Source organism: Cyprinus carpio, chromosome B2 (assembly GCF_018340385.1).
Source record: "Cyprinus carpio isolate SPL01 chromosome B2, ASM1834038v1, whole genome shotgun sequence".
NCBI classification, from domain to species: domain Eukaryota; kingdom Metazoa; phylum Chordata; class Actinopteri; order Cypriniformes; family Cyprinidae; genus Cyprinus; species Cyprinus carpio.
The window spans coordinates 26,859,571-27,003,749 of NC_056598.1; the positions used below are offsets into that span (position 1 = coordinate 26,859,571).

The 144,179-nt window shown below is 35.9% G+C and overlaps 10 protein-coding genes, 1 long non-coding RNA gene and 3 other non-coding genes across 27 annotated transcripts in view; 6 read left to right on the plus strand and 8 right to left on the minus strand.

The window, feature by feature from the left end:
* Nucleotides 1-3,959: 3,959 nt before the first annotated feature.
* LOC109083316 lies at nt 3,960-5,450 on the minus strand. Its single transcript, XR_002016568.2, has 3 exons — nt 5,336-5,450; nt 5,050-5,106; nt 3,960-4,410 (listed from the first exon to the last, which is right to left on the minus strand). It is a non-coding gene; the product is annotated as an uncharacterized LOC109083316 (long non-coding RNA).
* Nucleotides 5,451-13,417: 7,967 nt separating this feature from the next.
* On the plus strand, nt 13,418-17,867 carry LOC109108102 (Krueppel-like factor 6). Its single transcript, XM_042718938.1, has 4 exons — nt 13,418-13,727; nt 14,657-15,131; nt 16,608-16,731; nt 16,810-17,867. The coding sequence occupies exons 1-4, from the start codon at nt 13,611-13,613 to the stop codon at nt 16,859-16,861; spliced, it is 768 nt and encodes a 255-aa protein (XP_042574872.1). The 5' UTR covers nt 13,418-13,610; the 3' UTR covers nt 16,862-17,867.
* A 1,472-nt stretch (nt 17,868-19,339) lies between these two features.
* Nucleotides 19,340-32,318, plus strand: LOC109108150 (presequence protease, mitochondrial). The gene is made up of 27 exons (XM_042718939.1): nt 19,340-19,575; nt 19,831-19,927; nt 20,687-20,793; nt 20,914-21,065; nt 21,152-21,266; nt 21,359-21,455; nt 22,408-22,568; nt 22,657-22,783; nt 24,043-24,131; nt 24,223-24,351; nt 24,436-24,549; nt 24,718-24,814; nt 25,345-25,479; nt 25,685-25,823; nt 25,931-26,047; nt 26,134-26,263; nt 26,855-26,975; nt 27,180-27,256; nt 27,346-27,511; nt 27,592-27,692; nt 28,509-28,629; nt 28,713-28,763; nt 28,851-28,963; nt 29,134-29,259; nt 29,387-29,532; nt 31,418-31,520; nt 31,892-32,318. Exons 1-27 carry the CDS (start codon nt 19,529-19,531, stop codon nt 31,983-31,985), a joined length of 3,072 nt encoding a protein of 1,023 aa, XP_042574873.1. The 5' UTR covers nt 19,340-19,528; the 3' UTR covers nt 31,986-32,318.
* Nucleotides 32,319-32,463: 145 nt separating this feature from the next.
* Nucleotides 32,464-54,011, minus strand: LOC109108160 (ATP-dependent 6-phosphofructokinase, platelet type-like). 9 transcript variants are annotated; one of them, XM_042718940.1, is made up of 24 exons: nt 53,754-54,010; nt 52,472-52,545; nt 52,082-52,159; nt 50,894-51,083; nt 50,637-50,802; nt 50,391-50,435; nt 50,196-50,304; nt 48,788-48,883; nt 47,756-47,848; nt 47,533-47,658; nt 46,679-46,743; nt 46,461-46,530; nt 45,468-45,614; nt 43,972-44,042; nt 43,779-43,866; nt 42,577-42,729; nt 39,841-39,993; nt 38,166-38,330; nt 37,323-37,384; nt 37,113-37,224; nt 36,934-37,033; nt 34,276-34,281; nt 34,043-34,148; nt 32,464-33,556 (listed from the first exon to the last, which is right to left on the minus strand). In XM_042718940.1, the coding sequence occupies exons 1-24, from the start codon at nt 53,836-53,838 to the stop codon at nt 33,409-33,411; spliced, it is 2,508 nt and encodes an 835-aa protein (XP_042574874.1). In that variant the 5' UTR covers nt 53,839-54,010; the 3' UTR covers nt 32,464-33,408. The 9 variants fall into 9 exon arrangements, with proteins under 9 accessions (XP_042574874.1, XP_042574877.1, XP_042574876.1 ...); XM_042718943.1 differs by lacking the exon at nt 53,754-54,010 and adding an exon at nt 53,040-53,146; XM_042718942.1 differs by lacking the exon at nt 34,276-34,281.
* Nucleotides 54,012-56,557: 2,546 nt separating this feature from the next.
* trnai-aau lies at nt 56,558-56,631 on the minus strand. The gene has a single exon. It is a non-coding gene; the product is annotated as a tRNA-Ile (tRNA).
* A 198-nt stretch (nt 56,632-56,829) lies between these two features.
* Nucleotides 56,830-56,901, plus strand: trnaw-cca. The gene has a single exon. It is a non-coding gene; the product is annotated as a tRNA-Trp (tRNA).
* A 423-nt stretch (nt 56,902-57,324) lies between these two features.
* trnap-agg lies at nt 57,325-57,396 on the minus strand. The gene has a single exon. It is a non-coding gene; the product is annotated as a tRNA-Pro (tRNA).
* A 774-nt stretch (nt 57,397-58,170) lies between these two features.
* On the minus strand, nt 58,171-64,626 carry LOC109110625 (protein SNORC-like). The gene is made up of 4 exons (XM_019123632.2): nt 63,174-64,626; nt 62,976-63,084; nt 59,120-59,287; nt 58,171-58,927 (listed from the first exon to the last, which is right to left on the minus strand). Exons 1-4 carry the CDS (start codon nt 63,306-63,308, stop codon nt 58,818-58,820), a joined length of 522 nt encoding a protein of 173 aa, XP_018979177.1. The 5' UTR covers nt 63,309-64,626; the 3' UTR covers nt 58,171-58,817.
* A 145-nt stretch (nt 64,627-64,771) lies between these two features.
* LOC109065613 (GRB10-interacting GYF protein 2-like) lies at nt 64,772-92,977 on the minus strand. Its single transcript, XM_042718950.1, has 29 exons — nt 92,828-92,977; nt 89,471-89,521; nt 88,101-88,239; nt 87,907-88,002; nt 87,480-87,588; nt 87,147-87,255; nt 86,333-86,373; nt 86,045-86,077; nt 85,260-85,436; nt 84,945-85,171; nt 84,685-84,835; nt 84,034-84,282; nt 83,568-83,743; nt 83,224-83,374; nt 78,733-78,899; nt 78,531-78,625; nt 77,864-77,962; nt 77,562-77,701; nt 76,219-76,316; nt 75,836-75,976; nt 75,436-75,594; nt 72,985-73,215; nt 72,659-72,787; nt 72,262-72,507; nt 71,545-71,735; nt 71,260-71,408; nt 69,277-69,458; nt 68,320-68,455; nt 64,772-65,513 (listed from the first exon to the last, which is right to left on the minus strand). Exons 2-29 carry the CDS (start codon nt 89,506-89,508, stop codon nt 65,449-65,451), a joined length of 3,924 nt encoding a protein of 1,307 aa, XP_042574884.1. The 5' UTR covers nt 89,509-89,521; nt 92,828-92,977; the 3' UTR covers nt 64,772-65,448.
* Nucleotides 92,978-95,063: 2,086 nt separating this feature from the next.
* LOC109057448 (G-protein coupled receptor 55-like) lies at nt 95,064-98,334 on the plus strand. Of its 2 annotated transcripts, none has more exons than XM_042718951.1 (3): nt 95,064-95,155; nt 95,990-96,072; nt 97,035-98,334. In XM_042718951.1, the coding sequence occupies exon 3, from the start codon at nt 97,042-97,044 to the stop codon at nt 97,963-97,965; it is 924 nt and encodes a 307-aa protein (XP_042574885.1). In that variant the 5' UTR covers nt 95,064-95,155; nt 95,990-96,072; nt 97,035-97,041; the 3' UTR covers nt 97,966-98,334. The 2 variants fall into 2 exon arrangements, with proteins under 2 accessions (XP_042574885.1, XP_018930234.1); XM_019074689.2 differs by lacking the exon at nt 95,064-95,155 and adding an exon at nt 95,254-95,802.
* A 13,737-nt stretch (nt 98,335-112,071) lies between these two features.
* Nucleotides 112,072-113,751, plus strand: LOC109045474 (lysophosphatidic acid receptor 6-like). The gene has a single exon (XM_019063352.2). It carries the CDS (start codon nt 112,160-112,162, stop codon nt 113,135-113,137), a length of 978 nt encoding a protein of 325 aa, XP_018918897.2. The 5' UTR covers nt 112,072-112,159; the 3' UTR covers nt 113,138-113,751.
* Nucleotides 113,752-114,026: 275 nt separating this feature from the next.
* Nucleotides 114,027-122,730, minus strand: LOC109057291 (integral membrane protein 2C-like). Of its 2 annotated transcripts, none has more exons than XM_042718957.1 (6): nt 122,512-122,730; nt 119,739-119,879; nt 119,374-119,562; nt 118,570-118,680; nt 117,367-117,517; nt 114,027-115,067 (listed from the first exon to the last, which is right to left on the minus strand). In XM_042718957.1, the coding sequence occupies exons 1-6, from the start codon at nt 122,602-122,604 to the stop codon at nt 114,970-114,972; spliced, it is 783 nt and encodes a 260-aa protein (XP_042574891.1). In that variant the 5' UTR covers nt 122,605-122,730; the 3' UTR covers nt 114,027-114,969. The 2 variants fall into 2 exon arrangements, with proteins under 2 accessions (XP_042574891.1, XP_042574892.1); XM_042718958.1 differs by having other exon boundaries at nt 119,739-119,876; nt 122,512-122,727.
* Nucleotides 122,681-126,424, plus strand: LOC109057294 (transcription cofactor HES-6-like). The gene is made up of 6 exons (XM_042719179.1): nt 122,681-122,741; nt 125,069-125,129; nt 125,213-125,351; nt 125,436-125,530; nt 125,624-125,697; nt 125,801-126,424. Exons 1-6 carry the CDS (start codon nt 122,681-122,683, stop codon nt 126,247-126,249), a joined length of 879 nt encoding a protein of 292 aa, XP_042575113.1. The 3' UTR covers nt 126,250-126,424.
* Nucleotides 126,425-129,597: 3,173 nt separating this feature from the next.
* The window catches only part of LOC109057293 (period circadian protein homolog 2-like), a 368,217-nt gene continuing 353,635 nt past the window's right edge, over nt 129,598-144,179 (minus strand). For 3 of the 4 annotated variants that reach the window (XM_042718952.1, XM_042718954.1, XM_042718955.1), the window contains exons 9-24: nt 143,801-143,879; nt 143,504-143,610; nt 143,141-143,291; nt 142,534-142,642; nt 142,129-142,269; nt 141,904-141,979; nt 140,876-141,032; nt 140,130-140,251; nt 139,498-139,683; nt 138,512-138,568; nt 137,981-138,238; nt 135,628-136,532; nt 134,568-134,730; nt 133,113-133,332; nt 131,819-131,969; nt 129,598-130,894 (exon numbers count right to left, since the gene is read on the minus strand). In XM_042718952.1, coding sequence (XP_042574886.1) covers nt 130,730-130,894; nt 131,819-131,969; nt 133,113-133,332; nt 134,568-134,730; nt 135,628-136,532; nt 137,981-138,238; nt 138,512-138,568; nt 139,498-139,683; nt 140,130-140,251; nt 140,876-141,032; nt 141,904-141,979; nt 142,129-142,269; nt 142,534-142,642; nt 143,141-143,291; nt 143,504-143,610; nt 143,801-143,879 — 3,047 coding nt within the window. In that variant the 3' untranslated portion in view covers nt 129,598-130,729. The remainder of the gene's footprint in view (nt 130,895-131,818; nt 131,970-133,112; nt 133,333-134,567; nt 134,731-135,627; nt 136,533-137,980; nt 138,239-138,511; nt 138,569-139,497; nt 139,684-140,129; nt 140,252-140,875; nt 141,033-141,903; nt 141,980-142,128; nt 142,270-142,533; nt 142,643-143,140; nt 143,292-143,503; nt 143,611-143,800; nt 143,880-144,179) is intronic. The other variant, XM_042718956.1, reaches the window with a different exon arrangement.

The following is a 144,179-nucleotide window of genomic DNA, read 5'->3' on the forward strand; positions in this document are numbered from 1 at the left end:
AGGGGCTCCTTTTGCTTTAATTACTGCCTCAATTCGGCATGGCATGGAGGTGATCAGTTTGTGGCACTGCTGAGGTTGTATGGAAGCCCAGGTTTCTTTGACTGTGGCCTTCAGCTCATCTGCATTTTTTGGTCTCTTGTTTCTCATTTTCCTCTTGACAATACCCCATTAATTCTCTCTGGGGTTCAGGTCTGAGTTTGCTGGCCAGTCAAGCACTCCAACACCATGGTCATTTAACCAACTTTTGGTGCTTTTGGCAGTGTGGGCAGGTGCCAAATCCTGCTGGAAAATGAAATCAGCATCTTCTAAAAGCTGGTCAGCAGAAGGAAGCATGAAGTGCTCCAAAATTTCTTGGTAAACGGGTGCAGTGACTTTGATTTTCAAAAAACACAATGGACCAACACCAGCAGATGACATTACACCCCAAATCATCACAGACTGTGGAAACTTAACACTGGACTTCAAGCAACTTGTGCTATGAGCTTCTCCACCCTTCCTCCAGACTCTAGGACCTTGGTTTCCAAATAAAATACAAAACTTGCTCTCATCTGAAAAGAGGACTTTGGACCACTGGGCAACAGTCCAGTTCTTCTTCTCCTTAGCCCAGGTAAGACGCCTCTGACGTTGTCTGTGGTTCAGGAGTGGCTTAACAAGAGGAATACGATAGCTGTAGCCAAATTCCTTGACATGTCTGTGTGTGGTGGCTCTTGATGCTTTGACCCCAGCCTCAGTCCATTCCTTGTGAAGTTCACTCAAATTCTTGAATCAATTTTGCTTCAATCCTCATAAGGCTGCGGTTCTCTCGGTTGGTTGTGCATCTTTTTCTTTCACACTTTTTCCTTCCACTCAACTTTCTGTTAACATGCTTGGAACAGCACTCTGTGAACAGCCAGCTTCTTTGGCAATGAATGTTTGTGACTTAACCTCCTTGTGAAGGGTGTCAATGATTGTCTTCTGGAAAACTGTCAGATCAGCAGTCTTCCCCATGATTGTGTAGCCTAGTGAACCAAACTGAGAGACCATTTTGAAGGCTCAGGAAACCTTTGCAGGTGTTTTGAGTTGATTAGCTGATTCGCATGTCACTATATTCTAATTTGTTGAGATGAATTGGTGGGTTTTTGTTAAATGTGAGCCAGAATCATCACAATTAAAAGAACCAAAGACTTAAACTACTTCAGTCTGTGTGCATTGAATTTATTTAATATACGAGTTTCACAATTTGACTTTTCCACGACATTCTAATTTATTGAGATGCACCTGTGTATATATAGCCTATATAATATTACAGTATAACATTTCTGTAATCTATATTCCAGTCAACAGTTTTTGAACAGTAATATTTTTCATATTTTATAAAGAAGTCTGTTCTGCTCACCAAGCCTGAATTTATTTGACCCAAAGTACAGCAAAAGTAGTAATGTTGTGAAATATTTTTACAATTTAAAATAACTGCTTTCTATTTGAATTACTTTTAAAATGTAATTTATTTCTGTGATGCAAAGCTGAATTTTCATTTTCAGAAATCATTTTAATATTGCTGATTTGCTGTTCAAGAAACCTTTTTAAATTATTATTATTATTATCAATATTTAAAACAGTTGAGTACATTTTTTTAGGATTCTTTGATGAATAGAAAGATCCAAAGATCAGCATTTATGTGAAATAAAAAGCTTTTGTAGCGTAATACACTATACCATTCAAAAGCTTAGATTCAGTATATTTTTCATTTTTCGGAAAAGAAATTACTAAATTAATAATTTTATTTCGCAAGGATGCTTTAATTTGATTGAAAGTGATGATAAAGACATTTAGAATTTTACAAAAGATTTTTATTTCAGATAAATGCTGTTCTTCTGAACATTCTATTCATCAAAGAAACATAAAAAAATATATCTAATAATCATTATAATAAATGTGTTTTGAGCAGCAAATAAGAATATCATCACAATAAATTACATTTTAAATTTTAGGGTATGTTTATATTGAAATAGGTTATTTTTATTTTTAATAATATTTATATTTTTTAATTTTTTTCTTTTGTTTTACTTTGGATAATGTAGGTTTGGTGTTTGGAAGAGACTTCATTAAAAAACTATTTATAAAACAGTTTTACTGTTCAAAAACTTTTGATTAGGCAACTTTATTTTTTCTCTAAATTTCTAGCTTTTAACTGGCTTAGAAATCAGATAACTGCTGGACAATAATCAATAATAATGATTTGTTAATGTTTATATACTACAAGCACTTTTCCAAATGTTTCTGTTTGTCTGATATTGCAGATTGCACTTCTGATGGCAGATGGAGTATTCTGACGACGACTTTCATACCTTTTATGAACCTTGACACTGTTATTTACTTGACAGTCTATGGGACAGTCACAAGCCTCCAGGTTTTCATCCAAAATATCTTACATTGTGTTCCAAAGACGAATGGAGCTTTTACGGGTTTGGAACAACATGGGGGTAAGTGATTGACAAAATTTTCATTTTGGGGTGGAGTATCCCTTTAAATTAATAGTATTACATTATTATTACATTTATTAAAAAATTTACATTGCCAATCAGAAGTTTGGAATAGTTGAACAGTTGGGTTACACTTTACGGTGTTCTTGTTGCAGTGTGATTATACTTTTAAGTACTGAGTAATATTAATTAACTACATGTACTTACTATATGGTCAGGGTTAGGATGCGGGGTTGGTTTAGGATTAGTTGCATGTAATTATGCATAAATTATCATTATTACTACTGTATGAAGTACATGTAACATCTGTAACGGACACCGTAAAATAAAGTGTTACCAAGAGTTATGTTGTTTAATATTTTTGTTGAAACCATGATAGATTTTTTCAGGATTCTTTGATGAAGAAAAGTTAAAAGAACAGCATTTATTTGCAATAGAAATCTTTTGTAACATTCTAAATGTCTTTACTGTCACCTTTGATGAATTTAATGTGCCCTTCAGCTTTGCATCCCAGGAACAAAGTACATTTTAAAATATACAAAACCTTTCAAAAGTTTGGGATCAGTTAAGATTTTTTGTTTTTAAAGAGGGTTCTTATGTTCATCAAGGCTGAGTTTATTTGATCAAAACCACACTAAAGCAGTATTGTGAAATATTATTATATTATTACTTGATATGTTAGATATGTTATATTTATGAAAAAAGTGATAGTAAATATTTACATTTTGAATAAATGCTGTTCTTTTTCACTTTTTATTCATCGACTTTTTATTCATCTCATTTGGCTTTTTTCTGATTTGAAAAATTAGCCAATTCAGCAGACAGAAAACAGTATTATTAGGGTAAATGATTGTCAGGTCAGTGTAATCTCATTGTCAGACAAAAAAATTTAACAGTACTGGGGCTCGTACCCCATTAAAAAGGGTTTAACGATACCCCTGATTCAGTGGCACTTGCTGTGTGCATGTGTGAAATAAATTTTAGACACATATTCTATATCCTTTTGTCTTCAGTAGGAGAGACATTTAAAAGAGTTGAAAAACATGTTGGAAAATGTTGTATTTTTTAAAATGTAGTTTCTTTATGCATTAAAAAACATTATGTTTTGCAGAAACTGCTATGCATATGCATTTGCACACCTGTCTTTTTATTTATTTTTATTTTATTTTTATAATTATTAGATGTAATACTTTTGTACTTACTTCAAAAACCACAATCATTTTCAGTGCTACAGTAGATACTATTTCTACCAAGTGCTTAGCAGTGCGCACTATACTTCCAGTGCTTTTCAGTATAATAAGAGGCTGTGGAAAAGAAAAACTGAAATGGATTTTATTGATCAGCAGCAAGTAATAAACTGTTGTGGTTTATGATTTTAAGTGTGTGTCAGGTTCAGTCCCTAGGTCAATGGCTAAACAAATCTGTTGATACTTTCTCATGCCTGTCAAACAAAATTCAAAACGTAAGAAAAAAAAAGAAAAAATGCATACTCTTCTGTGGTGGTGAAAATAAGATGTAGAACTTTATTTTGATAGCATCTTTTAAAACAAAAAGTTTGCCAAGTGCTTTACAGTAGATGTATGGAAGAAGAAAAATCTTCACAATGTTTTCGGTGATGTGCACCCATCTTTCTGTATGATGACCATGTCCCAGCAGAAACAGTTTAACTAACTGTCTTGTTTTCTTTTTGTGTATTTTGCTTCTCTATGTGAAGTCTTTTCCTTTCTTCTTCCTCTTTAAGTCTGTTCTCTTCGTAGATTCTTCTCTTCTCTTCTTCTCTCATTCTCTGTATATTTCTCTCATTTTCAACTCTTTGGTATTGTTCCTGGAGTGCTAGTTTTTCTGCTTTGAATCTCCACTTTTCCGCCTCAGCTTGTTCAGCTCTCCTACGCTCCCTAATTTCACCCGAGTTATCATTTCCCATTTTCAGTCTTCTGAAGATGAAAAGCTGTTATGACATTAGAGAGAGAAACATTTGTTCATTAAAGTATTAGAAATTCGCAAAGTACATTCAAACATATTCATTCAAACACAAACATCCTGTTAATATGCTGCATTTAAGGGGTGTAAATATCTGCTCCGATGACATTTCTGAAAGTTGGCCAAGATTTGCATTGTTCATGGAAGCCCACTGCGAACTGCATAGCTTTTCTTACTTTAAAATTCCCATTAAATGAAAATTAATTGTAGAAATATTGTTTTCATTTAAAGTTTTTTTTTCATTCTAAAAGAATTGTTCTAAAGAAAGAAAACTGCAATTAACAAGCCACTTTCTGAGGTCTTTTAAGGGCATGTTTTACTGTTCCTGTCGAGAAAGTGAGCAGGTAATCCGAGATTGCCTCTGTGCACTTTAAATATTATAACTATAACAGTTTTTTTTTCTTATAAATGCATTAATTCATTAATTCCAGCATTTTAACACCCCTAATGTAAACCTTTTTTTTTTCCTTCTTCTTCTTCTCAGAATATAGAAAGTCTGTAAAATAGCACGTTGGACTGTTTTTTTTACTGTAAGAAATGTTTAAAAGGTTTGTTCACTTAATATATATTATACAGTATTTTACATAAAGTAGGCTGTAAAGTTTACCGTTTACTGGTGAACATTTATTTCCTCAGGTTTTTCTCCGTTTCTGCCTTCCGTATCCTAAAGGAGACAATAGTGCTTGTGTTATGAAAAATTGGTCATATACTGAATATTCTGTAGTAGTAAACAGATGTTTAGTTGTAAAAGTTAAAGCAGTCATTATCATTATTAGAGTTATCAAAAATGTGGAACATGCAGTACAATTATCGAAAAACTACAGCCATCAGAGCCTAATTTCTGAAAGTACAAAAAAGTAAAACAATTTAAAATGACTCTGTCAACAACATACCTGTTTCTTCTTGATACTTCAGTAGTGTTTTGGTGTCTTGGCTCCCCCAGTTCTCAGATGCAGCTGGTGTGTGTGTGTAAACTGCTAGGGTAAGGCTCTTTTATACAGTGCTGAGATGTGGCAATGCTGTGATTTCACACGTCTGTCACTGATCAGCCAATGAGACTGCAGTGTTGTGGAGGACATGAGAGGTTGGGTATTTTAGCATTTCCTTTGAGATCAATCTTATATTCTTTATTTTAGGTGTGTTAACTGCCAGTTTCAGTGTTTGCTAAAAAAAAAAAAAAAAAAGTCTTCATCTTTCACTTAAATGTCAATATCAAGCACTATGTTGATGCAGAGATTTTTATAGGTTAATAAGTGAAAATTCATTAAGGCAGTGCATCCAAGTAAATAGTTTTCAGGAGATAAAAATGTAGATGGGTGCCTGTGATCTTTATGTTTGTTAATAATTTAATACTTCAAGTTCTTCACCTACTAGTGCCATAAGCTCTGCGAGATTTGCCATAGACGTAAACAGAGAGAAGTAGCTCCGGCTACAATGTTCTTCCGCAAGACGCACGCAGTTCTGTATATTAACCGCTAGAGCGCCAAAAGTTACGGAGTGCAGCCTTAAAGTTAAAGCTTTGATAAAAATTGACCCACTAGATGGCGCCAATTCCCTTTAGCCACTGAAATAGACCTCTGAAAACTCATTCATTTTAGCAACATGAAATGCATAAAATTCATCAATCATTAATGCATGTATTAAAAAAAAAAACTGATACCCAAACACAAAAGCCCATAAATGCTGATTATGAGACATTCTCCGTCTGACAGCTAAATGAATGAGAACAAAAAACATTAATCAACAATAATCAACATTAGTACCAACAGTGTAACTTTAGCAGCCTATCACTGATATACTATTATAGTTGTTGTTAATATTTCGAAATAGATTTTATTTTTATATTTTCTGTTTTCATTTACATTTTAAAGTTGTATTCATTTTTTTCAGTTTTTGCTATTTTTTTAATGTCTATATTATTTTTATTAATATTATTCATTCGTTTTTGTATATTTAATTTTTGTTATTTTAGTAAGAACAGACATATACAGTTTTGTTAGAGCTTCAGCTTCTCATTTTATTGATGTGTGTGTGTGTGTGTGTGTGTGTGTGTGTGTGTGTGTGTGTGTGTGTGTGTGTGTGTGAATGTGTGAGTGTATCTGATATTCCCTACATTATAGGGACCAAACAAGTACAGTAATACAGTACATTTTAACCTTGTGGGGATTTTTATAGTCCCTGTGAGGAAAAGAGCTTATAAATCATACAGAACGAAGGTTTAGGTTTAAGGGAAGGGGATAGAAAATACATTTTGTACAGTATAAAACCTTTATGTCATTTGGAACATCCCCATGATGATACCTGTATGTGTGTATGTGTGTGTGTGTGTGTGTGTGTGTGTGTGTGTGTGTGTGTGTGTGTGTGTTTGTGTGTGAGAGAGAGAGAGAGAGATGTGAGTCATTACCTCTCTCTCCCTCTAAAACACACACACAGGGCTGCTTCATAGCTCATCTTGCTTCCATTAGGGCAATTACAGTGTGAGGTGTCTGAACTAGAACATGTTGTTACTGAGCTTTCTGATTACTCAACAAACACACCACTGAAATATGGCTTGAGGGCAGGCATATCCACATGATAGTGTGATTAGTATGATTCTATAAATCATTTTAGAGGAGCAATTTGCATACAGTATGCATAGATAGATAGATAGATAGATAGATAGATAGATAGATATTTGTCATTTTCAGACTCATTTTTCAGCTTTTCAGACTCTGAGGGTATGAGACAGTGAGTCCTGTTATATCTGCTGTCGTGTAGTATTCAGTGCACCTATCAGCACCAGGGTATCCCATTGCCACGGGCGAGTTGGCACAAGTTCATTGTACAAAGTGTTGCACTGAGATGGCAACATATTCTAGGAAATTCAGAGCGTTAACAGAGAACATTGTCATGCCAGTAGCATGTGGGTTGATGGGATTCTTAGTAACGCTTTAGCTTTCCTAAGAAAATAAAACAAGTTTCTTTTATAACGGCAGTGTTTGAATCAGATAACAGAATATCAAAGCATATCATCATGAAAGATCTCGTATAAAAATATTATACGATTGCATTGCAGCGCTGACAACTTCTATACAAATTGCCTTAGACTAGTCAGGGTAGCCCTATATTTAATCTTGTAATGAATGAAAATGAGGCTGTGAGGGATAGAAGTACAGTGCATTTAATGAATTGTAGCCTACTGTTGTTTAACAGCAGCTGATTGTTCAGCTGACAAAACATCTTTCTGATAAATACTTTCAGTAGGCAAAAACTTCATTAAACAGATTTGAAAATTTTGAGTCATGAAAAATTAGCCTACTTCATCAAATTACATCATGAAGGCATCTTTATGTCTTTCGCAGCCTTGTTTTCACCTGTTAAATGCAGTGTGGTATTAAATCTGACTAAGGACACAGACTTCACTTAAGTTAAAATTACACTTTTAATGGGCATAAATAATAAATAAAAGAGGATAAATACTTTTCAACAAGGAAGTTTTTATAATGCAAACTGCGTCTTGATGTAATTTTTTGTCAGTTCAATCAATGAGTATTTAATTAATGCAGCTGATACTGTATTGCCTCTCAATTTTTCCCTTCTCTCGCAATTGCAAAATTGCGGGAATTGCTTTATGGCAGCAACAAATGCACATGTACAGCTATCCACTGTAATTACTGCAGATATAATTACGACAGTGAATTCCTCTCACTTAACTGTACGGGGCTCCAAAATCCAAAAACTCCAAAAGTACATACAGTTGTTACATTATCCATGCAATTACAATTTTTTAAAGGAGTGTCTGATCTGCTGTTCTCAGAGTAATGGCCTTCTTGTCATATTGTGTATTAGCAGTGAGAGAATTATTGGAAGATGCTTTATTAAAACGCATCAAACAAATTGTTGAATAAGGAAGGAAAGGACGTGACGTGTGGCCATGGTGCTCTGCATTTAACACATCCAAGTGCACACACACACAGCAGTGAAAACACACTCTGAACAGTGGGCAGCCTATGCTGCGGCGTCCGGGGAGTGGTTGGGGGTTCAATGCCTTGCTCAAGGGTCTCACCTCAGTCATGGTATTGAGAGTGGAGAGAGCACTGGATATTCACTCCCCCCACCTACAATCCCTGCCGGACATGAGACTAGTACCCGCGACTTTCGGGTTACAAGTTTGACGCTCTATCCATTAGGCCACAACTGCCCCTAAATGAATAAAAGGAGACAATCAGCTAAAAAGTATGGAAACTAGTGAGCTAAAACTGAAACACAGTCATTGGCCGAACTGAAGGCCACACGTCACAGGGCATTAAAGAAATGTTTACCCTTCATTTATGGGTCAATTCAGGTTGTTGAAGACATGTTCAGAATGACATGAAAGAACCTAAAATGAACATTTCCTAAGCTGTCCCAATATTAAATCTACATCTAGCTCTCAACCATCCATGCAGTCTTCTTTTGCTAGATGTGGAGCCTCAGATCAAAAAAGGAGGTATTTCTCTTAAGGCAACCTAACTGGTTCTGTGTGTTGTAAGATGGCAAGCCCAGACTGTTCTAAAGTCTAGAATAATAACCGAACAAGAGAAAGTCACAAGTTTTAGGTATGTACAGTATGTATGCGTAAATCTACTTCTAGGAACAGACTAATTACAACAAAACAGTTGCTACAAAAAAGGAATGTGCTTTTAAGAAAAGTACAAACGCCCCCTTTAAACAAGTCTGATCAAGTGTGTAGCTGCATGTAATGGACTGGCTGAATTCAAGGATGTATCCAAACACTCAACAACTGCTCTAACACTAATCTGAAAATTGTGCTGAATTGTGCTCAGTGTCCCTGGTGGTTGTATAAACCAGGCTGGAATATCACACTTCTGTTAGACTCATTGAAAAGAGGACTTACTCAGCTTATTTACAGTAACTCTCTCTTTCTTCATTTGACTGGTTGGTATTTACTTCTTTTATTAGTGTGATAACAAATGAGTCTTTGAAAGGATAATGTACAGGATGATATGAAACAACGAGATTTAACAAGCTCCCAGGCAGAGCTGGATAGATTACTTGCAAATTATAATCCATTACTGCTTCCAAATTACATGACAAATTGCTTAGTTATTGTAATGATTAATTATTTTACGTTTTTTATTTAATATAATCAGACTACTTTTAGATTACTTTTAGATTACTTTTGACCTATCTTGTTTATCACATTGATTTAAATAGGATAATGTTGTACCATAGTTATATAAAAATATGAAGAGTAAGAAAATATATTCAATTTGTTGTTATCAACAATAGGAAGTACATTACGTCAAGTTGTATACAAGCGAGTGTATACAAGCAATAGGCTATTTTAGAAAGAAAATTTAAAAGATGAAAAAGAGGAATTAGGAAGAATCAGTAAATTCTGAATAATATATTTGTATTGTGTAACTTTTACTTTTACAGGAGCAATATCATCAATAACATTTATAATGTTTGAGTTTAAGGAATCAAGGAGAAGATCAACAGAGTCTGCAGAAATGCTTGGTGTTAAAGATATAGCCTTCATAAATAGCACACTAGTGTTCTCGTTAATGCATCTCTTTCTGACAGAGACAGATCTAGATTCAATTGTTGCAGAGATCAATATATCAAAGAAAATACAGAAGTGATCAGACAGTACATCCTTAATAACAATGGATGAAATGTTTAGACCTCTACTGATGATTAAATCTAAACTCTAAAAAATGCTGGGTTGTTTCAACCCAACTTTGGGTCAAATATGGACTAACCCAACCGTTGGGTTAAATTTTTACATTCTATTTTAATTAAATTAATTAAATTTTTAACCCAAAAGTTGGGTTAGTCCATATTTGACCCAAAGTTGGGTTGAAACAACCCAGCATTTTTTAGAGTATATGTTTTGATTTCTGCATTATCTATGTGAATATATAAATCCCCTGCATAGCAAAACAGTCAAACTCTGAGGAAATCATTGATAACAGTTTTGTGAACTCTTCAACAAAGGCTGGAGAGTATTTTGGAGGCCTGTAAATAATGATAAACAGAATGTGTGGAGCATCTTTCAGTACAATACCTAGATATTCAAAAGACAAGTACTGACCAAATGACACTTGCTTGCATTGATAGACATCTTTAAATAGAACGGTAGCACCTCCACCTCTCCTAACAGTCCTGCACACACTCATGAAAGTAAAGTTAGGAGGGACTGTTTCATTGAGGACCGTTGCACTGCAGCTGTCTTCTAGCCATGTTTTGTTTGTGGTTATTAAGTCATTGATCAGAAATTATTTATTTTTTAATAAGCAAATGTTTAAAAATGCTTACTTGATGGAATTCATTTTTGTCTCTACAGCAATCTTAGTTTGATGCATAATAAGCCGCAGATTAGATGGGTCAGCCTTAAGGTTTGAGAAGGCCTTAGACTTTCTATCACGTGATAAAACAGAAATAGAGAAAGCTACAGGGACTCTGGGTTCCCGCTTGTTCTGTAAACATTTGTGAATGTTGCTGCTATCATAGCGGGGACCCGACACATATCACTGAGAGCTGCTGTCTAATTAACTTCAATCTAATTATAAGTACTTCATTTTAGGAATCTGATTACGTAATCCAGATTACATGTAGTCAGTTATTACCCAGCTCTGCTCCCAGGTATAGGTGTGCATTTACTTCCTGAAACATTATTACATAATAATGTTAGCAAGCTGGAACAGAGCAGACACACGCACATACACACATTCATGGTATTTTTGTAATTCCTTTCACAGACATCAACACAACCACAAAGAAACAAATCACAAAACAAACACAATGCCAGGCCCACACAACGAGATACAATAATGATGCAAAATTCATAATGTCATCAATTTTGCAATGTCAGTCCCTTGTAAAGAACATTTCTCAATCACACGTGTGAGAGTCTCACTAGTTTAGTAACAGAACAATATGCTCTCACATTTAGTCACACACCCTGCTGAGTATTCAAGCATGTGATGTCTTGTACATCTTTTTTTAATTCAATTAAATTCCATCTCATTCGCAATGAGTTTTGTCAGGCTCAATATGAGGGATCATGGGAAAATGGCACACTAACACAATAAAGTTTTCCCTGAGGTGACTTCTTGTTAACAAATGTGTTTGTATGTGAGATTCAGCCTACAGGCATTTGAATGTGGAATGATGTGTGTGTTTTACTGAGTCACATGATCAATATTTGTGTATTTGCTCTGAAATGGCTTAGAAGGACCAATCAATTTAACCAGTTTAAGCATTGACAAATAGATTGTAAAAATGTTTAATGCAACAAATACAGGAAAAATAACCAAAACCTGTTTTCACTCTGCTTTTCACTAACTAAATAAGAAAACTGATTATTTTTATGTACCATATAACAAAAAGGAATATATTATATTACATTAGTAACATAATGTCGCAAATGAATCTTGTTTTGAATTGATTCAGTGAAATGGATTGCTTGTCAAATTATTACAAATAGATTGTGAATATTATAGCATCATACAGCTTGTTCTTCACACTTCTTCTATGCCACTTCCAACATCATCTTTTTTTACTTCCTTTTCAAATTACAATGTGCCAAAACAACTTTGTAGTACTCAGAATTACACTTCATTTTGTGTGTGTGTGTGTGTGTGCATGTTTTTTTTCTTTTTTTCAATTTGTGTGAATTTGTGTAATTAAATTTGTCATTTTAGGCTTAGGCTTGCTGGTTATTGGGTTTAAATTGTAATTATTTTTTGTCCGTGTTTCATTTATGGCTGTATGATTTTTCATGTTTTTGTTTTTATTGTGCATCTGTGGTTATCTACTTATTTGTGTTTGTGTGGATGTCTTTGTGTCTATGTAGTCATGAATTACCATGAAAATAATCTCTGTGATTTCGAGTATGTTGCAAAATATTATCTTTAACAGAATGAAAGAGAGCATGTGTGCTTGACTGAATACAAACAGTGTGAGTGTAATAACAGAAAATATGAGTCACCACCACTGTACACACTCCCCTGTCTGTGTGTACTGTACGTGCATGTTGGTGCATGTGTATGTGTGCATTATCCATTCACACAGTCTTGATAAAGGGGGAAAACTTATGATTGTAAACACTGACATGCCACAGTGGTTTTAAGAGGTAAAAATGCATGGGTCTCAGGATAACAGAGTATGTGTTTATGCAATCCTTACCTCAGTATTTCTAATCCCAGGCTTTTATGGGTGTGGAAAGTACAATAACACATACAGACATCACAAATTGATTCAGATCTGATTTACCTCAAATGTCCTCCATGTATTTATTCACTTGTTAGCTACTGATTATTTAGTTTCCCACTGTTGCTCTGATGATGAACAGTAACTGAACATTACACTTTGATGCAAAATCACATTATACTGCATGACGTAATGCAGTGTATGTGACCCTGTATTTAAAATTTGAGTTGTATTGAGTCAGATTCTGAGTCAGATCCTTTCAGGGAACCACTTGACGTTAGTGTCAGTGATTTGTTCATGAATCAGACTGATCCAGTTCGCAAGACTCAACTAGAATAACTGGAATAAGTGTCTCAATTTTCCAGCTCATTTGAGGGTAAGATTATCTGTGAATATCTCTTCCTCTAACAAAGCTAATAGGCTACTTCAGAAGACTTAAAATATTTTATTTATACTTTTACTTTATTTATGTTGCATGCTGACAAAGCCACACTTCATTTGTAATGAGCTGCCAGTACTTTTTCTGTTATTTTACAGATTTATTTAATTTTTTACAGTGACTAGTAGCCTGCAGCCATCTATGCTCGTACAAATATGCATAAGTACCACAACATCCTCATTTACAAAGAAGGGGGTATGTTTATATACCTCCCCAGAAATAGCGCCAACTACAACCCACCAATCATCACACAGAGAGACACCGCTGACCAATCCTCAACCGGATCGGCAGACGGACTCACCCATTGGGTGGAGTTGAGACGGTGGGCGGGGCACTAGCTGGTCGCTTCTGATTCGTCCGCTGCTGACGACACTCAACGCGTTTCGCTTGTTTTGAAATGAGAAGTTTGCAGCGCCTCTGTGCAGCCGAGCGTCCGCTAAAGACAAACAAACTGTTGCCTTACCTCCGCGCATGAAGACACGGCGGGAAAGCGCCTTCTCCAGGATTTCCAGCTGGGTTTGACAGATCTGATGCGTGGGAGGAATATGGATGTTATTCCCATGTGTAGTATTTTCCAAGAGCTGCAGAGTGTCCTTGACACTGGATACCTGACCGCATTACCTTCTCTAGAGGAGTACTGGCAACAGGTAATAACCACCAGCTTTATTCAACAAATACTTTGAGATATATATATATATATATATACACGCACACACATAGGTCTCTTATTCTCACCAAGGCTGTATTTGTTTATCAAAACTACAGTTAAAAATAGTAATGTTGTGGAATATTACGATTTCAAATAGCACTTTTCTGTTTGAATATATTTGTATTCACGTAAATATATGTTATTTATTCATATGATTCATTTTTTAGCATAGTGAATTTTCACCCTAGTCTTCAGTGTCACGTTGATTCTGTAATTCTTTTCTTTTTTTTCTTTACTAATATCTCCAGGTAGACTGGCTTGCTTATTTATTCATCTATTGTTTATTTATTTTTACAAATTTTATGTGTAGACATATTTCTTAAAGTCATGGTTAGAAAAATGTGGCATGGTGTCATTATATGGCATAGGGTGTCTCAAAATAATCTGCTATGGGCTTTTCTGTTGTATTTTAAATATGAAGTTCACACAAAAAAGGATAATTCTGTCATCATTTACACACGCTCATGTCATTTCAAAACTGATATATTTTATTCTGTGCCACACTGAATCTCTGAGCTGCTTTTTTCCAAAACAATGTACAGCACCAAAAATCACCATAAAGAATCATGTGAGGAACATGATTAAAGCATTATTCAGTGATATTTGAGTACAGACTACTGCTTTATGTTACCTTTATATCATTATTAGAGCGCAACAGAGTCCATTTCCATTGTCTTTTATTGTTTAGAGAAGAGCACCACTGATATTGTGCTAAACCACAGAAGAAAGAAAGTCATATAGGAATGACATGAAGTTAAATAAATAATGACAGAATTCCATTTTAGAATTTTCAATTTCATCTTAGAATTTTTCCTACATGCAAAGTATTCTGGTTGGTGTTTGATTGCCCTTGATTCTCTCTTATAGACTTGTCTGGAGCTTGAGCGCTATCTGCAGAATGAGCCCTACGTCTCTGCAGCTGATCTGAGATCAGTATACGAGTCTGACAATCTTTGGAATCAGTTTCTGCGCTGCTGTGGGACTGAACCGAACTCGTCCCTGCCGGAAGCTTCAATCCCCAAGCCTGACGAGATCGCTACGGCTTCCCATTTGCCATTAGGCATTGGATCTGCTGATGTGCTCACACACCCACCGGATCACAGTGTATCTGAGCAGCAGCATGTAATCGCACACACACCCCCGACGCCGTCCTCCTCGTCCTCCTCGCCCTCTCTCGCTCTCATGGAGAGTAAAGAAGATGCAGAAGGGGTGAGAGGGGATGAGGGCAAAGGTGAGAGGTCAGCTGAAGGACGAAGGAGAGCTCATCGCTGTTACTTCATTGGCTGCAGGAAGGTGTACACCAAGAGCTCTCATCTGAAAGCACATCAACGCACACACACCGGTAAGCAGTTTCTGTGTGAGCGTCTATAGTCCTGCCTGTATTTTCATTTACTGTTGCCACAACAGTGTTCTCCGCTTTGGGAAACAAAACTTCTCCCATTTGGATCACGTTGAAAGTCGCTTCAGTTAGCTGCCTTACAAAGCATGTTTTTTAAAACCACTCTTAAAGCCATAATCATGACAGCATGCTTTGAATGCAATTTAGGTTGCTTCAGATAAAAGCGTCTGCCTAATGTGCAGGCTAAATGTAAATGTTTCCTATTCACAGTTATTAGTATAATTTATATACTGTTACAGTTTTTATCCATGCTAGCTTTTTTGACCCCATAAACCTACTGTATCATATTTTTAATACCTCTAAATGATCAACATAATCAAAGCGTTGCTGAAAACCTGTTGTACACAATCTACTACATGCCTTCTGCTGCTTCTGTGAACCATCTTATTTTTAGTTTGGGCCTCAAGAATATATATATATATATATATATATATATATATATACACACACATATACAAGTTTTTTTTTTTTTTTTTTTTTTTTTTGTCTGAAGGTCCAGTAAACAGTTCCATAAAAAATGTGTTTTTCGTACTATTATTTCATATATCAGGCTTTACAGGGAATGCATGAACTTATTAAGTGTGTACTTAAAATGCCGTGTAATTGCTTAAAAGTGTCTACCAAATGCATAAATCTACATGTTTCAGTGCATGCACAGTATGCATTAATTTCCATGTAGCGCTGCTGTTGCATCACACTTACTGTAGCATGCAGAGGTTGCTGTGTGACCTGCGAATGTTTGAAGAGTGTGTGTGTAATTGCGGTTTGGTGACTCCCTACATTCCTGAAATGCTCATTCTTCGTGTTGCTGTAATACACTCTAGGAACATAGATTACTAACCCTCTTCCCACACTCTTCATCTTGCATGCGATCTAAAGAATGTTTGCAAACTCTACTGACTTTACTAAGAACTAATGAAGAATATAAAGGAACCCAGATCACAGCAGAGAACACCATGGAGACGTGGGCCTGCGGGCGTGAACGTGCTCTAACATGTTGCACCGAGTGACCCAAGTTTGATCTCTTTTTCTCACTATGCTTTCATGTTGCCTTTTAGATGTCTTCTAAATTCGAATTTTCAAAAACCTACAGGATTAAATTGCCCAAAAAACCGACACCAGGGATTCTCAAAGGTTTTTGTCAGTTAAACGAACCCCTTTGACCTAAAATACTTACTAGAAGAATTCCCTGAGATTGTTCATATTTCAATAATTTAACAACACATTTGCATGTTCCTGGTCCTCTGATATCAGTTAAGCGTCACATGATATGCAGGTTAACAAATATCTTTTTTATTAAGGGATTTTAATTGGTTTTATTTGTTAAGCTATTTAATTAGTGTGATGTTATGTGTGAAATATAACACTAATTAAGACCTAAATAGTGAGTGCCGTTGTGTGTCTGTTTGCTGCCTGCAGGTGAGAAGCCATACAGATGTTCGTGGGATGGCTGTGAGTGGCGCTTCGCTCGAAGTGATGAACTGACGAGGCACTTCAGAAAACACACCGGAGCCAAACCCTTCAAATGCAGCCACTGCGACAGGTGAGTGTGTGTATTATCAGACACACTGTTTCAAACAGGTTTTTTAGCTATACATAATGGTTTTTGTTTTATTTTCAGGTGTTTTTCTCGTTCTGATCATCTGGCCTTGCACATGAAGCGACACATCTGAACACAAATCCCAAAGACCTGCACAGAACCCCAAAGACCTTCCACAGCTGGTTTTCTATGTATTCGCTGAGTGTCAGTGTTGCAGATTTTGCACCTTCTCGCTAAAGAAATAGTTTCAGCAGAACATAGGTATTAGCATTTTTTTATCCTACGCTGGTGACATTTGACTTGTTCAATTCAAGTTAAAGCATAGATGTAAAGGCACTGAAAAGGCAGAAAGTCTGGTACTGAATGTAAGTTAACATATTTGCAGACTTTGCAGTGAATATGTGTCAAAATTAAAAATAATATTTCACTAACACTTTGCATTAACACACTGAAAACTCTGCTTTACTGCGCAGCTAACGTGTTTATATCCAGAGCAGCTAAGTGTCCATGTAGCTGTATAAAATACATATTTGAGATAAGTGTTTATTGCTGTTTATTACAATCTCAAAAAACTTTCATAAACGTACCTATAATATACTAAAATTTAGGCTTTAGGAGTAAATAAGGTACAAATGACCTGCTTTATCTAGCAGTTAAAGGTACATTAGTCATATTAATATTTTTTGTACTTTTTAACCAATAAATGTGACATTAGTGCTTTAAAATGGTTCTCTTAAAGTCAATTATGAGCTATTCATCAAGAATCGCTTTGCCAAATTAAAGTTCAGGTTTGATGAAACTGGAAAATCTGATGATCAAATACTGTGTTTTTTCAGAAGGATTGGAATGACCGAACTGTGTAATTGAATGATTGTTACCTAAAGAGTGGAGCTGGATCTGCTACCGTGTAGTATGCTATAATTTTATGATTTTGAAAAATGCATCAGGATATTTCACTGCTTTTCCGAGCACAGACAGACATCGTGTTGGCACAGATGAAGCTCTAGCATTTGCTGTCCAGATGTTTAAAGCCCTGCAGATGTTACAGAGACGAGGATGTTCACTTATGGATTGATTACATGAAAGCTGTTAATGTCTGAATGGAATTTGCAGTATCTTTGGGGGAATTTTAAAATGCACTCCAATATTATACTTTATGTGCATATAAAGATTTTTAAGGTTGTGAACTAAACTATATTACATACATTTGTTTCATTACATTTTTTTTTAATTTATGTTGAATTTTACTTGTACACCATGATCATTTGTAACCATTCAAATGTTTTTGTCTAAAGGGACTGATGTAAATGTTTTACTTTTTTTTTTTTTTTTTGGCTTGTATTTTTATTTTCTTTGTTAAAAGCAGATTTCTATGTAAATAAACGATATATTGTTTAAAAAAAAAAAGTATTATCTTTGTGAATACATTTTATACCACAATAATAATGAATGATTTTTATAAAACTCTGTTATGTGGTTTCTTTATTATACAGTGTGCAAAACATTACACATCAGAGATTAAAGTGGGATCCTGTATCAGAAAAAAAACTGTGTGTAAACTGTAAACAGACTCTTCTGGAACATTGTGTGGACAAAAATATGGTGCACTGTGTTCAGTGTTACAACAAATGTTCAGTACTTCCAAGTTCATGGCAGTTTTATAGACTTTTACCGCTACATGAACTTAAAACAGACATCAGTGAGATGAATGATATGTTCTACGGACCCACCCTCACACACAAAAACACTGGGAAAGAAACTTTAAACAAACCCACTTGACTTTTATAGGACTGTCAGTAGATTTCAGTTTTGGAAAGAACAAGTAATGTGTTACAAGTCATACGTTAAGTTATAAAATAAAAATTCTAATTTATTAATTTGGCAGAAAAAAAGTAAGTTCATCACAAATATGCAATAATGAAATAATATAAAAACATAGCACATGTCATGCACATTGTCTTCCATATGTAATATGTAAGTTGGGTAACACTTTAGGAAAGATTATTTACTAAAAACTTAATTCATAATTATTAATGATCAGATAATGCTAAATGCATCATAAATCAGCACTAATAGAATAAGATAAAAACATGTGACATATTAAATGGACTTCCAGTATGTAATAGAGGTGTTAAAAATATATTATTTTACAGTGGTAACAATGATTGAATGAAATGTTTATATATAAGTTTATTTAGGCGCTCCTTCCATTTCTAACTACTTGACCCTTGTGTTTATTTAGTGACCTGTTTCTACTGACACCTGCCTGTGATTACAAAAAGTGTTTGGTGAAGTGGTCAAGTATATATATATATATATATATATATATATATATATATATATATACATATATATATATATATATATATATATATATATATATATATATATATATATATATAATATATATCTATATATATATATATAAAACCTGCATCTTGCATTTCTTTATCCTTTGTTTTACAAATATGTATTTTTTTCCCATACAATATTTTTATAGGATCAAATGTATTTTATTTATTTATTTTAAGTGGGCATACTTTTATTATGTAGAAGCAGCGGCTCGGTATTAATCAATCAACTACGCTCTTCTTCTCGTGCAGCCAATGAAAAGCAGCGTTGTTTGCTGTTGCGGACGCGTCTAGTGCGCATGCGCCGTTTACAGCATGGGGCATGGAAGGACAGAGCTTTAATCATAACGGAAACATGAATCTAGCAACACAGATATAATGCGTTTTAACTTTTAAATTGGTACGGCAGTCACAGTTATTATTAGAGGTGGTAGATTTAAGCATCTAAAATGTTTCGTCATAGCAAGGTATTCATTACGAAACTCAAGAATTTGAGGTGAGTAATACGGCTCTTGTCAGTTCAGATGAATTAAACTTCAGCCTTCAGTGTCAGATGTATCCGTGCTCCTTTTTAGGCTATTGTTAGTATTTTAACTGCAATTAATTTATCATTCAGGTCATTGTTATTAATTGTCATGATTTTTATAGATATAACTTTGGATGTTTTGAACTGTATTATGTAATCCTCTGTGAAAAGCTTAGTCATGCTGATTAGTGAGATCTGTGAGTCTGATGAATGAGGGGTCTGTAGTCTCCAGGGCTCTTGGAGGTCGAGAGGCAGCTCTGCTGTAGAGAGAGCACTGCAGTACACAGCGGGACAGAAGCTTCACGGGTTCACTGTTAAAGAGGTAAAGAACAAGTCAACAAACCATGAACATGCCTATAATGTTTCTATTTCTATTTCTCATCCCACAGTGAAGCAGGGGTTTGCCTTCCACTTTGAGAGTTTCTATAAAACCAATTTTACATTTTTAATTTTGCATTTTACAATCTCAAGGGGTTTGATTTAGTTAATACTGTATCTTTTTTTATTTAATATCTGGATCTTTATAACAGTATATCACTCTGTATCTCCCAATAATATGTCTTAGTAAGATATTTAAATGTTTAGTTTTTATGGTCTCTCTGTAGTTTTAAAACATATAATACAAACCAGTACAATGATGCCTGATGGATGATATCTGATACTCACATTTTAACATGACTTCTCTAAAAAATGATCGATAATGTATGATCAAGTGAAGTTGCTTCAGTCAAGTAATTGTTCATCTTGAAATATTAGAGTACAGCATAAAGTTATTCTTATATTTACTTCATAAAAATCATTAAAATTAAACAAAACTAAAAGTCCTATTGCTTGCTAAAAAAAAGTATGAACTATCAATTGGACAACAGAATGCATGTAGTAGATTATGTACAACAGTTTTTTTTTTTTTTTTTAGCAAAGTTTTGATCATGCTGATCATTTAGAGGCCTTATAAATGCATACATCAAATATGATACAGTGGCCTTTGTAAGGATAATTGTGTTCTAAGCTATTATACTATAACAGTCAGTGTCTCACCAGTGATAGTCCTCCAGACGTTTACAGCACTTGTATTTTCTAGGTAACAGCAGTGCCAGATTTGTTCCTAACAGCCGTTAAACTCTCCCATGATGCCACAGGAGCTCAATATCTGCATGCAGCCCGAGACGATTCCAACAACCTCTTTAGGTACAGTGCTTGAAGGATATAAATGCTTTGAAACATCCGAGGATTTTAATTTGAAACCCATTGTATGCCCCGATGACGTACATATTGTTTTGAGTGTGTGTTCTGCGTGTGTTATTATAGTGTGCAGTTTCGTACCACGCCGATGGACAGCACTGGTGTTCCTCACATTCTGGAGCACACCGTTCTGTGTGGATCCCAGCGCTTCCCCTGTAGAGACCCCTTCTTTAAGATGCTCAATCGCTCACTCTCCACCTTCATGAACGCCTTCACAGGTACTTCCTTCACAGGTGTTTGTGTTTAAGTGAGTGTATGTGTGTGTGTGGTTTGTATATCTGATTATGTCCATCTCTCTCACCAGCGAGTGATTACACGATGTACCCGTTCTCCACCCAGAATGCCAAAGACTTCCAGAACCTTCTGTCAGTCTATCTGGACGCTGTCTTCTTCCCGTGTCTCAGAGAACTAGACTTCTGGTACATGACTCTGAAACATATTCAAATAGTGTATGTTTTCCATGGCACATAGATTGGTTTTGAAAAGGATTTAATGTTTTTGTTTTTTTTAGGCAGGAGGGCTGGAGGCTGGAGCACGAGACCCCCACCGATCCCTCGAGTCGTCTGGTGTTCAAGGGTGTGGTGTTCAATGAGATGAAAGGAGTATTTGTAAGGAAACTCTTCTGTGTTCTTCTTATTTAATATATATATATATATATATATATATATATATATATATATATATATATATAGGTGATATGCACAGAGATACATGCTGATATATAAGTGACATTATACACTATTGTACAAAAGTTTGGGTTCAGTAAAGGTTTTTTTTTTTTTTTTTTTTTTTGTTTTTTTTAAAGAAATCATATACTTTTTTTTCCCTGAAAAAATTGCAATAACTTACTCAAAAGTTAAAGACATTTAAAATGTTGCAAAATATTTCTGTTTCAAATAAACACTGTTCTTTTGAACATTCTATTCATCAAGGAATCCTGAAAAAATGTATCATGGGTTCCACAAAATGATAATGCTAATATTTTAAAATATATTAAAATAGAAAGCAGTTATTTGGTAATAATCTTTCACAATTTTGTTGTTTTTACTGTGTTTTTGATCAAATAAATTCATATCTTACCAACACTAAACTTTTGAATGGTAGTGTAGGTATCAGCCAATATTATGTGTTCTTTTGTTGTATTTTTTGTTTGATTTGTTAAAAGTGACTTCGTTAGCCTGTTGTTATAAAAAAAAAAAAATATTTATTTATTTATTTATTTATTTATTTTTGTGCATTAAATTGAAATTTTTATCATCATTTTATAAGCCATTATTTTGGCCATCACAAGTTTAATATAAAACACACTCTGTAGAATTATAATATGCATATAGCAGCATCATAGCAGCCATTATGCCATAGTGTTAAAATAAATATCTGCATAATGATAGTATTAAATTTGTATAATGCACACTTTAATATACTGAATATGTCACTGCATGTGTCCTTTTCTCCTATTGAAAATAGTAGTTACAATGCTACTAAATGCCACATTTCTATTGATTTGAGTTTTAAGACTAACAGTCTCCTCTGTTACTCTTGTATGTGTTGTTTGTGTAGTCAGATAATGAGCGCCTGTACGCTCAGCACCTGCAGAATAAACTCCTGCCGGATCACACATACTCTGTTGTGTCCGGAGGGGAACCGCTAGCCATTCCTGACCTGACCTGGGAACAGCTCAAACACTTCCACGCCACACACTACCACCCCAGCAATGCACGGTACACGCATAAAACTCTCAGAATCAGTAAAGGACTGTGCAGAAAGCAGACGATGCTCATTATTGGCTGTTGTTTGTGTGTTTTGCAGGTTCTTCACATACGGGGACTTACCGCTGGAGCAGCACCTGCAGCAGATCGAAGAAGAGGCTCTGTCTAAATTCGAGAGAACAGAACCAAACACTGCAGTTCCACCTCAGACACACTGGGACAAACCTGTATGTTTAAACAATACACACATGAGAATGAGCCGTATAATAAACACTGAGAATTAGTGATGGGAGAAATGAAGCTTTTCAAAACTGATTTAGTTTAACCAATTGCTTTGCATAATGATTCACTTTTTTTCGAAGAACACCATAGTCTGGCTGTACCCTCTGGTCAAAATGTAAATAAATACAACCCTCAAGCATGTATAATTACGCCTCTTACGAACCAGTTTCACGTTTTCACGAAAATGTAATCTAGTATTAAATGTAATCAACAAATATTTAAATACCATTAAATAAGAAAGCTCCTTGAACTTTGTGGGTTTTTTAATATTATTTTGTACTGCTTGTTTTGTGTACTATTAGGCAGACAAACTAGGTCAATTAGAAGGAAATTAATATTCTCCTTTTTGTATTATGCATTGCAGACATGAGTATTAAAACTCATTAAATCAATAAAAAAGGAACTTATTTTATAATACGGACCCAAGTTCAGTTAAAACCATTGGTGCTTGTTTATAAGTTCACCCAAATCAGTCAAGCGACAAACCCTCAGAATTTTGAAATGTTTCGAAAAGCAAGGTTTGAAACTGTATGACGTAATGAAGCCTCATTTGTTAACAGATTTATAAATGGTTTGAAATCAAGGTTTCAAACCACTGATTTGAAACAAAAGATTTGGAAGTGTTTTGAAAGTGTTTCGTTTACATGACAACGGCGTTTTGAAGACTGAAAACACATATTTTTGAAAACAGGTTTCAAAGTGCAAGTTTTAGAAAATGCCACCGTTATCATTTCATAATACAGTGTTTTTGGCTGTTTTCGTGGATATGTGTAAACGCGAATTGTTTTGAAAATGTCTTGTATACGTGAAACTTTTTAAAAACTACATAGTTTTTGACCACATCGTTGTCGTGTAAATGCAGCCTAGGATGTAATGAAGCCTTGTTTGCTGAAATCAAGTGACCTGGCAAGTTTTAAAACAAGCTCCGAACCACTGAATTGAAATAAAAGGTTAAGAAATGTTTCAAATGCCAAGGTTCAAAACAGTTTGACATAATGAAGCCTCATGTGCTGGAATCACGTGACTTGGCAAGTTTGAAACGAGCTCTGAATCTGTGATTCGAAACAAAAGATCAGTAAATGTTTCAAAGCTTCATGAAGCAGTGTTTCGAAAGCGCCCATCACTACAGAAAATGCAACATAATCAGTCCAAACACACTGTAAAAACAGCTTTGTGAGGTTTGTCATGTTTTGTTTTTGTTCAGAGAGTGGATCATGTGACTTGCAGGCCAGATGCACTTGCTCCAGATCCCATCAAACAAAACACGCTCTGCATGAGCTATCTGCTGGGAGAGTGAGTGGACAAATATTTACACAGTTTCTCTCATTTTTTTTTTTTTTAATTGTGTTTTAGCTGTCTAACTGCTTGTCTGCGTGTGTTTCAGCATCACAGACACATTTGAAGCATTCATTCTGAGCCTCCTCTCCTCTCTGATGATCTCTGGTCCAAACTCTCCCTTCTACAAAGCCCTGATCGAGCCCGAAATCGGTTCTGACTTCTCTTCTTCAGTGGGGTACGTTATTTGACAAGACTCTCAAAATCAGTTCATCTTTCTGATTATTGAGAGTGGAGCTTTATAAAAGTGTGATTGCCGCAGGTTTGACGGCAGCACTAGACAAGCGTCTTTCACCATCGGTCTTCAGGGCATGGCAGAGGACGACACTGAGACTGTCAAACACATCATTGCTCAGACCATCGATGACATCATTGCGTGAGTGTTGACTGGGTTTTTATTGCTTTAATGCAGTGAGGTGTTTTAAATGAAATCAAGCTTTTCCATTGTACAGATGTCTGGATTGACTCTGAGAATCTGAATTGAGGATCAGTTTAGATGAAAGCACCTGCTAAATGAATGAATGTAAATGAATTGTTGTTTCAGAACTGGTTTTGAAGAGGAGCAGATTGAAGCTCTGCTGCATAAAATCGAGATTCAGATGAAACATCAGTCCACCAGCTTTGGTCTTGCTCTCGCTTCAGTGAGTAAACGCACACTAGTGTTATTTTAGAATCATTTAGAGTTTTTATTAATGTTTTAAATTAGTTTTTATATTTTGTTTTCGATTTTGATTTGAAAGGTTTAGTAATTTTATTGTTTTTTTTTATTTTATTTTTTTACTTTGTCTTTTTTAATGTCTATGTAGTTTTCATAATTTATTTCATTTTTAGTCTGTTATTTTAGTTCATTAAGTTAAGCTCTATATATATATATATATTTTTATATATATATATATATATATATATATATATATATATATATATATATATATATAAATTTTTTTTTTTTTTTTTTTTTTTTTTTTTTTGGAAAAGATTTTTTGTTTTTTTTTTTAATTTTGTTATTGTTATTATTTTTATTTATTTATTTATTTGATAGTAATAAGTTGGTTTTAGGAAATTTCACTAGATATTTGAGGGTAACATTCAAAAACATTTTCACACTTACTAAAAATATAACTTGCAAAATAATAATAATAACATTACCTCTGCCTGCCTATCTGTCTGTCAGTATATTGCATCCTGTTGGAATCATGATGGTGATCCAGTGCAGCTGTTGAAGATCAGTGAGAATGTGTCCAGGTTCCGGCAGTGTTTAAAGGAGAACCCTCGCTACCTCCAGGACAAAATCCAGCACTATTTTAAGGTAATGAACCCTAAAACTAGAAAACACGGAAAAAATGGACCAAAAAGTTTAAACTAAATAGGAAATAGCAAAACAATTACAAATGATTGTGCTCATTGTTGGAGTGCTTTAGAAAAACAGCATTTATAACAGGATGTTTGTTTCATAATTGCAGTTTTTTAGTATGTGTTTGCTAAATTGTAATTTGTGTCTGTGTCTGTTTCAGGATAACGCCCATCGACTGACCCTTACCATGAGTCCTGATGAGAGATTCTTGGAGAAACAGGCTGAAGCTGAGGAACAGAAGCTCCAGCAGAAGATACAGAACCTTAGCGATGCAGACCACAAAGACATCTATGAGAAAGGTGTGATCATGAGACCACAGGAAGGACCAGAATAACCACTCTCCTTCTCTTGTGTAGATGGTTTAATGTTGTTGTTGTTGTTGTTGTTGTTGTTGTTGTTGCTTCAGGTTTGCAGCTGTTGGCCGCTCAGAGCACGACTCAAGATGCTTCCTGTCTACCTGCATTAAAGGTGTCCGACATCGAGCCGATCATTCCCTACACACCTGTACAGCCGGGAACTGCAGGTGAAATGCACATGCATACATATAACAAGCACACTCAAAGTTAAAATGATAGATGGAAGAAACTATTTCCTACATTTACTGTCTAGGCGGTGTACCTGTACAGTACTGTGAGCAGCCCACCAATGGCATGGTGTATTTCAGAGCAATGTGCAACCTCAACTCCCTCCCTGAAGACCTGAAGATCTATGTTCCTCTGTTCTGCAGCGTCATCACCAAGTATGAAACCTTTGTGGTTTATCACGGCATGGACTAGATAATATCCAATCAGTCCAGTCTATGTGAGAATATATGATTTAATGTTTTTATTATTTAATATTTTTGAAATGTGATTTTAAATGTGACATCCAGCAGTTAGATATTTTTACTTATGAACAGATGCAGTTATATATTCAGTATATGGATGTGTGCATTATGCATATTGGTACAATATTGACATATGCAGATATTTATTTTTATACTATGCCGTAATTGCTGCTATGAGGTTTCACATTATAAATCTGTGTTTGTTATACTATTTCTAAATCTAGTTCACAAATCTAGTAAATATCACTTAATAATAATTACAATAGTTAATAAGTAATGACTTAATATGTAGTGGCAAAAGTGTAAAATACCAGTTGAATTACATTGAAGTACATAGACATGCATATATGGGACCCTGGACCACAAAAAACAGTCTTAAGTCAGTCTCGGCCAAATATCGTCCAATCCTAATAAACCATACATCAATGGAAAGCTTATTTATTCAGCTTTCAGATTATATAATTTTGAAAAATTTACAGAATTGTACTGATCATGTAATCTCAGGTTGGGCTGTGGAGAGCTGGATTATCGTCAGCAGGCCCAGCGTATTGAGCTGAAGACTGGAGGGATGTCTGTATCTCCACAGATCATACCGGACACTGCTGACCTTGATCTGTATGAGCAGGTATCTCCTTCATGTGAATTTACATAAATATGATGCATATCCATTTTTAAAGAGGGGGTGATTTGATGCAGTAGCCAAAATCTCCGTACTGGTAGCCAGAAGGTTGTAGGTTTTGAAACTATGAATTGTTGTTGAGATTTGAGCTTGTGCTTGCATTAGAGCAAGTATGCAATCTATGCTTTTCTCTTTATTCATGTTTTTTAGGGTATTATCCTGTCATCTTCCTGTCTGGAGAGGAATCTACCTGACATGTTTCAGCTGTGGAGTGACATTTTCAACAGGTTAGTCTTTTATAAAGAGACAGAAAAATAAATGTTTCAATCTCTGAATGATTTTAAACTGATGCAGAATCTGTCGTGCCCATCTCCAGCCCTCGGTTTGATGACGAGCAGCGTCTGCGTGTGCTGGTCATGATGTCAGCTCAGGAGCTGTCCAATGGCATCTCGTACTCTGGTCACATGTACGCGATGACGCGTGCGGCTCGAACCCTCACTCCCACAGCAGACCTGCAGGAGGCCTTCAGCGGGATGGACCAGGTGAGAGCTGGGATGTTGATCTCCAGTCTTTAACAGCTTTGAGTAGAAGAAACTGTTGTACATTTGTATTTTAATTTCAGGTGAAGTTTATGAAAAGAATAGCTGAGATGACTGATCTGACTTCCGTTTTGAGGAAACTTCCCCGGATAAAGAGACACCTGTTGAATCCTGAGAACATGAGGTACATGAAAAATTAACAAATGAAAGTTTTATGTAGAATTAGTCACACAAGCCTTACCCATGTGTATTTATTGAAAGGTGCCTTTACATGGTTTTTGTAGGTCTTTCTTGACTGGAAAACATATTTCATTAGTGTGTCCCACTTTAAACTATACTTGGAAACGTTATTACTCAGAAATTACATTAATAGGCATAATGGAAAAGTTTCTCATGAAAAAAAAATTAGAATTTTTATCGAATATCAAATTGAAAGGTTGTATATAAATGTAATATTTATATCTATATCTAGTTTATATATCAATATAATTTTTTTTAGTTCATTTGTAAAAATAATATTTTTAAATAATTGACTATATTAGTGGCTGACTATACTAAAATTTAAATATTATTACTCCTGAATTCGTCATGAATATAGCCTTTGATGCTGATCACTGTTATTTGCTATTAATGTTTTGACTGTTTTTATTTTTATATTTTTTGTTTTCATTTTAATTGTTTTAGTTATTTTATTGTATGTTTTTGTAACTTCATGGTTTTGGGTTTTTTATATATGTCTATATAGTTTTTGTTCATTTATATTGAAGTTAGTTTTTTTTATTTTAGTACATCAAATTAAGTAAAACTATTTTTTAACTAGTTTTTATTTCAAGTAGCTTTTTTAATGGCTTTAGTTTTACTTTCAGTTTTAGTTAACCATAATAAGTGACGATACCATATCATTACATAAAATAAGAATTAGAAAAAAATCAAAATTACATTTGTAACAAATAACTGACTATAAATTTGCATTTAAATGTGATTGATGTCATGGTTTCAGGTGTGCAGTGAACGCCACGCCGCAGAAAATGTCAGAAGCAGCTGGAGAGGTGGAGAGGTTTATAGGTAATATAGCAGCCAACAGGAAAGAGCGCAAACCTGTCAGACCAACCGTTGTGGAGGTGAGACGCCACACTTTTCTTTTTAGAAGACACTACTTTTCACAATCAATTAAGCTTTGATTTGTTTGTTTTTCCTCTCATAGAGAGCGTTAGATCCTCAAGCTGGATCATCTGCGAGTCGTAAACTTATCTCAGTGAGTGCGTTTGCAGCAGCATTACAGCAGCATTCAGGTTTGATTGATGTGTAGCGTTCTCACCGATCTCCCTCTTCATCCTGCCAGGAGCCTCATTTTAAACCCTGTCAGATGAAGACGTATTTCCAGCTTCCGTTTAATGTGAACTTTGTCAGCGAGTGTGTGCGCGCCGTCCCCTTCACACACACCGATTACGCCAGGTACAACAATCACATTCTTGTAATGAGAATGAGCATAATGAATGTTGTCATCCAAGTTTAAACGCACATATTTATTGAATTAAATTATGATATCACAATTATGGTTTTATTTTGATGAATCATGCAGTCCTTTGCTTATTGACAGTCTGTCATCTGTTGTTCTCTCTCAGTCTGTGTATTTTAGCAAGGATGATGACTGCTAAGTTCCTGCATGGAGAGATCAGAGAAAAGGGCGGGGCTTATGGAGGCGGAGCTAGAATGGGAGGAGGCGGCCTGTTCTCATTTTATTCCTATAGGTACATTCTACACATTTCATTGGATCTTATGCAATGTATCCATTAGTGTATTTCCTTCATATATAATGATGTTTAAGTTCCAAGTCAATCATGTTTTATTATCTGATTTAACATGGCAATCTCTCAGAGACCCGAACTCCACCCAGACGTTGTCGGCTTTCCGTGGCGGAGTAGAGTGGGCGCGAGCGGGAAAGTTTACCCAGCAAGACATTGATGAGGCCAAGCTCTCAGTTTTCTCAGCTGTTGATGCACCTGTCGCCCCCTCAGATAAGGGTCAGTAATGTGGGCTGTGTCTTGGGACACTGAGTGACATTTTAGCCCATCTGTGTAATACTATAGTGGTTTAAGGTTTCCAAGGGATTCTCAAATATTTGAAGTAAATATTTGACAGTATATTCACAGTTCTATTTAAAATGTAAAAATAAGAAATTGAAATCATTTTTTATGATTATTAGCTTTTCTTGGAAAACCCTGGTTTAGATGTTTGTACATGTGGATGTTTTGTGATTGTTGTGATTGATTGTTGTTTACATTTTGGGAAGTGTAGAAGTCTTTAAAATGTTCTGGTGCTTAAATATGGTTTTTTGTTTTTGTTTAAATGCTCAGTGGCCTGTTGCATGAAGCTAGCTGAACAAACTCAGAGTTTCAAATTAGGTTTAGAGTTGACAAAACAAGAGATGCACCGATCGACTGGCCATATCGGTAGACGATTTTTCGCATGATCAGCTCAGTGATCAAAAATGTAAAATTAAGTGACTTAGATTTTACACACAATATTGACTGTTTTTGCTCAGTTTCGCTGATGAAAATTGTTCCAATTTGTTTTGTGTCTCCGAGCATCTCAGGGGTGTTTCGTTCATGGTGTCCACGTTTTTGAACGAATCAAGTTAGTCATTGATTCAGTAACCCATTCATAACCCATTTGCCGCCACCTACTGGTTTGGTTTCATATTTAAATCTATCTTAGCATTTTCCCCAACATTTCTTATTTATATGTTTAAAAAATATTTAAAACATTAATCTTATACAATTTTTCTTGCATTCGAAATTTTGCAGTGTAAATGTATTTATAGCACCCCAGCTTCATCCAACAGTCTGTGTAAATACATCTAATGCCGCTTCGGTGTTTCCTGAAGATGGGAGTTTATTACTGATTTCATTTGAATGGTAGTAACAGCTCTACAGTTTCTTATTATTCTAACTGAAATAATTGAAACAATGTAAGAATTTAAATGGGAAAGATGACACATTTAATAAGGTTAATGAAACAGTGGGAAATGACATCTGTTTCGTTAAATAGTACAGCAACTCCTTTTCAGTTAATTATTTCTACCTCTTTTCTAGTCACAGAGCACTATATTTTGAGAGTTTAAGTGAGAGAACATCTGTAACTTTGTCCAGATTGGGGGAATCCTTCTCGCGAGAGTCAGCGCAATTCACTTTTCTGCTGAAGATTAAGAGATGTTATTAAAAATGTAATGCATTTAAATGCATTTACAACTTAAGGCAGGAATAAACACTTCTGCATCAGCAAAAGTTCGAGAAGGCAGCAAAAAGAAAATATGACTATGCAAAGGAATCAACTGAAATTAATTATATAGTTTCACACAGAGCTTTACACATAGTTCTCACACAGAGCAAAGCGTATCTATATGTATATACCGGTATATTTAATTTAATTTAAATGCAGTGCTTCAAATTAATTGCCACTTCATATAATAATTACATATATATATTAATTATAATTTATTTACTAGAAATATAATAAATAAGTAGCAGCAAAAGTCGAGCAATTTTGTCTGACTGTAAACTGCTTTAATTTGAAGTGAGAGATAAGGGGAGTGGCTTCATTGTATCAGCAAAGTCACTTTGTTTACAGCTGATTGGTCCAGTTTGGGTTTGCGATTTCTAAACCGGAATAAAACCTGCTCCGGAGCAGGGTAGCTGTAGCATAAGTTACCATGGTGACGAAACCCACTCAAAACCAGACCGGCTGCTTGAACCCGAAAGCTCAAGAGTTTGCTCAGACGAAACATGAACCTTCCTGGGTAAAAACCGAAACTGGCTTCGTGCTACAGGCCTCAGGTGTTTGGATGTTGAGTTTGTGTTCTATGATATTTGCTCTCTAGTTCACTAGGATCTTGTTATTGTGCTGTAGGTTTGGGGCGTTTTTTAAACGGCATTACAGATGAGATGAAACAAAGATACAGAGAGAGACTGTTCGCTGTGACTGATAAAAACCTAATTGATGTCGCTGGCAGGTAACAAAACATTTAAATGTATATAATATAATTATTAGTGCTGTCAAACGATTAATCGTGTTTTTGTTTAAATAATATGTGTGTACTGTGTATATTTATTGTGTATATATAAATGCATGCGCATATATATATATATATATATATATATATATATATATATATATATATATATATTATATATATATATATATATATATATAATAATGTTTGTTTATATATTAAATATATTTATAAATAATATAAATTATATGAATATACATGTAAATATTTTCAAAATATATACGTGCATGTGTTTGTATTTATATATTTATATTATTTATATTTTTTTGTATTCATATAATATTTACTTTGTGTGTGTGTGTGTTAAACAGGTATCTTGGTGTCGGTCAGCAGACATGTGGAGTGGCTATTCTTGGCCCAGAAAATGAAAGCATCAGAAAAGACCCATCCTGGGTGGTCAAATAGACTTCTTACCTCTCTTCTTATTATCAGGATTGTGAAAGACACGCACACGCTCCTGGATCACGCACAAATCGGTCTTGTTCTGTTAGAAGAGTGGGTTTTCTTCCTTACAGGAGTCATCATGAGGAACAGAGGTGCTTAAAGAACCTGAATTAAAGTTCTCTAAGACTACATTTGTTTATACAACACATTGTGAATGGATTCCATCTTTTTATATCAGTGTTGAAAAACGCTCATATGATTCTGCAGTGTTGTAATTTGAGTGAGATTTGTAAGTTAGAAATGTATTTATGAGATGTGTAGAATTATAATAAACGTGACCATGTTTAACTAGAATGATTTTTTTTTTTTTAAACCTGTACTTCTCAGTTTCAAATTTTAACGACTTTTTTTTTATACTGACCTTTTTGTCCTCTAATGACCTCGGAGTAACTTTTTAAAATTGATGCACAAGGGTTAATAATGAAACAAACCACACCAGTTACATTCTAAAGGGTGTTTATGCAGCGTTGTTAGCGTATACACACACGTACATCATAACACACTAACACAACATCTGCTTTGGTACAAAGTGCCTGCACTAACAAACAACACAGAATAGCAGCTTGGAAGACTCTTTCAGACTCGTCAACTAAAACAAGGTGCAGTTGTGAAACATCACTATAGGGCAGTGAAGCATTCATACAGATAGCTCCATATTCAATGAAAATAAATATGGAAATCTTGCATATTCACAAAATATACCACTTGGCCCCATTTAAAAGGGATGATCAGCTAATCGCATGAGCGTATGGATTGTCAATCACAACACACAGCTACTATAATGAAGGATCTCGTGGCTGTATGTCTAAGGTTACAGTTTAACGTGAACTGCTTGACATACTGTATATGTGACACTGGACCACAAAACTAATCTTAAGTCGCTGGGGTATATTTGTAGCAATAGCCAAAAATACATTGTATGGGTCAAAATTGATTTTTCTTTTATGCCAAAAATCATTAGGATATTAAGTAAAGATCATGTTCAATGAAGATATTTTGTAAATTTCCTACTGTAAAAATATTAAAACTTCATTTTTGATTGGTAGTATGCATTGCTAAGAACTTCATTTGAACAACTTCAAAGGTAATTTTCTCAATATTTTGATTTTTTTGCATCCTCAGATTCCAGATTTTTAAATAGTTGTATATCAGACAAATATTGTCCTATCATAACAAACCATACATCAGTGGAAAGCTTATTTATTCAGCGTTCAGATGATGTATAAATCTCAATTTCGAAAAATTGACCCTTATGACTGGTTTTGTGGTTCAGGGTCACATATGATTATGTGTTCAGGTCAAGACTATGGAATCGCAGGTCTTCACATAGAATAAGTTTTTACTTGCAAGACAACTTGGTTTCACATGTGGCTGCCTGCTGCTTTTAAATGGCAGAGATGTCTTTAGCTCTGAGACGGACGATGTGTTCAAGCTGGCCTGAATCGGACACGTCGTAGCTGGTCTTGTACTTGGCCAGAATCTTCATGAGCGGACGCAGTCGGAGCCACCACTGTTCCTTCGGGATCCTGTGACTGGAAATAAACATGAACAATATCAGGTCAAAGGAATTTGTTATTTTAAAATGTTTTTTAATGTGATTTTTTTAAGGGAATATATAATGGAAAATTTTTTTTCCTTGTTCTATTGAGTTAAAAATAATGTATTAAGAAGACATAGACACAACTCTAAACTCCTTCTCAAGTCCACCCAGACCATTGATTACAATTAAAGTCACTAAAAACTAAAATAAGAAACTTTTTTAAACTTTACACTTTTATTATTAATTTTTCTATTAATTTTTTCACAATCAAATTTCTAAAAAGATATTATGCATTACTTTGTACATTATGAATACTTGAATAATGTGTTATACATAAAGGCTTTAAGTATAGTGTTACCAAAAAAGTTAAATGTTTCAATCAAAATAAAAAAATTTAAGAGTAGCCTTGCAAACAAATATTACGACATCATTTTTAAGATAATAGAATCAGCTTTGTGAAGCTTGCTTGTTGTCTTACACAAAATCCGTCTCATCCTTCAGCTGTATGACAGGCTGGAAGACCAGGGCCCTGCGCCGCATCCCCAACAAACACGCAGAATCCTCTGTGTTCGCAAACACACGGCCTACGAAACACACAAAAATGTGGTACTGTACAAAGTCTACAAGCAGCGCAAAATGACCAAAGATATAAGCATAATAACACTGTGCTTCAAGTGAAATCAATATCATTTTGAGATTCAAATAACTTACCTTCACCTGAGCCAACGAAGGAAAGCAAAATACAAAGAGCAAAATGAAATAACACTGTGTGACAGTGAAGACCAAACATTTCTTATATTAAAGGTGCACTTAGTGATTTTTGAAAATCAGTTTTGACCACAGCGTCGGACCTGAGTCCCAAAACACACTTGTAGCCAATCAGCAGTAAGGGGGCGTGTCTTGTAATGATAGATAGAAGAGAGCGCTCAATTTGTGTCATCTTCATTTGTTTCCGTGATCATCGTTGCCACGGTTGTGTACCAAAATTAGGGCGTGGAGATTTTCAAACAGGTATGGGCGTTTGTGTTTTGGTGCTTTCAAATATCAACATCGTTTGGCAAAAATCACTTAGTGCATCTTTAATATATAATTCTTAATATATTATATTTCTTAATATAATGTATGAATTTTTTAGAAAAAAATCTTTACAAAATTTGGCAAAAATCACTTAGTGCATCTTTAATATATAATTCTTAATATATTTATTATTAATTGTATTATACACACACACACACACACAATTAATGTAATATTTTTTTTTATTATTATTATTTGTATTTTATTCTCAAAAATATTATTAATTAATGTATTCATTAACCTAATGGATAAAATTACACTTGTTCGATATTTTTACCAGCTGAAAGTTTCAGGTCTTTTATGTTTTTAATACTGATGATTTTGGCATACAGCTCATGAAACATAAAACCCTCATGAAAACTTCAAAAAATTAGCATATTTCATCCGACACAATTAAAAGAAAAATACAAAAAAAGTCAACCTTTGTAAAATAATTAGTGTTCAGTTATGCACTTCATACACCTTTGTGCAGGAAATTGATTTTTCAAGCGTGGCCATGGAGGCAATCAGCCTGTTGGCCACTGCTGGAGGTGTTATGGAGGCAGGATGCTGCGATAGCAGCCTTAAGCATCTAATCCAAAGTGTTGGGTCTTCGTCTCTCACAACTCTCCCATTCACAATATACAGACTTTATCCATGGGGGTCAGGTCAGGAGAGGGCAGGCCAATTGACAGCACAGTAATACCATGGTCAGTAAAACAAATTACCGTGGTTTTGGCACTGCTGAGCTGTGTCGTGCTGAAAAACACAAATCTTCATCTCCATAAAGCTACAGCAGATGGAAGCATGAGGTACTCCAAAATCTCTGATAGCTAGCTGCATTGACAAGCCCCCGATAAAACAACAGTGGGACCAACAGTGGAGCTGAATGGCACCCCAGACCATTACTGATCTGTGGTGTACTGGCACTGCGACTTCGGCATTTTGGCATTTCCAAGTCGACAGCTTTTTTTCGGCACCTTCAATATGATTTCCGAATGAATGCAAAATTGTGCTTTCAATCCGAAAAAACAGTTACTTTTCACCGTCCAGTGCTGCTTCTCTGTAGCCCAGGTCAGGCTGAAGCGAAAGCAAAAAACAAAGACTGTGCAAATGAAATATGTTGTACTGCACAGTGCTTCCGCAGGTCCCCAACATTCGGCCCTTCCTCTCCAAAGGTGGCAAGGGCGTCCGGATTTTTTGAAAAACTGTTTTGACCACAGCACTTCACTGAGTCCCAAAAAACACTTTCTGGTCAACAGCCAATCAGCAGTAAGGGGGAGTGTCTTGTCAATGATGATAGATAGTCAAGTTTACCACGATTCAGTTGAGTAATATTAGCGCGTGTCTTCCTCTCAGGAACCTTTTGAGGGTGTCCAATGAGTTGTGTACCTAGGGCTGGACCGCTCCTCTCGCCTCGTTGTGCACCGCGTTTCTATTGTCGGGTCGTTTTAGCCATGATTGTGTGGGATAATAATTCAGCTAGGAGATTTCAACATGAAGCTTATACCTTAAATTCCGGCCTGTTGTGTTTAGAGTGCTATTACACAAGGACGACTTCATCAATAGCTGCCTGAGTTTTTGGTAGGTCAATCAGAGTTTATAGTTAATTAGTTTTTGAATAGATAGAAGAGAGCGATAATTGGGTTATCTTATTATGTATTGTGATCCTCGTTGCCAATAGGAACTGGATTTCAAACAGGAATTAGCGTTTATGTTTGTGCTGCTCAAATATCAACATCGTTGCAAATCACAGTGCATCAGTAATTACAAAGACCTGAATATATTGCATTTTTGGTGTGCACATATAAAATATATAATTGTTTATTGTATTAATTTATCATTACATTATTAATGGTAAATAAAGACACACACACATCACACACAATTGCTAATTATATAGAAAAACCACATATATAAAATTTTTTTAGAAGTATGCTTATTTTTTTAGAAGGAATACTGTATATTTAGTATATTTATAGTAATTTTAATTATTGATAAATTAATTATTATTAACACAGATTAACACAGAGGCACTAAAATTTTTTGCTCATGAAAATATATTATATATATAGTATATATAGATCTATATATATAATATATATATATAAATGATATATGATTTATATGTATATATAATTTATTTATATAATTCTTAGTTACAGAAATATGTAAGTGTATGTGGTGCAAAAATGTGCTCTAAGATTATCAGCATTTAATTTCCTGCAGCAGTGTTAAATATGTACATTTTCTGTCGCACAAAAATCAGTTCTGACTTCACACAATCCCAGACTACATCTAATTTCTCTTTACCTGTTCTGTAAAACTCTTTGAGCTTCTTGGAGATCCACTGCATGGCTTTAGCTGCGATCTTGGTGCCAAAGTTCCTGTCAAATGGGGAAGGAGCACCACCCTACACAGCAGATGAACAATATTCTGATCACATCCACAACTGTATTTGTGTGTGTATGCAAATGTGTGTGTGTTTGTACCTGCTGCATGTGTCCCAGGACGTTCTTCCTGCAGTCAAAGACTCCTTTGCCCTCTTCACTGTACAGCTGGTAGATGAAGTCAGTGGTGTAGTTCTCACTGCAGTTCTCATTCCTGTAAAATACAGACACGCATACAAACACACCTCACTGCTTCTACATGATACATGAATCCAGTGTATTAATGCTGTATGTGAGAGAGCTAGATCATACCTGAGCACTAAACCTCTCTGGATGCTGGTCTTCATCTTCTCAGTCAAATGTTCTACGTTAGACTGAAAAATAGAGCACTCATAAAAACTCAGCATGACGCTGACGTTCTCTCTCTCTTTCCTTAAATAGTACACTCTGCTAAATATTGCTGCCTGCGTATGGGACAGAGCAGACAGAGGACGTGAAGAAGGGTACACTGTAGTGCCTGTGTCTGGCAGAAGGGGACAGACTTGACCTTTGACCCTGAACTATTAAGAATCATTGATTTGGCTTTGGCTACTGTGTGTTCATAATGGAATACTAGCTAGACACACACGTAAGACCCCCCCCCAAACATTTTTTTTAATAAATACAAATAAATACTTATTCAGCAAATTGATCAAAAGTGACAGTAAAGACTTTGTTCAATGCAAATAATGGGTAAAAAAAAAAACATTGTAAACATTATTTTTAGTGCTTATTTGTAGCTTATATAATATATATATATATATATATATAATATCTATATATATATAAATACATATAGTGGATATATACATGTATATACTCTATATACCATATATATATACATATATATATAATATATATACATATGTATATATATATACTATTATATATATAGATATATATACATATGTATATATATACATATGTATATATATACTTATATATATAACACATATATAATATATATATATATATACATATATATATATATATATATATATATACATATATATATATATATATATATATATATATATATATATATATATATATATATATATATATATGTTTATATATATATATATATATATATAAGTGAAGTACAGTGTCTCTCACCTGCAGGTCTCGGATGTCAAATGGCTCTTCATAGATGTAGGCTGCATCCGCTCCAGCCGCCAGACCACCCACCGTTGCCAGGTAACCACAGTAACCACCCATCGTCTCAATGATGAACACACGACGCTTGGTTCCGCTGGCCGACTGCTTTATACGATCACATGTCTGACAACCACATTTTTAAAGTTAAAGAATGAAACATATCTGTTATTATCACATTCATGCACATGCAAAAGCCAGTGCAGTTCTGACACATACCCGTAAACGACTAGATATACAGGATATTACTGAAGTATAACACAAGCATAAAGCATGGTCCAAAATTAACTGGCCAATGGTGGGTACATAAAAAACGTTTTAAAAATTGATTTAAAACATTTTGGAAATAATATTTTAGTAAATAATTTAATATATATTAAGGAACATTTGAACTGTGGATTTTATGATTTAGCAGATTTTTGGCAAAGGTTAAAGAGTAAGTTCAGGAATTACTCAAACTACTATTAACTCAGCTTACACAATGTATAATTTTGCAATTTGTTCATAAAAGTTGACACTCGTTGAGCGTTAATTTTGGACCTGTGCGCAAGCCATCACATGCAAGCACAAGGCACTATATAGTTCACAACAACAGAGAACATGCATGTGGTTTCAACTCATAAATAAGTGATTAGGTGCAGTTCCTTTTCTGGGATGATAAATGTTTGCCATGCAATTTAGGAAAATATACAAACGTTTCAGATCAGCATAGAAATCTTTCCTGTAGTGGACAAAAATGGTTTTGTATGTTATTGAACCTCAGATAATGTAAATTGCATCTAAAGCTTAATATCTCATGGGCAGATATTTATGTGAGGACAGAAAAAAATAAAAATAAAAGATATGTATAAGTGCACTAAGAAGTTGTTTCAATTGTAATATATATACAGTATATATATATACATATATATATTTATATATATATATATATATATATATATATATCTCTGCATTATATTTTTATATATATTCTTTTAAAAAACTACAATTGACAAATGCATTTAAAGTGACATTTATCATTTTATTGTACCTAAAAGCAAATCACATGACCAGCCGAACACTTCACTTTATCACAGTAAACTACCTACCATTGTTCACTTCCTCTCGGAATAAATTATGCATGTCAAAAATGTCTTTGAAATGGAGAAGTTATGGTACTGATAAGCATATATGTTTTGAGTGCGTGTGTGTGTGTGTGTGTGTGTGTGTGTGTGTGTGTGTGTGTGTGTGTGTGTGTGTGTGTGTGTTTGTGTGTGATTTTTGTGTCAACCTAAAACAGTATTTGGAGAAATTTAGCATATCATCACTTGCTCGCCAATGGATCCTTATCAGCTGTTTGGACTCTCATTCTGATGGCACCCATTTACTACAGAGGATCCATTGGTGAGCAAGTGCTGTAATGCAAAATTTCTCCAAATCTGTTCTGATGAACAAACAAACTCATCTATATCTTAGATATCCCAAGGGTGAATACATTTTCAGTAAATTTTAATTTTTTGTTCAACTATTTCTTTAACCAAAAATGACTTAGTGCATCTTTAAAAAAAAAAAGCCTGACAAATTCTCTATTTCCATTTCCGCTGTGCTGATCACTATCGTAACATCTGCCATTCCGGCTGAGGGGAGTGCGTCTTACCTCCACTATGGCATTGAGGGAGGTGTCAGCGCCAATGCTGAGGTCAGTGCCGGACACATTATTACTGATGGTGGCGGGCAGCATGCACATGGGCACACAGAACTCCTCATACCTGCTGCGGGCATCGACCAGCTGCAGCAAACTCTCAAAGGCCTGCAGCAGTGCACATGCATTAGGATGACTGCTCACTTACTTACTAGTGTACACTAAACAGGACGGAATATGCTGTCCTTTCTGATTGTTTTTGAGGGGTAAAAATGTTTCCTGTCTGATCAAGACCAACATATAGTTGACCAACAGATGGAGCTCCAACTCGTGATGTGGGCATGGCATTGGCTAAATGGTGATGGAGGGAAGTTATTTAGATAGCAGAAAGCCTCACAAACCGACCGACTGAACACACCTGCACAACCATACCCTAAACAGCGCAACAAAACACACACATGCAGACAGAGATTCTTTCTTTACGTATGGGTTGGCATTAAATGTCATTTTGTTAGTTGCACTTACATTTGATTTGATTTGTTATTAACAACTTAATGTTTATGGACAGAACATGTTTCATGCATTCTAACTGAAATATTAATTCAAGAAATCGTCAGTTAGACACAAATGCTGTTCATAGAAATTAAAATGTTATTGAGCATTAGGAATTAAAGCATGTAATTATTTATTACTGCTGAAACCGAAAAAATTAAAGGTTATTCCACAACAACATAAATATGTTATTTTTGCGATTAAATGGTTTTAGATGTTAGTGATGTTATTTACTGTCAAATACTTTTGAACTCAATTCCAAATGCTCTTTAATTAACACACACACACACACACACACACACACACACACACACACACACACACACACACACACACACACACACACACACACACACACACACACACACACACACATATATATATATAAAATATCAGATATATATGATTTTGGAAATAGCAGAACCGAGCTCAAAATAAAAAAGATTAATAATAAATTAATGTTATAATAGTTTAATAATAAATCCAACAATTTTATAAATTAAATGATAATGTTTTCACATCACATGCATTATAATCAAACTTAAAATGCAATATAATAATTATTATTGTTATTAGAATTTGTCTCTCAGTGTGATTGCGCTGTAGTGTCGATAAACACATTGTGTTGGACCAGGCCTTTAATATAAACACACACAAAACACAGTTATAGAGTTAAGTGTGAGACTGGGCGACAGGTTGTGCTGTGTGACCACATGCGTTCGTCTCCAGACACACTGATTCAGTCAGGCTGCAGTGATCACCAACCTCACCATCAAACACACTGATATCTCATCCAACCAAATGCACCTCTACTTCATACTACAATACAAAACTCTAACTTTAGAGCTGTGAGTCAACCTACTAACCACAGCAAGTATGTTTACATGCACTTTAAAAAATTATATAAAATATATATATATATATATATATATATATATATATATATATATATATATATATATATATATATATATATATATGCATGTTAATTGGTTTACAGTTGGCCTCAATATTGTGTGCATGATCTGAAGGACAGAAGAGATGCACACAATGTATTTAACTATTCCAGTAATAATATTAGCCATAACCATGTCTTAAGCATTGGGGTGGGCCAAACCAAAGAAGTAATGATCTTTTTATCTAAATATTTATTTGTAATAATTACAAAATTTAAAGGGAGTTTAGGGAATAAAGTAAACGTATAGGAAAAACAGTAAATTTATTAGCAAATAATATTTTTATTTTAAAATGTGCACACATTCACTATACCAGTACAGCTTTATTAATGTTTCTTGTCTCTGCACATTCATTTATGAATTAAATAGATGACATATATGAGAGCCTGTTTTTTTTTCAATACAAACAATGAAATCTGTTGTCAAATATTAAATGTTTAGCTACTTACATAATACACTGTTTCATTGTTACAGTTGAATTGTTGTGCTGCCTTCTTTGATTTTATTGCCCATTTCAATAATTTTGACATTGACAAGTACTGACAGACCAGCCTAAAAATGAAATCTTTTTTCATCCTAACAACATATTTGTTGGCTTCAAAATGTTTTGAAGTGGGTTTTTCGCAACCACGTTACAGAAGACCCATTTTGGGTTACCCAAAGAAAAAATATTTTAATTTTTTCTCAGTGTGAAGAACATTTTAAAAATCTAAACAACTTTTTCCTCTATAAATAACCTTAAGTACAATGGAAAGGTTTCATGGATTTTAGAAGCCAATAAAAGTGTATATGCTTAGTCAGACAGATAAAGTATTGTAAATGTATAGTAACTGTACATGTAAACATACTTAATACGACCAAGCACAAGTTTACCTGTTTACCTGTTAAACAGCTCTATCCCACCCTCCAAATGCAGCTCTACCTCACCCTAGCAAATAGAAATCTACCTCATCTTACTAAACACCACTCGACCACACTTTCTGTGCTTTGCAATGTATCTAAAAACCAAATTTCCCTAAGGCTGAGTCTTATGCTGAGCTTATGCTGCAACCCAGAAAATGTTGTTTAACATTCAAGTATTTTTAGTCTGACCTGTGTGTTTCCTGTCTGGGAGGTTGGCAATCCTCAGCCCTGACCTTTCAGCATATCTCACTGACAGAACAGTGCTCTCGACAAACAGATACACATGCCCACCACCCCCATACACACACACACACTCTGACACGAGTGTGTGCCGTCTTACGTCCGTGATGGCGTTGAGGGCCGTGTCTGCCCCGATACTCAGGTCTGAGCCGGGGATGTTGTTGGACACAGTGGCCGGGACCATCACCATGGGAACACAAAGCTCTGCGTGTTTGGAACGAGCTGCTTGCAGCTCCAACAGCCCCAAATATGCCTGCGGTCAGAGCAAGGACTTATGGGTCACTGGCCAGAATTATGGGTAATGTTAAGAAAGGGGAGGGGCAGAGAGCCATGCCCACTATGATAATGTGGGTAGGAAGATACTGTAAGTATTAATGCAGAATTTTTACTTGGTGTTTGTTGTAGTCTGGCACTTTAAGATGTTTTACATTACATGTCAAAAGATTGGGGTGTGTAAGATTTTTTTAAAATGTTTTAGTCTTTTATAGTCTTTTAATATTGTGAAATATTATTACAATTTAAAATAATTTTTTTATATATATATAATTTATTTCTGGGATCCAATGTTGAATTTCCAGCATCATTACTTCAGTCTTCAGTGTCACATGATCCTTCAGAAATCATTCTCTCTGCTCAAGCAACATTTATTATTATTATCAATGCTGACAACAGTTGTGCTGCTTTATATTTTTGTTGAAATCATGGTATATTACTTTCAGAATTATTTGGTTAGTAAAGTTTTTTAACTAAAATAATTAAATAATGAAAATAATGTACCATGATTTCCACAAAAATTTAAAGATGTTTAAAGATAATGTTTCAAAGATTTCAAAATAAATGTGAGCCTATTCTTTTTAGAATACCATTTATTTTGAAATCTTTGAAACATTATCTTTACTGTCACTTTTGATCAATTTAATGTACTCTCGTCAAATAAACGTATCAATTTCTTAAAAAAAAAAATCTTACTGACCCCAACAAGTCTCATAATTGTTAAATAAAGTGTTATTTTCTTAGAAACCAATGTATATCTGGGAATTAAACAAAAACACTGTAAATTGTTGTTTTTTACCTGTAAATAACCATTTTATATAACAGATATGATAAAACAGTGATAAAATAATTTACAGACATTATGTCATCCTAATGAAAAATGCTGGGTTGACAACTTATTTTTTAGTAGAAATTTCAATGTCATAGAATCAAAATCTTATTTATTGATTGATATGTAGCAAAATATGAACACTTTTTTTTACTGTAAAGCTTATTTTACGTAGATACTGTAAATGTTACATTACATACCTCAAAACCTCCAATAACCAGTAAAGCGTTGATGTTGTGAATCCTCATCTGTTCTGCAATTTTATCAATGTGTTTTGCTGGGAGAGTTCTGAAAGAATACCAGAAAAAATCCTATTCATTGCATACATTCATATAAGTGTTTTTTTTTTTTTTTTTTTTTTTTGACAATAGGCCCTTAGAAATATAATCTTACCTTTTTGTTCCTAGCAGAGACCCGCCCTGGCCTGTCCAGCCCCCAACATCACCCCACTTGATTTCTTTTATCTGAAAGCAGGAAAAACAATCAAAGAAGGAGCACATATGGGATGGACATTTGCTTTAACTCCTGTATCTCTTCATCTGTTACACAAAGCAACAGAGAAACTTTGCAAAATGGCTGGAGACACATACAATCAAAATTGTCCAAATAAGCAAGAAAATGCCTCAAACGTGCATTTAAATGGCAAACATGCATCATCGCCATGAGCAGCATTACCTCTGAAAGAGTAAAGTAGTATCGAACAGATCTGTAATGCTACACTAGGTTAATTATGGCACTGAACACAATGCAGCAGGGGATTGTGGGATGGAATAATGGGCTTACTGTAATCATGACTCTTTATCTCATTTGGGAAGGGATTGATTTACATAAACACGTCCATATGCAGACTTGTAGTGTTTCACAGAGACGGGGTTGCCACCTGATTCTTTGCTAAATAATTTGTCAAAACTGAATGGCATTTCCACCACATCTTAAATCATATATTGTATTTGACAACATTAAATATTTTAAACAATTTTAGAATAAAACATCAGATTCTTTAGTCTTGCTAAGGCAAATTTTTCAAAAATTTTCAATATTATATTTTAACTAGTGCTGTCAAACGATTAATATCGATTAATCACACCGATTTATAGGTTTTTGTTTAAATGTTATTTTTTTTTGTTATTTTTTTTTTTTTTTTGTTTTGTTTATTTAAAAAAAATAATGTATTTTTTTAGAAAATATTTACATGTATTTACATGTATATATTTATATTCATATAATTTATATTATATATATAAACGTAACATTTTTCTTAAATATATACATGCATGTGTGTCTATTTATATATACGGAATAAATATACACAGTACACAAATATTATGTAAACAAAAACTTTTATTTTGGATGCAATTAATCTTTTGACAGCACTAATTTTAATTTTTTTTTGCATAATTTGACAAAATTAAATTAGAACTTGATTGGAGATTTTGCACAACAAATGATAGTGATTATAATATTAAAAATAATCTATTCTGTTCTCAAGTGATATTTACCATAAGTTTTGATTATGCTGATTTTACCTTGATTTTCTAAAAACTTTTATTAGAGGTAATATTGTTGGTTGTGATGGAAATAATGCCACAACAATGTAATATTTGTAAAAAAAAACCTTTTGAAATAGTTCAGAATTATTTCACTCTTCATTTTAGATTACCATACTTTAAAAAAAATCTATAATATTTTTATAATGCATATTCCTGATTTAAAATTTAACGTCTGTGTCTGGGAGAAGAAAAAAAAAACTATTATTCTTATCTTTTAGTATCTATATAAAAAGTATTTGAAAAGTGCCAAACACAAATGATGAAACATCAACATAAAACTTCCCATAATTAACAAAACACCAATTAAACAGAATGGTCTGTTAGTTTGCGTTGCATTACCTGTCCCTTAGAGAAGCCCTCAAATCCATCATTTACAGCAAACAAAGTGTGGCCTTCGGTGATCCCGACCCTGACGGCCGAGCGCACGGCTGCATTCATGCCAGCTGCAGGAGCGCCAACATTCAGCACAGCCACGTTAAATGAGCTCTAGAGAAGAGAAGAGAGCATTATCACACAACATAAACACAACTAAACACACAATCCCACGAGTCCTCTCATTCATGAAGTCAGGCCTGCGTCTCAAAGTGAGTCACATGACCTCAAAGGTTTATAGAGCAGAACGATTTGGAGTCTAATCTGCTACAAAACAGAAACACATTACAAAATCCTGGATTAAGCTGCATTTGTGTGATTGTGAGTAAACTACTGCAGAAAACATCATGAATATGTACAAAAATGATTCAGTCTTTCTTCCTACACTCACAAAGATATATATCAGGAAAGAATGCTATGAAAATAAATCCACATTGTTTATCCCTTAGATCTTTCATTGAAAAAAATCAATCTAACCTTTCACTGAAGTAAAACAAAATATTATTCTATTTTATACTTGGAAAAAAATCAATCAGATGCTTACTAAGGAAAAAATTGTAAAAGGAACTTCAGGAATCTATCAGATTAAAAAGCATTCAATATTCAATTCTTTTGTCATCTATTCTATTCTATTTGTATATTCCATGTACAGTGCTCCTGTAGCTCAAGTGGTAGAGCATTGCGTTACCAAGCGCAAGGTTGGGGGTTCGTTTCCCCGGGAACACATGATAGGTAAAAATTGATAGCCTGAATTCACTGTAAGTCGCTTTGGATAAAAGCGTCTGCTAAATGCATAAATTTAAATTTATGTACATACACGTCCTTCCTGTGTTCCATCCTTATCCCCGCAAAAGAAAAATAAAATAAACATTGAGCTGTCAGTGTCACAGAAATAGTCAGAGGAGATATGTTATACACAATATTATTAATAATAATAAGATGAAAGTCATTATCACTTACACGTGGAAGTTCAGCATCAATTTTGCGATGAGACAGGAGTTTGTAAGTGTTCAGGTTGTTTTCGAAACTTCTAAAATTTACAAAGAAAAACAAAAAAGGATTTTAAAAAAAAGTCATTCAGACATTTTCTGTAGGGTTAAAAGCACAAAAACTAAGATGAACTGTTTTATTTTTGACATTGACATCTGCTCTGTAAAAAGATGATTTTTGTGGTTTACCTGCCACGCAGTTTTACAGCTTCTTCAAATCGCTTTTCATCCATGGCCTTCTGAACCTCCTGTGTCTGCAATACGACAAACAATATATTTCCTGAGAACTTCAACACTAATGTTATCCCATGCCTTCTGCAACTCAAGCCAAAGTCTTTCCTTTGAATGTACAATAGATCAGTCCAGTTTATTTTCCAATTGGCCCCAAATTTGCTCGATGAGGTTGAGGTCCACTTTGAGGGGGCCAGTCCATCATTTTCAACGTTCCAGCAAATTCCTTCTGTCGCAGGTAGTTCTGGCAATAGTTCGTTTTATGGGTATTGTAATGGCCAATTCAACAAAAACAACCGAAACCTCTTAAATATGCCGTGTTCTAATAATTTTGGCCACCACTTTATATTTTTTTCATAATTTTATAAATACACACATATCTTTTATATTTACTTTATATAAACTTGGTGACCGGTTTTGGGATGGATAAACATGTACATGACACATATACCCAAACATGTATCAGACATACATAAACATAAATATTTGCATGGGCTAGATTTATGAAATTGTTCCAATTGCTAATATATGTTTAACTTCATAAGGAAATATATTTCATGTATGGAAATGTTATATGTGTACATATATATTTGCGTATGGGAAAATATTGCTTTAGGACAAATCTCTGAAATACTTTTTATTTTTTTATTTATGGTTGGTCTTCTTACCTCTCTTACTGACACAGATGTGGAAAGATGACAGGAAACAAGAACTTATGTGAACTAATCACTAGGCCAGGCTCCCAGACTTAATTAGCTTCACTATAATCATTAAAACCCGAAAGACTGCCATTAGCTGAGTTACTTTCTCACCATCTGAACGCACTCCATCAGAGGAAGCCTGACAGCCTGGTTCCCACACAGAGACACCACACATGCTGGAGTACCAGGAGACGCTTCTAACAGGGCCAACACGGCTTCCACACCCATACGACTCGCCTACGGAGGAAAAGCGAAGAGACTGAATACACCATGTCAAAGTGTTTTTTCCCAATTCAATCAAATTAAGTTGTGATTTATTCAGTAAGGACCATACCAAAATCCGGTCAAAGGCAGAGGGTGTTCCTCCTCTCTGGACGTGACCCAGAATGGTGACCCGCGTGTCAAACCCCAAACAGCGCACCACCAGCTGCAGTAGAGAGTCAACACACAATCTTCACTTCAAATCAAATACAGATGTTTCTCAAACAGATCCAAGCAAGATTGTCGAATTAAAAGTTGAATGGCAGATATACACTACTGTACAAAAGTTTGGGGTCGGGGTGATTTTGTTATGTTTTTTAAGTCACTTATGCTCAGCAAGGCTGCATTTATTTAATTAAAAATACAATAAAACAGTAATATTGTGAAATATTTTTTGCAATTTAAAATAATTTATTCCTGTGTTGCAGAGCTGAATTTTCAGCATCCTTCAGAAATTCTACTATTATGCCGATTTGCTGCTCAGTAAAACATTCTCATCATTATCAATGCTGAAAACAGTTTTTGCTGCTTAATACTGTTGTGGAAACTATTCATTTTCTTTCCAGGATTCTTTGATGAATAAATAGTTCAAAATAACAGCATTTATTAAAACTGTAACAATGTAAATGTCTTCACTTTCATTTTTTATCAATTTAAAGCATCTTTGCTAAATAAAGGTATTGATTTATGAAAAAACTGAGAATCAGAAGAAAAAAGGTAGTGTGTAGATGGATTTATTATTGATTTTGGACTGAACATAGAAACCCAAGCCCAAATTAAAAACACACATGCATAAAAAAGCAATATTTCTAAGGGGGTTATTAAAGGCAAGCTCAGCTAACATAACCACAGACCTAACTGCTGTAAGAGAAACTGTGCGTAACTTAAAAAAAGGTAATTACATGCTGATCACAACTGCTACAATCAGTCCGATAAATGAAGGGAAAGTACAATATGGAAACTCACACATTTACACAAAAAGACAATGTCTACCAAAACTCAAAAGACACGTTTTTATTTGTTAAGTGTAAGAGAAGAAAAACAGTAATTTGTAAGCTTTTTTAACATGAATGTGCTGTATGGGCTGTATCTGTGCATTACTCACGTCCTTTATAAGTTCTGTGGTTATGGGCTTGTTGTTTTGGTCTATTGCACCTTCAGCTACTATGATGATATTAAGCCGTTTCTTATCAGCACGATTCTACAAGGGAAAAAAGCGTGCACACACACATCCATACACACATACACACTGGTGAGAACAGGGAGAAGATACTCACGTCCTTCACTGTATTAGAGCTGATGGGGTTTCCGTGTCTGTCTGTGGCTCCCTCGGCCACTATGATTATATTAAGACGAGAACCTCGCAAACGGCTCTGCAGGACAAACACTGGAGGACTGAAACAAGTGGTGTGTGTGTGCACTGGCATGTATGCATGAGTGTGTTGTGTGATTGTGTTCATATGTATGTGCATGGCAGCTTGGGAAACTGATGCTAGCCAATAATTTTGAGTAGTATTGTAAAGCTATTCTTTAAAAAAGGTTTACTACTCTACAAGCTAGCTAACCGCAATGAAGCTGTAAGCTATTAAACTTTCTAAATACCAGATTACATAATTCAGTTGAAAAGAGAAGCATTTTTCTGTCACAAAAACAATAAAGAAATCGATTAGTGATTATAATGTAATGTAATTAAATGTTTGTTTTGCTACAAAAAGACAATGTAAAACAATGCACAAAGAGTTGCAGGAAAACAACTGAGTGATGATTCGGAGGATTTAGTGAATCATATTTCTTTAACCAGTTCATTAAATGAATCATCAGAATGAACTGCCTTACTAAAATAATTCAATGCTATACGTAAAAGAAAAACATTAAAGACAACCATAAATGCAGAGACTTCCTATTTTAACTTTTATTTATATATACATACACTGATATATATATATACACACACACACACACACACACACACACACACACACACACGTATAAATATGTATATATATATATATATACATATTTATACGTGTGTGTGTGTGTGTGTGTGTGTGTGTGTGTGTGTATGCATGCATAATATTCCCTCTCATATAATTCTCGCTTATTTCTAATTAATTTATAGTTATCTTTTTCTCTAGATTTCAGCTTTAGCTTGTGTGTGAATCTAGCTTACACTTAAAATTCCCACAAATATTGCTGGCACTGATGACAAATTGTGTGTGAAGCATCTCATTTGTAAGTCGCTTTGAATAAAACCAGTAAATGCTAATTATTTCCTCAGCTTCCTCTGTTGCAAGGCTCCATGCACAATATAAAGCAAATAGTTCAAACACTGAAGTGATGTTAGTTCATGCTACAGTGCAACTGCTGTAGGTAGCTGGTTACTGGTTTTAAAAACAACTAGAGTACTGTCACTTATCTGAATAATGCAATTAGGTTAAAAACCTCTATATTTGAGCTGGTTTGAGAACAGCTGTAGGTTTTTGTGTGTATGTTTATGTGTGTGAGTGTGTTACCTCTGATAGTTTATGACACATCTGTTCCTCCCAGCCATCCTTGGGAGGCATTTCTGGAATCAGCACCCAGTCAGCTCCACATGCAAGAGCACTGACTAATGCTAGATACCTACACACACATACACAAATGGTTTAATGCTGATTTTTCAGTATATGCATGTTTCTCTTTAGAGTGTTTCTAGTCGAGGGTCTTACCCACAGTGTCTTCCCATGACCTCCAGCACAAAGGTCCTCTGATGGCTGAAAATTAATTTAAAAAAAAATCTATTTATCTTTAATGACAAACTATGTATTTGATATTCAAAGTGCATTTACACTACTAGTCAAAAGTTTGGAATAATTATGATTGAAAAATGTCTCTTATGCTCACCATAATATGCTGATTTTAATATCTAATAACTAGAATTTTCTGTATATTGTCATTTTTGGTATATACAGTACCTTTGTGCCGTGGTCATTATGGCGTCCACCACCTCTATGATCCTGTGCAGTGCTGAGTCAGTGCCAATGGTCATATCTGTCCCACAGAAATCATTGTCAATAGATCCCACCATCCCAACGATATGCAGTGCAGAATGAGTTTGGGCAGCCTCTTCACTGATTTGACCTGGGAGAAATACGGCAAAATATTATGATATTCAGTGCACTTACAAAGTACAAATTCTCGTCCCATGTTTAAGCCCCTCCCACTCTGCTACCTGATTGGACAAGCTCATCCAGGAGTCCACTCCACTCCTCCCTGAAGAGATTAGCCCCGGTCAAACTGCCATCTCCACCAATCACACACAAGTTAGTGATGCCACGCTGCACCAGGTTCAGAGCAGCACGCAAACGGCCCTCATGGGTACGAAAATCCTTACAGCGGGCGCTGCCAATTACAGTGCCACCCTGCACACACACAGTAGTAAGAAAATACAGTTCATATGTAATAACTGATTGTTTTAATTTTGGTCAAAATCTGAAAGTATAAATAAAATATATAAATATCTTTTTTTGTAATCTGATGCTTTAACATATCCACATTTCACATAATTATTGAGTGTGTTAATAAAATAATTGCTTATTGCGTGATTACATAAACAAGTGAACTGAACCAGTTCATTGAAACGAACTGACTGAAAGAACCAGTTCGCGGAGGATAAAAACATATTTTCCTGTTTACTGAGAATATGGATTACAGGTAATAATGTAGTAAATAATGTTCAGATTCTTACACAGACCGATCGTTTCGCTTCATAAGACCTCAATATATTGTCAGAAGCCATGGGTATTCATTTTATGTGTTCTTTGATGTGCTTTCTCAAAAACAGGTAGCTGCTGACTTGCATTTTATTAATCACCACGGTTTCAGCTAAAAATATTCTGTACTGTTCTACTGAAGAAAAAAAAGTCACCTACATCTTCGATAGCCTGAGAGAGAGAGTAAATTAACAGCAAATTTAAATTTTTGGGTGAATTATCCCTTTAAGTAATAATTGTACCACAACATCCTAAAACCAGTAGGTGGCGACAAGTGACTGTTAAAAAATTGACATTGAATTGTTATTGAATCATTCATGCAAACCATTTGTTCAAAAACAGATTCATTTACTAACAAATGCAGTCTGTATGAGTGATTCTTTGAATTATTCATTCATTTTTTTATTATTATTGATTATGTTGAATTAATTAATATTTGAATTAGTCTGAAGCAATTAACTTTTTGTCAGAACCTCTAGTCAAATGTTTTGTTTGTCTAACGTTTCTCCTCCAAAACCACAGGAGAATCATGACCTCTGTTGAGAATCATGCAGCTCTCTACAACAACCCTGCAATGTGTCTTCTCAATGTTTGCTCATTTTTGTGTTGTTTAAGCTTAAGAGACTTGAATATAGCAAACTGCTTACCACTTGTAACATACTGGAAACACTTTCCCATGATGCCTCTTTGATGTTATCACCTCCATCCACCATGCCCTGGTAGCCCTGAGAACCAACCACTGATTGTAACATCATAAAAAAACTGAATTCATTTCCTTCTCACCAAGGCAACCACAGAATGGACACCTTTTATCTGTCACAAGCTTTCATGCATGGCCTTTGAGATCCATGAAAACAATGCTGCTTGTCGGATCTCAATGTCCTGAATACATTTCAGAAAATGTTGTATTTGGTATTTTATAGTGCTTTTAAGGTGTCACTGAGTGCTGTGAAAGACGCCTATAAATAAAATGCATAATTTTATTATTATGGGATTCTAAAAATTTAGACCTGGCAATTAAGAAAATCAAAAATCACCTCATGGATGAAATAAACTTTTGCTCCCACGTAGATTCCCATTCTGACCACTGCCCTCACGGCAGCATTCATACCTACATGACAAAATACAGAAAGAGAGAGAAAGACTGGTCATTCTCAAATTCTAAGGCATCAAACAGTGTAAAGATCATCTATAGGCACATAAATCTGAGAAATGAAAACATGAAAGTGGGCTCTGCTCAGTATGTTCCCTATTGCCTGGACCTGACAAGTTGAATCAAGCATCTGTTCCCCTGAGGTCCAGCCTAACCAGAGGCGTTGTTGTAGTCGCTTTAACCCGCGGCAACATTGTTAAAGTAGCCCAGTTCGGCAACACTGACACGAGCATTCACGAGTAAACAATACAAGCTTAGTAAAATACACTTGTCTATTTTGACTGAGATGTAGGAAGGAAGCCAGACATTGCATCACAACGCAATACGTGTCTTCATGTTCTCTCTCTTGAGTTCAACTGAATAAATGACCTACTGGAGATGCGCTTTTAAAAAGAGCATCCAGCCATCGAACGGAAACTATTATCCCGCGGCTTTTATCCGCGCATACTCACGCTTGGGATGCCGTCGGTTTTTTCCCACGTGATCACGGCATCACGGGAGTCTCGCTCTACTTGCCTGCCATCACGTAGACACGCGAACGCATTCCTCACCGTGATACAAAATGATGATTCATCGTGACAAATATATGCGCATAAAGATGCACAGATAACCTAGTGAGGGACACAAACAGATAACGCAACAGATAGTGCGATCTGAAGGAATTTCAATCATTTTCGTTCACTCATTTTCATTTCATTAGGTCCTACTTCACTAAATGGCAATGTAAGAGTAAAATAAGTGTATGACATCCCGTAAACGCGGCGTCAGGTAATTGCATAAATATTTAATTCCAGTTGCGTTGAAAGCCGCTTGAGCGCACCTGGTTTACGCGTTGTCATGACGCTCATCGAGTGCGAGACTCTCAGCGATGCAACTTTAATTATTTAATTCCATTATCAATAATATGTGGTTCAGCATTAAAATATCAAAACGTGTTAATAATAATCCGGTTTATTTCGGAATCGCTGTAAAAGTGGCGAAGAAGTCATTTGAGCGTCAGTTTAAAACCCCGGAACTGCCTCGTCTTTCTCTTACATCTGATGCACTGGCTCCGTGTAGCTGTGTGATGATTAAAGCTGTAAACAAGTCAGTCTGCCGCTGCGAGCACGAGTAAACAAGCGCACTTGACATCCTAATCGGTTTGTTAAAAGAGAAACAGGCGATACCTTGAGCATCTCCACCACTTGTCAGGACGCCAATGGACTTCCCTGCTCCAGAGAGGTTCTCGAAGAATTTTTTGGTGTCCTGCATTATTCCACAGGTGTCTTTGCAAACAGAGAAACGCCTTTAATTCTCGGGTAAGGTAAGAGCAATCCAAAGCAAGCTGGAGGGGATAAAAGGCTCCGCCGATCAACTTCTCCTCCGGTGTCGGGCGCGCGCGGTCCGGTAGGCTCACATCCACCGCCCCATACTGGATTGACAGCAGCGTCACGCAATAGTCCTGCGGATCACGTCTCATCTGGACGAATTTAGACCAATTGCCTTCCGATGTTGGGATTAAAGAAGTGACAAGGGAGTCCTTTGCTTTCATCAAGTTTAGAGTTGTTATAATACAATCTAAAGATCCAGCCCACTGCAAACGCAACACGATATTCTTCTTTCATAGTTCTTGCAGCGCGTAGAAAAACAGATAAAGTTACTGTCAGTGAGGAAGTAGTTTCACTTATGAAGTTAGTGTGAAATGAGTTCATGGTAATTAAACAGACAAAACGTGTGACCTGGTGATAGAATCTATAGAACAACTATAGCAACCTTAATCCAGTCAATAAAAAGGGGAACCTCTGGCAACTGTGAACTGTGGGATTCTTCCTGAAGTCACTTATACACAAAATCTGCCTCTAACGCCAAGCCCTTGGAATCGACCCCTGAGTGTGTGTGTGTGTGTTAGAGAGAGATAGCATGGCCTTGCAAACAGGTTTGTGAAGACTTGTAAAAAAAGCAAGAAAAATGAGAACCACATCATGCTGACAGTGACACGTTGATCAAAGATTTTAAAACTAGTGTACATAGTTCTTAATACATATTTTAAATCGACTGTATGTATTTTTTTTATCTTAAAATAGCAGTACTAAATCATGACGGTGCACTGACTTCTAATAAGACATGGCGTCTAATGGCGTCTGTTTCTTTCCCACGCTTACCACAATGATATATTTGAGACAGTGATTTTCACTCACTTATTTATAGGAGGCTCCAAAGTCGCACAAATGCTCAAAATTACATACAGTTGCTTTAAATGGAGAGTTCACCCAAAAATAAAATCATGATTTCATCATTTATTCACATTTATTGTTATTACAAATCTGGTATTCTATAGTCTTTGCTTTCATTTTTCTCATGTTTATATGTTTAAATGTTTATTATTACTCTTTAAGGAAGAGCACCCAACAATGGCATTCATTGGACCACAGGTGTTAACGGGAAACAATGGTTTCTTAAAAACGTTTTATTCTGAAGTGGGAAGCATGTATATTGACAGTTGGACATTGCTCTAAATAAATATGATTTTTTTTTTTGTATTTTCCAATTAAAATGTAGCCTATGTTTGCTTATTTTGTCATTTTTTGTCATCTTGTCAAGGCCTATAATCATAATTTTTGATTAACTTTAACAGTATTAAAAATATAGTAGTAATAATAATTAATAATAATACACATTATGTTTTATTGTCATAATGAATATTAGATTTGGACTGCCAACTGTTCTGAAACATGAACGCATGTGGGGGCCATGCTCCTAGCTGTCGACCCCATATCCTTCTTCAGGGGACAAGAGTGGTTTGAATTAAAGAAAAATAGATGGGAAAAGCATGTTTTGGTAGACTAATGATATATGACTAAAAATAGAAACTGGTGGCCCTAGTGGTCCGCTCTCACTGTATGTGGCACGAGTCCTGGTATTCAGTTTCCTTTGACAGTCTCAAGACTCATGACCTGATGCTTTTTGAGGGCTCTTTCCCAGTCCATAAATCAGCCAAGGAGAAAGCACTGGGGTTAGTTTGTGAACGTGTGCATGTGTTCTCTGTTGTTTTTATTCTTATCTGGCCTAGCTCTGTTTCTCAGTCTACATATAGGTCGGGACATCTATCAACAGGACTGACCAGAGCACAAAGCACTAATAAAGAGCAAGATCGAGTGCAGCATGACGTGCCTAACAGTAGCTGTAGGTCAGGCTGTGTGTGATCGGATAATCCTGGTAACAAGAGGTAACAAGAGTATGTGCTGCGAAAATACATGCTCTTTTTACAGACATGCCCTTGCCAGGATTTCTAAATGATCTTTGACCCCTTAAAACCATAATGTAATTTGCACACTTGGTGGATTTAACTAGTTGCTTAACATTTGACTGTAATGTGCAAGTTTAGTATTTTAATTTGCCCAACATGCATTTTTACATGTATTTTAATGAATGAGCTTTCACTTCCTCCTTAGACTGATTCAAAATAAGAGACATTTTTAAAATGAAGGTCTATAAAACTCTCAGTAATGACCATTTGAGACTCCGTGCCATTACCGTGTTGGAATGTAGTGCAGTAACTGGCCTGTGGTCTTCTGTGTGGTATGACCATTTACGGCTGTAGAGTGATTCTTTGTTAACTGGGCTATGACTTATTCAAGCCATCCAGTTGTTTTATAATCACTCACACATAAAAAAAATATATCACATCATGAATAATCATAGACACATAGGTTTCAAGGGAAGCAGTTTTATATTTAGAACCTTGCAGATGTTACGTTTTATTGTAACATTAGTGCAGTGCACACAATATTTGAAAAATATCTATTATTTTATTTAAACATATGCATTTTACATTTAACATGTTTGTTTGTTTGACCATGTGTTTTGCTTTCTAGTAATGGTATATAATCAACATTTTTAAATATTATCCTTTTTTATCCTTATTTATTAAAATTATGTATTTAGCCCTTTGAAAAGCTATGGCAAGTGAACAAGCTGTTAAAAGATCCTTTGGCCCGTACGGGGATCGAACCCGCGACCTTGGCGTTATTAGCACCACGCTCTAACCAACTGAGCTAACCGGCCGCGATTTAAATCACGTGGTACATGATTACTACTCTTTTACCATGACATTTAGTCGGCCACGTTCGTATGTATGAATGATACGTAAATACATTCCCACGTCTTTATATGCTTTTATTTATATCTTAAATCAAAAAGTAAAATAGACATACTAGCCAGTAAAAATAGACATAGGCTAATAAAGCCTAAACAAGTGTAACTGACCTCGTGGCGCAACGGTAGCGCGTCTGACTCCAGATCAGAAGGTTGCGTGTTCAAATCACGTCGGGGTCAATTATTTTTTGCGTCTATGTTAAATAGTTATTATTTGGGCATATTCTCACTACAGCTAATGATTAGATGAAGTGATTCATCATTCATCATAAGAGTTGGAAAACGAATTCTATTTTTGTAAAAAATACAGAAAAATCCAGAAACGACTTATTCTCCATCATTATCAATATTTGTCAATATACCTTTGAGGAAGTATTGGTTATTTACATAGACTGGTTATTTGTCAACTACTGGATGGAACTTGCATTTTTTACCACAGAGAGGCGCTGTAAGTACATGTTAGCACGACTGTTGACGCTAGGCTCTGAAACAAAACGCTAAAGAACCGTCAGCTTTATTAAATCTCGTTCCCACATATTCTTTTTTGAAGAAAAACTCAGAGGAACTGTCCACACTTTAATAGAAAATAAGAAAACAAAAGAAGGGCTCGTCCGGGATTTGAACCCGGGACCTCTCGCACCCTAAGCGAGAATCATACCCCTAGACCAACGAGCCGATGTGCTAGAGTGTTCTAATATCACCATAAGACCTTAACTGAAGTTCTACGAACACTTTAAAACGTCAAGTGTTCATCAGCTACTTAAATACTCAGATCGATACAAATTACAATATGTTAGCGTTGGTTCTTGCTTTTCACACATTTGTGATATTCTGTTAAATTAGACGATGTCAAAAAAGTTACGTTACCTTTTTATAACTGATTGTAGGACACTGTTTAACCACGCCAGAACAAAAATAAAAATTAAATACAATTCAGAATAAAAAGTTATGATGATAAAATACACAGACTACATAACATTTTGTTTACAAGTAGCCTAAATTAATATATTGAACTTTCGGACAGACTACTTTCTGATTACTATTAGATTAATTGTGGCTTAATTTGTTGATCACATTAATTTCTTGATTTCACAATGATAATCTTGTACCATTATGGATACAAAACAATAATAATAACATATTTCATTAATTTAGCATAATTTTATGTAAATGTTTCCCAAACTATGGCTCGTGAAAGTACAACCCAGCATTTTGTACAGTGTTAAAAGAGGCCTAGGCTTCAACTCAAATTAATTTTTTTTTAGGATGGTCTCCTCTTCAAACTGACCATAACTATAATATAGAAATAGGCAACAACATGATAAATATCCAAAGGGAAAGCATTATTACGAGATATATATATATATATATATATATATATATATATAAAAATAAATTATATATATATATATATTTATTGAAATTAAATGAAAGAAACCACTCTTGGAAGAGGATTAGACGTGGTCTTTTTATCTGTTCGGTGACCAATCACAAGGTGACAAATTCATCAGTTTATGTATAAAAGTTCAATTAAAACACTCACTCTCAAAGACTCTGATTTATCTTACTACACACACACACACACACACACACACACACACACACACACACACACACACACACACACTTGATCTTAAACGCTAAAGGACATGATCATTTAACACAAATCAGCTAGAATGACAAGAACATTGGAATTTAGTATACTTTAGAATAAAGCTTGAAACAAAATAAAACTAGTTGCACATGGAAGGTATTAAACTATCTTAAAATGTGACTTTAATATAATAATTCTACCTTCTTTAAATATTTCATTCTAAACCTTGTTACAAGAGGATATCAACAATGATTAAATGGTCACCAAACAAATGCAACCAAAATTTCTCTTGATTGCAGTCACCCTTTTGTTCAGCCTTAGCCTGGTTTTCACTGTCTTGAGTTTTATAGGAGTAAGAAATCACAAAACAGGTCTCAGCAAAGAGCATCCATTCCACGAAGGACCTGCCACCAACGAGACACTTGAAAATACAGTTCAGAGGAGAGTAAAAAGAAGAGATGGGATTGAGGAAGGGAGGAAATGAAAACATAAATGTCTCTTCTTAAGAGGCAGTGAACTTTCTGAGCGTGATCACAATGAGAGCGAGAAGAACAGAGGCTCCGAGGAACACGGCGATGACGATAGCTGTGATGGCACCTGGCCCCAGCACAACTGAAAACAGAAATATCACACACCAGAAGATCAACATGGAATGAAACAAAGTGCTTTTTATGATAGACCTCATATAATGACATAGAACTCTTTTGTAAGTTGCTTTGGATAAAAGTGTCTGATAAAATACAAAACTATAAAAGATATCTTTAGTATGTACTTTTCAGTGGTAACTCATTGGTGTAACTTTACCTTCCTCCTCATCCAGAGTTATTGAGGGTGTATGATCATAATCAGAGGTGAAGGTGTTTTCCTTGGGGTCTTGTAATGGGACTTTTGTTGTCACATCGAAGCCTCCAGCGCCAGATAGTGTGTCCTGATTATCATTCTGCAGTGTAGGGGAGGAATCATCTACTGTTTCTGATGGAAGATAAAAATAGGTTTAGTCAGAGATGTGAGAGATGAATCAAAATATATTAACACACATATTTATATAGCCTATTTACATATATATTTAGGTAAGTTGATGTATCTTAAAAAAAAGAGCAAGAATATTAAAAATAAATAAAAAGAATCTAGGATGATATAATTAAATCACTAATAGCTACAAGTAATACCACTAAATAAAAAGACAAAACAAATTAATCTATGATTATGATTATATATTTAAACCTAACAACAGCTACAAAGTAAGAGTACTGAATAAATCAAAAATAACCTGGAATGACATAAATACAACTAAATAATAGCTACAAGTAAGAATACCAAATAAATAAATAACCTAGGATGATATAGTTAACTAAATAATAGCTACACCTACGAATAGGAAATAAACAAGACAAACTATTTACTTAATAATAATTACTTAATAATACATTTACATTTAGTCATTTAATAGCTACAATTAAAAATGTTAGAGTAAATAAATAAATAAAAATAGCCAATGATATATTTAAACAAATAATAGCAACATGTGAGTTACTATATAAATAAATAAAAATAATCTAATATGATGTATTAAAATAACTAAATAATAGCTACAAGTGAGAATACTTACTAAATAAATACATACATAAATTTACAAAATACATTTATTTTTTTAAGGCAGCCTATGTTTGTATGTAACCTACTTAAATTTTGAGACCAGCAAGATAATTTATGCAACTGGTCATAGTTATCATAAGAAAAAAAGCTCTTAAAAAAAATACAAAAATGGTTGCTTTGCTCAACCTTTGTGTTCAGAATGTCCAAAAAAATTGGTATTTGTTAAAGTGAGCTGCAAAAGTTGAATGTTTTTTCCCTGAACGTTAAGCACTAGAAAGTGGCAAATGTTAGTCACATTCTAAATGACTCAATGAGCGTCTTTATGGAGGATTAGCACTACAGCTATCCCATCCTGCACCCCTCTTCTTCTCCTCACATCTCTCACTGACATTCCACATCTCCCGCAGGGATGGAACAGCCATGAGACTTTTCTCACCTACATCATACTCACCGAGCCCAAAGCTGATTTCCTATGTTACAGCTTGCCCAAAATTCCCAGAGGGCACCTTATGGACAAAGGTTCTGACCCCAGAATGAAGGGACAAAGACAGACAGAGGGAACATGGACAAACAGTGGGATACCTAGACTGACCCTGCTGGAACAACCCAACAGCATGGGTTTAAAAGCTAACTAAAACTAGACTCGCATATAACAGTGAGCTGCTCTTATGTTGTTGAAAATCAAAGTATTTACATGCAGCGGCCACGTATACCACCTTTCCATGCAACTAAACACTAAAATGCTCATATTCCACCCTAAATCTTAAAATAAGATCATAAAAATAAAATGCTCATATTCGGAGTCACCAAGTCGAGGATGGCCAACACAAGAGTATTTTTGATAATAGTCTGTTTGCTCAGCGAGACACACACTTTCCTGACTCGAAGCAGGCTGTAGGTACGGCGCGAGGCCAGCGATACATCAATGAGCCCTTCACTTGAGGGTACAAAAGGGCGCTTGTGTGGTCAGAGAGGACGGCTTGAGGCAGAGGAACCAACGGCCCAAACACAGCTAGTACACTGCAAGTCAAACAAGCTTGTTTATGAAGCCAGTCTGTGGAAAAGCACGCACCTCGGCGTCAGCGTGCGTAACCTGTTGATTTGAAAAAATACACTCTTTTTTTGTGTTTGTCACTTCTTGGCCTGCTTAAATATTTATTAAGTACTGCTTAAACATTTGGCAAGAGGACAAGGCCAAGAATGTCGTCTAATGCACAACTGTGAGATGACAACATGCAGACAGGTGCATGCGAATGACACAATCCTCCGCCACCGTGCCTATGTCCTCATCTCACCTCACGCCCGCCGGGAATCTTCACACTCAATAAAGAACAGAAATGCATTAGGTTCATTTTATGAGGTTTATAAGGCATTTCATATTCAGTAATATTATTGATTTGACTGCACTATTAGAGACGAAAACTGAGCTGGATAATGACAATCATCTTCTGTAGAGCTGCTGAACTAAACTCATTTCACAATTGATGTGAACCAACACTGAACCTGAATAATGACACTATTTTAAAGCTCCTCTATCACAGAATTTGAATTGGTCTCATATTTGAACTTTACATCGGTATTGTTTTTCCCCACTTATTACTAACTATTGTCTAACAAGCTTTATAAATAAATGTGACTGAACTTGACAAGGACTAGTCATCACTAGTCCAAGCTGTTTAGCATTACAGAATTTGTTGTCCTCATGATTTTTTACATTAAGGTGAAATACAGCAAAAAATGGCAAATTACATTAAATACCAACAAGCAGCCAAGATGGCTGAGAAGCATCATGCATTAAAAATTCATAGTCATAAATGTTCATGTAAAAGGAACATCTTTAGTAATTATAATGCAAAAAAGTCTATGATTTTCAAGAATAAAAAGGAGTTCTTCAACATACGCTCTAAAAAATAAAGGTTTCAAAGGGGGTTTTCCATGGAACCTTTCAGTATAAACAGTTCTTAAAAGAACCATTTTTTCTTAGTATGAAATGAATTATAAATGTATAAAGAACCTTTTGTGGAATGGAAAGGTTCCATGGATGTTAAAGGTCTGATGCCAGTAAAGAAACTTAATTTTTAGTGAGTGTAGTGAAATACTGGCAATTTATCAGAACAGACCGTGACATCATGATCATCCAGACTTTTGAAACCATGCATTCACATAAGAAATACCAAGCAGCTGTGCCATCACCACTTCCCTCAGACCTTGAATGTGTAAAAGTGCAGTATTACATCATGTATTCTGGCTGGAAAGTCTGAGATTGCCGTAAAGTGATACTTTCTTCCACTTTATGAGCAGGTTCGTGCATTTCAATATATTTTTTGTAACTATTTTATTCAGCACTAAAAGAGATGACGGTCGTAAATGGCATCATTTTGCAACTATACTTATGAAAAATTATGATTTTTTTTTGGATGTACAAATGAACTTTGTGCAGCTGTTTATGTCTCATTTTTCCCTAGAGCCTAACAAACTCTCTCTTTGTCCTTGTAAGCACTGAACCCAGGACTAAACTCAAGTTCAACACCTGGTTGTGGAAAACAGAATATCTGAATCACTGAAGTCAGCATGACGCTTTAGTCTGCAAGAATAAAGATGCATTCAATTAAACATTTCTAATATCTCTTTTGGTTTGTTTTATATATACAGATATGGCATATTTTGATTTTGAAGCCCAAAACAATTATCATACAACCAGAAATCACTTTGCAAATGTGCTATTGCTATTCAACTTTAAATGTCCTACTTTCACGCTCAACTATTCAAGGCACCGAAAGGGGCCTTGCAAAATCATAACGGTCAACAAGGCGAAAATGATGTGTGCACAATTTGGTATTTCCAAACAAGGTTTTTCTGCACATTCTTCATCATGGCAACAAATTCATAAACTGATCCAACACCTCTTGCATCAAGACATGCAACAAAATTTTCACTAAATCTGACAAAACTCAATTTCTCATCTGCAGCCCTCAACAAATCAGAACCCATTTAATCTTTCCTAAAAACTCAACACAACTATGAGAAGTCTATCACTGATTCGATGGGAAGGAGGTGATGTTACCTGACTGCACAAAAGCCATGCAGATGGCCAGAGCGCCAATGAAGACGAGCCGAGATAAACCGCTGTAATTGCTGCAGATGCCCATGGTTCCTGGCTGGACTCTAGAATGCTACGTTAATGAAAGAACACAGAGAGCAAGTGAGAGACTGAGCGAGAGAGGCAGGAGTAGATGGGTTAAGGTGTATGGACAGTGCAGACTTTTGTCAACTCTTCTGGTAACTGCCCACCCTCTTCACACCCGGACAAGTGAGTCTTTCCACTCCTGCAGCACCATGCCTTCATGTCCATCAGCAGCCCGGGGTGCTTTTTTTCTCTATTGGATTTCGTAATCATAGAGGTGCGTCATGCAGAAGACAATGCCATTTTATTACAATTGATGTAATTAAACTATGTGAAACATCATTAAAGCGATTCGGTTTGATTATTTTTCCATGATTTATAATTATAATCAGGGACAATTTATGAAATAATGGAAAACCGGCCGAAAAAAGTTGAAGGTTTTTGGATATGCAAGCATAGCACCCTGGGCATTACTTTATTGATTATAATCAATTATAAGAAACGGAGCAATTCCAAGAGGGTCCTCGCACTGCGTGCTCGGGACCTAATTAAAAAGTGGATATTTCCAGTCCTAGATGTTGATGCAGCATTCTAACGGGGGAAAAAAATCAATCTCACAACATTTACATTCTGGCAAATTGGTGGCGAAATTGTATTAATTCACACAATCTGTTTAGACATGTTTAAGACTGCGTAGACCTTCACACTTTTTCCACTTATAATGTTTTTGCATGATTAACATGATACAAATTCATACAAAATCACCACCTCATAAAATGTTTACTTCATCCTTTGAAAAACTGTCATGTACTTTTTTTTCTTGTAGTAACTGTAAATACAGTCTCATATGTTTTTCCTTTGTTAATTCAAGATTTTTTCCCCCGCAAGACATTTTTGCACCCTGCTACCAAACTGAAGTTATGGAGACATGGACTGAGTATATAGTACATATCAATATTAGTCTTAATGCGGAGCCCCCTCCATAAACACCAGACAGGAACAAACTGCTACAAACTTTCATGTAACGGTTTGTGAAGGGTCTCTTTGGCCTTGAATCTGACCGCCTTTTACATTTTTCATAGAGAACTACAAATAAATGATAAACTGAAAAAAATGTGAAAACTTGTATATGACACTATTACCATATTAACAACACAAACCATTTCATGTTTTGTAGCAATACTTTAAAAAACATTTGCATTTTAATGTTTACCCTGGTGTAATGCACTTCAATTGTAATTGATTAAAGGACTGCACTTGTTTTTAAATACTGATGCACTAAAATATTTTCTGTGGTAATTAGGAACACTTTCCAGAATTAGATCCAATTTTGACTCGAGACTCAACCAAAGAGAAACTAAAAACAAACTGTTGATTCTGGTAAATAAACAAGAAACTCAACCCAAGTAACAGGTTAAACATACAGACAGGGCAGCTATGAATTTCATAATTTTTAGTCAATCATAACTATTATAATTCAATTACATAAAGAGGTAATGAAAGCCAATTAAATACTTTAGAGTCGAATGTAACTAGAAACATGTGTATTACAGACATTTCCCTTTGGAAAACTTCCTGAAATTTCCAAGTTTTCCATAACCATGGGAATCTGCAATGTGCGTAAACATTTGCACAACCCTGCTTTGTGCATTACGAGCAGAAGTGTGCAGAACAGCCCACACAAGAGACTGATTTATTCATCGTACTGCAATAAAAAAAAAGTATGACTCCACTGGTTCATCATTTCCATATATTATAATACAGATGCAGAATTGAAAGTTTATTCTTTAAACAGCCTAATATTTTACAAAGAAATGGATAACTGTCTGGAACTTTCAAACATGTCCTTAAAACAGGACACTGTTGATCTCATTTCCTCGAGTCCTACGTTGTTATCGACGTCCGTCAACATAGGGGCAGCAAAGTGGGAGAGAAGGGAAGAAAATGGAAAACACTAAAAGAATGAGGGGAGGAACAAATAAATTAAAAAAGGAAGTTGTAATGGGGATAATGCATAATTTTTTTCCTCTGCACTCCTTTTATTCACACTTAAAGAAACACCAGTCCGGAGATGAGCATGATCCATCTCGGTGGAGGGACACTGTGAAATAGGTTGACTCCTCTCCTGCAGAAGCAAGCCTCTCTCTTCCTTTTCTCAGGTCGCTGTGTTTTTGGTTATTTTCGTGGCCGTGGGGCAGCGCTGTTATTGCAACTGTGGTTTCCTCTGGATTAGGGAGGACAAAAAACTTGCTGCCCTGAATCTACTCCAAATCAAAGAATTTGATTTGGAGAGGAAAAAAAAAAAGAGAGAAAGAAAAAAAAAACAGAAGAGAGGAAAAAGGTTGAGGAGAATATAAGGGATGCTGTTCAGAATGGAAACTGTCAGTAGAGGGAGCTTGTTGATCAGCAGTCCTCAGTCTTCCACAGTCTCAATCTCGCCCATGTTGAGTCTCTCAGATGAGGCATTGACAGAAAAACCTGCAGACATTTGGACTATAATCAGTGATAATATATTTTATGATAAAGAAGCACATTTTTCCTTCAATTCTCATTGCAATGCATCTGTCATATATATATATATATATGTGTGTGTGTGTGTGTGTGCGCATGCATTTTAGCAATGAGAATTATAACTTATTATTGGTCCCAATAAAAAAAAAAAAACTTTTAAATCATAGAAAGACAGATAATTAGGAAAACTAAGTATGTTTTTATTCACATTGTAATGCATCTGGACAATTTTATTATCTTGTTTATTACTTTGTTTAAGCAGAGCATCTGTTCTTTGTTTTGACATATTGCATGTTCAGATATTCATAAAACAAAATTTTCTGGGGGGCAATAAACTTTTGTAAAAAAAAAAAAAAAAAAAAATATATACATATATATACATATATATATATATATATATATATATATATATCTCAAAAATGCTGGCGGTGGCTGACAAAAAAAAAAAAGAGCGCTGGTGGAGAAAGAGTGAATAACTGACCTTGCATTTATAAGTGTTCTTTTAAAGGGGTCATTGGATGCCCATTTTCTTCACAAGTTGAAGGATTTTTATCATTATAGGGAGGTTTTGTACACACACTACCAACACACATTTCAGTTCAAACAACTTGTAAAAGTGCATGTAGCATCCAGTGACCCCTTTAATACCACTGACACTGAGATACTATCATAGTATTAGTATTATTTTATTTCAGTTAACATTTCGGTTAAGTAATGTGTAATGTATAAAAATAATGTTTTTTATGGTTTTGATTTTAATTTTAATTATACAGGTAGGAACCCTGAGCAATAACGTTAAGCTTGTTAAAAATGAGAAGAATTTTAATGATGAGAATTAAAGGTATTTAACTGTCAAAAAAAGTTAATGCAAATCTTATTGGCCGATAAACTGATTTTATCGACTAACTCGAATGTGAAGTTTACATCGACTTTAAATGAAATTTTATGAAGTTTAAATGAAAATCGGTTTTCTTTTTACCATCCATGGACGCTCCACTCAGGGCTCTCATAGTTCCGCAGAGTGTGTTTGAAGTCTGTTGCTAGCAAAGGTAGCAGTATGACCAATTTACTGCAGCACCTCAAACAGAGGCATGCTGCTGAGTGAGAGAAATGTTTCGCACTACGAAATGAACAAGACCGTGGCAGCACAAGCACACCCGCCAAAAAACAACCTACAGCAGTGTTACTCGTTGCGTGGCTCGCCAAGCTTTACTTTGTGGCTCGCATGGCAGTAAATAATACAATGATATGATCATGCAGTCAATACAGATATTTCATAAAAACATTAAAAACAAGCAGGGCTATAACATAGCCCATTAATAAACTCACGCCATGTGTACACCGGACACGAGTGGCGCGTTCCGACAAAAGACAATTGAACCCATTGATGATGTCCGGTGTAGACACGGTTAGACAGTGTCTGCTCTATTACAAATAATTTATAAAAAAAAAAAAAAAAAAAAAAAACTAAAACAGTGGCATTACAAGATGGAAATATAGACTAAAAAAAATATATATTTGCACTTGCTCTGTCCTACGTCCATGACACAGACTCACTGCGGAGTTGCCAGGTTTAATCTTAACAGCTCTTAACGCCGTGTGTGCACTTGGATGGTTAGATGCATGACGGGCTAGTACCTACATATACATATACCTATATATATATATATATACACATATACACACACACACACACATATATACACATACTAGACCATCATGCATCTAACCATCCAAGTGTGTGTGTATGTATGTGTATATATGCATGTGTGTGTGTATATATATATATATAGATATATATATATATATATATATATATATATATATATATATATATATATATATATATATATATATATATATATATATACATATACATACACACACACATATATATATATGTAAAACTTAAGGTCTTTTCAGCATTAAGGCAATCCTGCTTTTTTTTTATCATCTTGTCTCAGTTACAAATTTGACAAACTTTGGTAAATGATTGGTAATTGTTGAAGATTTTTTGTTGATTATTGCATATCAGGGGTGACAGATTTATAAAGAGATGATATTTTTGTGTATATGTAAGTTTTTTTTGTTTGTGGTTGATGTGGATTTCTGATTGACTTTGCCCTATCAGTGCGGCTCCCTTGAAAAAAAAATTCTGAAGACCACTTAAAGTCTTACAAACATTCACAAACTGTGTCCTGTATGATAAGAATGTTATGTTACATTTTATGTTATGTTACATTTTCACTGTTTACAATGGCAGGACCACTTAGCTTATTGTTTCTGATTGCACTTTAACCCCAAGGGGGAAATCCAGATCAAATCCCAGAAGGGAAAATCAAAACAAAAAGTTAAAACTTGTTTTGAACAATTTCTTTGTAATCTGAATATTGATTTTAAGTAGGGGGGAAAAATCGATTTAAATCGTAAATCGGATTTTTTGTGAAAAAATCAGGGATTTTTTTTTTAGGCCATATCGCCCAGCCCAATCTCAAATATACACCTACATTATATATATTATTATATATGCATTCCACTCAATGTCACCAAGTAACTACTATATATAACCACCAAGTAACGTAGTTTTTATTTGAATCTACTTAATTTTACTGAAATCAGATTGTTTTGACAGTCATTATGATTAATTCATCTGTGGCTCAATAACTTGTGGTAAGGTTCTCTGCAAGTTCCCTTCATAAGAAATTAAACCACTTTAAGTAATTTCATATCAACAAATCAAGTTTTAAAAAGACAAAATTTTCCCATCACGTACCTAGAAGGCTCGGGTCGGCCCGTACCATCTTCTGTTTCTTTTTCTTCTTGCCCGAGGTGACCGTCTCAAACCGCTGCTGCTGCTGTTGGTGGTGCAGAACTGACTGTGACACTTGGCTCCTTTCCCACAAGGAGTCCTGAGAAACAAACACAGGAATTTGCAAATTACATCAATACACAAGCAGTGTTCATTTTGTCAGCAATTTTTTTTTATCTAGTCTTAGCCCTGTGTCAAATGTATGTTTTAATTACATTTAATCAACCTTGTCCTGTTTTTGTTTAGTCAAGTTTTAGAAGACTAAATGTCTGAGCATTTTAGTTAACGAAATTTTGACATTTTTACCAGAACATTTTCTTCATAATGTATAATGTTTAAACAGATCAAAATTATTTTTTCTCAAAACAATCGTAATGGTTGTTGTCATTTGAGAAATTTATTTTTACCTTTCAGGTATTGTACTTTCACCAATAAGCACAAATCAAAAGAATGTGGACTCATACACATGGTTTATTTTACCTCATCTAGTGTACTGATTATAGGCAATTTAATATAAAAATGAATATCAAAGACTAAGATATGCACTCTCTCTGTCTACATGACGAAAACTGGTAAAAACAAACAAAAAATATTATAACAGTGAAATTCTTAATAGTAATTCTGAATTGCAATGATGTTTCTCTATTAAAGGTGCAGTAGGAGATCTTGGAAAATGCTAACTTTAGCCTGAAAGCACTGAAAGCGAACGTCCCACTCTCCCTGCAATAGCCGTCCAAAGCCACGCTCCCTGAACACATATACGCTCACAGACCAGAATACCAGAGACAACATTACTACAGTAGGCTACATCAGCAGTTCCCAATTCCAGTCCTCATCTCAACAAACTTTTTTCTGCATAGTTTTCATCAACAAAATTAACACTACACACAAGCAAGTAAGTGCATAGGCACACAAACGCACCTGCTGCTTTTGCTGCTGGCCCTGCTGAGGTTTTTGCTGGTTAGCGTTCTGTTTGGCACGGCGCTCCAGGAATTGCTTGGCGAAGTCCTTGGCCTGTGGACTGTCGCCCAAGTAGGCTCTCACATAGTCGTGCACCTCGTACGGTGAGTCCACTTCCTTCAGGAAGGACGCAAAGGTGGGGACTGTGGGAAAAGGAAAAGACTGATGACTTTCGGAAACCTTTAAATCCCACTTTTTTCAAGAGGTTATGTATGCAGGGTTCCCACTCTTTCATGAACACCAGATTCAAGGACTTTTTAAAGCACCATTTATTTTATATCAAGCACCGATCAAATTCACACCCCAGCATATGTAGCATCATGATAGACCTCTTACAGTACTTAACATTTCACTTACATTTGCATTAAAATTTTCAGAGTAATGAGGTTTTGAATGTGTAGGTTTCATAAATTTAGACCATTTCAAGCAGTCGTGTTCAAAGGAATTTTGAATTTCTCAAATATTGATAAAAATATATATATTCTTGCATCGAACTGGTTTTTGCTAAAAATTCTAAATATTTTCATTAATAAAAAATGGTTAAACAGGGCTCTACGCATACTTTCCACAAGTGCTCCTAATTAAAAAAAATTACTAAAAAAATTTTAGGAGCACCTTCTAATCAATAATCAAAAATTAGCCTTCCCATTACGAGATGGTATTTGACAAAGTAATTCACAGGGAATTTTTTTGGACCTTTGTAATGTCATTTTTCTTATTTTATTAAAAGCATGCCATCTTTTGTCAAATTCAAAAAAATATATTTTTACAACAGACAGTGACTGTCTTTATGAATGGGTAACTGAATCAGATTAGTTTCAAAACGCCCATTCATACAAACGAAACAACGCTGTGTTTGAATGGAGATGTGCAGCGACTCAGCTGTGACTTTGTTTGAAACAATTTTCGTTGACGAAATCAGGCAACAGTGTTCAGACAATGCAAGTCACTTAATATAAACTTTTTGTTTAATGAATTGTTATACTAAATCAATATCATTTGCAAACTCCCTTAATCGTTAAAAGCTGTCACTCTCCTTCGTTCATCGCGATCTTACAAAGTTCCATTATAATCAGTGCAGCTCTCTACACTGCACTACACTGAATCTCTTATTTACACCGTCTACACTTTGTTATAATGAGAGGATTTGTGAGCTTGCACAACTTGGCACTGATCAAAACGGCGTTTTGAGCAGTGAGTGGATTACGATTAATTTTGTGTTCAAGGAATCAACAGATATCTCTGTGATACATTACTCATCACTGCAAAAACATGTTGCAAGTACGATAGAAACCTTTGAAGCTCCCCTCAGCACAAACACAAATACGCTGATTGGATCATTTGCACTGGTGCTCCTAAATATTTTTTCAAAGTTGCACACAGTAGTTTTCAGTCGCAAATGCACTGCTTCTCCATTGGCTCATGCAGGGCTGTGCAATGAGGGCATCAGCTCGCATGCTAAGATTTTTTCCTTGCGCTACCCTATCTCCACCCCAATCATTAGCGCTGTTTCGTTTTGCCTTTGACAGCACATATAGGAATTTTTTTTAATAGCACCATTCTACTAAACAACATTTATTTCAAGCACTTTCAAGGACCTATATTTGTTTTCAAGTACTTTCCAGGCCTTGAATCCATGTGTCTGATATTCAAGCACTTTCAAGCAGCATGGGAACCCTGTGTATAATATTTGTAGCTGCAATTTCCCCAAAATTCAGCCCAAATGTCTGAACACTAAACATATGCTGGTGTTTTTCACAAAAGACTGCAACTAGGTGTTTTATGAGACAATCTTTTTAAAGCCACGTTAAAATACTCAAGAAAAAAAAAGAGAGAGGGAAGTGGTTTGTGGGAAGATTTATCCGGGCATCATTTGCGCATATAATAACAGATGCCACTAAGCAAGATAGTTGAGGGTGAGAACCAAGTGTGTCAGAGACTCACCATCGAGGTTATTGGCCGTGTTGAGAGTGTGTAGAGTCTGTTCACACCACTGCATAAAGCTGTCCTGGTTCTTATTGGCTCCCTGGAACAGTTTCAGTAGCTTCTCTTCCTCTTCCACCTTTTTACTGGCTTTACCACTGCTGCTATTACTGCACAAGACAGATTATTTTACAAACTACAGTATGGAAAAGGCACAAAAACCTGTTCTACACACTGACTGAAAGTCTGATGTTTTATTGCACTGTTTAGAGCAATACACTAATACTAATATGTGCAATAGTTTACCTGAGGTTAGCATTGCCCTTGTTTTTCTGATTGTGGCTCTTGCGTGTGGCCTGAGGTGGGGTGGCCTCCTTTACTGCTTCATCCCAGAAGCCAATATTAGAGTTCTGAGCATCACCCCAGACACTGCTGTCCATCATCCAGTTCGAGCCGACGTTATTAACAGAACCCCACACTGATGATGTATTGAGGGCCTATGACAGAGACAGAGAGGTCATATTGTACTCTGACTAATACACTCAGGTCAGATTGTTTTCAGGATTTTAAAATCAAACGTAAGTTTAAGAATTTAAGGTCTGCACAAATAATTAGAGGCACACGTTCAACTGCAAGTTGAATTATTCAAAACCTTTTATTCAGTATGCATTTGTATTAAAATTACACTAAAATATAAACATTTGCAAATTAGAGTTCAGTCAATATTGGATTTTGCCGATCCGATAGATGTATTTAAAGAAAGGCAATAAAATGATTATTGTGCCAATACTTTGTACTGTATTTAATGATGTTGGTCTTTCCTTCCTATGACAGGGCAGCCCAGAAATTAAAACCTCATAAAATAATTACGCTTTGTTATACTATTGAAGATATTTAAAACTTAGGACCTTCAATTGACATTAAGACCTTCTAAGGACCCGTGGGAACCGTAAACGTGCTTTTGACACACACTATTGAGGGCACTGTAACTATAGGCTGCTTCAAAGGATGTGTGTAACTCACCACTCGGTTCTGTGTGCGGTTTTGCTGGGAAACAGTTGAGTGTTGCTGCTGCTGTTGCGGTTGCTGTTGTTGTTGTTGTTGTTGCTGCTGCTGCTGCTGCTCCTTCCGCTGTTTCATCTGTTGCGCTTCCTCTCTCTGGATTTCCAGCAGAGACTTGGTACCCACTGGCTGCTTGGCCACATTGCCCCAGCCTGAGAGCTTCGTCTGAGGTTGCTGCTGCTGGAGTTCCTGCTGCTGTCGTCTTTGCTGCAGGGGCGAAGAACAAAGATCAGAAAAAAGCACTACAGAAGAGATGTCATCCACTAATGATTCTCATTTCTCGACTAAATGGGAAACGGAAACCTGTTGTAATTTACGAGTGAAAGTACGAGATGAGGAAGGGTAATCCCTGTCATACCTCTTCACGTGTTTGTCGTTCTCGCTCCTCCTCCAGTTTCTGGATTTCAGCGAGCGACAGGGCATTTTGAGACTGTGAGAGGGTGTTTGCTGTGGTCGACTGCTGACCCCACTTAGAGGAAGAAGGGAGCTGGGAACATACACATGAAAAACAAAAATACAATAACTGGGTCATTCATAAATTATAAAATTATAAAAAATTAAAATCAATAATTACATTACAATTGCAATAACACCATTGCACTGTAAAAAAAAATAAACGCTGTAAATTAACTTAATGTAATAACGATAGTAATGGTTATGTCTAATTATTTGCAGATGCATTACCTTCATCTGCGCAAGCTGCTGTTGTTGCTGCTGCTGCTGCAGTCGACGGAGTGCCTCCTGCTGTTGCTGCCTCTGCCTCTGTAGCTCCTGCTGCCTCTGTGCCTCCTGCTCTCTCTTCTTCTGCTCCTCTTGTTGTTGCCTTGCTAATGCTGCCTCCTCTTCTAACTTCTTCTCTTCCTCACGCCGCCTCTGAGCTTCCAGTTCCTCCTGTTTCCTCCGCTCCTCTTCCTGCTGGGAAAAAAGATCAATTGCCATGCATTAGTGATTTTACCATGGTTAGGGCAAAACTGTCATAGTAACAATAGTAGGCATAGTTGAAGTTTCACATTAACAAATTTTGTACGCATTTGTTTTTTGGTTATAATTTTTTTTACATTTCATACTTTTCATATCAAATTTAAAAACTTACAGGTGCTGGTCATATAATTAGAATATCATCAAAAAGTTGATTTCACTAATACTATTCAAAAAGTAAAACTTGTATATTATATTCATTCATTACACACAGACTGATATATTTCAAATGTTTATTTCTTTTAATTTTGATGATTATAACTGACAACTAAGGAAAATCCCAAATTCAGCATCTCAGAAAATTAGAATATTGTGAAAAGGTTCAATATTGAAGACACCTGGTGCCACACTCTAATCAGCTAATTAACTCAAAACACCTGCAAAGGCCTTTAACTGGTCTCTCAGTCTAGTTCTGTAGGCTACACAATCATGGAGAAGACTGCTGACTTGACAGTTGTCCAAAAGACGACTATTGACACCTTGCATAAGGAGGGCAAGACACAAAAGGTCATTGCAAAAGAGTCTGGCTGTTCACAGAGCTCTGTGTCCAAGCACATTAATAGAGAGGCGAAGGGAAGGAAAAGATGTGATAGAAAAAAAGTGTGCAAGCAATAGGGATAACCGCACCCTGGATAGGATTGTGAAACAAAACCCATTCAAAAATGTGGGGGAGATTCACAAAGAGTGGACTGCAGTTGGAGTCAGTGCTTCAAGAACCACTACACACAGAAGTATGCAAGACATGGGTTTCAGCTGTCGCATTCCTTGTGTCAAGCCAGTCTTGAACAACAGACAGCGTCAGAAGCGTCTCGCTTCAAAAAGGACTGGAGCTAAATTTTGCATTTCCTTTGGAAATCAGGGTCCCAGAGTCTGGAGGAAGAGAGGAGAGTAGGGGTGTAACGATACGCGTACCGTGTACCGAACGATTCCCGGGCAAATTCCAAATGAAAGTGATCATCCCTGTCCCCTTGGAGTGGGGACTTTGGAGTGAGCAGGGCACGTGCATGCCATTATGTAGTCGTTTGGAATGCACTTGGCAAAAGGAGCGATGTCATTTCCTCATTATCTTCAGATGGGATGTTCCTGTGACAACGCTGCACGGTGTCCGTCAGCAGATTCGCTGATGGACACCAGCATTAAAAAAAAAAAAATTATATATATATTATTTTTTATATATTATATAGCATATTTGAAAACCTTTTTTAAAATAAAAAAAATAATGTTTATTTGCAGCAGTTGTGCTAACAACAATAAAAAGTCATTTATGACATTAAAACAGCGTCATCTGCTGACGCACACCGTGCTGCGTTGTCACAGGAACATCCCAGCTGAAGATAATGAGTGAATGACATCGCTCCTTTTGCCAAGTGCATTCCAAACGACTACATAATGGCATGCACGTGCCCTGCTCACTCCAAAGTCCCCACTCCAAGGGGACAGGGATGATCACTTCCATTTGGAATTTGCCCGGGAACCGTTCGGTACACGGTACGCGTATCGTTACACCCCTAGAGGAGAGGCACACAATCCACATTGCTTGAGGTCCAGTGTAAAGTTTCCACAGTCAGTGATGGTTTGGGGTGCCATGTCATCTGCTGATGTTGGACCACTGTGTTTTCTGAGGTCCAAGGTCAACACAGCTGTATACCAGGAAGTTTTAGAGCACTTCATGCTTCCTGCTGCTGACCAACTTTATGGATATGCAGATGCCACGCCGCATTGCTGCAGTAATTCAGGCAAAAGGAGCCCCAACTAAGTATTGAGTGCTGTAAATGCTCATACTTTTCATGTTCATACTTTTCAGTTGGCCAAAATTTTTAAAAATCCTTTCTTTGTATTGGTCTCAAGTAATATTCTAATTTTCTGAGATACTGAATTTGGGATTTTCAGTTATAATCATCAAAATTAAAAGAAATAAACATTTGAAATATATCAGTCTGTGTGTAATGAATGAATATAATATACAAGTTTCACTTTTTGAATGGAATTAGTGAAATAAATCAATGTTTTGATGATATTCTAATTATATGACCAGCACCTGTACATCTCTGGTATTTGCCCAACAGCTGTTATTTTACAAAGGCTTTGAATGTGGCTCAAACAATTAAGACTTTAAATTCATTTGATAACAAATGTTTATGTGCAGGAAAGCCTTACCTGTTTACGGAGGATTTCTTCCCTTTGTCTCCTCTCCTCCTCTTTTCTTCTCCTCTCCTCCAGCCGACGGAGTGCGTCCTCCTGAGCTAACCTTTCCTCCTCCTCTTTCTTCCGCCGCTGTGCCTCCTCCTGCTCCCGCTGCCTCTGGAGAGCCTCCTCCTACAGAGACGCAAACGCTGCTTGAATATCACTGAGCATCAAAGAACCGCCCACTAAGAATTCTGACTACTAGTGTGACAAGTACATTAAGAACAGTTTCCATAACAAAAATTGCAGTGAGTGCTTGTACAACAAACTTGTGCTACAAGTAAAAACTCTCATTCCTCTGTATGGTACCACATTTTCTAATGTAATGCATTGTATTTGACCTCAAATTGTATTTGAGTTCTTCTCTACTGACCTGCTTACGCCGTGCCAGCTCTTCTTCCTCCAAACGTTTCCGCTCTTCCTCTTGTCTAGCACGCAATGCCTCTTCCAGTCGCTTCCTCTCCTCCTCTTCCCTTTTGGCCCGAAGCTCTGCTTCCCGTCTCTCCATCTCAAGCTTTAAAGCAGAAGAGAAATTACATTTAAAAAAAAGAAGAAAAAAAACTTTTTTGTCATCGAGTTTGTTTTTTTCTATATATAGTTCTTACTAATTTTTGTTTTAGTTGTTTTAGCTCATCAAGTTAAACTGAATGAAAATAAGAAATGTTGCCTTGGCACAAGTTTATTTTACTTAAATGTTTCAAGTAAGGTCATAAAATGGCCTTAAATTCATGTGCTCGTATATCACATCTTCCTTACCTTCAAAGCTTTGGCTTTCTCCAGCTGCATCTGTTCAATGGAAGACGCTTGAGGGATGGAGTCTAGTGGCAGATCCCATACGCTACTCCCTTCCCAATCTGAAAAGACAGTCACAGCAAGATTGAATTGTAGGCATCTGGCAAAAATTCTGATACTCAAGAAAACTTTTGGATGCCACTTCAGTAGGACTGCATGACCTAATTTATTTGAACATTGCAAACTGCGACATGCTTTTTACAACCATTTACAATAACTGAGTGATTTCAATGCTTCAAAGTTTTTGATGGCTGATGACCTATGCAGATGATCATCAAGCATGCATGATGTTATCATAGAAAACTAGTCTGAGAAAATGACTCAAACCAAAGTAACCACAGCTGTTGCTTTTTAGTGGCAAAAGAACGTTATAAATGTTACCATAAGACATAATTTAACAAGTTAAACCAGATTTTTCTGCAATATTGTGCTCTCAAACACCTTATGGAATGAAAATTCATGACAGAAAACAATATACTATATCTTGACATGTATCGCATCTAACGCCGTAATTTAAGCTACAGATTCTGATATTTATCAGTATGTGAAAACTGCAATTAATGTGGTATGAGATTCTGCAAAGAACATTACTACAAATGTAAAAAATAACGACAAAAACACTATCTACTGTTCCAGTTAAAAGCGAAAGCAGCTATGACAAATGGCAAGTTTCTGTTCTGCTTAAGTGTTGCCTATTCAGTGGAGTCAAATAAATTGCAACAAGGTTATATATACCTCGAGACGAGCATGACTCATATCCAAAACTAAACAAGTGGAGAAAACAAGCACACCTGACATACAATAAAAGCACTGCAGGAAGACCAAAGCACTTTTTCCATTCAGATCTACCCTTGACTCAACTACTGAAGGTCTAGCTCAGGATTTCTAGACAACATAAACCTTTTACATAGTATGAAGTAAGCATCTGGCACCACTGAAATCAAAAACATCTAAAAGTTTGAAGTGAGAGTCAGATGAATGCATAAACTGTTAAAGCATGTGGGGGGGGGTTTAATATTTCCAAAAATTCATTTCTTAAAGGGACAGTTAATCCAAAGATGAAAATCCTGTCATCATTTACTCATCCTCGGTTCGTTCCAAATCTGCATGTTTAAAGTGTTGATGGAAGTCAACTGTTTGGTTACCAAAAGAAATATCGGCTTTTGTGCTCAACAGAAGAAAGAAACTCATACAGGTTTAGAACAGGTGGAGGGTGAGTAAATGATAACAGTTTCAATTTTGAGTGAACTATCCCTTATCCTAAACTAGTCAAAAGTACATTTCCAGTTCTAAACGTTCAGACGTACTGCTGGGAGTGGCGGGCTGCATGTTTGGAGAACAGGATGCCTGAGTGGAAGGGTTCTGCATTTCCCAAACAGATCCCGAGTCTGGCACCGACATGGAGCGTGTGACAGGAGGTAAAAGGCTCTGTTGCGGCTCTGGCGTTCTGCAGGGACACACAAATCAAAATGTCAAAGATGCTCAACTGCAATACCAATGCAATGTAACACCACCCACGCTTTGCAGTATTAATATAACACACTCCCTCTGCTTGCTCTGATAAGTGAATGTGACAGGAAGACTGAAAACAAAAGCCATTTAATCGCACCTGATCTTGAGCGCCTGATGGAGGAGGAGATTGAGCTGCTGCTGTTGTGGAGGTGGTGCAGAGCTTAAAACTTTCTGCTGAGCCAGAGCATACTGTTGCCTGGGTTAAATAAGATAATGTAATAAAGTCATGAATTTGCACTTCTTGAGAAATTAACATTCAGCAAGGATTCATTAAATTTATCAGAAGTTATAAAGATTTCCTTAATGTTACAAAAGATTTCTATTTCATATAAATGCTGTTTTCTTAAAAGGTCTGTTAAACAAAGAACCATAAAAATGCATTAGGCTTTTTACAAAAACATTAAGACAACTGTTTTTAACATTGGAAATAAGAATTGTTTTTTGACCACCAAATAAGCGTATAAAAAAAAAAACAGGTGTTTAAAATGTTACATTACATACATTTTGCATTAATGTAATAAAATTTCCCAACATTTCAGTTTTTATTGTATTTTTGATCAAGTAAATGCCTCCTTGGCGAGCACACTAAATGTAACCACAATCTACTTAAGCAGCCGAACTGGGCTGAAAATTACATTGGTTCAACAAACGGTGAGGGCAGAACAATGGAAGACGGAAGAATGAAATGGAGATTTTGAATAGATCATTCTGCAAATTCTGTTAGCACTGCAAAAAATTGCACACTTCACAGTCTGTCATCTTACCTGAGTAAGTACTGATATTGCAATTGCTGCAGCTGATACATTTTTAGAGCATTGATCTCCTGTTGTCTTTTCATCCTCTCTTGATCTGGATCTCCCTATATACAAACAGAACACAAACAAATCAAAACTTTTAGGATGCTGACAAACTGGGGAAGACATCCTGGGTCTGGCATTTCACAGAGACACATGAGAGTCTTATTACCAGTATGGGGGCTAATGTGGGGCCGGATGTAAAGGGCACTCGCCCCCACAACTTAATCATCTCTCCCAGGGGCTGGAACATCTCGTCACAGCCTCGCTTCACCTGCAAGGTCATGGTGAAATAGCCTGCCTGAAACCACTCGGACATCTCCTGGTTATTAAATGGTCCTGTGAGAAGACAGACAGACGGGGGTCACTGAATGTGGCTATTCAGAGCAGCACAGTAACATTTTAAAGGGGTCATATGATGCTATTTCAAGTTTTCCTTTCTCTTTGGAGTGTTACAAGCTCTTGGTTCATACAGAAGATCTGTAAAGTTGCAAAGACTAAAGTCTCAAACCCAAAGAGATATTCTTTATAAAAGTTAAGTCAAGCACACACCCCTAAAATGGCTCGCTCTAACATGCCCCCACATGTCTACATCACGATGTGCGAAGATTTGCATTACGCTGGCCAAATGTTCACAAAGTAAGGTTTAACTTTTATTCTCGCAGTTGCCGTCGGCGACATGTTGTGGAGACGCTGTTTAGTTGTGAAAGCGAAAATACTTTGTTTGGCCTTCCAAAAGAGGACACAAATAGAAATCAGTGGTTAAGTTGTATTTATAACACTGTTTCAGAACAGTTCAACCCATTCAGATGTGTGCAGTGCATTTTATGGAGGACTGTTTCCTGATCCTGGGAGAAGACTTCAATGCCGGCTGACTCACCGTCTGTAAGTACATTTACATATGTAAAGGATTTGCCACTGATGATTCAAATGCGAGTTTTCAGCAGTGTAGAATAGCGGTTCTCAATTCCAGTCCCCATTCCCCCCTGCTCTGCACATTTTGTATGTTTCTCTTATCGCTTCAGATGTTTGTTTTATTCGAACTTAAGTGCCCTGCGAAGTGGACATCACAGGATATTCCGCCATGATTCCAGTTCGAAGCGAACGTTTATGTTCCATTCAAAGTGCACTGAAATAAACCTGAAAACTTGAAATAGCATCATATGACCCCTTTAATGACAAAATGTTCATTTTGAGGTGGAATATCCTTTTAATTATTTAATGCATAAGTGAGTCATTAAAACAAGTTTTTTATGACAGCGACATCCATTCAATCTTGATCTAAAACTGATTGACTAACTGGAGTTGCATTGGTCTGTTAGATCATTTTAAAACATCAAACAGCCTTCAATTTATAGGTTATAACTGCATCTGTCTCAGATGTAGACTAGTGAAGATTTATTTTAATGCAGATCTCACACGTTAACCAAATGTGCTCTATTATTGGCCAATATTTAAGTGTTTGTGCAGCATGCATGACAGGGAGGCACCCGCGCGATCGCTTGTATTTTTCCACATAATGAAGCAACTTAAAATCAGTTCAAAAAATAAATAAATAAATTTGTATATAAGATAAATATAGTAAATATTTACTAAATTAGATAAATTCCGCTTTCAGAACAGTCACATCCGTAACATTGATTTTTCCTCTGAAACACAAAAACAAGAAGTTTTGTGAATGGCCAACTCTTCTCCATTCAGCGGATATTGTTGCTTCTGGTTTGTGCATTGTAAATCACAGAAAGTCTACAAATATGTTGTCTCCCAGAAACTTTTTTTGTCACGTCCATAACGCATGTGTATTTCCCTCATCTAAAATATAAAACACGTTTATTGATGGATACTTTTATGGTGTCTGGACTCTATTTTTAGGGGTTTATAAAAATAAAAAGAGATGGTTCAATAAATTGGTAACGAATATATTTTATGAAAATTTATATTTCAGGTTTTGACTGCGAATGTCACGTCCGTAATGCTGGAATTGCCCTTTTTTAAGAATTAACCCTCTGGGGCAGACTAATGCAAATATGCGTTTTGAGGCATTTTCTCCTGATAACACCAAAAAGAACTTAAATTTCACTTTCAGTTTTGATCGTACAGACAAGAGCAATACATCAATCGAATGTGTAAAGGGTCTACTTTTATTTGTATCCACACATAATAACAACAAAACTTTGTGCATTTATAAAATAAAGAAAAGAAACAGGGATCGATGTCTGCAGCCTCGGTCTGCGGTGATCCTTCATTTAGAAACACGTCATTAAAATGAACTGTAACTCAGTGAATACTCAACGAAGAGACATGAGAGACAGATCTATAGAAAGCTTAAACTAAGCTTTTAACTTTTAAAACTTTTAAACTAAGCAAGTGCTACCAAAAACAAATATTCTGTGATAATGTAATCCATATGAAAACAATGCGATGTCTGACTTTCACGTCTCCCCTCATTATAGCTAATGCGACCACGCCCACGAATTCAACGCAGAAAAGACTTGCTGTGACAAATAAGAAAGAATTCACCTCAAGAACCTTTGGATTATTGATGCAGCGGCTTGATCAAGCAGAGATCCTAAACATGAGTAAGTGTTTTTTTTTTATTATCCTACTTGTATTAGTTTTCACGTGACCTGTACACATTTTACTAGTTAGACTTTTTTCAAACTATAATTCCTGACTAAATGTATAATCAAGTGAAACATTATAAAGTTTCATTCACAGCATTTAAATGTCTCACCATGCCAGGATGTTTTTTTTATGTTATATAACATAAACAGCAATACGATATAAAAAATATTGTTGCTAGCGTAATATCAGTAAGAATGGTTAGACAAAACTTTACTAAGATAGGCTATTCTCTGTTCACGAATATAGCCAAATATGTTTATAACTATATATATTGTATAGGCCTACATACAAAACATGCTTGTGTTTATGAATGTAACTAAGCTTCTGTTCATAAATATCTACTCTGGTGTACGCATTTTGAATGTGTTATACCCGGGATCCTCTGAGGTGTAAATGTATCAAGTAAGCTGTAAATATCACTGATAATATCTGTGCTATGTGGTAACTGTGTTCTTTTTTTTCTATAAATTAGTACTAGTATCAGTGACCATCACAATAATGTTAATAATGTAGTTTAAAAAAAAATTATTTTGTCCTCAGAGTCTTTCTTGTAACTCTTCTCTCTCAGTCTCACACCTGACTGAAAGGCTCATTATGCAGCTCATTATGTGGGTCTTTGTCTTCTCAGCTGTGAATCACAGCATTATGCATGATAGTTGACGACTTCTCGCATATACATTTCCAACACAATATGTGTCTTAAAAAATGTAAATCAATATATTGTTTTTCATGAGTAATCAAGATGATTTTCACATCATTTTGAAGCAAAAACTCTTAGGCTTCAAAATCTGTTCTCAAAAGTCTTGTGAACAAATGTTCTCTAGGTGTTTTATGAGCTTATTTCGGTGACTTCAAAATTTTAGTTTTTCACAAACCACGCATAAACATCACTTTCTCAAAAACACAATCATGTACATACATGCTGCTCACATATTATTGTAGCCCAGTTTGTGCTGATTACAGTGTTATTAGACTTTAGCCATTTATATTTTTATAAGCAACTGAAAAAAACACAAATGTCAGGGCATGTCAAAACTTCTCTAGGCCAAACTTCTCAAGTTGTTAAAGTTCTACAGTTAACATTTGGGCTATGTCAGTCTTTGTTTTGATACACTATTATGTTGAAGGCCTACAGAGAAAATATTGTTGTATCTTTAAGCAGTTGCACTTGTTCTGAATGCAATTTCTTGTAGTAGTTCTACAGAGAAAAATTTAAAATGCACTTGACCTAAATGCCCTTTGTTTTTATGAGAGAACATTTAAGTAGACATGTAAATTATTATTTAATGTACACGAGTGGGGTCAAGTTAAACATTTTAGTTTGAATTTTATTTTATACTGTGCATTGTTGCAATGTGCTAAATAAATATTTGCATAATTTGTAATTGATTTATTCTTTGAAACTTTAATATTAATTTATGCAATTGCAATGCCTTGATTTTAGTAAAGTTAGTACACAGTCATAGCCATACTAATAATTGGAATAATTTCTTTCGGTGTTTCGGTTTTCGGCCTTGTTTTCCTCTTTTTCAGTTTTCGGTTTCGGCCAAGAATTTTTTATTTCGGCGCATCCCTAATTTTTTGTTGTCGAAATAGCACTAAAATCTAAAATGCAAGCCTCTTAATTAACTTCTTGTTTATTGAACTTTAGTAAAAAAAAAAAAAAAAAAAAAATTAATAATAATCATAATATCACATTTGTGATCATGATCATTTTTGGAGAAAAACGGCACTCTTAGTGTGAAATTTAACTATATGAAGTGGTATAATTATATACATTTTCTGCCCCATGTCTTAATTTGTGATCATTCTAAATGCTTTTTAATAGACTGAATCATGCAGTGAAAGAACGCACTCTAAATGCGCACGTGCAGTAGTCTAGACTTCATCACGTAATGTATGCCTGCACTCTGTTGGTTTTGCTTGGTTTTTGCAAAGTACTCGATAATGTCAAATAGCACATTGTTAAAAAACAATTATGATATTAGCACAGACGTTATACATCGCACACCCCTTGTTTGGATCCTGATTTCCCTACCTTGGATCTCTCCCTGTGGATCTTTGTAAAACCATTTGAATGCAGCCTCATGGGTAATGGGAAGAGCTGTGGGTTTGTGACCAATCTTAGTTGCCAAACGCTCATCGTCCACACCGCCATCCTGCAGGTATGCCACCATTTTCTCGGCTTCCTGTTACAATTTGGAAAAATAGGACGTGAACTTCGTCTACTGTTCAAACATTCATTCTTCACAGCAGCATTAGAATGCAGCTGACAGACTTTAGAGTAGTTCTGCTGTGCATTTATCATTTTTAACTTATAATTTAGGCACCAGCTTAATATTCAGATGCAACCACTGCTGTACAGTAAACAGCCATTCAAACCTGCTCAAAGTGCTTGAGTCCCTCATCCTCATCCATGTCAGAGGGCAGGGCAGAGGGCCGACTGATAAGACCCACAATGCCCGTGGAGTGGGGGAGAGCAGGAGCCAAAGCCACTTGTTGGGTTTGAGTGGGTACCGACTGAATGGGCAGCACTGAAGGTGTCGGGACCGGAAGAAGAAGCAGGTTTTAACTATATATATATATATACACACACACACACACACATATATACACGTGCATGTATGTATTTAAGAAAAATATGTTGTTTATATATTAAATATATTTATATATAATATAAAATACAATATTAAATGTATATACATATTTGAAAAATATATACTGTGTATTTGTATATACATAATAAATAAACAGTACATATAGTTATATTATATAAACAAAAACATTTATTTTGGATGCGATTAATCATTTGACAGCACTAGTAAATATTCATTCATGCGATTATTACCTGGGAGTGTGTTTGGGACATGGGGTATGGAAATGGCCTCCACAATGCTATTTGGTAGGGTTGTGTGTAGTGGTGCTTTACTGAGTTCAGGTCTGAGTTCTGGTACCGACGTTCTCTCCAATGGTCTCTCACTTTCTACAGCCTGCTCCAGGTGCACAGATGGAATTGGAGCTGGGGTTACAGCCTTGGGAGGTGTTACCACTGCTGGAAACGGTACAGCAACTGGCGATGGCTCTTCCGATTTACTGCCTCTGTAAACCAAAAAATAAATGTTTGATTAAAAACAGTGACAGATGACTGTTAAAGGGCTGTTGAGACACTAGCTGACATTGTATAAGACTGAAGACTTAAAAATGGGAAAAAGACAGTTTCTTGAGCAGCATATTAGAATGATTTCTGAAGGAACATGTGACACTGAAGACTGGAGTAATGATGCTGAAAATTCAGCTTTTCCATCATCAGAATAAAATACATTTGACAAAATATTCAAAAAGAAAACAGTTGTTTTCAATTGTAATAACATTTCACAATATTACTCTTTTTACGGTATTTTTGATCAAATAAATGGAGCCTTGATGAGGCTTCTTTCAAAAATACTTTAAACAACAACTGAACAACTTGAAGGCCGCCCCGATGAGACTGCCTTCTCACCTTCATTTTGATCACTCTCATGTCTTCCTTCTGTGTCAGTATCTTTGGTTTGTTCTGATTCACTGTCATCTTTTTCTGTGCATTCTTCATTCTCCTCCATTGGCCGGAAGTCCAGCTCCGCCTCTTCCAGGATCGGCTCCTTAGGAGCTTTCTAATTTAGCAGTTAGGAAAATTCACACATCAAAACACATTCATTTGGACAGACATCCTCACTTATTACTCAGTAATATAGAATGAAAAATCAAAGATCAAGAACTCACTTCCAACGCCCTCACCTTAAGTGAGAGGAAGGCCCCAGAGGAGTCAAATGTCCCGGTCTCCTCCTCTGCATCTTCCAGACACCATTCTGGCAAACTGTCTCTTTCCTCTTCTAAGCTCCCGCTGCCTGACCGAGCCCTTCGGTAACTGCCATCTTCACCCCTTGAGTCGAAAGGCAAGCGCCGACGTTGATCCGGGTGTTCCCGCCACCCTGCTGATCGCGGACCGTCTGCAAATGAGGAATTTGTTTGGATCACAAAACTTTCAAATTAAGTAAACAAAGTTCTTGAGGAAAATAAAAATGGTGTGCAATATACCTGGACTTGGTGGACACCATCGTTCATTATCCCGACGAGAACCTGCAAGCCTCCAGCCCCCGTCATCATCCTCACCATTCTGCTCATCTCGAAACGTGCGCCAGTTGTCACTCTCTGAGCGAATAAACTCGTGCTTTCGAGTGTTCCCTGCACCAGAATCCTCATAGTTTGCCCGTACTTTTTGGAAGAAAAAAGAACAAGTAGTACACATTGAGTATTTGAAGCATTTATGATGGACTCAAAGCTCAAGAAGAATGCCTTGCATTTATTATACACTACTGTTGAAAAGTTTGGGCTCAGTATGTTTTTTTTTAGTGTTCAGACAGAAGTCTCTTATTCTCATTGTGTAAAGTAAGAATACAGTAAAAAACTGAAATTTTACTGAAATTCTACTACTTTAAAATGTAATGTAAAGCTCATGTAAAGCCGAGTTTTCTGCAGCCACCACTCCTGCTCCAGTGTCACATGATCCTTCAAAATCAAAATCATTCTAATATGCTGATTTGAGGCTCAAGAAATATTTTGCATCATCAATGTTGAAAACAATCAAGTTGTTTACTATATTCGTGGAAACAGTGATACATTTTTGATAAAAAAATAAATAAAAACAGCATTTATTTAGAACAAAAATATTTTGTAACAATGTAAAACTTTTACTGACACTTTTGATCACTTGAATGCATCCTTGCTAAACAAGTATTCATTTCTTTAACTTGCTAACTTCCAGACTTACTTTAAACAGTCATGTACATTGTATATGTCTGTTAACAAAGAGAAGCACTTACTGTGATTGAGAGGAAAATGGGCTGGAGCTCCATCTATGGACAAAGAGATTCAGTTGGTTCAGTGGCGACAAAAAATGCGATGTATACATCATGTCACACTTTGTAGGGGAAAGTGGGGTCAGATGCGTCACTTTTTCATCACACAACGAGATTTTGCATATAGAAAGTGCTCATCACTTTTTTCATGCAATCTCTCGATCACAGGCAGCTGTATACGACCCCTTCTAAGTACACGGTGACACATCTTATCCCACGCTTACTTATATCTTAAAAATCTAGCAAACTAACCTGGATCTTTTCGACCTGGCTTTTCAAACCTTCTGTCTCCCCTGGGTAAGAAAGAGAAAAATGTGTTATCAGGTTATCCCAAACCAAATGTACAAAATGCAGACAACTAATACACTTAATTTATGCCTTTTTTTTTATTTTAGATCAATATCTGGGCTATTATAACTTTTCTTTTTTTCGGCACTCAAGGCCCAGATATAATTCAAGTAAAATCCAAGAACTAGTGTGACATTATCTCGAACAAAATCAGGCCAAAACAAAGTTTGTTTGGTGATTGGTTCAAGAAACTTTCTAGACAGGTTTGCTCTGGTAAGTAAACACCTTCAAACTTCCACTGGTCTGTGGCGATTACCTAATAGGACGGCGTGCTCGGTCTGTTTGACATGGAAATCTTATCCAATTCGTTTCTATTCTGTTCAGTGCATTGAGATCATACATGAGTAAAACATGAACACTGGAGAAGTGCTTTTACAGCAGAAATGGGAGTAATTCTCATTCTAATATTAATTTTGGAGCGCTGAATTGCAGTGCCCATCCACAACTCTATGACCAGATGCTGTCTTTATTATTTTTGTTGTGAGTTTATTTTGTTACTGAGAGGACAGGCTGCATCAAGACATTTGCTGACAGTATACCACTGCAAAGGTCTCTGAACCTTTTTTTTAACCCTAAGCATAGAACAAATGAAGAACTTGGCCGTAAGCATAGCGAGACATTTATTCTGCATGTTACCTACCAACATTCTGTAGCATGCTGTAGATTCGCAAACTGCTTACAGACAGTTTGTGCTGCAGGTGCAATTCATTTTGAATACCTTTCCTCCCAACTCTGGGAGCGATGCATCTCTTTTCCTCCACGGCCAAAACCTCCCTCCACATCATCAAAACTTCTTTGGTAAAACCCTCCATCTCCTCTGCCTCTCCCTGTCAAGCAAACAAGAAAAGGGCTCATGAGCACATGCACCTTTGCTCACCTTAATTCTGCATGGGACTACATAGGAAGTAAAATGTTGCACTTGGTGACAAAAGTCTGCACTCTGCTCTGGTTTAACAGAAAGTGCAGTATTTCCGCTGCTATAAACGTATTTAGTTACTGCATGTCTTTTGAGCAGAAAAAAAGGAAAGTCTGTGGTTGCAACACAGCTAACCTCGCCCTCGTGAAGAACTTCGGCCTCTGGGTGCCCCTGCCACCGTCCCACCACCCCTTCCTGTCAGACGGAGTACTGCTGCACTGTTTACAGACATGGAGAAATTTCTCTGTGGAGACAGACACACATGCAGAGGAACGTAAGGGCCAATACATACATAGCTGCAAGCTCAGCAAGGGGTTGCGTGAGAGCAAGCTGGCAAGTGGGCGTACATTCCTTATCCATTTCGACCACAGCATGTGACAAAACGAGAAGATGACATATGCAAAAAACACAAATGCCACTACATGAATACGTAGGCACAGCTTTTCATTGAAGTTTAACCCAACTTCAGTTTCACAGAGAATAGAGAGCTGCTGGAGAAAGCACCTCTTTGACATTTCTAATCCATGTGCAAGTCTTCTGAGTAAACAGGTCAAATTCTCACCTGTTCCTCCTCTGTAAATGGGACTAATGCCAAAGGTAGCAGGGGCTCTTCTTGTAAAATAGGTAGAAACTCCTTATCATGAAGATCTACCGGAATCTAAAGGGGGAGAAATGTTCGGAAACATTTAAATCTGAATATGTATTCTGAACAAGATATTTTAAGGTACATGATACTGACAAAAAATTTGTCCTTACCACGTTATCCTTTATATAAAGTGCTAGCATCTCTTCTCTCCCGTAGCGATAGTCTGCGAGTTTATACTTTGGCAATGCAGGTGAGAGCGGAGGGGAGGCCACACTGCTGCTACCCACTCCACCAGACAGGGCACGGAGCCTGGGACACAGCCGAGAGAAACCATGCTACGTCGTCATCATATCATCAGACATGTCATTAAACACAAATATTGTATGCATACTTCTATCATTAAGAATCAGTCATTTTATAATAACATAATATAATTATAAATTGTATATTTCAGTACTTAATAGCAATTAATCTAACCTAACATTAAAATTTGTAATCATAAATATTTTTTTTACACTGAAATTCCAAATTAATGTAGAAACAACAAAGACAGCATATTTTTCATATTTCTTTAATGCCACTATTGTAGTGAGTAAATATAGCCATTTAACATTACAGTAAGATTGGTGCCATCATTTTTAACATTTAACAGGGCTAAAGTGTTAACTAATTAAATAAAATGATCACTTTTAATTTGAGTGAACTTAAAAAAAAAAAAAAAAATGTTCACAATGAGAGATGCAAGTATACAAATATGCCAAGAGGGTTTAAAAGCAGAAATACGTTTTCTGGTAGGGCTGTGCAAAAAATCGAACATGAAAAACAACCGCAGACTTGGCAACACTGGTTCAGGTGGAGTGGCATTTACTACACAGAGCCGTAGTCCACCGACAAGCTACACAAAATCGCTTTCAAAATCGACAAAGAATCGCCTGTGATTTTAAAATTGATTTTGTGTAGATTGTCAGTGAATTATGGCTCTGTGTAGTAAATGCCAACCAGTGTTGCCAAGTCTGCGGTTGTTTTTCATGTCTGCGGGTTGAAGCGACCCCAATACCAATAACGTGATATTTAGCCCCTAAAATGTGAATATTACAAAGGGGAACCCTGCCAAAAACGTGTACTTTTATCGCCCGGAACGAAACGCGATTGGACTAGTTTTGAGAAGCAATTGGGCAGGTTTTGTTTTGAAAACCTGGCAATCCTGATCTGAACGCACGTGCTGGAGATATACTACTAATCATAGGAGCTCCTTTACTAAGGAGATGCGCATGAAAATCGCATTCGATTTTTTGCAAAGCCCTATTTTCTGGGTTAAAACTATTTTCTGTGTAATTGACAGCATGCCACAGATGACGTCCACAGAGCTTAATTTCATTTTGTATAATCACTAAACTTTCATTAACAGATATGACAGGCTCTCAAAAGTAATCCTGACTAATTCAGTGTACATAATAAGACTGAACATTTATGACATGTCTTTACAAAAAACTATTTACAAGCCTACATCAGACCCTTGATGCTTGTGAACAACACTCACCATTCTGGTCCGAAGTTAAGTGTCTGGGTTTCTGCCATTTTCCTTGAAAGTCTGAAGAAAATTAAAGACTCTATTAACAGCTCAGCACAAAAATATAAATCGACTTCAGAAAAAAAAAAAAAAAAAACAGAACATTCAAAGAATGAATAAACAGCAAATACACTGAAATTGGCATTTATGGTTTACATGCGTGCATACAGGATTGTACATTTAACTACTGTTTAAAAAGTGAAAACGTTAATCACAAATGACAACTTATAGTTAAAGGGGTCATATGACGTTGCTAAAAAGAACATTATTTTGTGTATTTGGTGTAATGCAATGCGTTTATGTGGTTTAAGGTAAAAAAATAAAAATAAAAAAAAACATTTTTCCACATATTGTATATAAGTTTTTCTCCTCTATGCCCTGCCTTTCTGAAACGCATCGATTTTTACAAAGCTCATTGTTCTGAAATGCGAGGTATACACTGATTGGCCAGCTATCCAGTGCGTTATGATCGGACGAATGCCTCAAGCTGTGACGGAAATGTTACGCCCCTTAACATACTGCGTTGCCCTGTGTCCTGGACCGACAAGACAAAAACAATAAAACCCATTATAAATGAGGCATTTGTTGCATCCAGTGGGGACAAAATTACGGATTATAATAATTTATACTGTCTTTTTACGCGTTGTGTTGAGTATCCCACTGCGTAAACATGAAACCATGTCTGCATTAGCAATCGGAGAAACGACAAGTGCTACTCTACACTGCTCAAAACTCCCGTTTGAATCGTCAGTGGAAAATCCTTTACATATGAAAATGTACTTACAGGCTGTGAGTCAGAAGCGCCAGACTGTCCTTGCAAAAGTTGGAATTGCCCCGCTTTATAGAAACAGACTTATATTTATTGTCGGCTACTCTCACAGGAAACAGTCCTTGTCCTCCGCAAAATGCGCTGCACACATCTGAATATTTGGGTTGAACTGTTCCGGAACAGTGCTGTAAATACAACTTTACCACTGATTTCTAGTTGTATCATCATTTGGAAGACCAAACAAAGTAGTTTCGCTTTCACAACGAAACACAGCATCTCAACAACATGGCGCCAGCGGCGAAAATCATAGTTGCGCCTTCTTTTTTTGTGTGAACATTTGGGTGGTGTTATGCAAATCTTCCCACATCGTGACGTAGACATGTGGGGGCATGTTAGAATGAGCCGTTTTAGGAGGGCGTGGTTGACAACTTTTATAAAGAATATCTCTTTGGATTTAAGACTTTAGTCTTTGCAACTTTACAGATCTTCTTTATGCACCAAGAGCTTGTAACACTCCAAAGAAAAAAGGAAAAATTTAAATCCCATCATATGACCCCTTTAAATGCATGCAATTTACTGAAAATCTTCATATATTTCTGTCTTATTTGCAACCAATACGTAAAATAATCTTTGTGCGATGAGTGTGAGAGGAGTTCATGATGTGAGAACTACACCTACATTGAAAAAGAGGACAAATTATTATTAAAAAAAAAAAAAAAAAAACTAACACACAAAGCATCAATACTGAACTCTGCACTGGTACAACTCAGGATGTCCAAAAAAATAACATGTACATAACTTTTTGGGACATCCCCTTTGAGTTGCGATTGCAAATACAGACGCCCAATGCAAATACTCACTACCGCTTATGAAAATACACAGGCGGATCGATTACCTTGTAGTGACACCGTTCGCTCAAACACAGATGATGCTATCAAAGCAAACACCTTCACAAAGCATGTGCACGATTTATTCAGTTTTAAGGTCCCAGGTAAGTATAATAAAATATATACACAAAATGCGACAAGTAAACCAACAAGTTTTCGTACATCTTTACAGCGTACACATTGGCAGTAATGGATTTTTTTCCAGCATATTCTAGAGGTGACCCCCATCCATTCGGCACCTTACTGTGACAAGAGCTATTTTAGGAACTCTCCCAATTAGGAAGGGCATTCTCAGACATCTATGCAACCCACGGCTTCCCTTGCCCACTATGTAATGCAACTAACTTTTTTCAAATTTGATTTGAACTGATCACATGTACAAAATGCATATTGCAGAGGAATCTTGTCAGACCTGTCCAACAAGACGCATTTAACCTCAAGAAAAAAAAAGGAGAGATCTTTACATTTTATTTGTCTTATTCTCTACACATCCACATTACGTAGATGGCATAATGTCCATACAAAACAAACAGGAGCGACTAGCAGCTGCAGGGTTTTAAACCACGTGCGCAGCCGAATGAAGCAATCCGATCCAGATTACACACGTTCCGCATAAAAAAAAATAAAAAAATCAATAATCAGTTTATCTGATAGATCCCACCAAATCATGCAATTATAAGGTTACATCAGGTTAAAAACAGGCATGCACAGTTCAAGTATTTAACACCAGTCAGGCAGGGGAAAAGGCAGCAGTTAAACACAAAACTCAAGTTAATAAAGCTAGTTTTGGTTGAAAACCAGGTCAACAGATTGAAGTTTTAGCACAATTGCCATTGTACAGCCTGTTTTGAAATTTCACAGATTTAATACGCATTAAATTATCGATTTTTACCGCTGTAATATGAGACACTTTTATGTAAACTGTCAACATCAGACGTTGCTTGACCAGTCAAGGTTAGTTTATTTGACCATGTGTAACGTAATTGATCTGTGTCGTGGCCTAACATGTTTTTATTCCCGCAAACCTCAAAAGTAAAGACCGATAAATGTCAGTTTAAGGTTTCAATGACCACGTCCCTGTCGGTGCATGCCTTCATACACCCTGTAAGCACTGCAGTCTACCATCTAGATGAAGAAAACGACAATAAATCCGTTTACATGTAATATGAACTACTGAACTGACTGCTACAGATGCCATGTAACGTTACCCGTTTAAAGAAGAGTTTAATAAAGGTAAAATATCCTAGCCTGGCTATCGCTGGACATTTAACTTTCTGACTTCCAACTCCTAAGTTATCAACTTTAAACCAGCGCACGCACCGCTGAGAAATGTACGAACTTTCAAATACTGTCGGTATAAATGTCGACAGGAGCGCAGAAGCACATCGAAGTAAGGGTGTGAGTGAGTTGACACGAGTTTTAATCCGTGCGGCCTGTGGTCACTGTCTCCAGCCACACCGCGTTCCACTACAGCTGCCTACGGATCGCTGATAGCATCATCAGCGGTAGGCCGGTCTAATCGAGCCCGGTGCTTCCAGGCCTAACAACCATGCGGGCTAGAATAGCGTCGGTCCGCTAAACTGGGGCGGGTCTATGTTACTGAGAGTTAGCGTAGGATTAGTTAAGTTTTATTTTAGAGCAAAACCATGTACGCCGGGCCCGCTGTCTTACCTCTGCTTTTACTGACAGCGCTGAGTTTGTGTGCGAGTGGCGTCTCTCGTTTCGTATCCACAAGATGGCTGAATCTGGGTCACATGACAACACGTTTGCTGAAAATTGCCCGGATGAGGGCGAGCGTGCTGACAGCAGCAGTTCCCAAGCGCGCGCTCGCGCCCCCAAACATACATAAAGCATACACAGACTGCAGATGGTACTTTAAAATTACACAAATCTGTCAATCATTACATTTTCTCATGTTTTTCTTTTTTTTTTAATAAATGACCATTCGTATTGGTCTTCCCTAGAATTAGGCTATTTACATAAATGTATTATACTAATTTAAATAAATAATAAAAATGTGCACATTTGTATTCCATATTTTTATAAATAGCCTATTCATATAAATAGCCTATATATTTGCTCTTGTATTTATTTTTATTTTTTCATATTCATATTAATAACCTACAAGTTTATGTAGCCTATTTTGTTTTAAGTTGTTGTTCTTAAAAAGCCTAAAACCTCACCCAAATCTTAGCCCTAATCCTTAATGACCAGTTTTTACTTTTTTCTTTTTCTTTTTTTTTTATAGTGAATATGATTATCTGTTACATCACTAAAGGAGGTTTTGTGGGATTTAAACAAACCTCTAGTAATTAAAAAAAAAAAAAAAGTTATTTCATGATGTTATATTATTTTATTTTATCCAATTGTTCCCCAAAGGTAGCTAGGCCTGTTGGCAGGTTATCAAACATACACATGTGCAGTACAATAAAGGTATTAATAGGAAGGGAAGTTGTCTTGTTTACATTGTTGAGTTTTGAGTTTTATTCTAAATGATTAAAAATGTACTCTGATGGAATGCAACAATTACATTTGCCATTTTTGCTTTACAAATATTGTGTTTATGCTATTCTATGCATTTAAGATGTTAAACATGATTTATTTTTGTCTGCAAAACAAGAAAAAAACATAATATTAAATCATGATTATTTAATCAATAAACATCATAATTCTTTTTCTCTCTTCTTCTAGAGCATCGACGAATGGAGTTACCGCCATAACTCTTATCCTAACCCACAATCATCTGCATCTAATTACAAGCACATGAACAGACAAATGCTGTTTCATGCAACAATGTAATTCTGAGAAATTACATTACAGAATATTGCACTTTAAAGTACCTATATTGTGTGGGTTATGTGCTGCCTCTGAAACAGTCCAAACAAAAAGCAAATAATCTCTATATCCTCGAACTGTACAGTGATCCTCTTTGGCTCCAATACAAGTGAAGACTTGTGTTCATATGACTGTTTTTCACTGTTTATATGTTGCCTGATAATTGCCTGTAAATCCATGTTTATATATTTTTTAAATAATTTTTCTATTTATTTCTAATTAAGATGAGGTTAGTTTTTTTATACAGATTAATGTGTAAGGAAAGTGTACACTGAAAAATGTTATGTAATTAGTCTGTAAAAATGCATGAAATAAAATGATTTTTTTCAACTATTCTAAACATTTTGATAAATGCAGATTATATATAGATTACTGTATAAGGAAAGTGTACACTTAAAAATGTTATGTAATTAGTCTATTAAAATACATGAAATAAAATGAAAAAAAGAATAATATTCAAAAAATTTTGATAAATGCAGATTATATATATAGATTACTGTATAAGAAAAGTGTACACTGAAAATTTTTTGTCTATTTGGAAAAAGAATACATTAAATAAAATTGAAAACATCTAAATATATCTAAATATTCTTAAAATGAGATAAACTTATTTGAGAAGCAACACTTTACAGGAGATTGAATTATATTTATCTTTATATCTAATGCAGTATTAATTTATCTTTATATAAATGCAGTATTTATATCTAATGCAGTATTAAATCATAATATTGTTTTAAAACTTTTTAGAATTTTAATTGTTAAATAAGACTCTTTATTCCTGTTAGTGTGATATGCATGTTAAAAGTACAAAGACCTTGCAGTTAATATGAGCTCACAATAGCCGCATACATCATATTTGGAAATTAATGCTTTTTAAAATAGATTAGGATGAAGTATAGTATGTCACACCCCGCAGGGTGTGTTAACTTCCCAAAATGTGTTTCATGTCAGCTATACCCATCTATATGAGCTGTGATTATACTGACTAAGAGAAAATGAAGTAGCCTACTTACAGGCTAACAGGAAGATATGAGAAAAGTACTAAAGGCATGTTTCTGTTAGCAAGGATGTGGTCACAGACAAAACCTCTGAAAACAGAAGTGCTTCTAACTACAGTTTTCTTGATAGCATTTAAGAAAAGTATCTCCTGTGAGATATGTCCTGGTAAGCACAGACACTCATTTTATTTAATGCTATATTAAGGTCTCTGCTAATAAACCAAGGGAACAGAATTATTTGTGTGTGTGTGTGTGTGTGTGTGTGTGTGTGTGTGTTTTAGGTCATAACAACCTCTTTTATTGGAATCAGTTTAGATATTGCAGAGGCATAATTTCAGTAAATGTATTCTCTCTTCAACTGAGCTTCAGTGTTAGAAAATAGCTTGCAGCTTCATTGAAATGTTGTGTGTAAAAATATTATGGCTGTAAGATATATGATTAGTAACATAAGTACTGTGCATATACCACTGTTATCCTTTGTAGTGTTCAGGTGGGACAAAACCAGTCGTCATTTCATTCAAGAGACTAATGATGATTTTTGCAGACCAGACATGGTTTCGTGAGAGATGCAGCCCACATGTCTGAAAAAGGGAAAGACTGTGGTTTATTGACATGCGTCGCAAGATATGTAGAAGTAGATGAAATGTCGAAGAGGTTTAACGTTTGGCATAAGTGGGAAGCTTAAATATTGTCTGTACTTCATAGATAATGCATGAAGATAAAAAGACATCTGCCAGTTTGTCCTGCTTAGGTCACATTTAACGGATTTTGTTCTTGTGGTTTATCGGTTTGCGAAAAACTTTGGCAGCAGAGGTACAAACTTTAATTTAATCTAATTTGTTTGGGTGTTGTGAGATGAAAGCAGGTTGCTTGTGTAAGACTGTGTGAGCATGTGTTTATCAAAATGTGTCCAAAATTGGAGGTATTTGGTAATTGCATTACACAGTCATCATTTCCTTTGCATTTTTTTTTAACGGTTATATTATGTTTCTTAACAAAGATTTACTTCATGAGTTCATTACCACGGAAAACTACCACCAGTTTCACTCAAGGAGAAATGATACTTTGAAATCATCGGCGAAGGTAAGAATATACTGATGAACTAAAGAGTGGCAAAAATTATACGCAGAACAATTGAACGAATTACCAAAAAAAAAAAAAAAAAATCTGTCAATCATTACATTTGTCATTTTCTAATTTTTGTCTTTTAAATTACTGCATTTTTAAACAATAAATTAACATTTCACATAATCCTTCTTGATATTTACATGAATATATTTTACTATAATAATTACAATAAATTAAACAAATGTGCAAAATTGCACCAGTGATGAATTTTAGACTTTAATGACATAGCATGAGAGAATTTTAATCTTTGGTGCAAAGTGCTTGATGCAATTGATTATGGTAAGTTCTATTTATTGATCTTACTAAAATGTTACTTCAGTGTGAAACAAGAGTGCACGAGAGTCTCATTTTTTGGCTGGAATGATAAAAAATAAAAATAAAAACATAAAATGAAGGGTTTATCATACAGAGTAAATAAATGTTGATCACCAGCAAATGAACATCATGTTAATTTTTTAAATAAGTGGAAACTTGTTCGAAATGAGAACAATAGAAACTTCCCTTCTAAAATGTGTCTGAAGTCGTATGAAACATCATAATGAAAAACGAGCTTCAAGTCATCAGGTACTTTCTACATGCAGCTTCCTTTTGCCTTATTAACAAAAACAATTCCCTTACAATTTTTTATTTTTATTATCATTTTAGAAAGAAAATGTGCAGTTATTTGTTTGAAAAGTCCGAGCAAGGCAGTTTTGATGCATATAGAAAACAGACCTAGCATGTTGCATTCAAATCATCCACATTTTTTTTTAAGTTGTTCTTTTTTGAAATCTAATGTAAATACAATAACTGTTGCATCAAGTGAAAATAGAAAGCATAACACCATGACTGTGCATGTAATATGCAAATTTCAGTTGTGAAAGTTCGAAATTTCATGAAAACGTTTGTGATGTATTTCGCACCTCTCTCCATGCCAGTTTCACTATGACGAACTGCTCAACTAAAGACGTGGACGCTTTAACACAGAAGCTGGACTTGGTGATTTACGTGCCTGTCCTGGTGTTCGGCTTGGCGTTAAACATTGCAGCACTGGTAGTCTTCTGTGTGCTGCTCAGAAAATGGACCGAGTCCTCCATCTACATGACCAACCTGGCTCTGATGGACCTGCTGTTGCTGCTGCAGCTGCCCTTCAAAATGCATGCAGCACACCAAAAGTGGGCAGAAGACAAGAAGCTATTTTGCTCCTTTCTGGAAAGTCTTTACTTTGTAGCTATGTATGGTAGCATCTACACAATTGTGTGCATAGCCATAGACCGGTACATCGGTATAAACCACCCATTTCGAGCCAAGCAGGTGCGTTCAAAACAAAACGCCTTGATTGTTTGCATTTTAATTTGGGTGTTCGTTATGGCAATGACTTCACCCATCTACACCTTCCGGGAAGAGAAAAGTGGAAATTTCACCTGTTTCCATGAATTCTCCAGCAAGGGTTGGAGCACTGAAATAATCGTGTGCCTAGAGGTCTTTGGTTTTCTGTTGCCCGCCGGAGTACTTGTGGCGTGTTCCATTCAGAGTGTCCGTACTCTCAAAGCCTCAAAGAACAGTGACCGCAGTAGGCAAGCTGGTGTGAGAATCATCTACAGCAGCCTAGCGGCCTTCCTAGTGCCCTTCACCCCCTGTCACGTGGCTATATTCCTGCAGTATCTTGTCCGTAATAGCTTTATTTCTGACTGCAAACAGCAACAGAACATCGCCCTTTTCATACAGGTGTCAATGAACATTGCAAACGTGACCTGCTGCTTGGACGCACTGTGCTACTATTTCATTGCGAAGGAAGTCCGATCCACCAAAGAGACGTTTAGACTGTCCATCAACAGAGCGAGAACCAACAGCAGCTCAGATGTCTGAGGTAAACTCAGTTTATTAGTCTTTCAGAATGTGTTCTGATGGATTTCCAGTGGAAGTAAAGGTGTGGTCGTACTAGCGAAATTTTGCGGTCGAAAAGAGTCTACTCTAAAAACTGCTGGGTTAAAAAATAACCCAACCTTAACCACGCTGCTGGGTCACTATTGGACAGAACACGCGCTGGGTTGGTTTGACCCAAGTGCTGGGTTTTACCGTTTAACCCATATTACTGGGTCATTCATTTGACCCAACCAGTGGGTAAAATGAACCCTCTTGCTGGGTTAAGTCAAACAAATAGTTTAGTCAAATAAATAGTTATTATTTAATAATAAATAGATTATTTCCTGTCTCACTGCCTTTATACATTAGTTACAAATATATTTTATATTACGAATGTAAAATAATTATTGTCTTTGTAATACAATAAACCAGAGAGGCCATGTATATGTGATTTCAATCTCATTTAATTTAAAACATATTATTTCTTTAAAAACAATACATTTCTTTAATACTTTGTTTGTATACAATATTGAATACATTCTTTACCCCCCCATCCCAAACCCCCACCCACACACCCTCTGACATTCACCCTTCCCCACAGACTTTATAACAAATGTAAATCTGTCCAAATATTCAGGCATTAAAAGTCATTAAACAACTAATTTGAACTCTCATACGATTACAATTTAATTTATTAAGATGTGTTGATTTAAGAACAGCAACAAAATACATTTTAAAATCATCTACATATCATGTGAGCCTGAGACCACTGTTGTCCTCAAAAACTTTACAGAGGAGGACTTTTTTCCTTCAATTTGATATACAGCATGCTGGAGAAACTCCCAGGGGGGAGACACTGCTTGGTGTACTGAACATCAAAACAAAAAGAGGCTTTAAAGCAAAGATCAACCGCCTCCAACAAAGACACAGTCTCAATGGCGTGGCCTGGAATAATGGCAAAGGTCTGTGATGTCCCCCTTGTCTCATCACTGAGGCACAGAATGTGCAGCAATGCTCCAGTCATCTCATGGTTTAAATATTCAACCATGTTGGTCCCAACCTGTTGATTACACACAATAACTTAGAGTGCTGCAATATAACTGACATGCTAGTTAAGCTTTTTTGGTGGAAATATAAAAAAAAATTTGTATTGCAAACATTACCAAATATGACAAAATGTGTATTTACATATTTATAGTAATGGTAATAAAATAATAATTTGGACTAATATTATCAACATTTAGGCATTAAAAAAGTCTAAATATTACTGTAATGTTGATAGTGTCTTTAACATTAAAACTCACAAACCCGCTTGTTAATCTCCTGACTGGCAGCACTAATGATCAATTAGATAAGCTTAGATAATTTTCAGCTTAGATAATTTACATTTATGCATTTGGCAGACGCTTTTATCCAAAGCGACTTACATTGCATTTCAAGATACACATTTACATTCTTATCAGTTTTTGCTTTCCCTGGGAATCAAACCCATAATCTTGCCATTGCAAGCGCCAATGCTCTACTGTTTGAGCTACAGGAAAGATAATGTTACACAATAAAATGAAAGATGACATGCATGGTAGGGTATCATGTAAGTTTAAATTTTAAACTGGCGCCTGTCCATTGAAAATAATCCAGGCGGAAATTCCTTTACACTACTAATCAGAGCCAGATGTGACGACACATACTTTGATAAAGGCCTATAGTTTTCTCATTTAAATGTTATTCTTCAGGTAAAATGTTCTGTTCTTTGTTTATTGTTGTTTACTTACAGTACTTTTTGTTTTCTCATTTACTGGTTTGGTTCATCTGAAGCCATTTTCTTGATGTGGTTTAAATTCTAAATAACTGCTATAAGAACAAGCTAAAAATGAAGCACCATCACCAGTACTCTGACTTGCGATATAATAGCTGTATATTCTTAGTATACAGACAGACATTTCCAGTGAAATCGGACTCGACAGCTCAAATTATAAATCATTATTATAAATGTACCGTTGTGAATCGGGGGAAGTTAAAGGATTAGTTCTCCCCAAAATGAAAATGTCCTAATCATTTACTCACCCCAATGCCATCCAAGATATCCATGTCTTTCTTTCCTCAGTGCGAGAGAAATTATGTTTTTTGAAGAAAACATTTCTGGATTTTTCTTCTAACAATGGACTTCATTGGTTACCATCGTTTTTAAGTCCAAATGCAGTTTCAAAAGTCTTTGAAGTGTTTAAACGGGCTGTACACGATCACAGCTGAAGAAGAGGTTGTTATCTAGTGAAACAATAGGTCATTTTCAAAAAATTTGAAATTATAATTTATAGACTTTTTACCTTCAATAGTTCGGATTAAGCTGATCAACAAACGGACAGGGAACTACGTCATCACGTTGAAAGGTCATGCCGGCGCCGGCAGAAGTACCGCCCCACTGTTTACAATGCGACCATACGTAGGAGGATAGTTCAAATAGTATTATTTGCAATTATATATATATAGTAATAGTATTCAGTGAATATGAATATGAATAGTAAATGAATAACATTCTGATGAATATGAATAGTAGGCGTGACCTTTCAACGTGATGACGTAATTCCCTGTCCGTTTGTTGATCAGCTCAGTCCGAACTATTGAAGGTAAAAAGTCTATAAATTATAAAAAAAATTTAAAATGACCTATCGTTTCACTAGATAACAACCTCTTCTTCAGCTGTGATCGTGTACAGCCGTTTAAACACTTCAAAGACTTTTTAAACTGCATTGATTTGGACTTAAAGAATGGTCACCAATGAAGTCCATTGTTAGAAGAAAAATCCAGAAATGTTTTCCTCAAAAAACACAATTTCTCTCGCACTGAGGAAAGAAAGACATGGATATCTTGGATGGCATTGGGGTGAGTAAATTATTAGGACATTTTCATTTTGGGGAGAACTAATCCTTTAAGGTGACTGGGACACTGGGAAAGGACACTGATCTTTCATGTACTTGCTCAATAACAGATTTTTGTAAAAATTTGTATCCAAAAAAAGTTACGAATTGCAGCTTTCCTTAACTGTTGTTGGGTAAAGCTGCAGTCCATAACTTTTGGTGCTCTAGCGGTTAATAAACAGAACTGCATGCGTTTTGCGGAAGAACATTGTAACCGGAGTTACTTCTCTCTTTTTATGTCTATGACGAGTCACACAGGTACTGTGCTCCTCCGCCAGTCTAAAATGGTCTGAATATAAAGACTTATTATATAGGTGTACCGTTAGTGATTCAGGATAAGACAAAAACACGATTTGGAAAATGTATTCATGATGTACTCATTCATTATATACTATTTGTAAATTTTGAACACACACAAAAAAAAGGTTATGGACTGCAGCTTTCAAAATTATAAATATTGTAAATTATCAATATTGTAACCCTGAATTACTTTCATAGTTATCAAGCATATCAAACAGTGCAAACGTCCACCCTTATTGAAGTAGAAAAACACTAAAGCAAAACTTACAGGTTGCATGTCAATAAATGACTTCTGGGCCTCCTCTGTGGTGGGTCTGAAGACCTTTCCTCCTCTCCTGTAGATGGATGGGGGAAGCAGAGTTGGCAGGACCTTCAAAGCTGTCTCCTCTTTAGCAGCTAAACAATTTGCATTAAGTTGCATTAACATTTATATAGTATGCTGTATATAACAATTCATATTTCTAAAGTAGCATTTCTGACTTTTCTTAACACTGATTATCTCTTCATCACAGAACCTGTTAGTGGGTGGCATATATTAGGCAGCAAGTGAACATTCTGTCCTTAAAGTTGATGTGTTGGAAGCAGGAAAAATGGGCAAGTGTAAGGATTTGAGCGAGTTTGACAAGGGCCAAATCGTGATGGCTAGACGACTGGGTCAGAGCATCTCCAAAACTGCAGCACTTGAGGGGTGTTCCTGGTCAGCAGTGGTCAGTATCTATCAAAAGTGGTCCAAGGAAGGTATGTGTAACATAATATATGTTTGTGTATATTATGGGTGCTAAATATAACATACACACACATATATTATTTTAACACAGACTTTTATGTTAGATGCGATTAATCGATTTTACAGCCCTATAACCAAGAGTGTTGATTCGATAGCCTTTTATATAAAAAAAGTCTTATATATGGTGTTTTGCCTGTTATGGAATGTATCACTATTTATGTCTGAGCCTAATGTTTAATATTTTTTTTAAGTGCAATTTTGTTTACATCCATTTATTGTTTTTGGTATTTATTCAAGTGATTTTTTTTTTTGTTAACAGACACTGATAGTCCATTGCTTTTATTGTTTTTGGTTGTTTTGTTCATTTTTTGTGGATATTTAAAATGTCTTCCGTTTTCAATGTTTAATATTCTTTAGAAATAAAAGTTTATAGATCTTTGACAAGGTGTACCTTCATTATTATGCCATTATCATTACATTAGATGAAAATGGTCTCAGAACGACAATATTATCATTTATCGCAATAATTTCTTGGACAATTTATTGTCCAGAATATTGTTATCGTGACAGGCCTAACTGCAGCACACTAGCATGTCTATAGATCGTAAACAATAAAACAAAGCTGTCACTATCATTGTATCCCTGATTGAAGGGGATTTGAAAAACATATTTCAAAACATTTTCAGGGTGATACAAGACCACTCCACGGGTTTATTTTGTGATATCAACCAGCTGGATATATATTATTTAATTACTCTAAATTGTAACAACTAGGGCTGCACAATATTGAAGAAAAATATGATATGCAATAACTTACAGCTAAATAGTGTGGTATGATTTAAATTATATTAGCCTAAACACTTAAAATTATATTACCAACATACATGTTTCACATTATTTCTGGTGAAGAGAAAGCAGCACAGCCATGTTTTACTGTTGCAGTACAGAAAAGCAAACCTGACAAAGCTAACGTTACCTGTAAAGTATTTAAATCATGCAGTTATCGCAAACCATCGCCATATGCAGATTGCGATATGCTCATTTGCAATGCTCCAATAATGTTGATATATTTTGCAGCCCTAGACTCAACATTGTCCAATAAAAACCAACTTACCTTTAAAGGTGTCTATAAGATTTTCAAGCTGCCATTCAGACAATTTTCCTCTCACAAACGTGTCCATGAGTGGCAGCAGTCAATAAAATGAAATTTGAAAGTAAGTTAAATTAGAATTTCACATAGCCCAACTGCTGAATTTAGGCAGTTTCTATTCATTATTTTGACATTAGCTTTCAAATTCTGTAAGTAACTTCCATGACACTGTTTTCAACTGAAAATGGAAAACTTTTTATGCGTTTTGGCTGTTCATTTACACGACAACAGTGTGTTTTGGTCCTGGAATTTTGAGTTTAAACTTAAGCTTTTGAAACCGGATTTCAAAGTGAGTTTGAATCCGATGCCTTTACTCAGTAACGTTACTGTCTCTCTCCATGTCAACAAAAACTGTCTGCGCATAATTATCTGATAATTATGTGTTCACATGGGGAGTTTCTTGTCGAAGTAACATCGCCAACTACTGACCTGGCATGCATACAGCCTTTTAAATCATTTTCGCAGATCCGTGTAAAAGGGGATCGTTTTTAAAACGTTGACGTCTGCTTTTAATACATCGCTGCCCTCTAAACATTTCTGACATTTCGGCCCACGGTCATATCCGTTTTTAAATCGGTGTCATCTGTTAGTTTATAAGACTTTATTCAGAGCAGTGCCATGACAAGTATAAAAGCAAGGCTGTAAAGGATAAACTCACCGTGTTTTAATGGCATCCGCAGTAAAAAAAAAAAGCTGTATATATATTCTGGATCTATTTTTTCCAAAGCTCATATTGACTGGGGAGTTTTATTGAATTTTCTCAGACAGATATTTTTGAGTGGTTTCAGCAGAACACAGTAAATAGCAGTACAACTTGCTTTTAGAGATGCATGTCTATTCGTCACAGCCTCCCGTGTGATGGCAAAGATGGCGCTGTTGTGAATATAGCAAAAAACATTATTTGGCCTCAGAAATTCTTCGCACACACTCGGCCGATGACCACTGTCTTAATAACGTTACTAAATTATAGTCTTAGCACCTAAAATCTTAACAACTTGTAATTTGTTTTCAGGGCGAGAAAACGCTTAACATGAAATCGATTTATTTCTCCTTTCCTCTGACGCTGTTTGTAAAGATTGCACGTTCATATAAAAACCTTTTTTTTTTTTTTTTTTGGCAAAAACTATTCTGGTTTAGAGTCCGACAGAGACTTTACAGAAGACACACGCAGACTGTGCTGGAGCTTACCTCAGTTGCTTTTCCTGACGAGTATTTCTAAAATACAGCAGACTTTCCACACACAACTCACTCGCTATTTCCCGCCGATTTACGTGCGAGCCCTGTGAGGGACTAACTTACTGCGCTTGTAGGCCTATGGATTTCATACAAAACGCTTTTTCCTCACTTTTAAATACGCAACGTCCACAATGAATACGATAATAATTACGTGATTAATTTACAATTTAAACAGAATATTTCAAAAAGGCTGCATATATAGGCTAGCTGGTTTACAACTAAGGATTTAAGGATGCTGCATTTTGTCAAAAAATCTAACCGGCTAGCAGTGTCTATTTAATGTTTCACAGAATAAATACGTTACCCCTCACACTTCCATATCAAAGACTGTATGTTGAACAGTGAAATTAGCTTGCTGTTACCACAACTTATTAAAAATATAGGTAAACATTCATATTAACTTACCATAAAACACTGCCCACTCCAGTCAGAAGTGAAGAATCCAGAAAGTTCCGCAAAGAGTGAAAAAGTAATAAACCAGTTGCTGGGTCAAAATAACCCAACCAACTGTTTATTTGTGAATGACCCCGTTACAAATCATTTTACCCAGCATGAGCAACCCAATAATGGGTTTACAGTACCCCAAACAACCCAACTTTTTGACCCAGCACAATCAACCCAATAATTTGTTTACAGAAACAACCCAGCATTTTTTTGAGTGTATTGTCAATAGAGTAGCGACGTGTGAAGCACAGCTCACAAAAAAGTAACTTTCAAACCCAACAGCCTTCTGTTGGTCAGCTCAGCGAATTCACATGCCAACTTGAACCCATTGCGAAATCGGCATGGAGAAATCTTTCACCCTCACATGAAATTCCAGATCGTGTGGATTCCCATTGAAATAAACAGCTTTTATTCGCCTAACAACAGTTGATGTGACTGCACCTTAAGAGACTTCAAGGAAACATGTTGGACTGATTTTAAAGGTTCTTGAGGTTCACTGCATGTTTTATGGACATAAATGGACAAAATATTACTCCTCTCATTCCAGTTGAAGGTAGTTCTCCCAAAACTGACTCACCCTTCAGTCCAAAACTGCATGAGTTTGTTTCTTGCTTCTTTTTGAACATAAAAGACGATTTTTTTGAGAGATGCAAAGTTTTCATTTTAGCCATGCATAGAAATTCAGAGGGCTCCAATGATGTTAGATTCGCAACAATTTTTAAAATATCATCTCTTGCGTTCAGTGTTCAAGTAAGTTACGCCAGTTACGTAATCAGATTACTTTTTCAAGTAACTAGTAAAGTAACATTTACAAAAAAAAAAAAAAAAAAATCTGAAAATATACTTCAAAATAATAATGCCAGTTACTTTGCTTTCCCATTTATTGACTGACAGCTCTCCTGTTCTTATGCTGAAAGCAATCGGAAGTAAGTGCAGAGGTGTTGTGTGCACTGTGAAACGTGATGTTACTGTAGTTTTAGACTGAATGTAAACGTGCATGTATCTCACTTGCAGAAAAACAGTTTCAGTATTCCCCAAAATGAAGAAAAACAATGAGATGCAAACTCAGAATATGACACAAACCTGAAATATGTTAAATAACACAAATATCCTTTATGTATTTAATTCCATTTTTATCAACCAGTGTCTTTACTGCTGACCTTTCATGATCCAATTCAACCATACAAGCAAAAATTACTTTGGCTAAACATAACATTTGTGTTTGCAACATTGTACATTTGCTACTGTACAGAGGTGAATTTACATTTCCTTTAGTCTGAGCCTTAGTCGTTTCCTTTTTGGTGTGAAAGGGTTTTTTACATTTGCCAAAAATAGAACTCTTTATATCAAAAACAAAAAAGCAAGCTCAGCTCAGATTTAAAAAGTAGCAAAAAGTAACGTAACGCATTACTTTCCATAAAAAGAAATTAACATAATTAGTTACTTTTTAGGGAGTAACACAATAGCCTATTGTAACGCATTAATTTTCCCCAACACTGCTTGTATTCTACAGAAGAAACTCATACAGGTTTGGAACGACATGAGGGTGAGTAAATGATGACAGGTTTTAATTTTTTTTTTTTTTTTTTTTTTTTTTTTTTTGGTAGACTATCCATTTAACTCTACAAAGTGTGACAAATATGAGAAGAAAAAGGGAATAGAACAAAAACTTTACCCTGAACTTCAGAACTGCACAATCCCAAAATTTGTCTGGATTGGAGTTTAGGATCAGGATCAGGATCACCTAAATCCATTTCATTTGTGAAATGGAAGTCTAAATTTCACAAGACTTTAAATGTTAAATTAGATAACTACCCTTCCTTAAAACCACATCCTTGATACCTACACCCTCCAAAGCCATGAAAGCAAACACCCACAGAATATGATAGCATTTCTGATTGGCTAAAAGTAGGTGGTCTGTTCCCCTGACCCATTTTTGCTGTTTTTGAATCTAGGGCTATAAGAGAGACAGGTGTAATATCTCAGGACTCCTATTTTATGTTTGGAATTTGAAAAACATACTGCATTTAATAGAGTGCTGCAGGAATAATGTATTTTTGTAGGCCAAAACCTGGAAATGAAATTTAACACTTTAGCACTTTTGGTTCCATCGTCCTGAAGTCAATGTTTTTTGTGTTTTTTGTGTTTTTTTTTTTTTTTTTTTCTGAGCAGATTTTAATTAAATAAGTCTGTGGTTAACACAAGCTCAAGATATTTTCACGCTATGACTTAAAATACATCAGTAAGATATAGTGTAACTTTTTAAAGCTTTAACTTGTCTTGAAAAAGGTGGTTGGCTAAAGGAGAACAGAGGTGGTCCTGGACATTAAATGTCACCCCGACAAACAGGTACACTCATCTACTCACTAGTCTGCTTTTACAAGCTCACAGGAAAGAAAAATGTCTTTAAATAAAGAATGAAAGTGTTGTCTGAAGTATCATGATGGTGAAGATGAAGTAATGCAACTGGTGTAGTTCATTTAAAGCCTTCATTTAGCTTTTTACTTCCGCTGATTGTATCAGGATTCAGGCGTCAACATTTCTAGAACTTGCTCCTTTGTGAAGATAATTATGATGAAATAAACATGTAACAATGATAAGCTTTTGTTGGTCACAGAGCTTTTTCGCCACAGTAATCCGGAAGTCAAGTGAAAAATCGTACTGGGTTTTTATTGAGGAAACCAAGGCCTATAAAAATGTCATATGTCATCAATGGCATTTTCATTCAGAATTAAATTGTATCAATCACACTTACTATGAATTTTTGATCCTGTGATAAGGATTTTGCCCCAAAGATTCTGTATTTGTCTTATCTCATGCAAACACTGTCAACATGAGAAACCTGAGGTCTTCTTGCTCACACGCGATGGTCGTTTGACAAACCATTCTGAAACCTTTACAATGACTCATAAATGTTTCTGATGCAACATTGGGTATAGCATTACATACAATAACCTCTTTTGTTCTGTGTTTTGGCTCCTTAATCAGTATGTTAAAATATCTGTGTAGACTTGTCTCACCTGTGTTTTGTACTCTGTGTCAATAAAACTGTGTATATTTTGAACAGATTCACTTGAGTACGAGTTATGCCACCGATTTCCACAAGTTGTGGGTAAGAATGTGTGGGTATGGAGCCATGTGCCACTAGTTTCACTTAGTAAGATAGTGAGTGACTTCTCATATCTGGAATTCAGGTGTCTGTTTATATGATATATGAAGTGTGGCAACATCCTCCTTAGTTAAGCAGAAGTACATGATTAACAGTTCTGAACTGTATTTTTCAGATGCACAAATGTGTTTTACTCTATCAGGCTTATCAGGATTAAACATTCTGCACACGTTTAGAGTAAAATAAAAAATTAAACCCTAACTGTGTTTTAAACCAACAGGAAAAGACTGGCGATCACATCAACACCTGCTTGTGGTGACATGCTGCGGTATATATCTTGTTGTTCAGTGCTACTGCCAGCTACTAAAATTACAGCTACCTCTGGTAGTAAATCACAATTTATAAATTAATAAAATGTTATAATGATAAAAGAACAAATAACACTGGAGGCCTCAAAAAGGCTATATAAATCAAACTACTTTCTCTCTAATAAAGTGCATATTTGCATTGTCTCCAGCATGTTTTCTTTGTCTTTTTTAAACAGTTGCTCATCCTCTAAATCAACTACACCCTTGACCACATGGCTCTTGGTGCACTTTAATCTACTGTTCTGCTAGAGCTTTTTTGAAGAAGCTTGAGAGGAACGTTTTTGGACAGTTGTTGTAGGTTTATGTGAATCATAGGGTTACAGTTTATTTTGTATCATCCTTCAATTATTATCACAATGGTTTGCAGGTTAGACTAGTTCATCCTTTTTGTGGTGTAGAATTAACCTTTTTCCTTCTACAACCAGCAGATGGCGCCAGAATATCATTATATCAAGGTTTTTTTTTTGATAAAAGTAATTTAGAGAGAACAGAGTAATGTAAGGGTAAACGTGTATATGAATGAGTGAATAAATGAATCAATGAATAAATAGCCTACAATTATTATAAAATGTAAATAACGTGTGCAACAGGCTAAAATATAAGCAATAATAACAATATAGTAATATAATGTGTAGTACGTAACGTAATAATAATAATAAATGCATATATGTTGTTTTATTGATTTTTTTTAGGTTCATGTGTTTACATTTTAGTCCAATTTTGAACATCTTCGTTTCTGTGCATTTTTTCTTCTTCTTCAAATAAACATGAAATATTAAAAACTTAAATTTAATCTAATACGTTTTTTGGAAACTTAAATATATCTCCAAAAGTGAGACAGCACTAGCTGAATTTTCATAATTGGGGTTAAAAAACAACAACAACAAAACGACAGTTGAGGAGATAATAGCCGACCACGGTTGTGAATGATTGATTATCATGATGGTATTTACATGGTACGTACTTAAAAGATTACCATCGTGTTTCGATTATATATTTGTAGTGTTTTCGTGTACTGTTATTGTTATTGTACTAGAATACATTTGCGGTTTGTCTGAATGGATTGTAGGGAATTATTCACTTCACAACCCGCTATTATGCTCTCCGACTTCACGTGTTTTCTCACATTTTTAGTGAGGAGTAACCGCGCATGTCCGAGCGAGGCTCGATAAGCAACATCGACCTCTAGATGGCGCCACGACATCAAAACCTTCCTGCAAGTGATGTAACATGACAACTAGTAACAACCGCTGAAACGTGACACATAGCCTACTATACATCTAAAACAATTAAAAACAGTGTTAGAGTAATTTATTGGAATTTATTCTTTAACAAATGCAATAAAACATATAAGTAAAAAAATATATATATATATAGAAATGTTCTAAATATTAATTACATGCATGCAACTACATTACATACTTGCAGCTGCACATAATTTTTAACTTAAAAATACTGATGCTGAAATAACAAAATGTTATTTGTCAACAAAATGTTCTGTTCAGTTTATGTGCAACAAGTTCATCTTGCTTGCAATGAGCCACCCCAACCCCTCCACCCACAAGACTTTCGAAAAGCTGTTTTGTGCTTGTGCTGCAGCTCAACTGACCTTTTATGTCAAAACATTATCAGTGAGACTGTGTTGAGGCGAGTCAGTTAGTTTAGTTCTCTTAAAGCAGAGGTGAGATTGTGAGGTTGTAGCCTGTTGACAATCTACACAAACTTTTACTGTATGTACAGTTCTCATGTGGTTTTACTGGTAAGCCTAAACAACAAAGAAAACTGCTGCGCTGCTGGTTTAAATGAAACAGCTACATTCACATTTTAGCAGATATACATAATAGTTCATATATTTGCAGATAGTTCACATCCATGGTGACTATGCTGACTTTACCATGCATACAGCAGATTTTATTTGTTGCTTGAGTGATTTACAGTCCTGGCCAAAAATATCAGCACCCTTGGTAAATATGATTAAAGAAGGCTGTGAAAATTCATCTGCATTGTTAATATCTTTATGAAATAAATGTTTTTCTCAAATACACATTGGACACAATTATTGGCACCCTTAGAAATTCTTATGAGTAAAATATCTCAGAAGTATATTCCCATTCATATTCACAATTTTGAGCACTCCAGGGTGATTATGGACATGAAATTATCCAGCCATTGCTTCCTGTTTCACAGAAATATAAATAAGGGGGAAAACAAAGCCCAAAATCCCTTAATCATCCATCAAAATGAGAAAAAAAAAACAAAGAATATATTTCTGATGTGCAGCAAAAGATAACTGAGCTTCACAAATTAGTGAAGTGGCTTTAAGAAAAGAGCTAGAGCAGTGAAAATCCCCATTTCCACCATCAGGGCAATAATTAAGAATTTTCAACCAACAGAAAATGTTACGAAACTGCCTGGAAGAGGATGTGTGTCTATATCGTCCTAATGTGCGGTGAGAAGGAGAGTTTGAGTGGCTAAAGATTCTCCAAGGGTCACAGCTGGAGAATTGCAAAAAATAATTGAGTCTCGGGGTCAGAAAACCTTAAAAACAGCACCTACATCACCACATGTTGTTTTTACAATGAAATATACTGCTGTATTTTTTATTTTGTGGGCCTATATTTCTGCCGGAGGTCCTGGACATCTTGTTTAGATACATGGCATCATGGATTCTATCAAATACCAACAGATAAAAAATCAGTAAGTGACTGAATCTGTTAGAAATCTTATAATGTGCCATGTTTGGTTCTTCCAACCGTACAATAACCCAAACACAAACCTCAAAAACAACACAGAAATGGGTCACTGAGCTCAAAACCAAGCTTCTGCTAAAGCCATTCCAGTCCTCTGACCTGAACCCTACGGAAAATGAGAGGAGTGAACTGAAGAGGAGAAGCACCAACATGGAGCTGGGAATCTAAAGGGTCTGGAGTGATTCTGGATGAAGGAATGGTCTCTGATCTCGTCAGGTGTTCTCTAACCTCATCAGGCATTATAGGAGAACATTTAGAGCTGTTAAACTGGCAAATGGAGGTTTCAAAAAGGATTGAATAAAAGGGTGCCATTAATTGTGGCCAATGTGTATTAGAGAAAAACATTTATTTCTTAATGATATTTCTCCCCATTTTAAACTCTTATTATCCAATGACAGGTTAGATTTTTGTGATTTTTTTAAATAAAAGATGAAAAGGATTAACAATGCAGATTAATTTTCACAGCCTTCTTTGATAATATTTACCAAGGGTGCCAATATTTTTGGCCATGACTGTATGTGTGTTAATATCAGCAACACTAACAATGATGTTAACACGCTGAGACTGAGATGGTTTACCTGACATTCTGACCTTTTGTATTTCTCTCAGTACATGAAGGTGGAAGTTTAACAAAGACTCAATTTTAGCTAGCTTTTGAATGATCTAAAGATGACATGGATATGATGAATTAATTTTTTGTTTCCACACGCTCAGAAAAACAGGTACAAAGCTTTCACTGAGGCTTTACAATTAGGTACAATGTACATCTTTGTGTTCTATTTACCCTTGAATGCTATATATTAATACCTGAAAGGTACATATTAGCACTTTAAAAGTGCCAAAAGAATACATATTAGTACCTTTTGAAAGGGTAGCATCTCAGTGACAATTTGGTATCTACTGAAAACAAAAAAATGTGGTAAACAAATGCAAACTTTGAAGTTTGAATCCTACATGAGCTCATTTTACAGGTTCACGTTTGACCACACGTCAAAACATCATTAACCCCCAAAGCAGAGTTTGCTCTTCTTAAGTATCTGCATGATAATGCAATTCACTTACTAACACCTCCCACTGTTTCCTGTCACTAACAAGTGGAACTAAAAAAAGGTAGCACACAGGGAAAAAAAAGCATTTCAGAGCCATTTCACATTTCGACACGGCACTTCTCTTAAATTCGCCTGTATCTTTTTTTAAAATGCATAACAACAACACAGATAACTGCAGCACATCTCATTTTAGATATCCACTTTTCACTTCCACCTACAGCATTGTGCTGCTGTTCGGTCTTCCTTTGAACTTTGTGTCTCTTTGGATACTGGTTTGTCGGAATGGCTTGAGGAAATCCGTTCCGGTGATCTACATGGCCAACCTGGCCTTATCGGACCTACTTTTCACGCTTTCCCTGCCCTTTCGGATCATCTACTTTGCCACAGGTGAATGGAAGCTGGGAAACACTCTGTGCATGATTCCAGGGACCCTCTTTGCCGTCAACCTCTACTCCAGCTCCCTTTTCATCACGCTCATCAGTGTGGACCGGATGCTGGCCGTGGTTTATCCACTGAGATTTCGCCATCTGCGGACGGTACCGATTGCCTGGGTGTTGTGTGCGATCGTGTGGCTGATCATCGCTGGATTGGCAGTCCCAACAGCCTTAAATCACCCTGAAAATAATGACACAGAATGTAACGTTACACGCTGTTTTGAGAAATACACAGAAAAAGAATGGATTTGGGGTTTCACAATCCTCTGCTGTGCCACATTCTTTGGTATTTTAATACCTTTCTGCATTATTCTGGGCTGTACGGTGGCAGTCGTGCGGCAGCTGAAAGGCTACAGCATGGCGACTTCCTCATACAACTCTGAGCTGAGTAAAGGCAAGATTGTGATGCTCTTTCTGTCTAACTTGCTCATCTATGCCATTTGTTTCATCCCATTTCACATAGCTTTCATCCTCTTTGGCTTGAGCAGATTTCACATCTTGCATGGAAGTATCTCTCTAGAAATGTACTTTAACCTACAGACTGTTACCATGTGCATGGCCAGCACAAACAGCTGTCTGGACCCCTTGATCTACTATTTCAGCTCAAAGAATATTAAAGGTAGAACCAGATGTGACTCTTCATCCAAAACTGTCGGTCTCGGCCTGGTCCAGAGCATGAGTTGGAACGGATAGTAAAGCTCCATCCATCACAATCGCTTATGTTGTTGAGGTAAAGAAGCTCTTTGTCTGAAAGGAAATGGTTATGTAAAAACCCCCCACAGATCTTAAACCAAAAGCTGACTCACGCACGAGAATGTTGCGCATCTCTGCTCATGTGCAAATCGTTAAAAAGTTGCAACTCTGTTGACCTTGCTTAGGCAACTAAAGTGGGTGAAAAGGGAAGAAGACACCGAACGTTGAGCCAGTGATTCATTACCTGACAATGTGATATAAATACTTTAATTTGTTCTGCAAAACTTTCATTGTTGCAAATCATCAACTAAGCTGTTTACGTGTATATTTGCTTATCACTGAGAACCAAGGGCAGTAGCTACTGTGAAAATGTTGGACCCTCTGGTTGTATATTGCTATGTTTTGCTGCATTTCTACCAGCATTACAGTTGAAAAAGTGTTCAGTTTTATTTTTTTTCTGTTTTTGTGTCATTGAGTAATACATTTGAACTGCATTTTTACTTCCCCAGGATTGCACTGAAGTTTCGCATAGTAATATATGTGCACTTTTACTTTGGTGTCATGCATTATGTTGGTCGAAATAAATCAAGCATACTTCTGCCAAGTTTAATCTATCACTTTTGTCTTCTTGGATAACATCTGCATTATGATGATACATCTGACTTCAACTGAGGTGTGAAAAAGTGAGAAACGGTTCACATGGTTGCAAAAAGCTCACAGGCTGGCATAAGGAAGTGAAATATGAAGTTTCAATCAACAACGTTAAAGTCCACACCCTCTCCTGTTGTTTCACACAAGGGATCTTTTTCGTTTTGTGGTTTGTGGGCCAAGAGCGCTGAAAGGTCTGTTGCATGCGCTTGCTTATCTGTAACAATCAGCAGAGCAAGAGTAGTGTTTCAGCAGTTTATTGATGGATTTTTACAAGCGATTATTATTTACAAAGCAGCAGAATAGAGTGCATCAAATCAAATGCCTCATTTATTCCAGACAAAGCCAGTTGTTGCTACACCAGTATGTGGAAGAGGAACAAATACATATAAATGGTACAATTGGAAAAAGTGCAAGCAAAATGGATAGGTGAATAGTTTTTCACATTTTTCTACAAACTTTATTCACATGTATTAAAGAGCAACACACAGAGTATTTGAACATGATAACCTGCTCAGAGAACCAACAATACTACAAACAAATGGATGTCAAGTTAGGAAATCCAAGATAAGAAAACTTATATTGCTTATATCACGTTCAAAAACTCACGCTATGACTTAAATAATCAGGCTTAAAGTCATACATTTCTAAAATATGAGGTATACATCTTTTGGCATTGAAGACAATTTTCTAATACTGGATTTCTTAGCTAACACAAAAAAATTATGAACAAATTAAACACCACAAAAACCATAAGTCTACACAAACAGAGGCAGAAAAAACTAAATGCAAATCATTTGTCAGTGCATGCCAGACGTCTGAGACTAATCTCACAGTATTTGAGGAAACTTCCCCACTGGAAAAAAATACAAATAAAATAATAATAAAATACAAATAACCTGAGAGTGAAATGAAACCACAAACTAGACTGTGTGCTTCAGAATATGCAAATCAAAATCTAAATTAGACAAAGACAAAAAAACAAAACAAAAAAAAAAAACACTTGGATGAAAAAAGTAATTTCAGTTTATCCTTGGAAAATTTGAACCAACAAACACACAAATATGTCATTATCTAAAATTATGTACAGGTTTATCATGCTGATAAAGTGCTGTTAAGCTGGACAGATGGGGACGGGTCAGTTTTGGGTTTTGCTCAGTAGAGTTGAGGAGAAGGGAGGGAAACTACAGCAGGAGTCGGTCGCAAATCTTTGTCTCTACGACAAACGTGTTCTCGAAGTGCCGGATGCTGTGGCAGTTCCTGGTCTCCCTCTTATCGACGCCTGTGGAAGAAACAGATTCGATTCGGGTTAAGCAAGGATGTTGCATGTACTGTATTGCATAATTGTTGCATGCACATACTAATGTGAAATTTCATGTTTTCAACATCATAGCTACACTTTTTGTGCTGCCTGGTTCAGGAAGTATTTTACACCACCATTCAACAATTTGGGATCAGTAAAAGTTGTCGTTTAATATTTTAGCAGTCTCTTATGCTGACCATGTCTGTATTCGTTTAATCAAAAACACAGTAAAAACAGTAATATTATGCACAATTATTATGATTTAAAATAACCGGTTTCTATTTTAATATATTTTAAAATGCACCTTATTCCTGTGATGCAAAGCTGAATTTCCAGCATCATTATTTCAGTCGTCATGGTCACATGACCCTTCAGAAATCATTCCAATATGCTAATTTAGCAACATTTTTATTATTGTCAAATGTTGAAAACTGTTGTGCTGCTTAACATATTCATTGAAACTGTGATACATTTGATATAAAAGATAATTTGATGAATAGAAAGTTCTAAAGAACAGCATTTATTTAAATAGAAATCAATTGTAACATTTTTGATTAATTTAATGCATCCTTGTTGATTTAATCATTTATTCACTTTTTAACGCCATGCCAGCATCAAGGCTATTTTCATAGTAATCTCCATTACACAAGTTATACAATGGTTATAAAAGGTTATAAAAGACATTTCAGACGTAAACTAGACAAAAATTCTAAAATGCATTCAGGTGATACATTTTTAAATAAATCAGTTAAACACACCTCTGAATAAAACCGCTGTCCATTTACCATCCTTGTTGAACAAGTGTTGATTTCTTTCAGTCAAATAAAATGGTAGTGTAGAGAAATGTGTTTTTAAATGTATAAACAACTAACTACCATTCCACTACTAACTACTCCCAAAGAATTACTAGACGAGCCATAATCCTGAACCGAGATCCACTCAAAGAAAACTTTCCATGGAAATGGGAATTAATTAATTATAGTTAGTTCATTTCTGCAAGATAACTAGGTAATGTTACCCGACTACATAACTAGCAACCTACTGCCTACCCTTGTCTTTTAATTTCTACTTTACAAATATATTTTTGTTTCCAACTGAAAATCTTTTAAGGCTTGAATCATCTTAAAGCGACCAGCTTTGGGATCCTACATTTTCTAAGTGAAAAACACGTTTTTGAGAAGTTGAACTCAGTGGTCAAATCTCTTTGTGTGACCGCAAGTCAAGTTCTTTTTCCTGTGGCTACCCAGACACCATCTGCACCCGGTTGAGTGAGAGGAAGTCCTTAAGGAGCCAAGCTACAGCTCCCACACCTCAGCCTCTGCATCACATCACAGAAAGATGCCCTCTGATCCAAACGACAACTCCCACAACGCATAAGTGCCTGACGTGCATCACATCCCCCTCTGTGTGGTTTCCAAACCAGAGACGTTCTGTGTACTCTACGATCGTGAGTCACGCTTACACACCTACGTGCGCACGCATTAATCAGAACGAAGATCAGTGTCCACGTGCCACACGCACCAGACTGAATGTACCCAGCACATGCCCAGATCCACCTGAATGCAAACAATTAACATTAGACTAAAGCACTCAGACTCATAAAAACAGGAACACAGTGTTGTATTATCAGCAGCAGTTAAAGCGTCTGATTTTTGCAAGATAACTGGGTGGATAGAAAAAAGAAAAAGAAAAAAAAAAAAACAGGAACTGAATGAGCTGAGAGACAACCGCAGCTATATCTGTGTGTAAGCGCAGGTTCCAGGAACAAATGCCGTTTAAAAGATGGAGGACAAGATTGTTCTGTTTGAATACATTTTAAAATGTAATTTATTCCTTTAATGATTTATCAGCAGCATTACTCCAGTCCTGATTTACTGCTTAAGAAACATTTCTTATTATCTTCAATGTTGAAAACAGTTGTGCTGCTTACCTGCCATTCAAAATTTTTAACACTTATATTCAGCAAGGATGTTGTAAATTAATTAAAAGTTATTGTAAACACACGATTTTACAGAAGATTTCAAATAAATGCTTTTCTTTGAATTTCTAATTCAAAGAATCCGAAAAAAAAAGTATCACAGTTTCCAGCCTTTGTGAGCATACGAGTCTTCCTTCAAAAGCATTAAAAATCTAAGTTATTTCAGTCTTTTGTAATAATAATAATAATAATAATAATAATAATAATAATAATAATAATAATAATAATAATCATCATCATCATCACACTGATGTTTAATTAGCAAAAACCAATAATAAATCAAGAAGTCATGAAACTCACGTCTTTGGCTGCTACGGCGTCTCAGTCTGTAGGTTTCTTTTCCGTAACAGAGCCGGTGGATGAAGGGTCCCAGCTGACGCATGTTCCTAATGCGCCCCGTCACCACCATCTCTTCCTGAATGATGTAGGTCTGGGGCAAATACATCCCCCGCTGCCCGAAAAAAAAGTAGTTAATACAAACGGTCACATGGGGATGGGGTTTTTTTTATATACACTGACACATTAGTGATGACGAATCAAACAGATCAGAAATCTGTGTGTCACTTCTGTTTGGGAAGTGAAAATTCCTTTTAGGGTTTGCATGCATCAGTTTTATTAGATTGAATAAATTAAAAAATACTAACAAAAAAAAAATATTATTTTATAAATAATGTTACTAGATGAAATGCTTCAGAACATTAAAAAAAATTATACACTAAATATTTGAATGTACAATTTATTACTAAATAATGTTAAATTATAAACTAAAAATCAGTGCTGTCAAATGATTAATCACGATTAATCACATCCAAAATAAAAGTTTTTGTTTACATAATATATGCGTGTATGCTGTGTATATTTATTATGTATATATAATTACAAACACATGCATGTATACATTTAAGAAAAATATGTTATGTTTATATATTAAATATATTTATATATAATATAAAATATAAGAATATAAATATATACATGTAAATATTTTCAGAATATTTACTGTATGTGTATGTATTTATATATACATAATAAATATACACAGTACACATACATATAGTATGTAAACAAAAACTTTTATTTTGGATGTGATTAATCGCGATTAATCATTTGACAGCACTACTAAAAATAAATAATTATAATATCTAAGAAAAAATTTAAGCAAGTTTCCATTACTTTTTTTATTTGTTTTATTTTTTTTTTTATTTGTGTTTTATATAATATATATATATATATATATATATAGATATATATATATATATATATATATATATATATATATATATATATATATATATATATATATATACACTTTTTTTCTTTTTTTTTTTTTTCAGGTTTTTCATGACCATGGGAATACTGTTTTTGCAGGTTAAAAATTACATTTTAATTAACAAATGATTTCTGAAGGTGCAGTTCTGAAATAAAGGCTGCACATCAAACATGTGACTCACGATCGGAGACCTTTTGTTCATGTGTTACATAAAACTTTATGCAATCTGTTACCTTGACATTGACAAGCAGCTCCCACAGGTTCCTGGGTGCCATGACGATAGTCGTGTTGAGTTCAATAACGTAGCACTTATCCAACGCAATGTCATAGTAAGCTGTGAGTCCCTGTGTTAACAAGAAAGACAACACCTCCGTTAATAACAACTCTAGAATCAAATAAACAAATTATTTGAGAGATTAGTTGAATTTTAATACATTTTCCACCGTTTAAAAGTTTGAACTTTTAAAACTAATACTTTTTCTCAGCAAAGATGCATTAAATTGATCAAAAGTGACAGTAACATGATTTATAATGTTACAAAAGGTTTCCATTTCAAATAAATGCAGTGATTTCAATCATCTATGCATCTATGAAAAACATTGAAAATGAGAAGAAATGTTTCTTGAGCAGCAAATCAGCATATTAGAATGATTTCTGAAGGATCATGTGACACTGAAGACTGGAGTAATGATGCTGAAAATTCAGCTTTGCGTCACAGAAATAAATAATATTTTACATTATATAACATGTCTTTTAAAATGTTCTGCTCACATTCTCATAGATTTATAGCTTCTGGGGAACTTGGAAATGTGGCTTTCACAGAAACATTTGCATGTACTCCTGTGCCTGGCACATTGCGCTGAATATTAAACAATGATTTTAGCAGACAAAAGGCTTCTTTAGAAATGGTTCACAGTCCATCTGGGGTAGCCGAGATGACTAACACCAGCTCTTGTGCAGCTAGAGAACAAGAAGAAACTGTCCCAGAGCTAAACGGGCAGAACTTCACTTCAAGTGCTTCTAGGAAAGATCCTCACCCTGTGAAAGTCGTGAATGATGTCAGCCGGGTCACTGCTTCCGAAGTCGGGCACAGGCACACTGATCTGCTCGTAGTTGTCATCCAGGTGGATGCCCACGTTCTCCTCTAGCTCCTGTCTTCCGAGTAATGGGGCGAACAGGGGGTCCTCGTACATCACCCGACAGTGGAACAAACTGTCCTCTGGGATCTGGAGAAAGAAAGCAGAGCACTTCAACAGAGTGCACTTGAACCAGTGAACAGAAGACTGAGTGAAAGATCCAGCAAAGGTGTTGCTATGGTGATCGCTATGGCAATGAACTTTAATAGGCTTGTTCGTGAATAAAAGATGATTAACAGATAACAGAGTGACGTCTCGCGTCTCACCTGCGGGCTGAAGTGGTATCGGTACAGGCATACAGACGCCAGGATCACGCCTGACAGGAAGATCACCAAGCCGAGCACGACGCACCAAAGGCCTCTAAAGGAAGACTTCTTCGATTTTACCGGGAGCACCAACTCATCCTGCTGGGAAACAAAACAACTTCAATTAGTTTTATGCATTCAGAGCACTTGGGATAGTTTTCATTGGCTTTTTGATTCTGGATTGCAAAGGAAGAGTTCATCCAAAAATAAAAATTCTGTTATTATTTACTCCCCTTCATTTTTTGATACAAACCCGTATGACTTTTTTTCTTCTGTGGAACACAAAACATGACATTTTAAAGAAAGTGGGCAATTAAATGGTTCCAGGAACTGCTGACTTCTATAGTATGGACCAAAATACTATGGAAGTCAATGGGACCCAAAAATGTTAGCTCACCAACGTTCTTCAGAATATCTTCTTTTGTGTTCCACAGAACAAATAAATGCATGCAGGTTTGGAATTACATTTATATTAATTCTTAGGTGGACTATCGCTTTAATTTCACATCTGTGAGCATTGGTAATGCTTGGAGATCCAAATTCCCCCATTACAAAATCTATACATACAAGCTGGCACAAACTACACTGCAAAAATTATTTTCTTACTCAGTATTTTTGCATTGTTAAACATTCATAAATCAAGACACATTTACTTGAGAAAAACAAAAGGCTAGAAAAAACTGCATCAAATTTAAGTGGGTTTATGCTTAAAAAGGGGGGGGGGGGGGGACCCATTAATCTTCTTATCCCACCCTTTTACCCCCACTTTTCTAGTTTTAAGAACAAGCTCAGTTCATTTTGATAAACTGTCCAGAAAGCAATATCTTATTTAATATCGTAATAATTTTGCTTCTTGACTAAATGCATCTTGATTTCAGAATTTTAAGACAAAACTAGACAAAAATACTATGAATATTACCCCACTGACATATTTTTCTTCTTTTTTGTTAAGCGTAAACTCACTTCATTTTATTATTATTTTTTTCAGAAAACAAGACTCAATATTTTAAGAATTTTTCAAAGACTTAGCAAGAAAATTATTATTATTATTTTTTTTGCAGTGCACCCAACCCGCCAAGACATTAGTCACGGCAGCATCTCAAGACGTCAGGTGGCGTGAGCAATCCATCCGCCTCCAGTCTTTCAAAGATGCTGGTGCCGAGGACACCAGCTCGGATCGGCCCACGCAGGCTCTGGATCATCGTGAATCAAACAGACTTGCTGACAGAGCTACTATCTCCGCCTGGCAGAGTGATATTTATAGGAACGTACTGTACTTCCACGCTCCTTATTTGTACAGGAGTTCCTATCTACGTAGGGAGGACACACAGTAGCAGCGGGTAGGATACAGTGTGTGGGCAACAGGCTGAAAACAACGGCACTAGCATCAGCTTAGATGAATCCACGTCATTTTCACTCTAGTAGGAAAAATTAATGCAGGCACATGAGTTTGAATTAAAAATGTGACGCACTAGAGAAGGGACCGTTCTGAGTCACCCACAAATGTCCTACTTAATAATGCTTTCAGATTTCAGTTACTCCCAGCTGAAGTCTAACAAACAGACTTTATCTGGCTTTCTAGTTAAAACCCCAAAGATCTGATGCACATTAACAGCTTCCAATGACTCAAAACTGATGCATTCTCAGAAATGAGAAAATGATTAAATCTGCTGTCAGCATCAAATTCCTTGGAGCCAATAACAAGACTCAACAAAAAGACGGATGTCAGGCATCCGTTTTGTGAAAGCAAAGATCCTATTTCACCCCGGCTGACGGGATCAAGCGTGGAGCCAGGACTGAGCGTCCCAGGCACATCAAAACAAAAGGCTGCGGTCATCTGCACTGTCACAGCTCAAGTCAAGTGGTAATAAAAGGTTTTGCAGTTGAATAACTACTATCTTGGGAACAAATACCAAGTGTCCATGTAGAGGACACACACACACACACTCAAATGCAGCTCTAGCCGATTTGTTGGGCACTAATCTGCAGTGGCGGTTTACGTTGAGGGATGATGGAATGTCATCCTGCTGTGCATCTCAATATTGGCTCGCATCTATCAGCTGTAAACCAATGCAGAACTGCAGGTCCAAGCCTGGCAAAGTCTATAATATATACTTCAATATTAATATCCATAAAAGTCTTGAGTTGTTCAGTTAAGACACAAGACTTCTCATACTTATTATCAATCTGTAATAATAAAATGAAGACAGAAACTGGTGCATTCTCAGAAATAGGAAAATTGTTAAATGTGCTATCAGCATCAATTTTCTCTGACAAAAAAAAAAAAATCCTGTTTTCCTGTGCATCTCAATACTGCCTCACATCTATCAAGTGCAATCCATTTTTACACATTTTTTTTTAATTCAAACATGCACAAGCCTGCCAAAGTGAATAATAATATTTAATGGAATACTAATCATCATCATCATTATTATTGTTAAGCATAATAATTGTATAGATTAGATTAGATTCACATTACAGCTTTGTCTATTAATCACCTAACTGGTTTAGAGACATAATGACACTGTTAAAGTCCAATTATTAAAATGCAATATAATTTTTTTCTTAATAATAAGTTAACCATAAATATATTTCAAATAAAAAGTTTTTTTCTTTCTTTCTTTTTTGCATTCTTTTTGCCTGGAGGAACATGACACAACAAAGGATGTAGTTTCAGGACAGACCACAGAACAATAGACAATAATGGGTATTTAAATAGGAAGCTATAACTCACGTGAGAGTAAGGCATGTGAATTTCCTCTTTGTCTCCATCGTTCTCCTTTTCCGGCTTCTGTGCAGTTATTTGCTGGAAAGATATCTTCACCATTTTGGCTTCTTCCTAGTTTTCTGCGGTTAGGATGTCCAGTAGTGACTGTACCACCAAGGACGCTCCTGAGCTGTGAATGAAGTGCTCGACAGAGGGCGAACTTAAAGAGGATTCCCTCGCTTCCGGTACACTTCAAAGTAAGAGTCCACCAATCGGCGTCTGTTTTCTAAAATTAGTATTACAATTTTCACAATTAAAAAAAAGCCTTGTCTATTAACCCTTGCAGATCCGAATTATGTTCCAAAATGAAAAAAAGTTTTTTCTTTACTCCAAATGCAACCATAAATAATAATCATTGGGTGGGGAAATCAGTTTGATATTTTAAAACACACATTGAATGTCCCTGCATACGTATTATCCGTCCATATATACATTCATTCTTTTAAGGTTTTCATTCTACATGATTTTACCTGAGATCACATTTAGCATTTTTTTAATATACAGAATTTTTCTACAGCTCACACAATGTCTATTTTGATTAAAAAGCAAAAGAAAAACCTTATAATGTTTCTCATTATTACACATTGAGGTACTAATATTTTAATTACATTATTAGTGCATAGTTAAGATATAAATCTAATCTAAAAATATTCTACATAACAATGATAGCGAGAAGTCATACTGTGCCAAAATGAACCATGGTTTTATTACCAAAAAATAAATAAAAATAAAAAATAACCTTGGTTACTATAGTTAAACCATGGTTACCACAAATAAACCACGGTCTTGCTACACTAACCATAGTTTAACCATGGTACCTGTAGTAAAACTGTGGTTATACAAATGGTAATCAATGCGCAAAAAATATGGTTACTACACTTTTACTATAATAAAACCATGGTTAATCTTCATTATTCAAATTAATACAAACGATATATCAAAAGATTATCTCACCATGAATGTGATCGTACATTAAAAGAAAAAACAATAAAGTTAATTTACACAGGTTTAAAATATATTTTAAATTAAAGTAATACTTAGAATAATTAAAAGATATATATATCCCACGGGATTTTTCTAAATCAGCCATTCATCTCCGCCTGGTCCCGTCTTGGACTTTTATTGTGGAATGTTTCCCACAAATGGATGTGCGTTCCGGTTCTATTTTAGCCGTTTACGGTGCTCTACTACGCGTTCTGGTTTGCATCAGACTGCCGGAAGTCAATAAATAACTTGAAACTGATGAATGCTTTTTATGGCTCTGATGCAGGTTATAATCTATAAATTATAATCTACAAACAGCGCGAATTAAGTATAATCAAGTATTTTCAGGTTATGAAACAGAAAATAATTTTGAATTTCATGTTTTATCATCGCACTGTGGATTTGTCGATTTAAAAGATTAGTTTTAAACGAGACTTAACTTTTTTACTTAACAAATGAAATAGGAAAAAACTTTATATAAGACAACCAATAGATCTATATGAAATGTAGGCCTAATATAAAATATCACATATATCTATTAAATGTAATAAAACGTAATAAAATGTAATAAAGCACATGTGACTAATTTGCGTTCTTTTATTCACTAAAACAATGCGATTCGCTATCTGACGTTGCAGCCTTTATGACTTTGACTTAAATGTGTAGTTTATTTTTCAGGAGTCTTATATGGATGTTAAATTTCAGAACCTTTTCGTGTGCTTTGCACTACATTCATATGCACCTTCATAGTTGGCCTCATTATAAAGCACTGATGCTGTCCCACACACGCACACTGGTACAGCAGCACGCGCCGCGGAAATGAGATCAACTCCTCACTGATGGAAATGACGCCGTGCGCGTGAACTCAATTCCAGTAGAGGACGCGCTTTTGCGCTGTTCAAAAAGAAAGAATTGATTTCTGTAATTGTCATATTGGGGGAAAATATTTTTTTTATTGTGTAATGCATAAAAACTACCAGCCTCTGGCTGATTGTGTCTTTGCCATTTATTTTTCAGATTTTATTTATTTTTTAATCCTTTTTGAAGTCCCTTCACATTCAATCTCGTGCCTTTTTGAAGAGTTTAATTCGATTTTTAACCCTCTAAACTCGAAAACCTAAGTTTGTTGATTTTTAAGTAAAAATATATGAATAAATTCCAAGTTAAAACCTGCAGTGAGATTATTGCATTTTTATAACAAAAAATATGAAATTTACTTATATTGAAAATATAATATATAGGCCTATGTAATATATATATATATATATATATATATATATATATATATATATATATATATATATATATATATATATATATATATTCTAAGGTTAATGTCAGGATATTGATTTTTTCTCTGAATAACTTATTCTAACTAATTGACTTAAGGACAGTATGGCATTATCTATCTATCTATCTATCTATCTATCTATCTATCTATCTATCTATCTATCTATCTATCTATCTATCTATCTATCTGGGTACTCAGTGTAGTTGAACTTAATTTTATTCACTAAACTGTCCTCTGGTCCATCTACAGGTTCACAGGGCGGGTTGGTTTACAATGCCCAGACAAAGGCGAGGCTGTTGATTGGTTACCAGTCAGTCCATTCACATGTAAATTAGCCCTCATAAATGTCCCCCTTCAATCGCCCACTTTTCACAGTAGTGCTTGTTAGCACAGACTTTTGTCTCGAACAGAACCCGCCGACCATCTGCCCCCATTCTCCGTCCTCTCAGCGGTCTCTATACTGCAGCAATATGGCCCCTGCGTCCCGCAGCAACAGACACGAGGAGGACTATTTCGGAATAAAGACAGAAAGGTACGCAACGCGTCTTTTTAATCCCACAAGCAAACGTTTATCGACGCTTTCCACAAGTTAAACGCATTCTCTCTCCCTCTTCAGACGAGGAAGCCGCTGGTGGAGAAAAAGAGACGCGCCCGCATCAATGAAAGTTTACAGGAGCTGAGGCTACTGCTAGCCGACCCGGATGTAAGTTCATTTAGCACTTCTTCAAGCATCTGTATCCAGCACCAGCACGAAGAGAGTCTTAACGTCGCTATTTATTTATTTATTTATTTTAGCCGCAGATAAAAAATGGAGAATGCCGAGGTGTTGGAAATGACCGTGAGGCGCGTGGAAAGTATCCTGCAATACAAAGCGAAGGGTAAGAAGAGGCCTGCATGAGAAAAAACAAAAAAAAAAAAAAAACAACTCCCCAAGTCGCATGTATTTGGGCCGTGACGTCACACCTCTTTTCTCCTCCACAGAAGCTGACAGCGTGAACCGCGAGGCTAACGAGCGGTTCGCCGCGGGATACATCCAGTGCATGCATGAGGTGCACACCTTCGTGTCCAGCTGTCCAGGAATCGACGCGACCATCGCCGCCGACCTGCTCAACCACCTCCTGGAGTGCATGCCTCTGAACGACGAGGATCGCTTTCAGGAAATCCTGTCAGATCTCCTGTCGGACTCTAGTAACTGTGGCACTTGGCCTGGCGAGGCGACGTACGCCGCGTTGTCGCCCGGAGACAGGAGCGTGGTCAGCAGCGGCTCCTCTGTCTTGTCCCCGGCCCCCTCCACCACCTCCAGCGATGACCTTTGCTCTGACTTGGATGACACGGACACGGAGCACAGCCGGGTCTCGGTGGACGCCAGCGAACAAGCGCCAAGAGCGCCGACCGTCAATCTCTCCAAGTCCATGTGGAGACCTTGGTAGACTAGACAGATGCTTCTGGAGATCCCAGCTGATTCATGAACAGTATATTTTTAGTTTAGAGCTATATAAAAATGCAATAGTCCAGGAGCACCTTTATGACAGACCATGGACAGTTCTACATAGGAATAGGGCGGCTGCAACGTTTTATTTTTTTTTTGTCATTTGTGACCTTGGAATCACAAAAAAAAAAAGTCATAAATAAGCATATTTTCCATTGATGTCTGGTTTATTAGGACATTATTTGGCTGATAGACAGCTATTTGAAAATCTTGGGAATCAGTTCATTTTCACAGACAAAAGTTCGGAATTCTGACAAAAAAATAATAATGATATTGAGAAAATCGCCTTTAAAGTTGTGCCAATGAAGTTCTTATAAATGCATATTATTAATCAAAAATTAAGTTTTGATATATTTTCACGTAGGAAATTTACAAAATATATTCATGGAACATGTAACCATGATTTTTAGGCCTACTTAATATCCTAATGATTTTTGGCATAAATGCTACAAATATACCCGTGCTACTTATGACTGTTTTTGTGGTCCAGAGTCACATTTGTCACCCGTGGATACCCCTCAGAAGCTCTTCTTGGTGCAACAATGTGCATTTCAGTTCATTTTCACACAAAAGTTCGTATTTTTATTTAATTGTTTTTGTATAAGCTAAGTTAAAACAACTCTGTAAGGAGAAATAATATTTCTAGGGAGTGTTTTCCCATCTCTAATTATTGTAGGCTAGGGTGTAAATATTTCAATGTTGTGGCTGTAGATAGATCTCTTACATTTAAAAAAAAAAAAAAAAAAGATGTAGCCTATGTTATCATTATGATCAAGTCATTTGCCTTTGTAAAATAATGCAACATAAATGTCAGTGATGTACTGACATTTAATGTGTTTTTGAGCAACTTTTATATGTGATTGTGATTTTCAATCTTTCTGCCAACACCAAAAGTTTTGAATTTAAAAACCTTTTTTCTTTTTAAAAAACCCTCGCTGTAAAGAGCATTTTTGTTATTTTGGTACGGTCATAACACGCATTTGAGGCTTTTCAAGTTACCTAAAGAGCTGAGCTACAATTATGCGTTTTTGTAGGCAGTTGCTAAAAGTTCCAACTGAAGGCGTTTGATCAAATTGACTGCAGAGTATGTAAACTTGTTTTAAAATGCTCGCACCTTTGTACTATGTGTTTATTTTTCTGAAAGTGTGAACCGCTGTCTGTCCTGATTAATCCCATTTCAAATAGATTGGGTGTTCTGGCCCTCCTTGGCGTGGTGAGATCAAAGTGTAAAACTGTTTTTCTTTCTCAACTGCTCTGGTTACTCCTGCAATATGCATCAGCGCATGACACATTGACTGGCATTATACCTGAATGACAAAATGAATGCAGTGTCATGTAAAAAGCTTAGGGTGCCTAACTGATACATATGCATAAAATAAAACACAAACTGGCAAGTCGCGATACGTGTTATTGGTCAGGTCGACCAATAAAAGTCCTTCATTCTCACCAAAGCCCCGCCCCTGGCTCTGCGATCACACGAAGCAAAGCACCTGAAATAGAGGGTATCCTGCAGTTTAGGATTTGAACTCGTACTGCCAGATCTGAGAGGTTGTAACAGTGACGTTTTTGAAGCGGAGTAAATACTATTGTTGTCATTTTACAATGGCCTTCCAAACACGGGTGTTTTGATCATTGTCTGTGGATAAATGAAAACTTTTCCCTGAGTTGTATTCAATCGATGTACGTCTCGAGTTTAGCTAAAGTGGTTTCCATAGCGTTTTGGGGCGGAAACGTTGTTCCCTAAAAGCCCTGTTCAGTGCCGTTGCTAGTGGTGTTCCGGTATATCTGCCACAACGGTGTGGGGTCCTCACCCCTGTAAATCTGTTACGTCCGTTTAGGTGGTTTCGTTAGAGTTTAAGTTAATTCAAATTACTTTTCAAGGGGATGGGGTTGACGACTTCAGATGAAGTCTAGCTTTGCATAAAATATAGCAGTTAAAATGGTAATGTAATAGCCTACACGTAACATATAACGGTTCAGTAACCACCAAAAAGTAACATATTTAACGTGACTAACAAACGACTAGTAAAAATCAGAGATCGTTGGACACTGTTTTCAATCACGTCACAAAAAATAAAGAAATACCACGTTACATTAGTCCCATTATATTGGTTAAACCAAAGTCCTTTAAATACATTTTAAGAGTCTCTTTTAAGTATTTTATAGTCTTTGGTTAAACATATCCTACCACAAAACAGTTTATTTTTAAAAGTCTGGACGGTAACTTAACTGGACTAGGCCTGCGCCTGTAAACCGCAACTAATTGTGTCTGAAAGAGGAAGTAACGTTATCCTTACAAGTCACTGAAAATGTCTGATTAAAGTTGAGTTGTCTAATTTACATGGATAGTTTCCTTTCAGTGTCTTAGTTTATATAAATCATCGTTTGATGTAAATTAAATACGTATTAACTCTTTTAAATCCATATATAATGTTCAAAGACTGTTGACCGGTTGTATTAGCTCTGCTTTTACCGGATCGGGGCCGGATTTTCGGCGTCTGAAGGTTGTTGTCTTGGTAGGAGGCCTGAATAAACCATTCACACCTTATACTCAAATTGGCGCAGGTGTGAAGGAGAGGAACTAGCGAGCCTTTCATGTGTTGAGGTACAAACTGTCTGGCGCAGCGAGTGGAGTCTGATCACATGAAGGGAAGCTGCTGTGCGTCGGATGTATCGCTGTATAATAATAAAACCTGCTGTAACGGTCGTCTGACTTTGAACATATGGCGCAGAAAGGGCCCCTCTGTTCCAACGGTCCATTTGCGCAGGACTGGCATATGATTATCAGAACGAAAAAATACTGAGAATAGAACTGCATACAAAAAAGTCAAACTTTTTTTTTTTTTAATTTGCAATGTTTGATAAATGAATTAGTATTACTTTCTGAGTTGCCGAGTGAAAAGCAGTTTATATAGGCTAGCTAAATTTAATTTTATATAATTTTATTTAAAACAAATATGCTTTATAGTTAGAGGGGTCTGTCAAATTCGAATAAAATCAAAGATTGATTGTTTCATGTGATTATTTGTATGTAAAAAGCTGATCAGGGCTATTTAATTCCAGTTTAAATTCCAATTTGATGTATTTCTTGATCACAATACATGAAAAGGTGTTGGAAAATGCAGTGGTATGTTTAAAGTAATGCCCGTGTATATAAATGTAAGAAGAAATGCACATCTTAAAATGCATAAGGCATGCTAATTTGAATGATTTCCCCAAAAACAGTAATTTATCTAACCTCACATGCATTGTGTTTTAAATATAACAAGAAGAAATACACAAACGAGAGTAGTTTCTAAAAAATAGACTTTAATTCAAATTCACTTCAGCATGAAGGAACACCGTATAGTCACGAGTTCGAAAGTGACAGAACACAAGCACATTTCTTCACAATGTGGGCTTAAAGTTTTCTCTGTGACATTAAAGGCTTAATGCCAAGCTGACCTCCATATTAGTGTTTTAGTCATTTTATTTAAAACACAGATCTTTGAACCTGCTATTGAAATCTTGTTCTGCCCATATGTCCCTAATAAAGTGTTCTTGTGCTGGGGATTTATGGTAGTTGTGGTCATACAGCAGGTTTTCACAGGTTTACGTAGGGACACTCGGTGAGATCAAGACCTCTTGTCTGTGTAGATTCAATCTAGGGCTTATAAAAGAGGAGAAATTTAACACTGAGGTACTACATCGCAACAGACCTTCAGACAGCCAGTCTGAACAAGACAACAGCACCTAAACTCTTTAGCTTGAAATACTTTTCACATGAATTGCTACCAATGCAATGCATTAAGTTCTCGACACACTCACTATCTGATCTAATAAGCTGCAAGTGCTAAAGCAAAGTGACGCGATTAAGATATCGTGGTTTGTGCTAATTATGTAGAGCACGTTCCATCTGTCCTAGTTTAATAAATAATACTTAAGCTCACAAACTACAAGTCCCCAGTGTTAAATTGTGAATTTGAAAGGATATCAGAAACGTATCCAACAACACAACTATAAAACACCACAAGAACTGTTTCAAGAGCTTATTCAAAAGAGGAAAAAAACCCATATAAAATAGTTGTAAAGTTGAAATAAGTTAGTACGTGTAGATGCACGTTGAGGGAAAAAACTGTCCAGGAAACACTGAAAAGGAAATATTATTCCTTAATATTAAAATCTAACAGTAATGGTCATTGAACAGCTCAGAGTCTGGCTTTAGAGACAGTTTAGACTGTCTGGAAATAACTCATTCTCTCACTCATTCATGTATTTACACATCTGTACATATTCACAAACACATTCACACAGACAAGCAACAGAACGAGTCTTCGTGAAGGTCCGAGGCTGCGGCAGGAGCATTTTTCAATGCTAAAATGTCCGCTTTGTCCGATCAGACAAGGTCTGCATTCTTACAGGTGGGAACAGAGGGGTTCAGTTCAGGTGACTGAATCGGGAAAGCCATGTGTTTCTGAGTGTGTAGAGTCTTTACTGCTATTGGTCGGAGGCGCCGTGACATCATTGCTTTCTGTTTCTCCCATGTGCAGATCTGGTGGATCCTCCTCCGTCAGGGTTTCACTGACCTCTTCACAGCCGACACACGCCTGCAGATAAACACTCTAATTAGTCTGCATAGAGTTTGAAAGCCATTTTACTTCTTTAATGTGAAGTAGCCTCCTGTATACTACAATTAAGAAAATGTTGGGCTTGACTTCATCTACCTGGAATTAATAGTTAAATGTGGTAAAAGTGATTACCTTATTTTTAATGAAAGTTACAAGACAGGATCTAACAATTATTAGTTTTTGTTTTGGAAAAAAAAAAAAAATTGTGTGTAAAATAGTGCCGTCAAACAATTAATCGTGATTAATTGCATCCAAAATAAAAGTTTTTGTTTACATAATGTATGCATAATGTGTATATTTATTATGTATATATAAATACAAATACAAAAAATATGTGATGTTTATATGTTCAGTGTATTTATATATATAATATAAAATATAAGAATATAAATATACACATGTAAATATTTTCAAAATATTTACTGTATGTGTGTGTATTTATATATACATAATAAATATACAAAGTACACATACATATATTATGTAAACAAAAACTTTTATTTTGGATGCGATTAATCGTTTGACACCACTAGTATAAAATAAAATGCAAACACATACACACTTCAATATTTACACTACTTTTTAAAAGTTTGGAGTCTGTACTTTTATTCAGCAAAGATGCATTAAATTCATCAAAAGTATTTCTTGAGCACCAAGCATATTATAATTATTTCTAAGGATCACTTGACACTGAAAACTGGAGAAATGATGCTGAAAATTCAGCTTTGCATCTCAGGAATAAATTACGTTTAAAAAAATATTCAAATAAAAAAAACAGCTTTTTTATTTTGTAATAATATTTCACAACATTAAGTTTTTTTTTGTGTGTTGTTTCCATGCATCAAAATAAGAACACTGTTAATGCATTAACACTGACTTCAGTATATATCAGTGTATACAGACCTTGACGTCGAACGCTTTGGGCAGCCCACCTCTTCTCATCCAGGGATGCACCTCCAGCAGCTCTCTCCTCTGCTCTTCTGTAAAGCGTGGCTGACTTTTCTGCATCAGCCGCAACTTCTCCCTGTCCTCCCTCAGAACCGTCTGGATGTCACTGCAAAGGGGAAAAAGAGTTTTGTAGATTTAACAAAGAGTTTGTAATTTAGCATCCATGATTATTTTCATGGTGAAAACAGTGTCCAAATACAATAAAAGATTAAAACCTATATACACGCGCTTGAAACCGAATGTGGTTTGATTGGTTTATTTATGACTTCAAAAGTGAAAGCCAAATAAAACGCAAACACATACAAACTCAAACAGTGGCTAAGGTCACTTAAAAACTTGTATATAACGCCCCCAAATGGGCATATCTTTAACCCTCTGTTGTTTTTAAAAACTGGGTATAAATTTTGTAACATTGGTTTCCATCCTGTTTGCAAAAAAAAATATATATTTTTTTTTATTACACTATGAAACACACTAAACATTAATGTAAAAACATATATATATATATATATATATATAATATATATATATATATATATATAAGAGATAGAGAGAGAGAGAGAGAAAGAGAAAGAGAGAGAGAAATAGATGGAAAAAAAGATTAGCATATTATGTTTAAAATTAGCTGCACAGACACTAGATGAAAAACATTTCACAACTACATAATGAAACTGAGGTGCAAATAACTACAAGTATAAATACACTTCTCTTCAGTACTTCAACAGTTTTTTAAATGTAATGCATCAAAAAACAACTAAAAACAACACTTGGCAGATTTATTGACTGTGAATCAGTGAATTTTCTTTCAATTTAAGTAAACATTGAGTCCGTGTTTTATATTTTAGTGTTTGATAAGCTACAATAAAGGTTTTCTGTTTTCATGATGAGTCATAACAAAACAGCCTTTTAGTGTTGATTTTTGGAAACTGCATGTAAATCAATGAGGGTCAATGGGGTCACAATATGACACCATTTTTGTTTTGAATTAGTGTTTGTTTAACCAGTATCTCAAGCAGTTTAAAAAAAGATTGCGGGTCAAGCTGACAGGAAGGTAAAAGACGTGCTCATTCTATTAATATGAAATAGTTTGTTTCACCAGCTAAAACACACATAGATGAAGGGTAGGAAGGGGTGGGGGGGGTGTTGGTTACTGGTAAGTGGGCTTTACTAGTAGTGGAGTGTGTGTGTGGGGGGGGGGGGGGGGTGGGGTGGTGGGGTGGGTCTATTTCTCCTCTCTCCGCCCACTCACCGAGATGGTAACTGGTATGACATCGTAACATCTTCATCCACGTTAGCCATGAGCAGCCACAGTGGGTCCTGCAGTGCATACTTGATCAGGGTCTCACTCCCATCCAGTGCCAGCGCCCCAGAGCCCGAACCAGAGCCTTGACCCTTGGCCTTATGGGATTTCTGGGAAGAATCCACACTGGCGAAGTAGTTACTGCTGTTGTTGCTTGTGTTGCTGCTTCCTGAGGAAGAAAAAAAAGAAAAAAAAAAAAAAAAGAGCAGAAAGATTGATGAGAGAAGTGGACCTTTTGAACAACACAGGTTTATAGTGGAAATTCTGTATTGGAGAAATCAAACAGAATACAAGAATTTAGAGGAAGTGGGAAAAACATTTTTGGTACATGTTAATTGTGGGTTTAGAATATGAGGTTCTTCCTCTTTTGTGATTGCTTTTGTGTTATTGCATAAAACTATGTCAGGATACATAACAATGATCATGTTTTTACTGCATGTGTAGGACTGATCTGACTGCCAGACTTATAAACAATCAAATGCATTTTTGCGGTAAAAAGCCCCTTCTTAACAAGGCGGTCATAAAAAGGTTGGACGAAAAATATCTGATTTGTATTTAAATACCTGTGTCCTCACATGGCAAATGCAGCCATATAGACCTTACAATGTTCGTTCACAACTGTTAATTTATTTCAGCTTTTGTTTATTATTACAGATTGGTTACCAAAAAACAAAAAAAACAAAAGTGAAAATCTAAATGAGAACACAATAACGTTAACCGTGCCGTTGTTTAAATCAAATGTATAAATATTTACACTACAATTCAAAAGTTTGAGGTCAGTAAGACTGTTTAATGTTTTTGAAAGAAACTGCATTTATTTGATAAAAAAAAATAGTAAAATTGTGAGATATCATTACAATTTAAAACGACCACTTTCTATTTAAATATATTTTAAAATGTGATTTACTCCTGTGATTGAAAAGCTGAATTTTCATCATCATTACTCCAGTTTTCAGTGTCACATCATCCTTTATTCTATTTCTAATGTGCTGATTTGCCGCTCATGAAATATTTCTGATTATTATCAATGTTGAAAACAGTTGTGCCGCTTAATATTTTTGTAGAAACCGTGACACATTTTTACAGGATTATTTGATGAATAGAATGTTCTAGCATTTATTATAAATAGAAATCTTTTGTAACATCATACATGTCTTTACTGTTACCTTTCATTAATTTAATGTGTCTTTAGTCAATAATAATAATATGAATAAAAAAAGATAATGTATATTAATCTTTAATGCTTTACATAAAGGACTGTCAGCATCAAAATCGATATCAAGACTCAATAAACTGGCAATGTGTAGTAACAGCCCTGCTTGTGTGCACTACAGTCTGCACACTACAATGGACAGATCAGAAATAAACAGGACACTACAAAGATCTATTAACTCCTAAACTCACCAGTTCTGCTGGCAGATGTTCCACAGCCGTTAGACCCAGAGCCCATGGAGCCTGAGGTGGCAGAGCCGGTGCCGGAGCGCGAGTCCTCTGGGAGGATCTCCAGCAGGTCACTAGATGATGAGAACGCATCGCTTTGCTGACCGTCCACAGGTGACCCTTCATCCTAAAAAACAACAAAAATACAGAACATAATAAAATTCATTAATTTATTTAGTTATAGTTTTATATAAGCAACGAGGTTCCAATACAAAACCAATGTTAACTAAAACATTTAAATCACTTTGAATCTAAACGCCTTCAATTCACATGTAAGCCCCATGGCAGCTATTCTGAAGAGACACATTCTCACATCTATAAACATAACTGCACAGTTGTTTAATTGCTAATTTCTATCTCCTGCGTACTAGTTGCATACAAAAATTATATACTACATTATCAAAAAGTCCCAAAATAATCTCTCAATACAAAGAATATAAACTTTTAAGCTGCATGGTTTGTAACATTATGAGACAGTGGAGGTTGTATTTTTCTAATTTATTATTTATTTATTTATAAAATACATAACATCATATCCTGTCAGGGAATCCTAAATAATTTTGCATGCTCAAAAACCTAAAGTTTAAGCAGCCTGGTGTGTAGCATTATGGAATAGTGAACAAGATGGTCTAACAATTTATTCAAATTATTATCATAATCATTTATTTATTTAGAATTTCTTATTACTTTTCATTTTAAATACAGAAGCAAGTGTGACAACTATGTTGTTGGAGGATTCTAAATAAATTTTCTTGCTTAAGGCCTAATGTAAATAATACAGAGTTTTCAGCAGCATGATTAGTATGTCATTTTCACATTCATTGTTATTGTTATTTATTATAATGAAGAAAAAAGTGAATACTGCCACCTGTTGGTCAAATCAAAGTTTTGCATTTGAGGTTTTCTGTTTCGTATGTGCTGTTTTAATACTTTTAAGACAAAATGAAAGAATAATATGTGAGAGTAAGAAAAGTATTTTAAAAAACCACAGTGGTCAAAAATGCACTATAATAAGATTTCGAACCTGTGGCACATCCTTGTCAGTTTTAGCTTGTCCGGCTGTGCTTCCTGCTTTCTCCACACTACTGCTGCAGTTGGCATGTGGTACAACAGATGGCGCCATGCTCTCCTGCCTTTCAGCACAGCGTTGAGTCTCCTCTAACTGCAGCAGGTTGAGCTGCAAAGGCGAACTGCAGCGTGACTGGAACAAAGGCGGAGACGGCGGCCCGCCTCCACCCACGGACTGAGGGGTGGGGCTTCGTGAAGGCTCCTCCCTCAGCTCGGGCTCCGGTGGTTTTGGGGGCGCCTCGGGACATGCGAAAGGAAACGGCTGTGGCGGGAATGGAGTCTGTGGGGTAAAGGGGTTCTGGGGGCCGAACTGGGTCTGTATGGTGAATGTGGACTGTGGAGGGAATGGCGCCTGTGCAGTGAAACTAGGCTGAGGTTGAAAGGTAGGCTGTGTGGGGAACGGCTGTCGTGGAGTGCCGCCCATCTGTGGGAACACGTAGTTGGGCAGTACCAGTGCCACCATGGGCGTGACCAGAGGAGTCGAATACGGTGTCTGGATGGGCTGCATGGGGATGCACGGATCCTGGCTGCACTGACTCTCCCCAAAGCCTGACAGTGGAGCATCTACCCTGGGCTGCACGTTGCCGGGTCCCGGGTACATCTGCAGCGGGTACGCGGGCATCACAGCCGGATAGGCGATGGGGAAGGTGGATTGGGATGTGTCTGAGGGAGACCAGGAGGTCTGGTTGAGGCCCTGCAGCTGAGGTCTGGGTGGAGGTCTACGGCCTGAAGGAGTGCTGTCAGAAGACTCGTTTGCCTTGATCCGCTTGGACTTAGTCTTCTTGCTGCGACCCCTGCGGGTCCCGGTGGTCTCCTGTGCGCCGCCACCACCCTGCTTACAGGAACGAGCAATGGGGACAGCTGCAGAGAAAGACGGGAAACAATTATCAACTTAAATCATGTGAAAACTACTTTGATGCAATTTTTTTTATATTTACAATCAAAGAAAAAAAAGTGATTGGAATAAACAAATAAGCTTTATATGTTATTATATAATACGACTGTAAAATAATAAAATGTAATAGAATAATTAATATAGTAGTAATAATTACTGTTATGTTTACTAATAATATAATAATAATAATAATAATATTAATTATTATAAGGTTTATTATTATTATTATATAAAAAATATTAATATTATTATATAAAATATTAAACAAAATAAGAAATTATATGCACCTATTTTACTTTTGTAATATTGCCCTGTAAAAAAAAAAAAAAAAAAAGTAGGTATAAAAAAAAAGTAAAAAAAAAAAATAGTATTAAGGGAAAGGAAGGAAAGGAAAGGAAAGGATGTGTGGCCAGGTATAGTGTCCCATACTTGGAATCTGTGGAATTTTTAAAAAGTTTGACGTATACACGACAATGTTTTCAAAATGATTCGCGTTTACACATATCTGTAAAAATGACCAAAAACGCTGTATTATGTATTACTACGCCAGGCCAGTAGTTGGCGCTGTCACCTTGTAAGTAAACAGCACCTGTAGGGAAGTGACGATTATATGTTGTATATGATGCCTCTCTGCTGTTGGTTGTAATATTGGTGAAGTAAATCCACACTTTGCTGAAGAAGTGTTAGCAAACTCTTGAGCAGCAACAACAGTAACGTACTCCACCAATGTTGTGTATGTTTGTTCACGCTTGCCTTTAAAATCAACACATACTGCGCATGTCTATATACCGAACACGTACTACGCATGCGCATGATGCCACCGTTTTCAAAGATTCCTGTTTTGGGTGTTTACACGGAAATGATAACGGTGGCATTTTTAAAAACTTGCACTTTGAAACACGTTTTCAAAAATATGTGTTTTCAGTCCCCAAAACGCCTGTAAATGAACAGGCAAAACGCATAAAAAGTTTCTCGTTTTTGGCTAAAAACGTTGTGTAAATAGCCCCTCAGTCATGGTGTCATTCACTCCCCCCACCTACAATCCCTGCAAGACTCGAACCCACGACCTTTGGGTTACAAACCTGACTCTCAAACTATTAGGCCACGACTGTCCCTTATTTTTGTAAGAAAAATAATATAAAAATTCAGAATAACTGTAAAATTGCAATACTAATATTTATGGATGGTCTTATTATTATACATTTTTTTAATTATCAGATTATATTGATAGTGTTTATATTAAATGATCAGGTATTTTTCACAACATGTTTTGGATGATGATAGGCGCACAAACTCAGAGCACATATGCAGAGATGACCGAGCCGCTCAAAGACACTGAAAACACTGGATCATGAGCTGCTCACGTGTAAAAGAAAACAGTGCTGTGCAGCTTTTGACTAAAATCCTTCCTTACCCTCAGAGGCGACTTGTCCTTTCTGTTTCTCCAGATAGAGGGAGCAGTCGGCTTTGAAAGCGTGCACACCTCGCAGCTCTCTGAAGCGGCTGAGGAACGCCTGCTCTTCCTTCTGTGTGTGCGCTGCCAGAACCTGCTTGGTCAGGCCCAGTTTCTTGTAAGCCTCTCGCTCTTGATTGTGCGGCGAGACTGCAGCCAGAGGAACAGTGAGACCCTGACCTTCAGTGCCTTCAGCGCTGGGGACATCCTCGATGATCTCTGCAAAGAACAACACAAGTCGTTTAACTACAATGAACAAAGTGTTTTCCCAAACTCAGGTGACACGACCAGCACTTGTTTACGGGCTGCATCCAGGCCTTCTCAAGTTTATCTCATGCATGTTGGGATGGGAATCAGGGGAAAATGCTAGAAAGATGCATACATTCCTGAAGCCCTGCCAGGGTGATATGCACCTTTATTTTACTCATCAACTCAATCAAATGGCTTCGCAATCAATTTTTTGTCCCTATGTCATGGGAAGATTTTACTAACTTTGAAGTTTGGAAGAGAAATCTTGCTTTGGAGAGATGTGTCTTGTTGAGGATACGACTAAAACAAAAAAGTTGTTTTTTTACCAAGGAAAAGACAAAACACATACAGCACTAATACAGAAAAGTTAGATATGCATCCAAAACCTAGTGAGCTGAATAGGTAGCATTTTATCATGGCACTGTTATAACACTGTTATATGTAAATTTACCATAAATATTTTTTTTACCAAAAATAATAAAAATAAAAAAATATAATCCTGTAAATATTAAAACAGATATCCATTTTTTTTTTTTTTGGACAAAAAAGTATAGATTTGTCATATCATTTATAACATGAAAATAACAGCTTATCATTATCAGCAAATTTATGTTTTAGAATTTTAATTAATATTGTTACTTTAAATGTTGTTTATTAATTATACATTTTTTATTATAAATCCAATGACTAGAAACAATTATATTATTTATAATTTATATTATTATTATCATCATCATTATTTTTATCACTAATTTATATATTTATAAATAAATAAATAAATATTATATAATAAAACCATTATTTATTAATTATACATTTTATTATACCAAATTAATTAGAAACTATAATTGAACAATAATTTATATCATTATTATTTTACATTAATTAGATAATATTAGCATGACTTATTAAATATTAGAACAAAAACTATTGAAAAATTACTATTACATTATAAAAGATTACTGTAATTAATATACCTTTTTCATTATCAACAAGCACAGATACTTTTATATCGTGCCAAGAAAATTGTTCAAATGCAATTAAATGGAAAGTTTTGCCTAACTGTGCTTTATGCTAATGGAAACTAAAATAATTTCCCATGTAGGCAGCAGACATTATGGCAGCTCACTAGGTTTTGTAACATAAACATTATTTATAAGAACAGATAGACAGGAAAGGAAGACAGACAGACAGACGGACAGACAGATATACAGAAGAAATCAATTTACCTTTTTTGTCTCCTACATGCACAATGGTGCTGCTGTAGCTGCACTGGCTGGTGATGGACATCACACTTTCAGGTTTACTGGGCAGCGCGAGTGGGGTCAGAGACGGACTCACTACACCAGAGCCTGGAGGCTTCTTAGACACATCTAATGATGAGAGACCTGCTTGGTTCTTTAGATGGCCCACCTCTGAACACAGAGAAAATGCAGAACAAACAGGTTTCAGAGCTGATGTATTTACAGGGATTAACAATCAGGATGGTCTGATAAGCAACTATAACATTCTATATTTATTTTAAATTTGTCTTCATGTAAATGTGTTTGTATTCTTTGCAAACTTTAACATTTGGTTTTGTGTGATGGACTGAACACAGCAAAACTGTCAATTCTGCCGATTTAAATATATTACCAGAGCAATTTTATTTGGCAGGTTCACCAAAAGAAGTTTTGTTAAAATTGTTGTCGACTATGCATTCAAAATCGGTTGAAAATTATGCCGTTGTTTTCTAGTAAAAGTGTGTTTATGAATGAACTGTTATGGAGTAACATTATTTATAATTGCAAAAGTAAATGGCAAACATATATATATGGGCCCTAAATGGAAAATAATCTTGGAAACTTGACTTTTCCAGTACCTTCAGACACTTGCATGGAGCTCTCAACACCTCTCTGCTTGTCTTCGTCTGAGGATGTTGTGTTTGAGGAGGACTGGCACTTTCTCTTCACTGTAATGGGCACGTTACAGCTCTCCAAATACCTGACGGAGAGAGAAAGACGTCAATGGAAACGAGGTTTACAAATGACTAACCAGGCTGAATGTATCATAAAAGCCCATCTAATCTGCTTTGTTTTGCATTTATTACATTTTTTTCTATTATTATGTCTCTGTATTCATATGATTATTGTGGTTTAAGTGTACAACATACAAAATCCTATTACTTTTGCTCTAATCTCTTTGAAATCTGTCATTGAAAATATTGCTAAGTATGTTTGCAGTGAATATTTGCAAAAAAAAAAAAATTAGTAAATAACTGTAAACTTTATGAGGGATTTAAAAAAAAAACATCGTAGTCAAATGAATTACAACTAAGCAGGATGCAATTTTGTGTCATTTTCCATTGATTTAGGCTTCAGGCTAAACATGTAGAACAATTATCCTGCTGAGAACGAGTGCTGAGACTTCACATCCTGTGAAACCTAATGTCCTCTGCCGTCCCACGAAAACAAGTTCATTCTCCTTCATAGCACGCTTAATTCAGTTTCTCATACTCTCTTTGCACCACAGGATCAATAAGTGCATTACATTTGGTTAAGTGAGTCGAGACAGTCTCCGTCCATGCACCGTCAGTTTTCACAGTGATGTGACTTTGTGTCTTTGTACCTGATTACGCTGTCCAGGCAACTAATCTGTTGATAGGAGTAGACGGTCTGGTCTCTGAAGGCCAGCTCCTCTTGCACTGCAGCATGCTGCTCCTCAGGAGACCCTCTCCAGTTCACGGGATCTTTGGGTCGAACCACTGGACTTTTCTGTAGAGACTCTGCAGAGAGAAAAAAAGGACCTCAGAAGGGCTGCAAGATTAGTCAAATTAAAATCTAAATTGTCTAGTTTCCTAGTGTGATTATTACTGGCTCAAATTTAATTAAATTGATCTTATATATACAAAATAATAAATTATAAAAAATATACTGGGATTGTAACATGGGAAAGAAATCAGAGATCATTCTAATATGCCGATTTGATGACCAACATTTCTTCTTATTGATTTATTATGTTGAAAAAGCTGCGTACTATTTTTGTGAAACTCTGATACTTTTTTTTTAACTTTCAGGATTCTTTGATGAACAGAAAGTTCAAAAGAAAAGCATTTATTTGAAATTTAAATCTTTTGTAACATTATAAACATCTTTAATGTCACTTTAATGAATCATTGCAGAATAAAAGTATTCATTTCTTTAAAAAAAAATAAATAAACACACACACACACAAAATTTAAAAATCTTAATATGCCCTTAATATGCTTAAGTTTTGAACAGTAGTGTATTTAAATAAACAATACAGAAAATTGCTATTATATTAGATTAGATTAGATTAAAATTATTAACATGCTGCATTTGCGAATTATTGTTTTTCACTCATTTTTGGGTCAACTGAAAATTTGATTCGTTTATAGCAGAGGAAACAGTGTAAAGTGTTATTGAATGAGATTTGATGCATTTTTGCTCCTTTCTAAGCAATAACCACAAATGATTCAATATCACAGTTCAAATCACAATTGCAGTGTTTGTTAATATAATCACTCTCCATATCATGAAGCCCTAGTCTTCAGATACAGATCTGAGTTACACACAGAAGCACAGACTCTGATGACAGATGAGAGTGCACAGATGGTGGAGGATATTGGTACATACTAGTAGGGCTCTTCTTGGACTGCTGCTCCTGGTTTTTCTGCATGTGAACTCCTTTGCATATCTCCTGAAAGCTCCTCTGAGAAAACACACACACACAAGGGCAAATAAATTCACCACAGCCTCTTAAGTTGTCAATGCATGAATAAAAAAAAAAAAAGAGACCGTGAAGCATTAACAAACAAACAATTAAAAACCCACTGAGCTAGAATTCATCATGTGACTCACTGGTTTGGCTATCCTGCCATCCTCTTCCTCTTGTCGCAGGCGTGTTCCGTTGCTGTTACTTTCACTAGACGACGCCACACTCAGCAGGTGATCATTACTGCCCAGACTCCCATAGCCGCTTGAACCGTTGTTGTGTATAGGCTACAACACACAAAAACATGTTTTTACCATTTCTCTCACCCTAAAGGATGAAATACACAACACCAAGAGATTTTAAAACACCAGGCATCACATAATTGCCAATTTTGTAAATGGTTACTGAGAAAAAACTTGGCATCATACACTAAACTACAGTCTGTCTGTTACACAGGATCTCTGACATCATGTGGTGGGATGCTAATGCCCTTTTCATGTAAATTCAGTTCCATTAATCTGGTTCTTTCCACTGTCATTGAGTTTCCGCACCTGCAGCAGGAGTCTGTGAATTTGCTCCGTGATGTCTTGGATGTCTGAGTCTATGGATTTTCCCTCAGCTGCGGCCGGAGCTGCAAACACATCTTCATTCACTGGACCCCTGGTAGAATGGATAAAATTACATCACCATTTAATTTTTTTTTTTTTTTTTTCTGGAAATAAGCCTCTTATGTTCACCAAAGATGCATGTATTTGATACGGAAATATTTAGAAATATTATTACAATTGGAAATAATGTTCTGGAATTTATAATGTAATTTATTCCTGTGATGCAAAGCAGAATTTTCAGCATCATTACTCCACTCTTCAGTGTCACATGATCCTTCAGAAATCATATTAATATGCTTATGTGCTGCACAAGAAACATTTCCTATTATTATCCAAAGGTGGAAACAGTTGTGCTGCTTAATATTTTTGTGGAAGCTGTGATACTTTTTTATTGGATTCTTTGATGAATAGAAAGTTCACAGAACAGCACATAAATATCTTCACTGTCACTTTTAATCAATTTAAAGCATTCTTGCTGAATAAAAGTTAATAATTAAAGCTTCAGCATTTATTAAGCAGATATATTCTCTTATTTATCTTATGCACTCACATGCGAACTTTGTGTCTGCCGATGACGAAAGAAACTTTGCGGCTCCAGGGATTGACAAAGCTGGACCAGCTGGTGTCTATGGTGATGTACTCTCCATTACGAGCGCAGAAGCGGATTGAGTGATCGAACGGCTGGCCAGCATACTGGAGGACTGATGGGACGAGAAGGAAAAAAAGATTTAGATAGAATATTTAAAACCCATTTTATTATTTAAAAAAATTGATCCACCCCAATTTGTCTCAAAACAACTGACATATAGTTTTCTCTGATTAAGGTATGAAGAAGTACCTTTCCACCAAAAAAGTTAAAGACCACCTTCAATGAACTAAATAGACAGAACAAAGTCTAAACAGAATGACTCACTCTTCCTGTGGATGCCGAGCATGATTGGTCGATCACTGGGATGCAGGTGTAGCAGGACAGGTGTGCCAATCAAATCTTGTGGCAGGTATCCTAGTAATGGAACGGCCCTACAGGAAAAACATCACATAACAATTGGCATTAGGTCTGACAACAACTGTTTTTGGCTTTAATATGCATGATTAGGAGAGATGGAAAAAAGCAGGTGTGGAGGTACAGCTGTGGCGTGAAACACCCAGGGCTTAAGTTACCAGCTAATCATCACCATGTTCGTCAACAGTGAAGTATTAGCACTCTCACCTCTCGTCCACATCCTGAAACACACAGCTGGGAGTGTGTGTTGTTGTGAAGATTCGTTTGTCTGTGGGGATCCTCGGAGCTGAGAAATAAACAAAATAAAGGTTTTGACAGAATATCTGACATGAAAAAGTACATTTCCGTATGTACAAGTTCTTAGGAAGCTACTTTAAAACTGTAACGTAAATAATTTTAAGTAGTTAAAATACAGTTAGTAGTTAAAATACAAAAAGTTAAATTTTTGAATTTTTGAAAAGTATTTATCTATATGACAAGTTACAAACAAAACATAAGCGGCTATTTGGATAAAGCTGTACTTATTTGATTGTACACAACCATTCAAAACTTTTTTTTGTTCACTTGTTTTGAAAGAAACCAATAC

Bases quoted from the DNA above. Each gene is read 5' to 3' on its own strand.
- LOC109108102 (XM_042718938.1), top strand. From the start codon at position 13,611: ATGCGTGGGAGGAATATGGATGTTATTCCCATGTGTAGTATTTTCCAA. The intron at 13,728-14,656 runs GTAATAACCACC...TCTCTCTTATAG, and splicing joins TAGAGGAGTACTGGCAACAG to ACTTGTCTGGAGCTTGAGCG. The intron at 16,732-16,809 runs GTGAGTGTGTGT...TTTTATTTTCAG, and splicing joins AAATGCAGCCACTGCGACAG to GTGTTTTTCTCGTTCTGATC.
- LOC109108150 (XM_042718939.1), top strand. From the start codon at position 19,529: ATGTTTCGTCATAGCAAGGTATTCATTACGAAACTCAAGAATTTGAG. The intron at 19,576-19,830 runs GTGAGTAATACG...AGGGGTCTGTAG, and splicing joins ACGAAACTCAAGAATTTGAG to TCTCCAGGGCTCTTGGAGGT. The intron at 22,569-22,656 runs GTACACGCATAA...TGTGTTTTGCAG, and splicing joins TACCACCCCAGCAATGCACG to GTTCTTCACATACGGGGACT.
- LOC109108160 (XM_042718940.1), bottom strand. From the start codon at position 53,838: ATGCAGGACACCAAAAAATTCTTCGAGAACCTCTCTGGAGCAGGGAAG. The intron at 51,084-52,081 runs GTAAGCAGTTTG...GTGTGTGTGCAG, and splicing joins TTTCCAGTATGTTACAAGTG to GGTGGCACTGTAATTGGCAG. The intron at 37,225-37,322 runs GTATGATCTAGC...TGTATTTTACAG, and splicing joins CAGAGAGGTTTAGTGCTCAG to GAATGAGAACTGCAGTGAGA.
- LOC109110625 (XM_019123632.2), bottom strand. From the start codon at position 63,308: ATGATTACGAAATCCAATAGAGAAAAAAAGCACCCCGGGCTGCTGATG. The intron at 59,288-62,975 runs GTAACATCACCT...ATCTTCCATCAG, and splicing joins CATGGCTTTTGTGCAGTCAG to AAACAGTAGATGATTCCTCC. The intron at 58,928-59,119 runs GTAAAGTTACAC...TTCTGTTTTCAG, and splicing joins AACTCTGGATGAGGAGGAAG to TTGTGCTGGGGCCAGGTGCC.
- LOC109065613 (XM_042718950.1), bottom strand. From the start codon at position 89,508: ATGGCAGAAACCCAGACACTTAACTTCGGACCAGAATG. The intron at 87,256-87,479 runs GTTAGCTGTGTT...TTTGCTTGACAG, and splicing joins AAGTTCTTCACGAGGGCGAG to GGAGAGGCAGAGGAGATGGA. The intron at 77,702-77,863 runs GTGCGATTAAAT...GTGTCCCTGCAG, and splicing joins CATCAGGCGCTCAAGATCAG to AACGCCAGAGCCGCAACAGA.
- LOC109057448 (XM_042718951.1), top strand. From the start codon at position 97,042: ATGACGAACTGCTCAACTAAAGACGTGGACGCTTTAACACAGAAGCTG.
- LOC109045474 (XM_019063352.2), top strand. From the start codon at position 112,160: ATGCATAACAACAACACAGATAACTGCAGCACATCTCATTTTAGATAT.
- LOC109057291 (XM_042718957.1), bottom strand. From the start codon at position 122,604: ATGGTGAAGATATCTTTCCAGCAAATAACTGCACAGAAGCCGGAAAAG. The intron at 119,563-119,738 runs GTGAGACGCGAG...TTCTTTCTCCAG, and splicing joins GATACCACTTCAGCCCGCAG to ATCCCAGAGGACAGTTTGTT. The intron at 118,681-119,373 runs GTGAGGATCTTT...TTGTTAACACAG, and splicing joins TCATTCACGACTTTCACAGG to GGACTCACAGCTTACTATGA.
- LOC109057294 (XM_042719179.1), top strand. From the start codon at position 122,681: ATGAAGTGCTCGACAGAGGGCGAACTTAAAGAGGATTCCCTCGCTTCC. The intron at 125,352-125,435 runs GTACGCAACGCG...CTCCCTCTTCAG, and splicing joins TTCGGAATAAAGACAGAAAG to ACGAGGAAGCCGCTGGTGGA. The intron at 125,531-125,623 runs ATTTAGCACTTC...TAGCCGCAGATA, and splicing joins GCCGACCCGGATGTAAGTTC to AAAAATGGAGAATGCCGAGG.